Source organism: Mchenga conophoros, linkage group LG20 (genome assembly GCF_057382185.1).
Source record: "Mchenga conophoros isolate Kocher_MC1m ecotype Shallow Benthic linkage group LG20, M_conophoros_male_GT1.1, whole genome shotgun sequence".
Classification (NCBI taxonomy): domain Eukaryota; kingdom Metazoa; phylum Chordata; class Actinopteri; order Cichliformes; family Cichlidae; genus Mchenga; species Mchenga conophoros.
The window spans coordinates 17,496,710-17,640,888 of record NC_140545.1 but is presented as its reverse complement, the minus strand read 5'-3'; the positions used below and the strand labels follow the sequence as shown (position 1 = coordinate 17,640,888).

The window sequence follows — 144,179 nt, the reverse complement described above, 5'->3', positions numbered from 1 at the left end:
AAGACTCGGATACACATGTTCATGGCTTTATCTTATAGAACTCAAGGTCTCCGTGCTGGGAAAACAGGTTTTGCAGCTGTTTGAGCTAAGATTTCCAAGTTATTCACATAATGAAAACCTATACTTTGTTTCGGTCGAGTTCCCCATTCAAATGCATGTAACAGTGAGAAACGCACTGTCTTGGCGAAAGAAAGCTATTTTGTACAACTTCATATAAATAGCTGTAACTTTTGATAGAAGACTCGGATACACATGTTCATGGCTTTATCTTATAGAACTCAAGGTCTCCGTGCTGGGCAAACAGGTTTTGCAGCTGTTTGAGCTAAGATTTCCAAGTTATTCACATAATGAAAACCTATACTTTGTTTCGGTCGAGTTCCCCATTCAAATGCATGTAACAGTGAGAAACGCACTGTCTTGGCGAAAGAAAGCGTTTTTGTACAACTTCATATAAATAGCTGTATCTTTTGATAGAAGACTCGGATACACATGTTTATGGCTTTATCTTATAGAACTCAAGGTCTCCGTGCTGGGCAAACAGGTTTTGCAGCTGTTTGAGCTAAGATTTCCAAGTTATTCACATAATGAAAACCTATACTTTGTTTCGGTCGAGTTCCCCATTCAAATGCATGTAACAGTGAGAAACGCACTGTCTTGGCGAAAGAAAGCGTTTTTGTACAACTTTATATAAATAGCTGTAACTTTTGATAGAAGACTCGGATACACATGTTTATGGCTTTATCTTATAGAACTCAAGGTTCCCGTGCTGGGCAAACAGGTTTTGCAGCTGTTTGAGCTAAGATTTCCAAGTTATTCACATAATGAAAACCTATACTTTGTTTCGGTCGAGTTCCCCATTCAAATGCATGTAACAGTGAGAAACGCACTGTCTTGGCGAAAGAAAGCTATTTTGTACAACTTCATATAAATAGCTGTAACTTTTGATAGAAGACTCAGACAAACATGTTTATGGCTTTATCTTATAGAACTCAAGGTCTCCGTGCTGGGAAAACAGGTTTTGCAGCTGTTTGAGCTAAGATTTCCAAGTTATTCACATAATGAAAACCTATACTTTGTTTCGGTCGAGTTCCCCATTCAAATGCATGTAACAGTGAGAAACGCACTGTCTTGGCGAAAGAAAGCTATTTTGTACAACTTCATATAAATAGCTGTAACTTTTGATAGAAGACTCGGATACACATGTTTATGGCTTTATCTTATAGAACTCAAGGTCTCCGTGCTGGGAAAACAGGTTTTGCAGCTGTTTGAGCTAAGATTTCCAAGTTATTCACATAATGAAAACCTATACTTTGTTTCGGTCGAGTTCCCCATTCAAATGCATGTAACAGTGAGAAACGCACTGTCTTGGCGAAAGAAAGCTATTTTGTACAACTTCATATAAATAGCTGTAACTTTTGATAGAAGACTCAGACAAACATGTTTATGGCTTTATCTTATAGAACTCAAGGTCTCCGTGCTGGGAAAACAGGTTTTGCAGCTGTTTGAGCTAAGACTTCCAAGTTATTCACATAATGAAAACCTATACTTTGTTTCGGTCGAGTTCCCCATTCAAATGCATGTAACAGTGAGAAACGCACTGTCTTGGCGAAAGAAAGCTATTTTGTACAACTTCATATAAATAGCTGTAACTTTTGATAGAAGACTCGGATACACATGTTCATGGCTTTATCTTATAGAACTCAAGGTCTCCGTGCTGGGCAAACAGGTTTTGCAGCTGTTTGAGCTAAGATTTCCAAGTTATTCACATAATGAAAACCTATACTTTGTTTCGGTCGAGTTCCCCATTCAAATGCATGTAACAGTGAGAAACGCACTGTCTTGGCGAAAGAAAGCTATTTTGTACAACTTCATATAAATAGCTGTAACTTTTGATAGAAGACTCAGACAAACATGTTTATGGCTTTATCTTATAGAACTCAAGGTCTCCGTGCTGGGAAAACAGGTTTTGCAGCTGTTTGAGCTAAGATTTCCAAGTTATTCACATAATGAAAACCTATACTTTGTTTCGGTCGAGTTCCCCATTCAAATGCATGTAACAGTGAGAAACGCACTGTCTTGGCGAAAGAAAGCTATTTTGTACAACTTCATATAAATAGCTGTAACCTTTGATAGAAGACTCGGATACACATGTTTATGGCTTTATCTTATAGAACTCAATATCCCCGTGCTGGGCAAACAGGTTTCGCAGCTGTTTGAGCTAAGATTTCCAAGTTATTCACATAATGAAAACCTATACTTTGTTTCGGTCGAGTTCCCCATTCAAATGCATGTAACAGTGAGAAACGCACTGTCTTGGCGAAAGAAAGCGTTTTTGTACAACTTCATATAAATAGCTGTAACTTTTGATAGAAGACTCAGACAAACATGTTTATGGCTTTATCTTATAGAACTCAAGGTCTCCGTGCTGGGAAAACAGGTTTTGCAGCTGTTTGAGCTAAGATTTCCAAGTTATTCACATAATGAAGACTTATACTGTGTTTCGGTGGAGTTCCCCATTCAAATGCATGTAACAGTGAGAAACGCACTGTCTTGGCGAAAGAAAGCGTTTTTGTACAACTTCATATGAATAGCTGTAACTTTTGATAGAAGACTCGGATACACATGTTTATGGCTTTATCTTATAGAACTCGAGGTTCCGTGCTGGGAAAACAGGTTTTGCAGCTGTTTGAGCTAAGACTTCCAAGTTATTCACATAATGAAAACCTATACTTTGTTTCGGTCGAGTTCCCCATTCAAATGCATGTAACAGTGAGAAACGCACTGTCTTGGCGAAAGAAAGCGTTTTTGTACAACTTCATATAAATAGCTGTAACTTTTGATAGAAGACTCGGATACACATGTTTATGGCTTTATCTTATAGAACTCAAGGTCTCCGTGCTGGGCAAACAGGTTTTGCAGCTGTTTGAGCTAAGATTTCCAAGTTATTCACATAATGAAAACCTATACTTTGTTTCGGTCGAGTTCCCCATTCAAATGCATGTAACAGTGAGAAACGCACTGTCTTGGCGAAAGAAAGCGTTTTTGTACAACTTCATATAAATAGCTGTAACTTTTGATAGAAGACTCGGATACACATGTTTATGGCTTTATCTTATAGAACTCAAGGTTCCCGTGCTGGGCAAACAGGTTTTGCAGCTGTTTGAGCTAAGATTTCCAAGTTATTCACATAATGAAAACCTATACTTTGTTTCGGTCGAGTTCCCCATTCAAATGCATGTAACAGTGAGAAACGCACTGTCTTGGCGAAAGAAAGCTATTTTGTACAACTTCATATAAATAGCTGTAACTTTTGATAGAAGACTCGGATACACATGTTCATGGCTTTATCTTATAGAACTCAAGGTCTCCGTGCTGGGCAAACAGGTTTTGCAGCTGTTTGAGCTAAGATTTCCAAGTTATTCACATAATGAAAACCTATACTTTGTTTCGGTCGAGTTCCCCATTCAAATGCATGTAACAGTGAGAAACGCACTGTCTTGGCGAAAGAAAGCGTTTTTGTACAACTTCATATAAATAGCTGTAACTTTTGATAGAAGACTCGGATACACATGTTTATGGCTTTATCTTATAGAACTCAAGGTCTCCGTGCTGGGCAAACAGGTTTTGCAGCTGTTTGAGCTAAGATTTCCAAGTTATTCACATAATGAAAACCTATACTTTGTTTCGGTCGAGTTCCCCATTCAAATGCATGTAACAGTGAGAAACGCACTGTCTTGGCGAAAGAAAGCTATTTTGTACAACTTCATATAAATAGCTGTAACTTTTGATAGAAGACTCGGATACACATGTTCATGGCTTTATCTTATAGAACTCAAGGTCTCCGTGCTGGGAAAACAGTTTTTGCAGCTGTTTGAGCTAAGATTTCCAAGTTATTCACATAATGAAGACTTATACTGTGTTTCGGTGGAGTTCCCCATTCAAATGCATGTAACAGTGAGAAACGCACTGTCTTGGCGAAAGAAAGCGTTTTTGTACAACTTCATATGAATAGCTGTAACTTTTGATAGAAGACTCGGATACACATGTTTATGGCTTTATCTTATAGAACTCAAGGTTCCCGTGCTGGGAAAACAGGTTTTGCAGCTGTTTGAGCTAAGACTTCCAAGTTATTCACATAATGAAAACCTATACTTTGTTTCGGTCGAGTTCCCCATTCAAATGCATGTAACAGTGAGAAACACATTGTCTTGGCGAAAGAAAGCGTTTTTGTACAACTTCATATAAATAGCTGTAACTTTTGATAGAAGACTCGGATACACATGTTTATGGCTTTATCTTATAGAACTCAAGGTTCCCGTGCTGGGCAAACAGGTTTTGCAGCTGTTTGAGCTAAGATTTCCAAGTTATTCACATAATGAAAACCTATACTTTGTTTCGGTCGAGTTCCCCATTCAAATGCATGTAACAGTGAGAAACGCACTGTCTTGGCGAAAGAAAGCTATTTTGTACAACTTCATATAAATAGCTGTAACTTTTGATAGAAGACTCGGATACACATGTTCATGGCTTTATCTTATAGAACTCAAGGTCTCCGTGCTGGGCAAACAGGTTTTGCAGCTGTTTGAGCTAAGATTTCCAAGTTATTCACATAATGAAAACCTATACTTTGTTTCGGTCGAGTTCCCCATTCAAATGCATGTAACAGTGAGAAACGCACTGTCTTGGCGAAAGAAAGCTATTTTGTACAACTTCATATAAATAGCTGTAACTTTTGATAGAAGACTCAGACAAACATGTTTATGGCTTTATCTTATAGAACTCAAGGTCTCCGTGCTGGGAAAACAGGTTTTGCAGCTGTTTGAGCTAAGATTTCCAAGTTATTCACATAATGAAAACCTATACTTTGTTTCGGTCGAGTTCCCCATTCAAATGCATGTAACAGTGAGAAACGCACTGTCTTGGCGAAAGAAAGCTATTTTGTACAACTTCATATAAATAGCTGTAACCTTTGATAGAAGACTCGGATACACATGTTTATGGCTTTATCTTATAGAACTCAATATCCCCGTGCTGGGCAAACAGGTTTCGCAGCTGTTTGAGCTAAGATTTCCAAGTTATTCACATAATGAAAACCTATACTTTGTTTCGGTCGAGTTCCCCATTCAAATGCATGTAACAGTGAGAAACGCACTGTCTTGGCGAAAGAAAGCTATTTTGTACAACTTCATATAAATAGCTGTAACTTTTGATAGAAGACTCGGATACACATGTTCATGGCTTTATCTTATAGAACTCAAGGTCTCCGTGCTGGGCAAACAGGTTTTGCAGCTGTTTGAGCTAAGATTTCCAAGTTATTCACATAATGAAGACTTATACTGTGTTTCGGTGGAGTTCCCCATTCAAATGCATGTAACAGTGAGAAACGCACTGTCTTGGCGAAAGAAAGCGTTTTTGTACAACTTCATATGAATAGCTGTAACTTTTGATAGAAGACTCGGATACACATGTTTATGGCTTTATCTTATAGAACTCAAGGTTCCCGTGCTGGGAAAACAGGTTTTGCAGCTGTTTGAGCTAAGACTTCCAAGTTATTCACATAATGAAAACCTATACTTTGTTTCGGTCGAGTTCCCCATTCAAATGCATGTAACAGTGAGAAACGCACTGTCTTGGCGAAAGAAAGCGTTTTTGTACAACTTCATATAAATAGCTGTAACTTTTGATAGAAGACTCGGATACACATGTTCATGGCTTTATCTTATAGAACTCAAGGTCTCCGTGCTGGGAAAACAGTTTTTGCAGCTGTTTGAGCTAAGATTTCCAAGTTATTCACATAATGAAGACTTATACTGTGTTTCGGTGGAGTTCCCCATTCAAATGCATGTAACAGTGAGAAACGCACTGTCTTGGCGAAAGAAAGCGTTTTTGTACAACTTCATATGAATAGCTGTAACTTTTGATAGAAGACTCGGATACACATGTTTATGGCTTTATCTTATAGAACTCAAGGTTCCCGTGCTGGGAAAACAGGTTTTGCAGCTGTTTGAGCTAAGACTTCCAAGTTATTCACATAATGAAAACCTATACTTTGTTTCGGTCGAGTTCCCCATTCAAATGCATGTAACAGTGAGAAACGCACTGTCTTGGCGAAAGAAAGCTATTTTGTACAACTTCATATAAATAGCTGTAACTTTTGATAGAAGACTCAGACAAACATGTTTATGGCTTTATCTTATAGAACTCAAGATCTCCGTGCTGGGAAAACAGTTTTTGCAGCTGTTGGAGCTAAGATTTCCAAGTTATTCACATAATGAAAACTTATACTTTGTTTCGGTGGAGTTCCCCATTCAAATGCATGTAACAGTGAGAAACGCACTGTCTTGGCGAAAGAAAGCGTTTTTGTACAACTTCATATGAATAGCTGTAACTTTTGATAGAAGACTCGGATACACATGTTTATGGCTTTATCTTATAGAACTCAAGGTTCCCGTGCTGGGCAAACAGGTTTTGCAGCTGTTTGAGCTAAGATTTCCAAGTTATTCACATAATGAAAACCTATACTTTGTTTCGGTCGAGTTCCCCATTCAAATGCATGTAACAGTGAGAAACGCACTGTCTTGGCGAAAGAAAGCTATTTTGTACAACTTCATATAAATAGCTGTAACTTTTGATAGAAGACTCAGACAAACATGTTTATGGCTTTATCTTATAGAACTCAAGATCTCCGTGCTGGGAAAACAGGTTTTGCAGCTGTTTGAGCTAAGATTTCCAAGTTATTCACATAATGAAAACCTATACTTTGTTTCGGTCGAGTTCCCCATTCAAATGCATGTAACAGTGAGAAACGCACTGTCTTGGCGAAAGAAAGCGTTTTTGTACAACTTCATATAAATAGCTGTAACTTTTGATAGAAGACTCGGATACACATGTTTATGGCTTTATCTTATAGAACTCAAGGTCTCCGTGCTGGGCAAACAGGTTTTGCAGCTGTTTGAGCTAAGATTTCCAAGTTATTCACATAATGAAAACCTATACTTTGTTTCGGTCGAGTTCCCCATTCAAAATGCATGTAACAGTGAGAAACGCAGTCTTGGCGAAAGATAACGTTTTTGTACAACTTCATAGAAATAGCTGTAACTTTTGATAGAAGACTCAGACAAACATGTTTATGGCCTTATATTATAGAACTCAAGGTTTCCGTGCTGGGAAAACAGGTTTTGCAGCTGTTTGAGCTAAGATTTCCAAGTTATTCACATAATGAAAACTTATACTTTGTTTCGGTGGAGTTCCCCATTCAAATGCATGTAACAGTGAGAAACGCACTGTCTTGGCGAAAGAAAGCGTTTTTGTACAACTTAATATAAATAGCTGTAACTTTTGATAGAAGACTCGGATACACATGTTTATGGCTTTATCTTATAGAACTCAAGGTCTCCGTGCTGGGCAAACAGGTTTTGCAGCTGTTTGAGCTAAGATTTCCAAGTTATTCACATAATGAAAACCTATACTTTGTTTCGGTCGAGTTCCCCATTCAAATGCATGTAACAGTGAGAAACGCACTGTCTTGGCGAAAGAAAGCGTTTTTGTACAACTTCATATAAATAGCTGTAACTTTTGATAGAAGACTCGGATAAACATGTTTATGGCCTTATATTATAGAACTCAAGGTTTCCGTGCTGGGAAAACAGGTTTTGCAGCTGTTTGAGCTAAGATTTCCAAGTTATTCACATAATGAAAACTTATACTTTGTTTCGGTCGAGTTCCCCATTCAAATGCATGTAACAGTGAGAAACGCACTGTCTTGGCGAAAGAAAGCGTTTTTGTACAACTTCATATAAATAGCTGTAACTTTTGATAGAAGACTCGGATACACATGTTTATGGCTTTATCTTATAGAACTCAAGGTCTCCGTGCTGGGCAAACAGGTTTTGCAGCTGTTTGAGCTAAGATTTCCAAGTTATTCACATAATGAAAACCTATACTTTGTTTCGGTCGAGTTCCCCATTCAAATGCATGTAACAGTGAGAAACGCACTGTCTTGGCGAAAGAAAGCGTTTTTGTACAACTTCATATAAATAGCTGTAACTTTTGATAGAAGACTCGGATAAACATGTTTATGGCTTTATCTTATAAAACTCAAGGTTCCCGTGCTGGGAAAACAGGTTTTGCAGCTGTTTGAGCTAAGATTTCCAAGTTATTCACATAATGAAAACCTATACTTTGTTTCGGTCGAGTTCCCCATTCAAATGCATGTAACAGTGAGAAACGCACTGTCTTGGCGAAAGAAAGCGTTTTTGTACAACTTCATATAAATAGCTGTAACTTTTGATAGAAGACTCAGACAAACATGTTTATGGCTTTATCTTATAGAACTCAAGGTTCCCGTGCTGGGAAAACAGGTTTTGCAGCTGTTTGAGCTAAGATTTCCAAGTTATTCACATAATGAAAACCTATACTTTGTTTCGGTCGAGTTCCCCAATCAAATGCATGTAACAGTGAGAAACGCACTGTCTTGGCGAAAGAAAGCGTTTTTGTACAACTTCATATAAATAGCTGTAACTTTTGATAGAAGACTCGGATACACATGTTTATGGCTTTATCTTATAGTACTCAAGGTCTCCGTGCTGGGCAAACAGGTTTTGCAGCTGTTTGAGCTAAGATTTCCAAGTTATTCACATAATGAAAACCTATACTTTGTTTCGGTCGAGTTCCCCATTCAAATGCATGTAACAGTGAGAAAAGCACTGTCTTGGCGAAAGAAAGCGTTTTTGTATAACTTCATATAAATAGCTGTAACTTTTGATAGAAGACTCAGACAAACATGTTTATGGCTTTATCTTATAGAACTCAAGGTCTCCATGCTGGGAAAACAGGTTTTGCAGCTGTTTGAGCTAAGATTTCCAAGTTATTCACATAATGAAAACCTATGCTTTGTTTCGGTGGAGTTCCCCATTCAAATGCATGTAACAGTGAGAAACGCACTGTCTTGGCGAAAGAAAGCTATTTTGTACAACTTCATATAAATAGCTGTAACTTTTGATAGAAGACTCGGATACACATGTTTATGGCTTTATCTTATAGAACTCAATATCCCCGTGCTGGGCAAACAGGTTTTGCAGCCGTTTGAGCTAAGATTTTAAAATTATTCACATAATGAAAACCTATACTTTGTTTCGGTCGAGTTCCCCATTCAAATGCATGTAACAGTGAGAAACGCACTGTCTTGGCGAAAGAAAGCGTTTTTGTACAACTTCATATAAATAGCTGTAACTTTTGATAGAAGACTCGGATACACATGTTTATGGCTTTATCTTATAGAACTCAAGGGCTCCGTGCTGGGCAAACAGGTTTTGCAGCTGTTTGAGCTAAGATTTCCAAGTTATTCACATAATGAAAACTTATACTTTGTTTCGGTGGAGTTCCCCATTCAAATGCATGTAACAGTGAGAAACGCACTGTCTTGGCGAAAGAAAGCGTTTTTGTACAACTTCATATGAATAGCTGTAACTTTTGATAGAAGACTCGGATACACATGTTTATGGCTTTATCTTATAGAACTCAAGGTTCCCGTGCTGGGAAAACAGGTTTTGCAGCTGTTTGAGCTAAGATTTCCAAGTTATTCACATAATGAAAACCTATACTTTGTTTCGGTCGAGTTCCCCATTCAAATGCATGTAACAGTGAGAAACGCACTGTCTTGGCGAAAGAAAGCGTTTTTGTACAACTTCATATAAATAGCTGTAACTTTTGATAGAAGACTCAGACACATGTGTATTTGTTTGGGAAGCAGCCAGCCGCCGTGCCGAGAGCGTGACCGAAGAGAAAACAGATGATGGTTCCAATGCCGGAGAAATTGTCGAACGGAAGAGCCATAGAAGTTCCGTAGTGTGAAGGTATTTCGGCTATTTCAAGTCTGACAAAAAACAGAGTAGCGCGTATCTGTGCCATCAGAAACTGAATTTGAATAAGTTAAATTTGAATTTGAATTGCTCAGATTGAATCTGAATTGTAACTTGAATAAATGCTTTTGAAAACTGAGTTTGAATTAGTCTAATTTGAAATTGAATTTATGGTTTGAAAATGATCATCACTAAATTGAAATTGCATTTTATATTTTGAAAATGAATTGATTTGCTTTGAAACTGCATTTTATCCTTTAAAAATTCAGCTCTCGAATAATTTCAGTTTCACTTCTCACCATTCAGTTTCAGTTCTACAATTCAATTTCAGTTCCAAAATTCAGTTTTTTGGAACTTACATCCGGTTCCGGTTCAAGCGCAGATTAATAGAACTACGTTTTACTAGCGGACCGAAAGTGTTACTGACGGGAATCTACAGCGTCTTGAGCTGAATTAAGACTTCAGAAGTCATTCGTCATGTCGAATGACCAGCGGATAAACTCTCAGGTTGGTAATAAATGTATTACATGTATAAGAACAAGCGTCAAGTTAACAAATAATAGCCGTAAGGTAACTTTTATGCTTATTGTAGCTGTTAGCTAAAAACGCTAATTTAGCATAGTTTGCCCTGAATTCAGCTTTGACAAATATGATCGACTGTTTCTAGTAGAATTCCAAAGTTGTCATCTTGGACCCTCTCAGAGTACCCCCTCTGTATGCTTGCAGAGAGCCCTACAGTAGGGAAACATGCAAAACGGTGTCCAAACCTTTGTATTTTAGCTTTATTTATGTCTTACACAGCATCCCAACTCTTTAGCTAACTTAATAACTTTAGCTAAAGTGAATAGTTAGTCTAATTCATTAGTGCAGCATTACTGGGTCACCTCTGTTTGAAGTGATATAACATGATATACAACTATCACTGTGTTTAACTACTATAATAATTCTTAGGGTACTGAGTGCATGCTTAATTAGATTTTTTTTTTTAAACATACTGCTCCATTAATATGTTTGACAGGCTGAAGTTGTCGGGTCACCTCCTAAATCGACCATCTTTTACAGGTGTTTTGTGCCAGAAATGGAGTGTCCACTGAAGACTGAAGATACTGAATCTCTACGCCTTGCCATTGATCCCTCTTGTGCCTTCATCTAGACAAGAGACATTAACTTAACCACTCTCATATGCTCTGTACCTACATCACCTTCCCTGACAGTTGTAGCTTGGCTCATCTGAGGGTGAAATTATAAGAATGTGTTATTTTGCAAAGTGCTCTCTAGGGTTCCTAAATAAAATATGGCATTGAGGTCATTTCTTTTGAATTAATCCCTTCTTCTGAAATATAAGAACCTCTCCTGGTTTTAATGGCACTTTGGATTTCCTTACTTTCTGTTCCACTTACATACCCAAATAGATGCTGACAAGCTGACACAGTAACATGGAAGAGGGAAAGACGTTGGAAAGGACTACTACAAATAAACCCAATGCCTAACAATGAAAAATGTAAAATAAGAACAATAATAATAATAATAAAGATAAAAGATGAAGTAACAAGTTTTTAGTTTTGTTTATTCCAAATGATCATCCAGATGTCTGTGACATGTGATGACAAACACCATAATGGAAGGCCTTAGTCATCACATGCTTAAACTCATCATATATTTTTGCATATGCTGAACAGGCAGTCAGACATGCTGTAAATGGGGGGTGGAAAACAGCATGAACACCATACGGCAGGGGTCTCAAACATGACACTGGCCCTTGAGGACTGGAGTTTGAGACCCCTGTCATATGGAATATGACAGGTGTGGTTGAACTGCATGAAGACTCTGAAGTTTCTCTTCTCTTCTGGCAGGACAGGAATGTGGCCTTGTCCTGTGAGCCACTGTAAGGATGTAGTTAGAGTAGAACTGGACTGTCACCGGCCTCAAGCTCTTCACCCTTTTCAAAGACAAAGCAGTCATTTAGATAAAATATTAGATATTGTTTACCTGTAAATGCACAAAGTAAATTTTGAAATGTAATCATTGTCAAGAGTGAACAAGCACTGATAGTGTAATCTACAGCTGTGGCCAAACGTTTAGAGAATGAGAAGTGTTGTATTCTTATTTACAAAGTTTGCTGTTTCAGTGATAGTTGTATATCATACTATATCACTTCAAACAGAGGTGACCCAGTAATGCTGCACTAATGAATTAGACTAACTATTCACTTTAGCTAAAGTTATTAAGTTAGCTAAAGAGTTGGGATGCTGTGTAAGACATAAATAAAGCTAAAATACAAAGGTTTGGACACCTTTTTGCATGTTTCCCTACTGTAGGGGTCTCTGCAAGCATACAGAGGGGGTACTCTGAGAGGGTCCAAGATGACAACTTTGGAATTCTACTAGAAACAGTCGATCATATTTGTCAAAGCTGAATTCAGGGCAAACTATGCTAAATTAGCGTTTTTAGCTAACAGCTACAATAAGCATAAAAGTTACCTTACGGCTATTATTTGTTAACTTGACGCTTGTTCTTATACATGTAATACATTTATTACCAACCTGAGAGTTTATCCGCTGGTCATTCGACATGACGAATGACTTCTGAAGTCTTAATTCAGCTCAAGACGCTGTATATTCCCATCAGTAACACTTTCGGTCCGCTAGTAAAACGTAGTTCTATTAATCTGCGCTTGAACCGGAACCGGATGTAAGTTCCAAAAAACTGAATTTTGGAACTGAAATTGAATTGTAGAACTGAAGCTGAATGGTGAGAAGTGAAACTGAAATTATTCGAGAGCTGAATTTTTAAAGGATAAAATGCAGTTTCAAAGCAAATCAATTCATTTTCAAAATATAAAATGCAATTTCAATTTAGTGATGATCATTTTCAAACCATAAATTCAATTTCAAATTAGACTAATTCAAATTCAGTTTTCAAAAGCATTTATTCAAGTTACAATTCAGATTCAATCTGAGCAATTCAAATTCAAATTTAACTTATTCAAATTCAGTTTCTGATGGCACAGATTTCTGCCCATAAGCGCGCACTGTAAATTGTGCCGAAAGCAAGTCTGGAAATACAATAAACCGGTGCATGCTCAATCTCTGACTGAAAGCACTAATTCGTCATTCGGCTTTTGTCAGATTAAATGTGTGATTATAATCAAATTTATTGGTTAAAACTACAAATACTTTGAATAAAAACAGTGAAATACCTTAATACTCACAACCAAACAATTATGTTAATTTGACATGCAAATATTGTAAAAATTATAGTTTTAGTCAGTTGTTTTTAAAAATACAAGAATTATATGTATTATATATATCCATGCACTTTACAACTGCATGGATGTACTGGGCCTACTTTTAACATGATTCATGAAATGATGCAAATTCAGGGATAGGACTAATAAAAATGTTTTCACAGAAGATGTCATTGTGAACCTGAGAGGTTGCCTCTCTATTTATAGGCTATATAAAAATATACAATTAAAATTGTGTACATTATGTTTTTGGTTTTTTTTAATCATTCGGGCTATTTGCAGCCTATTGTAGAGTAACCTATAAGAAATTATTATTTAACGACTAAGTAATGCTTGTATTCTTTATGTTTCTTTTAATGGCAATGTGATACTTAGACAAGACTACTTTTTTGGGTTAGGTTAGCAATGTCTCATTATTACAGGCTAAACAAACTTACAGTTCGTGGCTAGTTCACTAGTTCATGACTATAGCTAACAAGCCAGCACGAGAGAGAAGACGGGAGAAGAAAACGTCGAACTTTTAGCAACTACGTTTTTAGGACAAATTACAAACATACGAATTCAAGTGTTTTTTTGAGGATCTGTGTTTATTCGTCAGAAAGTCTGCACGGTAAGTTTAATATCTTGGCAACTTTTTTTTCGAGATAAAAGCACCAGTTGATATTTAGACCAATGCTCAATAACCTAGCGCTAGCATGCTAGTTCAGCTGAAAAGCAAAGGCAAACTTTTGAAATACTAAAAATGATCATCTGCGTCTTTTGTAAAAAGGTATTGGTCACATTAAGAGGCTATGTACTACATTGCAGAGTACACAAGAATGAGCCTTGTTGTTTTTTTAAATGTGTTGGCGCCAATTGCAGCCAAACATTCACCACATACTCTGCTTTCAAGCGGCATTTTTATCGTGTGCACAATGCACCTGCACTTCAAGCTACTCCTAAAGCTCTTGTTGCAGATTTAAAATGTGCGGTTTCATTATGTGCCCGCCATTTCCAAACAGTGAAAGAGCTAGTGTCTCACTTAAACGATCATATTACAGAGGGCAGGTCTGTGTCATGTCCAGTAAGTGGTTGTAAGCATATGTTTACAAAAAAGTCATCATTTACTTCTCACATGTGTAGGAAGCATAAAGCTTGTTCCCCAGATGGTATTGATGACATGTACGATTGTCCTCAGCCCCCAAATGACAGTACAGAATATTCAGAAAACACAGATGAAGCCATGCCATCTGCTAGTTCAGCCAGTGATATGCCAGAGAAGGATAGTCATTCTTATCTCAGAAGCATGTGTCTCTTTTACCTTAAACTGCAAGGACAGCTGCTAATTCCTGCCTCTACTATACAGACTATTGCTGAGGAAATGCAGAATGTGCACGAATTGGGTCAAGCCTACACAATAAATAAGGTAAGTTGTTTACTAAAAAATGAAATGAACCCATCAGATGAAGCAGTCACTAAAATCTGTGACTGCATTAAAGAGTCAGATTTGCTCTCTGCTTGCCATCAGGGACAACTAGGAACAACACACACCAGAAATCAAACATTCAAAAAAATGTTTAAATACACAGAACCCAAGAAAGTGCCATTGGGAATGGATGAAAACATGACAGGAAAATTTGCTTACTACATACCAGTTGGAGAAACTCTGAAGAGCTTTTTAGAGTCACAGTTATGGAGGAATACACAGTCACAACAGTTTGGGGGTCCTGATGTAGAAATTTTTAAGGATTTATATGATGGAAAATTTTTCAAATGTAACCAGTTCTTTAATGAAAACCCTGAAAGCCTCAAACTGATTTTGTACCAAGATTCAAATCAAATCAAATCAAATCACTTTTATTGTCACATCACATGTGCAGGTACATTGGTACAGCACATGCGAGTGAAATTCTTGTGTGCGAGCTTCACAAGCAACAGAGTTGTGCAAAATACAATAACATAAACAGGCAAAATATACGAATGGCTAAATCTGAAACTAATAAATATACGTACAATATATAATAGTATATGCAAAAAATAATAATTTCTGGATGTGTATACTAAATGTTTTTCTACGTGTGTGTGTGTGTGTATACACATATTTTACAAATTAAATAGAGTCAATAAATAAAATATATAAAAATATACAGAGTTGAGACATGTGCAAAACAGTGGCATTACTGTACAGTATGGAGTGCATAATGTTGAAGTTCCAGTAGTGAAGGTGAGGTGTCTATGACGTGTTCAGCAGTCTGACGGCCTGATGGAAGAAGCTGTCTCTCAGTCTGCTGGTACGGGACCGGATGCTGCAGAACCTCCTTCCTGATGGAAGTAGTCTGAACAGTTTATGGCTGGGGTGACTGGAGTCCTTGATGATCCTCCCCGCTTTCCTCAGGCATCACTTCCTATAGATGTCTTGGAGGGAGGGAAGCTCACCTCCAATTATCCGTTCAGAGCACCGCACTACTCGCTGGAGAGCTTTGCGGTTGTAGGCGGTGCTGTTGCCATACCAGGTGGTGATGCATCCAGTGAGGATGCTCTCAATGGCACAGTGATAGAAGGTCCTGAGGATGCGAGGGCTCATGCCAAATCTTTTCAGTCTCCTGAGAAAGAAGAGGCGCTGCTGCACCTTCTTCACTGTTTTGTTCATTTGAGGTAGTGAATCCCCTGGGTTCTGCTAAAAAGACGCACAAACTTCTTCCAGTCTATCTGTCATTAAACAGTTTAAATATAAAGGATCCGAAGCACTTACAAAGCCATGTACTGTCAAACCTGACGGATCCAAATTATCAGGGCAAGCCGTTCAAAACTGGAACCTTTTGAGATTGCTGCCAGTTTTGATTGGTGACAAAATACAAAACCATGAGGATGAAGTATGGCAGTTAGCTCTCCAGTTGAAAAACATTGTGGATCTTATTTGTGGGAGCTACTACAATTTTAACATCCATTATCCATCTGAGCTGGCTTCCACTTTAGAGTTTCTTCAGAGGTGAGCAAATATGGCTTTGTTATTACTCATAACTGAGACTCTGGGATCTGGAGTCTGGCTTTGATGTGGTTGGAGTCCAGGGGCCCGTTCTTCGTACCTCGCTAAGTAAGTTAGCTGGATTAGATTGTTGACGATTTCGCGTGATCTTGGATCGTTCGGTTCCCTGAAGCTCATCCGGGACTTGCTGTCATAGCAACAGAGCCGTAAGCGTAAACCTGCTCGGGAGCAGGTTTACTTTATGTAAACAGGATTAGATCGCGGCCACGCAGGTATGTCCGCTTCATTTATACGAAAGCAACAGCGATATTCCACCACTGTTTCACCATAAATAAATAATATCAATGTTACTAAAGATAATGCAGCACTTGATCCTTTTATTGATTCCATACAGATACATACAGGTCATTTCCTAAAAAAGGGAAATGTACTATTAACATTCTATTACATGTATGTGATTATTACAGATGTAATTCATATTTCAGAGTAGTAATAGTAAATTACTTCGTGTAATCAAGATGGGAGACCACGGCTATAAAAGCGAAGGTGGATTTGGGAAGCCGATCAATGTTTCTACTATCGATGCGTAGCCCCTTTTACGACACCCAATGATCTCACATTACTTCATCCAGCTGTACTAATCGTCAACAGCAGGTGTGTTCGGAGAACCGGATTAGCGAGCTCACGGTTAGCGTGATGATTTGGTCTTGGATGTGTCATTTGATCTTGGATGTAGTAAGCGACGTACGAAGAACGGGCCCCAGGTCTGGCTCTGAGTCTTGGTCGGCTTTGGAGCCGGATTCAGTTGTTTTTTGTTGTTGTTGTTGTTGTTTGTTTTAATAAAATAACAGTCTGACCAAGCCTGGCCGAGACTCAGGGCTAGACCAAGCGTCAGCTGACGTCTGACTACCTATAACCTTTGCTTTGGATTTTAAAATGCTAAAGTGCATATCACTGCAAAAGACACTCGTGAAGGGTGCCAATACTTTTGACCATGTCTGGGAAGGGATCTCAAAACTGGATTATAGATGGCAGAGAGTTGGTGTCGTAAACCACCGCCTCTGTTCAAAGATGGTCGCTCACAGTGGACACCAACTCTCTGCCATCTATAATCCAGTTTTGAGATCCCTTCCCAGACACCTTAACGCCCACTCACATCCTGGGCCATCTGATCTCAGGAATTTGCATAAGGTGGGGCCAGGTTTCACAATGAACTCACCCGAAACTCTGGCTGATTGGGACCCACACCCAGTTTCACATAAGTTTCACATAAGTTCGCTGCAATTGCAGCAAACTTATCAGTCTTTGCTCGATCACTGCGGGTGGACTTGTCATCAAAGCGTAGGTGTTGCATGATGTCTTGGAAGCGGTTTCGTGCCATAGTTCCAATTATCTGTGGGTTTCCCAGGTTTGCTGACCAGCAGTCATTTAGAGATGGAACCCTGTTAACCCCCCGCAAGATGACAATTGCAATAAATGCCATTAGTTCAGGGAGGTCCATGAACCAATGAACATGCTCCGTGCACCACTCAGCAGGCCATTTGTAAATATGTGTACAAATGGTTGGTTTTTTGTACTGTTTTTATCAATAAATCTCAGCAACAAAGGACATACACCCACCATGTGTGTTGATTTCTCCCTAAGATGGCAAACTGAAACACTCCCAAGTTGATGACTTTTGGAGATTTATTTCCCTGGATGATTGAGAATGCATCAAGACGAACACAAAAGGAAGTTCACAGCTTTTAGCAGCTCGCCCACCCCCTCATCCACACACCCCCACTCCCCTCCCTCCAGAATTCCCAGGTAACAACCTAATTTACATATGAATGACTAGCCAATTTAACTTCCACTTGGCTGAAGCTAAAGCTTAGCTAAAAGCCTACCAGCCATTTGGCTGCTCTCCGGGTTTTAAAGGTAGAAAAGCCAAATGGCTGCTCTCCGGGAGTTATTTTTTTAAACACGTTAACCTCCTAAGACCCGAACTCTTCCACAACATGCATTTTTAATTTCTCTTTGATATTTGGGCATATTGGGGCCCAATGAATGTAAAAACAAAGAATTACCAGATTTTTTTTTTTACCTTATTTTTGTTTTTAAGAAGAATGAGAGCCACATATGAGGATACTCGTTTAAAATTTTGATAGAACAGTAGCAGTATAATGTCCTCATAAGTAGATATCAGGCCCATGTAGGGCAAAATTGAGTATTTTGGTCTAAATAACCTAAAATGTGATGTCCACATATGTGGACGGCAGGTCCTAGGAGGTTAAAGGACTACTGCAACATTGTAGTAAACATGGGCTGGCCTCAACTTTCTGATCACGTGCTGCTGCCAAAATTTCAAATGAGTAATTTTCTCTCAAAATAGTACATTTCCTCAGCTTAAACATTTGATGTTACCTGAGATACATTGTGATTAAACTGTAGTTTTATGAGAGATGCATGTCATTACACTTTGTCAGCTTCTTCAGAATTGGGGTTGAAACTGATGGAAAGCTCTGTACTTGGACCTGGTGCAAAGCAAACCACTTCTATGCCTGGTGGTTCCATTAAAAGTGCTGAAAGTGAACCAGTTTATGTGAAACTTGAAACACGCACTGTATAACATGCACCAAATAGGTCGATGTCAAAACAGTGCTTTCACAAAATATATTAAACACAAAAATGAATTAAAATATGGCATTCACTGGAACAGTGGTTCTGAAACTTTTTTTTGCTAGGCCCCCCTTTGTTTTACAAGAAAATCTTTGCGCCCCCCACCACCTAAATCCCCTAGTTTATTTCACACCTCAAACATTTAGTAAACCAATTAAACAAATAAAAGCTGCAATAAATTACAGGTAGCAATAAACTACTAACTGTTTTTTGTTACATCCACATCTACACGGGTATTTTTGAAAACGCAGCTTTTTCTATGCGTTTGGACCTTTCGTCCACACGTAAACGCCGTTTCAAATTGCCGAAAAAGGAGAACTGTCAGATTTGGAGATTTTCAAAAACTCAGTTTTTGTATTTACTTGTGGACGAGGAGTTTGTCAAGCAACGTCAAAAGGTATGTGCCTTTTTTCACGTCACGCTGTGCGCCATGTTTACATGAGATGAATTTCTACAATGGCAGATGGATAATCTTCCTATCTGCAGTTTTTACACGCTTACATATACACACGCAGTTAGTGTCCCTCCATTTAGAAAGACAGGCGCCATGATGGAATTATTTTACGTGTAGTTGTTTTTTTTCCTGTGTGATAATATTCAACATTACTATTGATACATTTTTCAAAAAAATGCAGCTGTGCAAAATGGTTTTAGAAACATAAACTAGTGTTTTTCCGCGATTTGGACAGGGGGAACAAATTGTGGCAGGATCACCCTGATATTATTTGTATCCCACTGTAACTTTACTGTATAAAGAGCTGTATAAAAAGCCTCCAAAGTTTCAGGAGTTGTAAGCCAAGAAGTGTTTGTGAACTAAAACTCAAGAATGCGGGATACTGTCCATGATAGCTCAGTAGGTAGCGTGTTTGCCCCATAATTGGAAGGTCGGGGGTTCAAATTTGCTGAACGGCTATCCTGAGCAAGGTACCATTCCTACAAACTGCTCCCCGGGCACCTGATGTGGCTGCCCACTGCTTCACTGAGTGAATGGGTTAAAGGCAGAGAGAGTAATTCCACCCCCCCATTGATTAATAAACTATACACACACAAGAAGTTGTTTAACTGCAAATCTAATCCCTGCAATATCCCAACAGCACATCTCAGTGTTACTACATGACAAAGAAATGCAGCTCAGCATGATCCTTTGGTCTTAAACTGTAAGAAGTAAACATAAAACGACAGTAGTTTTTTTTTTTAATTACCCAGACTGCCCTGTAATTAGGAAACTTCTCTATCATTTAATTGTCTATTACTTCGTAGTATGAATGTCTGTGGCAGTGTTTTTATTAGCAGCACAGGCAGCTGCCAAAGCTATGTAAATAAAGTCCAAATTCTATGCCCTCCACATTTTCCAAAGACATCTAGTAGGTTGGCATCTTTCCTGGATCAAGTCTGACCTCCGGGCCGTATGTTGGACACCCCTGATTTAAACTGACTGGAGCTGAAACTGCTCATTTCTTACACAGTTGTACAACAAATAGTCAACAATGTCCACGTATGTCACATGCAATGCTTCAAGTACCTTAAATATGCATTATTCCTCATTGCCAGCAGGGGGTGACTTATTTAGCCATACATGAGGTATGTGAATTCATACATTAAAAAAAACAAAACAGTGCCATTTGTACTACAAGTGGGGGGGATTTTTTTTTTTAAGTATACAGCTCACATGCAGACTGATATCCATGAGGATTGACACAGATGATCATTAAGCTACAGATCTTACAGTCTGACTTGTGAGTGAATGAGTTTCCCACTGTCGATGGTTTTGGTTTTCTGCAATGTTATACAACACTTTCAAATCAGAGTCCAACAGCCTGTAGCTAACCATCACGAGAAGAAAAATATATAAACTTTGGACAGTCAGAGAAGCTATGTACTTATTTGGTTTCCATGCTAAGCTCACCTAATAGACTCCACTTTCACATGCATCACAATTTAATGCCTGGCTGATCAATCATTCCAGTCTGCATACGCGCACTGAAGAAAAATGAAAGATCTCAGTGGATCAAAGGTAGTTTTCAAATAAACTATATTACAATGTATACAATATTAGTGATTGAAATTAAAGCAATTCACTTAAATCCATCTGCTGTCTACAGACCACACTTTACTGTGTAGAGATCTGACTCATTACACCCATTTTCACTTGAAAATAAAAGCTTTCCACTAGTTTTCACATGGACAGCTTTTCATGTGACGCAAACTTAAGGATAGAGCAACTTATGAAAGCCGAACATTTGAATTGAACTAATGAGTTAAGCTCAAAGTAAGGTTTCCTGTTCCAAAGTAACTACACAATTACTGAAAATGGTGTTTGACAGTCACATGGCTGGCAATCCCAGCAGTGTAAATATACCCTGACGTGTAGGAGTGAAAAGATCACCAGGGACTGGCTTGGTACAGTTTAAGTGGACTGACCGAGACCTATAAAAACGCCACTAATTTTAGGTGTAGGATGTGGCTGTGTAATCTGAAGTAAATGGGATAAAACATGGGCAAGAAAACCCCTGTGGGCCCTCATGCTTTGTGCTTCCATCAAATGAGGTCTTGGTCATTTGTTTTGACAACCTTTACCAGACTTGACCCAAATGTTCAGTTTATCGGCAGAGAGCTTGCTGTTTAGAGAGAGAAAAAGAGACACATTAATATCAACAGTACTAAACAAGACTCAAAAACAAAACAAAACCAGCAGATGCTTTTAAGTCAAAAGTACTGTAAATAAGATTTATTTGTCCAACATTTCTCAAAGGCCATTTACCTAAAACAGTATGTGTTCAGAGTTATGTACACATTTACACATTTTTTTCCACGTACAGCAGATTTTTCTGAGTATGTTAAATATACATTCCAACAATATATACAAGTTATAATTCTTAGACTGTTAAACTTGTGTTTGCATAAACGAGAAGCTATTGTCAGCCCTTAAAAATGCTGCGGGAGCTATGCTGACAGGATCAGCAGCTACAGATGTTGTGGAGTAGTGATGAAATAGGATCACAAATACCATTTGATACCGATACTACCTTTAAAAAAATACCAGGCCACGATGGCAGCCGCTTGTCCAGCCTCTTCCCCTTCCACCAGCAGAATCCACTTTAGCATAAAGAAAAATAGGTGGCGCTAAATGAAAGTATTCTTTTGTACAGGGGTGCAGGTTCACAAAGAGATTAGTTCTACAAAAACTGAACATACAAAAAAATTGTCTTCCGACAGATTATTGCTTTTCCAATTTGAGACGATATAAGATCACTCTTTGTGGACCCGCACCTTTATCTTAACATCTTAAGATTAAAGATAAAAGACAATTAAGAGTAAAACCTAATTAACTTTAATCAAGTTATTTCCTATAACAACAATCCATATGGAAAAGACGTGCTCAAAAACTAGCAGGAAAATAAAGTTATAGAAACAAAAACACTGGCGTCGCGGCTGAATGCTATACCCTGTGAAATAAAACAAAACAGAAAATGTCTGTTCTTGTCTGATCCTTACCATGGAGTCAAGCAGACAAAGGCGTTCTGAAAGCCACTCATCCCGCATGGTGGATCAACCAATTACCTAGAAGAAACTGTCAACAAGGTTTAGCAGCAACATGAACTCCATCATCACACAAAAACACATGCACAGTTCTTAGGTAATTAATCAATTCAAAGCGTTCATCCAGCCTCAAGTTCAGCACACTGAGCCCCATCAAGCTCAGTCTCAATATCTGAAAACAAAGAGAAGTACTTGACCCTACATTTTGAGCACCGTGCTTGCACTCTCTGCACACTTGGTGCAGAACTCCACTGAGACATGATTCTTGTCCACATGAAGACACACGCCACCAGATGTTTCTTTTTCCTCCACTCTGGCCCATTTCCTGGGCAGGGCGTAGTCGTGCTCGTTTGAGTTGGGCCCCTGGAAAAGTGAGGAAGATAATTTCATCCCATTCACACCGCTCAGCCTGGACAAGAGCTGGGCTAACATGCTCTCATTTGCCAGCACAGCCCTCAAGTACCTGGTTTCATCTTCCAACTCTTCCACTCTCTTGGTCAGCTGAGAATTTTCTATTTTGAGCGTGCTATTTTCCGTTGAAAGCATGCCGATCTTCTGCTCCAAGCTATTGACATATTCCTTCTTCTTGAGACGATTTAATCTGGCAGCGATTGCATTTTTGTTAGTCACGTGACTTGACTGTTTTTGCCTGCTGTTCTGGGAGTCAGAGGAATATCTCTCAGGAGATGAGGCAGTTGAAGCTTCAAGCCCGGAGTCTCCATCTTTGGTGTTGTACACACAGAGATCAGCCAAATCAATATTGAAGAGCGAGGATGAAGCATCTCTGTCTAGTGTCCATTTTAAGTCTTCAAACAGGTCATCAAGCTCTACTCCAGCAGCATCCACATCTTTAACTCGGAATCCGTCACATGGAATCGGAAGATCTTTCATACTTTCCACATCTACCGCCTCAACCTCTGGAGACTGCACTTTTGTGTTGGTGACAGTGCGACTTCTTCTAGTGATCATTGTGGTTTGTCAGCTGGACTGCAAGAAACCTGTCCACAAAGACCTGAACATGTAAAGACAGAAACATACAATTATGTTGGCGTAGATTTGATTACCAAACAAAGGTAATACAGTAAACACAGGCCAATGAACAATAACTAATTTACAACTGTACAGAATAATCCAAACATTTATAAAATTGTCGGCATAGTGTTTATTTTCTACCAAACTAATATGAAAGACGTTTAGAGTATTTTCCCGTTTGGGCTCGAAAAATAATTCACTCCTATTAAATCACTTATGAACCACTTCGTGTTAGGTACTGGCACATTCTCCTTACAGGCGCGCTGAGATATCTATTGCTTAAACGTAATAGGAACTTATAATGGCCTCTTGCTAAGCTAAGGCCTAGCTTTACCTAGCCTCTTGCTAAGCTAAGGCTCAGCATTAGCTTCACCTACAATAGGTACTTTTTACAGTAAGTGCTCGACAACACACCACAGAAAGTCGTTTGTTCAATATAAAGATACATTTCCGCATTATCGCAACATTCGCAGATTGAGATACCAAATAATAACATCATCACAAATATTAAGGGCTCTGTCAGCAAGCTCACTATAGTTCTATAGTGAGCTTGCTGACAGAGCCCTGGTTGTCCTAAAACCACGTTCGCCTTACCGCCAAGCTAATATTCGTAAAATACGGTTAGCTTTGATTTAATCAGTAATGTTCTGATACATTGAAAGAGAGAGTAAAATATATCCAAGACATACAGTCTAATTCATTTGAAAGTTGAAGTATAAAACGTCCTCTTTTACCGTCCGCTCACATGCTTCTTAGCTGCGGCTAGCCTTGCTAAAACACTAAGGCTCTAACTCATAATGACGCAGCACACTAGTTCTTCAACCGTGTACTTACCTCCCTTTTAGGGAAAACGGCAATAAATGCTTTTGGTATATCCGTTGATTAAATTACCAAGATTACAGATTGCTTATCTGTTTCCTTTTTCTGAAGAATCCGAAATTTTAAACAGAAAACAACACAGAGCAGTCCAAAGAGTGTAACCGAATACCTTCACAGTCAGTTCAGACGACACTTCCGGAAAATTCTTCTTCTTCTTCACAAGGTTAGCAAACATCAAAATGGTGCATTACCGCCACCAACTGGTGTGGAGTGTCCGAAAAATTCATTCAAAATAAGAGCCTTACAACGAACCATTTAAGATGTGCATTTCACAATGGCAAGTCTCAATACTCTAAATTTAAGCAGCGTTTTGTTGCAGTCTCAATACGACGGAAAATCGTACTAGTAGTTCATAGCCTTGTTACTGTAATTACCTTCTTTTTGGTCTAACCAATGACTGTAGAAATGACTGTTTTCTACCAATAAGCTTCAACGTGTCCGGGTCTCTGCTTGCCCATGTTATCACTAAGATTCCCTCTATTCACCACATCACCCCTGTCCTGAAGCAGCTTCACTGGCTTTTGAAACTAGGGTGATGTACACTAACCTCATTTAGTCGTGGTCATGTGACCTGGGTGTTTAGAACCTGTTTCGAAACATCTGAGCTTCAGAGGCCCGACACAGTTTCAAAACATCTGAGCTTCCCATCTTTCCCACCTCTAAGTATTAATGACATGTTAGGATAAACATATTATCTTAATGTATCATTTTGAGACTAAAATCAAATTTTAGACATTAAATTCAAAATAGTATTTTGAGGATAAAGAGGATAAGATGATTTGAGAAAAGCCAAGTGTGAGTCAGTTTCCTTAATTCTGGAATGTGAGTTAAGCCTAATCTGATTGCAAAACCTGCCAGACAGCACAGGATATAAAAGCAAACAAAAAATCCTGAATCAAAAATGTAATGGCTTACAAATTCCGAGTTGCATTTTTTTAACAGTGCAATTTACTCTCAGAAATAGAAGATATAATTTTCCAACTTAGAGAGAGATGTCAAAAGGTAAACAGTGAATAGATTCAAGGTCTTTAAGTGATATGTGGTGTACTGCACTAAACGTGCTAAATACAAGACTTCACTTCATAATGTAGCAGTGGTTATGAGTCCATCCATTTGGATGGGAGAAGCAAGGTGAACATGAAGGAAGCTGGCAGTCTGAATGTGCAGTGGAACCAGGAAAGGTGGCATGGTTTTGCAATTTGCAATAGAGCTGGAGGTTATCCAAGCTCTCTGTTGTACCTTTAACTAGAGGCAGATCACAATTAGAATTAGAATTAGAACATACTATGCCAGCTTTATTTATAAAGCACTCTAACATAAAACCAGGGTTCACAAAGTGCTGTAGGCGGATTGATCCAAATATTGATCATATCAATACCAAGTCTGCATCGGTATCGGATCGATACTAGCCTGGTGAGATTGATTCTTTACTTCCGCTCTTGTTTGCAATGCTGTGGTTTTGGCAAAGGCCAAACAGCCAGGTTGCTGGACTTGCCGTTCCTGTGTCGGCAAGTCCGACACAGGAACACAAAGCAGGCAAGTCCGACACAAAGCAGGCACACTTTGCTCCCCCTCCCCCCTCTTGTGTTTAGATGTTGACATGACATGACTTGGACGCTTTGGGGGTTGTTAAGTTGTTTACATATTATTTATATTTTCACCAGCTGTTTTTGTATTATAGTTTCTTAACAGTATTTGCTTGTTTTAATTTGTTTACTGGTTTGCATGCACTTCATCACTAAATCACTTTAAGGATATTTGCACTGTACAAGACACTTACAAATGTGGATTGCACAACACTGGACATCATATTTCTTCATTTCCATTCAATACTTGTACAGCTGCTGTGGGGATGAACAAAAAGTATTTGATCAGCATAATATAATCTGCAGTATGATCATTGCTTTAACAATGTAACAGATAGCTTTAAGATGGCCTTAAGATGTTTATGATGATGTTAACTTTGTATTTCAGGTGCAGTTATAACTATTTTATACATATTGCATATCTGTGCTTATTTGAGTTGATGTTCAGGTTCTTTAAAGGTCGTAAGCCTCACTGACGTGACTGTTCAGGTGATACATGCTGAGGGAAAACTAGAACATAGAAGGAATTGCAATACATGCTTACAAAACACTTATATCAGTTTATTTTATTATCTTTTATATGTTCATATTCTTGTATTAAGCTTTTAGTAGGGGTTCTTGATTAAAACATTTATTTAGTAGAAGACATACACATAGTCTCAGTGAGCCTCTGGTCTGGTAAAAGGTCAGAAGTGCGAGAGGTGACATCGAGGCTGAGTGAGGTCGTGACACACACACTTTAAATTAGATTTATTTAGAGGATGTTTGGCTGTAACTGCAAAATTGTCTTGGTAAAAGAGGAACCGTTTCTTGGTGTCTCGGCAAGAAAGAGGAATAGGATAAGAACTGAAAGGTACACAGGAAGTGCCAGCCATGAAAATAGACGATGATGTTCTGTGTAAAAGGTCATTGTGGTGTTGATTTGACGTATGTATAAAATGTATCTGTGACGCATGAAGGGGCGTCAGTAAACAAACCCTGATGTTATAAAATAATTGTTTGTGCTTTAGTAAGTCGAAGATCAATTGCTGTTTCCAGTGATCTTCCCACGTGTGAATTAAAATCTTCGTTTGACTTCACCCGGCCGGACCAGTGTGGTTATTTTTCGATCACCTCTTGTACCCTTCCTCAATTTTTGAATCTTAACACTGCTCTTATTATATATATATATATATATATATATATATATATATATATATATATATATATATATATATATATATATATATATTTATTTTTATTTTTTTTTTATTTTTTTTTTTATTTTTTTTTAATTTTTTTTTGCCTGTCCCGTTTGGCTCTTTTGCCATCAGAATTGTTGTCTAAAGGCAAAGAAAGATGCCCAACGGATTTACTTTACCAAATTGACCATCCCAGCCTTGCCGTAATGGTCCATTTGATTCACCTTTTATTGTTTATTTTATTTTCACTTACTGAATACGGGACAGACTTGACTGGGGGAAAGAAGGGGAGAAAGAAAGAGGGAAAGAGAAACAGCTGAGAAGAGGGACGGGGGAGAAGGGCAAAAAACAAAAACCAACAGAATGAGCAGAAAAAAAAAAAGAAATAAAAAATGCATATATTACTTTTGTAAACATATGCTTACAACCACTTACTGGACATGACACAGACCTGCCCTCTGTAATATGATCGTTTAAGTGAGACACTAGCTCTTTCACTGTTTGGAAATGGCGGGCACATAATGAAACCGCACATTTTAAATCTGCAACAAGAGCTTTAGGAGTAGCTTGAAGTGCAGGTGCATTGTGCACACGATAAAAATGCCGCTTGAAAGCAGAGTATGTGGTGAATGTTTGGCTGCAATTGGCGCCAACACATTTAAAAAAACAACAAGGCTCATTCTTGTGTACTCTGCAATGTAGTACATAGCCTCTTAATGTGACCAATACCTTTTTACAAAAGACGCAGATGATCATTTTTAGTATTTCAAAAGTTTGCCTTTGCTTTTCAGCTGAACTAGCATGCTAGCGCTAGGTTATTGAGCATTGGTCTAAATATCAACTGGTGCTTTTATCTCGAAAAAAAAGTTGCCAAGATATTAAACTTACCGTGCAGACTTTCTGACGAATAAACACAGATCCTCAAAAAAACACTTGAATTCGTATGTTTGTAATTTGTCCTAAAAACGTAGTTGCTAAAAGTTCGACGTTTTCTTCTCCCGTCTTCTCTCTCGTGCTGGCTTGTTAGCTATAGTCATGAACTAGTGAACTAGCCACGAACTGTAAGTTTGTTTAGCCTGTAATAATGAGACATTGCTAACCTAACCCAAAAAAGTAGTCTTGTCTAAGTATCACATTGCCATTAAAAGAAACATAAAGAATACAAGCATTACTTAGTCGTTAAATAATAATTTCTTATAGGTTACTCTACAATAGGCTGCAAATAGCCCGAATGATTAAAAAAAACCAAAAACATAATGTACACAATTTTAATTGTATATTTTTATATAGCCTATAAATAGAGAGGCAACCTCTCAGGTTCACAATGACATCTTCTGTGAAAACATTTTTATTAGTCCTATCCCTGAATTTGCATCATTTCATGAATCATGTTAAAAGTAGGCCCAGTACATCCATGCAGTTGTAAAGTGCATGGATATATATAATACATATAATTCTTGTATTTTTAAAAACAACTGACTAAAACTATAATTTTTACAATATTTGCATGTCAAATTAACATAATTGTTTGGTTGTGAGTATTAAGGTATTTCACTGTTTTTATTCAAAGTATTTGTAGTTTTAACCAATAAATTTGATTATAATCACACATTTAATCTGACAAAAGCCGAATGACGAATTAGTGCTTTCAGTCAGAGATTGAGCATGCACCGGTTTATTGTATTTCCAGACTTGCTTTCGGCACAATTTACAGTGCGCGCTTATGGGCAGAAATCTGTGCCATCAGAAACTGAATTTGAATAAGTTAAATTTGAATTTGAATTGCTCAGATTGAATCTGAATTGTAACTTGAATAAATGCTTTTGAAAACTGAATTTGAATTAGTCTAATTTGAAATTGAATTTATGGTTTGAAAATGATCATCACTAAATTGAAATTGCATTTTATATTTTGAAAATGAATTGATTTGCTTTGAAACTGCATTTTATCCTTTAAAAATTCAGCTCTCGAATAATTTCAGTTTCACTTCTCACCATTCAGCTTCAGTTCTACAATTCAATTTCAGTTCCAAAATTCAGTTTTTTGGAACTTACATCCGGTTCCGGTTCAAGCGCAGATTAATAGAACTACGTTTTACTAGCGGACCGAAAGTGTTACTGATGGGAATATACAGCGTCTTGAGCTGAATTAAGACTTCAGAAGTCATTCGTCATGTCGAATGACCAGCGGATAAACTCTCAGGTTGGTAATAAATGTATTACATGTATAAGAACAAGCGTCAAGTTAACAAATAATAGCCGTAAGGTAACTTTTATGCTTATTGTAGCTGTTAGCTAAAAACGCTAATTTAGCATAGTTTGCCCTGAATTCAGCTTTGACAAATATGATCGACTGTTTCTAGTAGAATTCCAAAGTTGTCATCTTGGACCCTCTCAGAGTACCCCCTCTGTATGCTTGCAGAGACCCCTACAGTAGGGAAACATGCAAAAAGGTGTCCAAACCTTTGTATTTTAGCTTTATTTATGTCTTACACAGCATCCCAACTCTTTAGCTAACTTAATAACTTTAGCTAAAGTGAATAGTTAGTCTAATTCATTAGTGCAGCATTACTGGGTCACCTCTGTTTGAAGTGATATAGTATGATATACAACTATCACTGAAACAGCAAACTTTGTAAATAAGAATACAACACTTCTCATTCTCTAAACGTTTGGCCACAGCTGTAGATTACACTATCAGTGCTTGTTCACTCTTGACAATGATTACATTTCAAAATTTACTTTGTGCATTTACAGGTAAACAATATCTAATATTTTATCTAAATGACTGCTTTGTCTTTGAAAAGGGTGAAGAGCTTGAGGCCGGTGACAGTCCAGTTCTACTCTAACTACATCCTTACAGTGGCTCACAGGACAAGGCCACATTCCTGTCCTGCCAGAAGAGAAGAGAAACTTCAGTGTCTTCATGCAGTTCAACCACACCTGTCATATTCCATATGACAGGGGTCTCAAACTCCAGTCCTCAAGGGCCAGTGTCATGTTTGAGACCCCTGCCGTATGGTGTTCATGCTGTTTTCCACCCCCCATTTACAGCATGTCTGACTGCCTGTTCAGCATATGCAAAAATATATGATGAGTTTAAGCATGTGATGACTAAGGCCTTCCATTATGGTGTTTGTCATCACATGTCACAGACATCTGGATGATCATTTGGAATAAACAAAACTAAAAACTTGTTACTTCATCTTTTATCTTTATTATTATTATTATTGTTCTTATTTTACATTTTTCATTGTTAGGCATTGGGTTTATTTGTAGTAGTCCTTTCCAACGTCTTTCCCTCTTCCAAGTTACTGTGTCAGCTTGTCAGCATCTATTTGGGTATGTAAGTGGAACAGAAAGTAAGGAAATCCAAAGTGCCATTAAAACCAGGAGAGGTTCTTATATTTCAGAAGAAGGGATTAATTCAAAAGAAATGACCTCAATGCCATATTTTATTTAGGAACCCTAGAGAGCACTTTGCAAAATAACACATTCTTATAATTTCACCCTCAGATGAGCCAAGCTACAACTGTCAGGGAAGGTGATGTAGGTACAGAGCATATGAGAGTGGTTAAGTTAATGTCTCTTGTCTAGATGAAGGCACAAGAGGGATCAATGGCAAGGCGTAGAGATTCAGTATCTTCAGTCTTCAGTGGACACTCCATTTCTGGCACAAAACACCTGTAAAAGATGGTCGATTTAGGAGGTGACCCGACAACTTCAGCCTGTCAAACATATTAATGGAGCAGTATGTTTAAAAAAAAAAATCTAATTAAGCATGCACTCAGTACCCTAAGAATTATTATAGTAGTTAAACACAGTGATAGTTGTATATCATGTTATATCACTTCAAACAGAGGTGACCCAGTAATGCTGCACTAATGAATTAGACTAACTATTCACTTTAGCTAAAGTTATTAAGTTAGCTAAAGAGTTGGGATGCTGTGTAAGACATAAATAAAGCTAAAATACAAAGGTTTGGACACCGTTTTGCATGTTTCCCTACTGTAGGGCTCTCTGCAAGCATACAGAGGAGGTACTCTGAGAGGGTCCAAGATGACAACTTTGGAATTCTACTAGAAACAGTCGATCATATTTGTCAAAGCTGAATTCAGGGCAAACTATGCTAAATTAGCGTTTTTAGCTAACAGCTACAATAAGCATAAAAGTTACCTTACGGCTATTATTTGTTAACTTGACGCTTGTTCTTATACATGTAATACATTTATTACCAACCTGAGAGTTTATCCGCTGGTCATTCGACATGACGAATGACTTCTGAAGTCTTAATTCAGCTCAAGACGCTGTAGATTCCCGTCAGTAACACTTTCGGTCCGCTAGTAAAACGTAGTTCTATTAATCTGCGCTTGAACCGGAACCGGATGTAAGTTCCAAAAAACTGAATTTTGGAACTGAAATTGAATTGTAGAACTGAAACTGAATGGTGAGAAGTGAAACTGAAATTATTCGAGAGCTGAATTTTTAAAGGATAAAATGCAGTTTCAAAGCAAATCAATTCATTTTCAAAATATAAAATGCAATTTCAATTTAGTGATGATCATTTTCAAACCATAAATTCAATTTCAAATTAGACTAATTCAAACTCAGTTTTCAAAAGCATTTATTCAAGTTACAATTCAGATTCAATCTGAGCAATTCAAATTCAAATTTAACTTATTCAAATTCAGTTTCTGATGGCACAGATACGCGCTACTCTGTTTTTTGTCAGACTTGAAATAGCCGAAATACCTTCACACTACAGAACTTCTATGGCTCTTCCGTTCGACAATCTCTCCGGCATTGGAACCATCATCTGTTTTCTCTTCGGTCATGCTCTCGGCACGGCGGCTGGCTGCTTCCCAAACAAATACACATGTGCGGCTTGGCACTTGTGCTGTACGTAACAAGTCACGTGACGTGACGTTGCGGCTATGATTGGTTCGGCTCTGCGCTAGTTAATTTGGATTGGCTGTTCTTTTTTTTTTTAAGAGGACAAGAGAGATGAGGCCAATCGCAATAGTTTAAGTTTTCTATCGAGAAAAAGTTATTTCGCAATACATATCGTTATCATTCTATCGCCCAGCTCTACTTAGGATACAGTGTGCAATACAAGGGGAATTCAGAAATAGTTACTGGGACTGAATTACTATGTAATAGTTTATTCATAATTATCTCTTTCATCTTAAATGTAATCCCAACACTGAGAAATACAAAAAAGTAACTATTGAGGTTATTTTTTCAAGTTGTTACAAAAGATCCAACTACTATCAAAGCTTTTTTTTAAAGCTTTAGCTCTTAGCAATGTAATGTGTAAACCACTTATTGAAGCCTAAACAGAAACACATGAAAGGAAATCCTGTTTCTTTATTAATCACTAGAGCATGTTGCATAAAAAGAGATGATGTGTGCTAAAGTCAGGGTTTAAAAGCCGGACAGTGTTTTTTGTTTTAGTTTTTTGTTTTTTTACACAACACCAGAACGACTGCAGGTGTCCGTAAATTGCGGTATTTGAGAAGAGGAGCAAGAATTCAGAAGAGGAGAAAGCATAAAGGGGGTGACTTTTTAAAAGTGTCAGGTAATTTAAAATGCAAAGTTTTTATCAACTCAACAAACATCAGCAAACACACAAACTTGTGTGCAGCGTGTAGTTTGTCACACAGTATGTTGCTAGCGCAAGCTCCAGCTGCTGTATTTCACAGGGAAAGAAAACAAAGAGAGCTAACTTCACTCAGAGATAGAGAAATATAAGAAAGACAGGACAAGAGAAGAGAAGAAGAAGAGAGGAAGAACTGCTCAGTGAGATTTGATAAACTGGAAATCCTCATGTTTTTAAGTTAGATATTGGGTCTGTACATGTGACATAATATTTTTTCATATTGTGAAACATGCTGCAAAACAAACTGAGGCAGACTAATTGTGCTATTTAAAGGCTGCATGAAAATCCTCTGCAGGTTAATTCAGGATAGCAAACCGGTTAGTTTGCTGTACTGTGATGGATTTAAAGTAAAAAACAGTGTGTGACTGGTGTGGCTGTGGTTTCTTGGTCAGAGTTAGGTTACATCAAGTGAAGCAGGGATTTATATGAAATTTAGCTGATGATGCTGAGATTCATTTACTCAATTCCACCTTCATACCAACTTTATACTGTCTAATATAAAGACAGTGTACTGTAAGTGTAGAGGATGAAAATCAGGCAGGACAACTCATGAAACATCTTTTGACATCTGGGCCCTGTTTCAGGAAGCCGGTTTAGTGGAAAAACTGAGTAAGTATACCCTGAGTTAACGAAAACTCTGGGTTTTCGGTTTCACAAAGCGAGTTCAGCTGAAGCCTGAGTGAGTCACTATGACGACACACTCCGTGAAGCTAACCTGCCCCCTAGCAGGTTTACTACAACTAACCCTGACTGTCTCCGCCCCTTTGTCGGAAACCTGACAGTAGGAAGTGTCGGACATGGCGTGTCCCTTCCTTGAAGAGCCAGTAGATCGTGAAGCCCAAATTCTCCGCAGAGCTCTCCGCCGGGAGAGAGTGATCAGAGCGCTTTTGGACATTTTATCATTTCCTGATGATTTTCTGTGCGAACGTTACCGTTTCTCAGCACAATCTATAATTTATTTGGATAACATCCTCAGGCCATATATTACGCATGTGACACATCGCGGACATGCTCTCAGTTCATTGCATATTATTTGTATTGCACTTCGGTTTCTTGCAAACGGGAGCTTTCTGTATAATATTGGTGACGCTGAGCACGTTTCCAAGGCTACCGTCTGTCGGGCAGTCAGGAATGTTACAGTTGCACTGAAACGTCTCCTGCACTCGTTTGTGGTGTTCCCCGGTCATAGACCCACAAGATTTATCAAAGAGGGATGCCACAAAATTGCAGGTATCAGGATGACCAAAACTTAATGTATGATGTGGTGATACTTGGACTACTACTTAAATTGCACATTTATTTTCAGGGTTCCCAGGCGTGATTGGCTGTACAGATGGCACTCACATTCCAATCATTGCTCCTTCAGTAAATGAAGGAGACTATGTGAACAGGAAGTCTTTCCACAGCATTAATGTACAGGTACATAGTTCCCTGTAGCATGTCAAACTAACAAATTATTTCATTATAGTAATGGATGCTAATTTGTGTTCTCTGCACTGTGAAGATCATATGTGATGCTGCCAACATTATCACAAATGTGGAAGCCAAGTGGCCAGGCTCTGTCCATGACTCACAAATATTCCGTGAATGTACACTGAGCACAAAATTTGGACATGGTGAGTTGAGAATACTTTAAAATATATAAAGACCAATTGCTTCAGGGACATTTGAACTGAAGTGTACCCTTCTGTCTTAGGAGAGTTCACTGGCTACTTGCTTGGTGATAGGGGGTATCCATGTTTACCCTATTTGCTTACCCCTTACCCTGACCCTGAACCGGGCCCACAGCAGCGATATAATCTGGCTAATTGCAGGACAAGAGCCAGAATTGAAATGACTATCGGAATGCTTAAGGCCCGGTTCCAGTGCCTGCAAAGACTCAGGGTCACCCCAGAAAGGGCATGTGACATTATTGTGGCATGTGTGATTCTTCACAACATTGCCACAATTAGAGGAGAACACTGTCCTTCTGAACCAAACATCAGCAGTGATCCAAACCATGAACATCCTGACCCTCCCACGGACATACAAGATGGAAGAGCAGTCAGAGACACCATATGTCACAATCATTTCTTTTGACCCATCACCTCAACATGTTGAAAGAAGAATAAACAGATTTTTTGTTCAACTGGCTTTATTGGTCGCCTGTATTTCCTGTACACAAAGTATTAAAAGATGTAAACCTCATAAAGTGTCTCTGTTGCTTCCTCCTCTGTAACAGCTGTCAATGTTTCTTCATTATTTTCCTGTAGTAAAGAAATAGACAACATTGCTGTTCTACTGTAAACTCATATAATCTGTGGAGTATTACTCACAACTGCATGTTGGTCTGGCTCAACAGGAGGCTGCACCAGATGCAGTACACCATCACCATCAACTGATAGAATATGAGGTTTATACAGGTCACTTATAACTTACAAGGGACCAAATGGCAATTAACAAACATACCAAGCACCTTACACTTCATTGTCATTATGCTCTCAAAGACAACCAAGGCTGAGGGAAGGCAAGATCAGTCGGAAAATAACTTCACTACAAAATAATCCATTATGGTAAAGAGTTTATCAAATGAATGAGTAGCACTGCAAAGGTGACTGTGAAGAAAGGATGTATGCACATCATGTATTATTTTGAATTTACCCCTTATGTAGGCACTTGTGTCTTGCGGGGTTATTGCCTCAGAGGATGTCCCCGCAGAGATGCCTTCGGCCACAGGGCGCCCACTGTTTTGGCTGAGGGCCAACTGCTCAGCCTCTGTGAGTGGTGGTGGTGGAGGACCCCCACCTGTTTTTCGGGCCTCCGCTTTTTTTCTGTTGGCTATAACGGGCCACATTTGAGCATACAGAGTAAGCAAATATGTACTTGTAATGTGCTCAGATAATTTCAATAAGTGCTTACAGAAAGAAAATTAATGTAGCCTCTAACTGCAATTGATTTACATGGGACAAACAGACCAAGCACTATGGCTCATAATACAATTACACCTTACCTGTTTGGACTATATTTTTATATTTCATTTTTACTTGCTGCCAGGCACGTTTGGGGCCTGTTGGGTTGCACCTGCGCTCACATCACATCACAAAATAAAATGTATAAAATAACAAATAAAATAACATATGATAAAATAACGTGTTAAATGGGTGGAAATCCCTCGATCAATGTTTATATTAACACTCACGCATTGACTCTGTCGGCTATGTTTTGCCATGCATGCTTTTGCAGCTGTGGCTGTGTTACTTTTTTCCGCGGAATTTGCATGTTATCAGCATATGCTGCCATCAGAATTTCGGCCTCAAGCGCCTTCTTTCCCTCCGTCTCCATGGTGACTCGCTTAATCTGTGCTCCGCTTATCAGGGCTTTATGTATCCTCGTCCGCGCGCTTCACTTGGGGTTAAAGCAACTCCGCGTTGACTGAACTAATTGTTATCAGCCTTTCTGAAACGGAATATTCCGAGTTGGACAGTTCGGGGTTACTCAACCGTGAGTGTCGTTTTTCACTCTGAGTTTTCCAAACCGGCTTCCTGAAACAGGGCCCTGGTCAATCCACTTTACATATTCCCATCTAGTGATATTATTTTATCATTGTGTTAATATATCACAAGGTTCAGTTAGCTTTGCACAAAAATGGAAACCTCCAAAGAGCTACTTTTCATCTTGAGTACATTTTTACTTGCGTAAAGAGGTTGAATCAGTACTAGAGTATTTTTTTTTAACAGTAGTATTTGTACTTCAACTTAAGTACAGAATGTTTGTACTTTTGTCAACTCTGTTTATACATACACAAACCTCGTTAACTTTAATATCTGAATTCACCATTGTGACAGGATGTATTACAGAAAATAAGAAACAGCATAACAAGCCCACTTTAATACTATCCACTCCACCTGTTTGACAAGCCACCATGTTTGTTGCGCAAGAGGTTTATTGAAGAAAGTAGCTGAAGCGTCAGGTTCATTGATGAAGAAACCCACACAGATATAAATCCTCGATGTTCATCAGGTGATTTTAGTTACCTTTGAGGGACAGGATGATGCATCACCTTGTGCAGAGGTTTGAAAATGGAAGGGCATTCCTGCATTATTGTGAACAAACAACAGGACCACACAAACTTTGTCAAAGTTATTATTGTAGAATACTTTGATTTTTTTTTCTTTCATACAGACAAAAGGTGTTGGACTTAATTCCCATTAAATTCTCTTAGATTTCCATACAGACTTAGTCTACAGTATACAGGTGTGTTCTTTCTCATATATAGATATTTATTCGCTTAAATAACAGGCAGGTAACTCTTTAATATATTCAATAGTCTTCATGGTTTGTTTTTTTTTCTTTTTTTTGGTCTTTTTTTTTTTTTTTTCCTTTTTTTTTTTTATTTCAGCACAGTTAAGGCTGCATTTTCTGTCTGCAGAACAGGACTGCTTTGTGCAAGAAGGGGGACCATTCCACACATAATATTTACAATAGTATGTATAATGAATAATGTAAAAGCCTTCATTTGTTCCTGTGGTAACATGGCAGTAAATACTGGTGGCAGATCTAAAAGAGCAGCCTAAACAGCACATGGAAGCACTGCACTTCTGCAGTCTCTAGCTCTGCATTGCCTTCTGATTCTCCATCTTCTGGGTCCCCACTTTGTCCAGTCTTTCAGACTATAATGAGGTACATTTGTATCTCCTGTTCTCTATTTATAGAGTGGTGTCTCTGGTCTTAAGAGACTGTAAGCATCTCTGCACCTCAGCACACTTCAGGGGCTGTTCACTGGACAGAAAACACAGCCCTCAGAATATGCTCAGGAGAATGTGCAACTGTCTTTCCATCAGTGGGAGCACCGGTGGAGAAAATCAAGAATAATAATCATAATAATAACAATATAATACAAGCGCTTCCATTTTGTTGTTCCTCTCTTTACAAAAAGCAATTCAAATAAAAGAAAGAAACATTTAAAAAAAAAGTGTAACAGGAACATAGTACCTGTAAATCAAAGATCCACATGTGCACATTTGGGCGATCTGTACAATGGTGCAGTTGTACAATTTAGAATTTTGATAAATAATTCTGATAAATATATTCTTCTTCACATTGTTTTGTCTTTTGTGAATCTGGCTCACAACATCATGATGTAACATGGCTGGACAGATGGACAGAGATGCCTGGACAATCAAATTTACACCACTTGAGATTATTGCCCTGTAGTCTGGTGTGTGTGTGTGCGTGTTTTCATACATACAGAAAAAAGCACTGATGTAGCTGTGCTGAAATAGAGGAGACTTGAGCAGGATGTGCGCATGCGTGCGTGTGTGTCTGTGTGTGTGAGAGACAGAAAGAGAGTGAGCGAGAGGAAGAGAGCAGATGTGGAGAGATCAGAGCCTAAATGACTTACCAACACATAAAGTGTGACATTAATGATACCAAATGCATGCTTCAAAACAGACAGACCTATTGGTCACCACCTGCCCCACCCAGCTCAGGTCGGTTTAGGGTGGTGACGATGATGATGAGCATTCAAGAAGACAAGAGTTCTGTACAGGTAAGGGTGTTCCCAGAAAGCCCTGCGCACTTACTGAAACAGAACTAGCAGGACAGATGCGTTCTCTCACTGTGGTTTTAATCCAATGGTTGGGTGCGTTTGTCGACATGGCAGTCTTTTGCATAACGTCTGCCCTTGCCTTAGTCTGGCGGTGGGACAAGTCAGCTGCAGGGGAGGTGGAGGGGCAGAGAAAGGGGAGGTAGCAGGAGTTTGCATTGCTTTGAGGTGTCACACTCTGAGGCAACATGAAGTCAGCGGTCCACCCACACCTAGTACAATATGGGATACAGGAGGGCGCTCTCACAGCTGCTCTGGAATGTGATGTTTGGAATGTATGTTCCATGGAATGTCAAGGTGGAGGTGATGTCACTGGTGTCATCACTATGGTGGATATCTGATTTTTTTTTTTCTCTTCTTTTGTTGTTTTCGTTGGGCTGTGTGCTCATGCAGTGTGTTATGGCCTTTTAGGTTGGCAGCTTAGACATAATGTCTGGCAAAGTGGCAGACTGGGTTTCTTGTAGTGAGTTAGATAAAGGCATGGGTTCAGCAGGAAGTTAGCTTAGTTTAGCTTAGCTTGACATAAAGACTAGAAACAGTTCAGTTCTTCTAGCAGCACGTATAAAGCTCACAGGTTAGATGTGGTTTAATACAGAAGTGTACTTAGCCTGACCCATAAATCACTCTGCACACAAACCTTCCTAAAACCATGACTTATCCTTCTATTTCTAACCATTTCTTTTAGGGATTCTCAAAGTTTAGATGATTGGTTTCCAGCTTAGCAAGCCTACATTTACTTCACTGTTTGTCTATCCAGATGTTTTTTTATATGGGTAATTGTGGTTAATTGTTTGTTTGTTTTTTAAACACTAGTGAGCTGTTCTATTTTTTTTACACTGAAATTGAGTTGAGTCATATCTCCTTCTGCACTGCATCACACCATGGTGTGATCCACAGATGTACAGTAATGTAGTTGCTGGCTATGTTTTTAAGGGCTATGACCTGGAAAGGACTTGGTTGATACTTTTGTTTGTTACCAGAGGCTTTGGCCTTATTTCCTGGATGTGTGTTGAAAAGTGAATGAAATGCAGCAAGTTTAAATTCCATGCCCTTTCATCTTTTATATGATGAGGCACCACAACAGCAAACCTTAAGAAAGCTCTGTTGTAAAAACTGTAATAGATCTAGATTAGTGTCACAAAGAAAACTTACTACCTGTTTCATGAGCCTGCTGTCCAGAGTCTGGCTGGGGATGTTTTAAGCCCTGAAATCTTTATTGCATCCAGTTTTAATTTTAAAATAATTTAATAAATGAGACTTGGACCTGCATAAACAGCATAAAGTGGAAATAATGTGTCAACAACTATGAGACCATTATTGGGACTGTGAGCTTTGTGGTGTAGCAGCAGCAGTTCCTCTTGTTTGCTGTCTAAAACATCCTCCTGCAGCACAGTCCACTGTCACCACAATGATGCTCTTTCTTGTAGCAGTTTGATGTCTCTTGACAGCCAAGAGAGAAGAGATTTTGACCTGCACGTGTCCTGTGTTTTTTAAAGGTTACAGAACCATCAATGTATAGGCTTAACCCCTGTATCAAACACTATCAGCCTTCACTCACTACTATTGTTATATCTGCATTTAGGATGGCATTTACAGATCCTTATCTGTGTGTCATATGTTTTCATAGATATTGTGACAATAATAATGCATTGGATTTATATAGCGCTTTTCAAGGCACCCAAAGCACTTTACAATGCCACTATTCATTCACACACTGGTGGATGTAGCTACGGTTGTAGCCACAGCTGCCCTGGGGCAGACTGACAGAAGTGAGGCTGCCATATTGCGCCATCAGCCCCTCTGGCCAACACCAGTAGGGTAAAGTGTCTTGCCCAAGGACACAACGACCAGGACAGAGAGCCCGGGGATCGAACTGGCAACCTTCCGGTAACAGATACACTTCCCAACCCCCTGAGCCACAGTCGCCCCAATATGAAAAGCTGTCAGACTTTAACTAAGATTTTGCTTGTTTCCCTGGCACAAAACAAAAGCAACAAAATTGCATAACTCAAAAATTTAAAAGGGAGACGTCACGTGGTAATTGGAGTGCTTTACAGGTGTTTCTGAATAAGTTAGGCTAGCTCTTTATGCTAAATGGAGCTAACTAGCTAAAACACATAGCCTTATATCTGTACAGAGTAATGAAGGGGAATGCGCAAGGACATAATAACATTTACAATATGCTCTTCTTGGTTGTATCTGATATCTAAAAGTGAACACTGACATTAGATGCGGGCATGTGGTTGAGACACTGAGCAGGTTAAAATGGCACAATCCTTTTGTCTGCGCAGAGGGCGCTGGTTACGTAACAGAGACGACCTGATCATGTGAGCAGGAGGGGCTTCCAACCGAGTGCACGTTAAGTCTTAAAGGGCCTTCGCCTGTGCATTGCGTGTTTGATGGCATTTAAAGGGTTAATGCTTCCCAAGCATTCAGCTTTTTTTTCAAAAAGAAAAAAGCTGACACACACGCACCGACAAACTCTTGGACGTAATGCGACAAAATGAGCAAAGGAGGAACAGCAAGAGAGAAGACGATGGGACACGGAACAGAAATGAAGGGACTGGAAGAGGATGTCAGCCATGGAGGTTGCCCAAGGTGACAGGTGCAGATATTCCCCATGCATACTGGGGATATGGCAGGAGGCTTGAAATGAAATTTACACAGTAATATATCCAAATTAACATGACATCTCATACACTGTTCATCTCAGAGCAATATTCCAGATAACAGGTCATGTGAACAAATGGGGCAGCATTCAAAGACAAAGTGAGGTGATGAATGAGTTCTGTGTTGTTGCTTCCCAAACATTTATATCTATGTACCTATAGACAGATACATAGATATAAGTGCCCTGATCTTTTAGACATTGTCACAGCCATTGTATTTAAATGAACAGCAACCTTTTTTTGTTATGCTTTTGTTTGTTTTTTTCAGAAGAGACAAGACAATATACGTACACACAATGAACGAGAAAGAGGGATGAAAGAAAAATAACTCAAAGTTTCTGAGAAGAAATAAAATGATATATAAGAACGAAATAAATGAGCACCATTATGTTGGGAAATAAATGAATGGGAAATGGAAATGACTGTTAAAGCTTTAACAAAGCGTTTTACTTATACTACAAGCAAAGTAGTGACTTTGAAGCGGCTGCAGAATCTACCCAGATAAATGGTGGTAGATAAATGGTGGTGGAAAGTGGGTGACGACAACATTAATGATGAACACCAATAGAAATGGAGTGAGTCAGCCCCCATAGCCGCATGGCCTTGTTCTGCTGAAGCATTAGGGAATGTGTGGTTTTCTTCTGGACGTCTGCCCCCCCCCCCCCCACTCAGACCCTGCCAAAGCAGACCTGCAGGTGTGTGTGACAAGAGCGTGCATGAAGTTGGTGTGCAGCTGGGCAGGGTGAGTGGGGTTCCACAAGAAGGGGGTGACAGACTGAGTTGGATGGTTTTGTGGGTAAAGGAGGGGAGGGACTGGGGTGAAGGTGGGAAGTCAGACTGAGAGGGCTGGGGTAAGGGCAAAGGGAGGGAAAGTGGCAACATGTTCTCAGGGAGTTGTAAGCAGAAGTCTCCGGCCATTGTCCACTCCCTCCTTGTCCTTTGCTCCCTCTTGTGAGCTTGTTGAAAGGGCGATTAGATGAAAATGTCATGTGTGTAGGTCCTCAGCCCTCTCTTTTTCTCACCCTAACTTCATCCCCCCTTTTTCCACCCCCCCTCCCAAACCCAAGTTCAGATCAGTTATAAGGAGGTCTCCACACAGTAGAGATGGGCCGGGTAGGGGGTTGAGGGTTTCACCGGCCTGTCCCTGCCATGATGATTATGGTGGAGGTGGTGGTGGTGATGACGGGGGCTTCGGTTGTAGGTGATGACTGCGTTGGTGCTGTTTCGGTTGCTGTAGGCGACCATTGAATCAATGCTGCTGCTGCTGCTGCTGCTGCTGTTGTTGTTGTTGTTTCGGTTGCATGGGGTCACCGGGAGGCTGTACTGGCGGTAGGGCCGGGTGGGATGGGTGCGAGGCGGGGGTTGGGGCTGGGTGGGAGGCGGGGGCGGCTTGCGGAGGGCCGGGTGCAGGTGCTGGTATCTGCTGAGTTCTGATTCGTCATCCACATCGGTGTCGTCGATCAGCGGGATGTTGTGGATGAGGTCATTGATGAGGAACTCTGGGTGGACCATGAAGTTGTGGATGGAGTTGCGGGATTCCGGTTTCTCCCGGCCCTCGTACAGTGAACTACGGAATGCTTTCACCACTCGCATCTGCCCAGAAGAAAAGAGATCAGGGAGAGACCACAAAAAAGACAGAGGAGAAAGTCAGAGAAAAAGAAGAGAAAAAGGAGACATGGGACCCCAAAGACAGACCCACTTGTGTCCTCCAGCAGACAAACAGAGTAAGAGACAAGCAGACACTCAGGGCCAGGTGGCTGCAGTTAAAATAAAGGCAATGTAACTTCTAATGGTCAGTTAAATTTTTGACCAAGAGCTGCTGTGGAAGCTGAAATTAATAGGACTTGCTCAGGACAAAGGACAAAGGCACATCAATCTTCCACTTTTTAAACAGAGTACAAGTAAAATAATATTTTGAAATGATAAAATATGCTTCATTTTTTTTTACTAAGATTTAAGGTGTTTTGACACTGCAAGTGACTAGTGCTCTTCAGAATGATATCAATCATTCTAATCGACACATCAATATTATTTTCAAGGATAAGAAACCCTTAATTGTATGGTAAGTTCATTCTCTTAACTTTGGATATGGTTAGGCTAGCGCTATATCTCTTGCTTTTTTTTGTTTTTTTGTTACTTAAGTTAAGCTAAACATAAACATCAAACTCTTAGTATGAAGAAAGATTTTGAAAAAGATTTTTAAAATGCTCAAATACACAAATCTGAACTGATACCCTTCTTGTGTCAGTCTGCTAAATATAAATGTACAGCTAGCACACTGTTAGCTAGGTCTTGATTCTGATCTTCTGCTCTTGATTTATCCTGTTTAAAATCCCCATCGGAGCAGTAGCTTTAAAAAAAAAATGAATTTATTTATTTTACATGAATTACATTTAGAATTTAAGTAAAAACACAATAAAAGCATTTAATAAATGATGAATAAGTGATATTATATTTTAGGCTTTAAGGTGCTAAATAGTATGTGTCATCTGAACAACTTGACAAATTAGTTCAAATCCCTACTTAGCTGTTTTCGCTCTGCCCCACAGATGCCTTTTTGAATCATGCATCTTTAATTGCCCAGAGTGATCAAACCCAACTTCTTCATGCCCTAAGCCCCTTGATGTCATAGATTTTAACACTGTATTCTTAAAAGCAGCATAAATACTGTAAGACCTATGTTTTTAATATTTATATTATGGCATGGATTCAGGTAAGAAGCAAGTTAAGAAAATGCTATAAAGATGACGTGAGAGCACAAATTGATATAATCATTTGACTGGTATGGAAGAAGGTTGACAAATAGCCATGGAAAGGAAAACATGGATTAAATAAATATATTTATAACTTTGTTTAGATAGATGTTGTTTTAGGTAGTTTATTTCTACATCTGGATCTGCATGATGTCATTGAAAGTGGACATCCCTAACATAGACAAAAACAGCCCTGGCTATGAGCACAGAAGTCTCTTCTAGCTGTTGCTTAGACCTGTTGTTTATGAAGGGAGGCCAATCAAAAGAAAGTTGGCTTAAAGTGAGGGTAGTGTTAAAGGACGAGTTTCTTTCAGACAGGACCTCTATGACCTGAGAGGTTGTTATAAGACAGCAGAATAGGTCATCTTGAAAATAAATTGGTGCATTTCATTTAATTGAGATATATCACCATATCATGTAATAACCACCTAAGTCCTTTGTGTTGCCTGCATGTATGATCCATTCTGGATAGAAACACATTTTTCAGAAGCTACACCACATTGTTAAATAAGCAGAATAGATCTTGTTTAAAGTTTTTAACTATATCACCATCCAAACCATGGCACTGCACTAATTTAATAGCAATCTGTCTGACAATTGAAGATTAATTATACTGGGGTAACATCATATCTGGATTAATTTAGCGTCAGCTAGACATCCACCTGATCCTGTGTGTCTCCAACACACAAAAGTGAAAAATAAATAGTTTTAAAATGAGTTGGCTGATGACATGTTTCTGTCAGTTCTCACACATCGGTCACACCTTACAAGACAAAAACATTCAGTAGCCACCATCACAAAAAACACTAAAGCTGCAGAAACTTTACATCACACACACTTGGCATATGTGTCTATATGGCTGTTTGTGTGTGTGCAATCTGTTGGGCTGGTGATACATTATGCATGGGAAAAACACTCATACCTCAGCACACAGGATCACAGGCATGCACACACAGATGAAGGTGTTTGTTAGGCACAAATGGAGAAAGAAGCAGGAATGGTGAGTGTGTTAATTCAATATACAATAAAAGAAGAATTTTGCAAGAACCTATAGCAGTGACCAAACACACATACACACATAAATAATACATGCATGCAGCAGAGTGGACCAGAGTTATCTCCACATCGTGCAGTTTGGAGTCTGAATTCCGCATGCATCGGGCAGCTGTCAGTCATGGGAGCTGTTTGTTAAAGAGAGCTGCTTTATAAACACAGCCAAACTGTGAGTCATTCAGTCAGCACCCCGACACGTGTGCTCATGCACATGTGCAAAGTGTTCTGTGTGCCATGCAGCAGTGACAGACAGGAGAGCAGAGTGACAAGAATGATGACGATGAAGTTGCTGCGGGATGTAAAATAACAAATCTTGCAAAACAGAAAAGTGACATCATGAAGAATCAGCAGGTTAGAACACTATGTGATTAGCTAGATTACTAGTAAGAAAAGAGTGAAGCTTGGGTGTCAGCCCTGCCACAGAGAGAGACAGTCAGGTCATGCTTAATCAGATCTTTGTCACTTACACTCTCTTTCTGTCTCTCCCTCTCTCTCACAGACATGCTCGCACACAAACACACGCACAAGTGAGTTTTACGAGTGCACTTCAAGGTGGTGTATGCGTGCATAAACACATTCCTTTGCCATAGCAGTTGGTCCATGCACCCATCTCCAACGCCCAAACAGAGGAAAAGAAGCAGCATGAGCTCAAAAGAAAGAGAGACAGTTTAATGCAAATATACTGACAGGCAGAGGCAGACAGAGCCTTATACAGAGACAGTTTGGCCGAATGAGATCGGCAAAGAAAAAGCTTCATGTTCACTGCAACACCTACTGGAGTCCCAACTGTGATTATGAGAGGCGGATGGTCAAGCAGCTGAATGGAGTTCAATGCTGCAGTTGGCCAAACTAGGAGAAGTCTCTATATATGACTCTGGCTCATATGATAGACTGAGAGACATACAGATGTACAGACAGACGGTCAAGCGGTAGGTTCAGTGCTTATCTGTTTTTCCAAAGAGCATGTCAGACAGTAGAAAAACACCTCATGCAGCCTGAGAAGGTTTCAGAATGTTACTTTCTCACTTCGTCAGTGCTCGGTTTGTTTTCATTTTGTCTCCATGGTAAGAGTAAACTTTCGAGTATATGACGCCCACCAGTGTGACCAGAGAGGCCCGGAGGTCAGGGCACTGCTGTGTTACTTATTCCTCTCAACCATTTCTTTTCTGTCTCTCCCTCTCTCCCTGTTGGCTCTTTCAGCAGTGCTTGATGGAAAAACAATGATGGTTAAAGTACGAGGAGAAAAAAGGGCGCTGGAAGATAGAGAGGCAAAAGAACTGCTGATGAGAAGAGACTGCAACATAAATACTGGGAGAAGCTGTGAGGTAGATGACTGGTTAATGGTTCTTAATTCCCGAATTGAGGCCCAACTGAAGAGGCATTCACCCCTGGTATAATGAGCTGTAATCCATAGTGACACCTTGTGGCATTAAGAGCATCTTTTCTTCATATGTCATATGCTCACATCCCATTTAAGGGTGGAGGCTGATGTATTTTTTTAATTTTTAATTTAAAAATTCTTTACTAAAGAACTGAATGGATTAGAGTAAAATAGCTTATTGCCCTTTGTTTTTTCCCGACAAAAGTAAACTTAAAGGTTAATCTCTTTAATGGGACTTGCTCATGGAATTAACTAACTCAGCTTGAAATGAAATGAAACTGGATCCATAGATCACTTCTAAAGATCCAGAGGAATCTCTAAGATCCAACACAGCTCAGGTGAATGACGGCAATAAACAAAGACTTTTATCATTTTTATATCTCCACTTATTATTTGTGATATTTCCTTCGGATTTGCCTTTGCTGTCTTCTCATAGAATTGGTCAGGGAGTCAGTGGTGTCAATGTCAGGGTGTAGGCACACCATAATTCAACAGGGCACAAGTCTGGTTGCTTTAGAAAGAACTTTGGGTAGTGGATTAGAGTCTGTCCCTGAAACAAACTGTGGATAAGCAGCAATGCTGGGGGACAGGCCACTCTGTTTGGATAGCACATGGGCATCTGCAAGTAATGTGAATTTGGTGCTTTGGTCCAATCAGACAACCAACCCCTGGCAATGAAGAGGACATTTCCCTCATCTTAAGAGGTCATTAAAAAAAAAAAAGGGTGATAATATAAAACAATTTCCTGAATTGTGACAGCTTCACTGCCAACTTAAACTTGTGGTCACTCATAGTATTACAATCCAAATCTCTTTCACACTGTTAACAAATTAATATAAATAATCATAGAGTAAAACTGTTTACAGGACAGCCACAACTACTACAAGGCCAATTTTACCTTAAATATTTTTTAAAACAATTTTCAGTCCATTTGCCCCAGAAAAGTATGACTATCCCAGCTGACACTGGACGAGTTGCAGGGTATAAACTGGACACTGCATCAGGTCATATGCGTACATGTTTGCACTGGCATAGAAGAGGAAAATACTGAAAAAAAAGTGGGGATTTTATTTCTAAAAAAATGTCACTATAAAAAGATTAATTTATACCCCTTGTAAGCTGTTATAAAATCCAGTTCTAGCTATGTGTTATGTGTGCAACTACGCTTGCTTACACACCGCTTGTGAAAAAATAAAAATGGTGCTCACAGATTTCCAATTTCCAATAAACATTCAAATTACTGTAACACAAAGTCAAAAGAGAGCCATGACTTTGATTTTCCTCCGGATTGTGGGTGTAAAAGCACACTTTACCCACTGTAAGCAGGTTAGAATGCGGACATTCACTGATAGCAGTAATGTCTACAACCAAAGAACATCTCAATACTCACAAATTTCTCACAAAAAATGGTTAAGCATTTTTATCACGATTTTGACCAAAGGGACTATAGATGGCATATTAGGGCCACATTAAGAACAGAAACATTACTGTTAATTTTGAGAATAAAGTCAAAATCTTGAGATGAAACTCAAAAGACAAAAGCTAAAACACAATTTTGACTATGCAAGTTGTAGAGCGTATAGTAGCTGTGGCAGTGTTTGATTTGAAATGACAACTTAAATCTCAACATTCTGACTTCATTCTCAAAATATTATTTTAACTTTTATTTTAATAATATTTAATCTCAAAATCTCTTTCTGTAATCATTACAGAAAGCACTTAGAGTCCGTGGTAAATCTTTAACAGAAGAATCAGCATGCATTAGCTGAATGGTAGCATTTTATGGCAAAATCTTGGCCCACGTAAAGAAAGTGTTGTTTTGTTTCAGTTAATACAGAGGGAAAGATTCACCTTGACTGGCACATGCATAAAGAGCCATGGCTGAATACTCTTCCAGGCACATTACAATATGTGTTAGCACCATACTTTCATTGTTGGTTCACCTGACCTCTCGTTTAAGAAAAACCCTTTCTGAAATATATATATATATATACATTTCTCTGGCTTAGGCTTGTGACACATTCGGATTCATATTTTCTGCATAAACCAAGCTGGAGTTGAGAACAATGGGAGATTTTATTTGACCACTGGATGCCTCCAGACAGCACAAAGTGATTCAGAGAACACAACCTGGGTCACATCAGACTCAAAGTTAATGCTTGGTCCTTCACATTCTCTCCCTGTTCCATTTGTTTGTCCAAATCCATTTTGTTTCCCATCAGGGGCTCAGCCACTACAGGATGGCTGCAAAATGTAAAAAGTATGTGTCACGCTGCTGTTGAGTAACAGATTTGGACATAACAAGCTATTCGAATTAAGGTAGAAGACTAGAAAAAGCAAGCAAATGAGCTAGCAGACCTAAAAACTTGCTTCATACTTGGACTGTACATCCCTCCTTCCACTCCTCTACAACCAACTTTACACCAAACCAATGTTCTACTTCCAGTGTTGATTTTTTTAACATGCTATATTATAAAGTGTTGAAGTGAAGGATATGTTTCCAAAGTACTTAAACAAAGGCCAGGTTCCTCCTACTGTCTGCACAGGGTGATTGTGACAATGAGGTGTCAACAGTGCTGCCTTGGGCCTCTCTGTATTTACACCTACATGTGATGAGAATGGTGGAGAGGAGGTCAGCATGAAATGGAGGAAGGGAAGGATGGACGGAAGGGAGCAAGAAAGGTAAAGAGAAGCAACTGAGAAGACGGTTGATGACAATCAAATGAAGAGACAGCACAAACACACACATGCATGCACGCAGTCACGCAGACAGGTATACGAGCACAGGTGCACACACTCACACGCCAACAGAGAATACACACAAGTCAAACTGCAGCTCTCGGATATGTCAGCAAAGAACACGTGTTCAAACAGGCTTTCACACAGACGTGCAGAACTGACATACAAAGAAATCAAGAGAAAAGATGGAAGGGTGATTGCTATTCTAGTAAGAAAATGGAGGATGACAAAAAGGGATGAGGTAAAGGACAACGTAAGGTCCAAGAAAACTGAGAAAAAAAAATTAAATGAAGAGAAACCTACTAAAGAAATCTTATCAGTATGCTACACAAGAGCCTGTATTTAGATCTGATAAAATCTAAATACCACTACAAAAGAACAACTCTACTTATGAAGAACAATTAGAAAACATTTCACATAATATTTCTGCAAACAGGGAACCTGTAATATCTCATAAATAAGGAAGAAAGACAAGAAAGAGAAAACTGCCATTGAGAGAGAGAGAGAGAGAGAAAGGGGTGAGGAAAAACAAAGTGGACAGAGAGAGAAATCAGAACTTTTTGGAGACGTCAGGGGGCCAAACTTGTGACGTTGGAGCTGGAAATACTGTTACAGAAATAACCAGTTGACAACAATTTCAGCACCGAACAAAAGTGAGAGAAGAGGAAGAAGGAAAGCTAGAAAGATAGAGGCAAAAGGAACCGTTTCTTTATAAAACTACATTCTTAAAAAGAGCAGTGTGTTATAGGGCTTTTATACTCGAAGGTTTACAGTATTGCTGAAGCCACATGGAAGCCTTTTGTTAATGATAATGAATTCTATGGCAGTGAAAAATATTTGTAGCATTTTCCAAAGTATGTAGAGACTCAAGAATGTATTAGAGAAGTACTACATTGTGTTGTTGTTCAGAGAATAGAAAGACACCTTTACAATAGAGATTTTTACAACAGAGGCAAACCACAGTAACTACGCTTGACCTCAGTCACGGACAAGAAATAACACATTGTGCAGGAGGAGCTGTTATCTGCTCTCTAAACTTCAGGATGCATCCGTAGCTTCTGAGAATTATGCATAACAAAATCCTTGTTTTTTTAAAATCTGAGTCACTTATAAAAGTGTTGCATCTTTTGCATCAGGGCACATCAGACAGAGAGAGAACAGTTAGCTCCCTCCTGCACTGACAAACAACAAAAACAGTCTCTGGCCTGGGACCAGGAGTGGGTTGGGACCAGACCAGACAATACCAGAACTACACAGCCGTGGCAGGATTGGGTGCTGTTTGAAAGGGAGAATAAGAGCAAAGAACAGAGGACACATTGCACACAACACGAGTAGCGAGCGAGCCGGAGGGACACAACCATAGAGAGTCAAAATACTGCAGTCCACGTGCCGTGCAGCTGTGTGGCAGTGTGTGGGTGGTTGAGTGGGTGCGAGTGTGTGTTTCTGTGTCTCTGAATGAGTGTGTGAGTGTGTGCATGTATGCACGAATGCTTCTGTATGTGTGTACATGCGTTCGGCGGACTCACTCCCAGGGGCTGGGCTGGTATTGGCTGTTGCAGTAGAGAGAGCTACGTGAGAGGGGGTAGAGATAGTGTTTACGTCGTGGAGCTGACTGAGCACAGAGGAGCGCCGTCTCACCGCTCCCTGAAACGAACCGCTTCGCTTGAACGTGCTCACTACCTCCATCTGCAGGACAGAGATACAAACAGCATCATTCAGTAAGGGCAGGAAAGTCCAGTCTGAGTGTGTGCGTGTGTCTTTGGTCCTTTTAAAAGATTCTCCTGTCACAGACAGAGTAAAAAATTCTCTGATTTCAGTGTATCATAACTGATTCATGAATATTACTAACAAAATCTGTGCATCTACACACTACGCACTCAGACCAAACCCTCTTAATGAAAAACTGGCCACTTTATGCAAAGACAGGCACTTAAGCAAAGAGTCTGGGCTGGCTCTCTGACACTCCTTAGGAGGAGACTGCTGTCGTTTCCCTGTCTTAAAGTCCGCTCTCACACAAAGTTGTGCAAGAATCAATCAAAGCAATCAAGCGAATCAGTGGCCTGTCTAGTTGCATAAGCTTGCGTACAACATGTAAATACTCACTCCTGCACGCACAAACATATACACACACATACACTCACACCATTTATCTCCTGTTATGTTTCTGAGCATCTAAAATAGCACTCTCAAGGTAGAGAAGGCCATTGTGTGATTGTGACTTTGTGGAACAAAAAGGTTAGCTGCGTTGGGGAGAGAGAGAAAAACAAAAACCTGAATCATTATGTTTGGCACAATTCAGAAGAGCACAACAGCATGGATGAGAGAGACTGACTTTTGAAGAGTAAGAACAAATCTAAAATTGTAACTCTCAAAGAAGAGTCAAATATGCAGCACTTCTTTCTTTCCAAAAGTCTCTTTAGTTAGCGTGTGACGGCCATGATACTAACAGTTTATTTAGGCAGTAAGAACACTCCCATAGTAATGTGGATTTTATCATGCTGCACATGACTAAAGAAGTGCAGCTCTTTGTGATTACATACCACATCTTTTAAAGATTCCCCAATCTATCTGTAATTAACCTTAAACAAACTGCTTGTGGTCATGACCAAGTGAAGCTTCTGGCTGACATGTCTAGAAATCTGTTGGTGAGACTTTTGGTTAGGGCCTGGTTAAACAGTACCTGGGTCTGGATACGGTTGAGGCCTCTGAACCAGAGGATCTGTCCACGGCGCAGCTCTCTTTCTGCACAGTCGATCTCCTCCTCATCCTCTGCCAGCTCCTCCCCTTCCTCCTCCCCTGGTTCTAGTCCCAACCCCGCCTCCTTCAAACACGGCAGTCGCTCTGCAGGAACTGTAGCAATCACCTGGAAGCCAGATTTGTAACAATGTTACTTGACCAGAACAAACCAGAGTGACAAAATAATGAGCAGCGTGTGTGCTTTTCCAACCTTAGTTCACATGCAGTGGTTTATTATTTAACTGTCAGTTTTAGCACAAAATAGCTCTGAAGTGTTCTCTCAGGCAGTGTGAATATATTTCCTTAGCCTCACCTTGGAAAAAACCAGGTCTGCCAGCCTACACTTGCTTAGTGTTGTTTGATTCAGCAGGCTAAAGAGCTACTTACCTGCCCCCAGAGCAGCTCTCCAACTCCCACAAACAGACACCAAAGCCACTGCTCGATGTTGAGAGGAGCACAGCTGAAGGGTTTCCCTCCAAACTGCACAATCACGATCTGCAGCAGAAACACAGGAAAAGAACTCATTACACATATACACAAACAAAGCAGAAAGCAGTGCTACACCATGTAGCTCTGCTCTATCCATCACTAACTTTCACACTTCTTAGCATATGACACAAGTCCCATGATAGGGGCAGAGTTCTCATGCCACCAAAACTTACAATCCCAACAAAAAGGGGAGTCCTAAGGGCTTAACACTGAGCCCTATTTCATCATGCCCAATTTCATCTAATCTTGCAAACTAATTAGGGTCGAGATTGGTTAGTACATAGATGGGTGATTACCGTTGAATACCAGAGCCTATTTGAGTGGTTGTGGCTTAGAATGGGTCAGCAAACAAAGAAAGTTTGTAATTGATCCTTGGCTCCACAAATCTATATGCTGAAGTATCATCAGGCAAAGTACTAAAGCAAGAGGTTCGTACGGAATCAGCCATTGGTGTGTGTGTGAATGTGAATGTTGTTGTTGTTTTTTCTACTCAGAGGACAATGTCTGAACATCAGGCTTTTCAATATGTTAGTGCTAACACTGATAAGTAAAAACCACAAATGATTATATTAAATAAAGGATGATATTACTTTCAGGTTGTGATTAATGTGGCAGAGGTATGTTCACATACATATGAGGTCAGAATTACTAACCTCCCACCCAGAAAATGTCTGTTATTAAAGTAACTCTCAGGTGTTGTTAAATGGAACAAGAGAATTTCAACACAGCCAAATATCCTAGTTTTATGTGGATGCTTATATTATTTTACTTTGAAGACAGAAATACTTTTTTTTCCACAAAAAGCAATCATTTGCCTATCCTTTTTGCTCGATAACAGCCCGCAGTCATTTGTTGTCTCACTCATGTCTCCTGAGCAATCCACGCGGACTCTTCTTTGGTGAATCTCTCAAGCTCCTCCAGATTTTATGATCTTCTGGCATGGACCTTGGTCCACGAATTTTCAATGTGATTCAAGTCAGTGCTTGGTGCAGGCCAGCCAGTAATATTCACTTTGGTCTTCTGGAGGTATAATTTGGAACATTGTCGTGGGGGAAGGTGACAAAGTGACAACCCAGACCCAGTTTTGCTTCTGACTACTTAAAGCTTTCTTTCAAAATCTTTACATACAGTGGCAAAAAAGTATTTAGTCAGCCACCGATTGTGCAAGTTCCCCCACCTAAAATGATGACAGAGGTCAGTAATTTGCACCAGAGGTACACTTCAACTGTGAGAGACAGAATGTGAAAAAAAAATCCATGAATCCACATGGTAGGATTTGTAAAGAATTTATTCGTAAATCAGGGTGGAAAATAAGTATTTGGTCAATAACAAAAATACAACTCAATACTTTGTAACACAACCTTTGTTGGCAATAACAGAGGTCAAACGTTTACTATAGGTCTTTACCAGGTTTGCACACACAGTAGTTGGTATTTTGGCCCATTCCTCCATGCAGATCTTCTCGAGAGCAGTGATGCTTTGGGGCTGTCGCCGAGCAACACGGACTTTCAACTCCCGCCACAGATTTTCTATGGGGTTGAGGTCTGGAGACTGGCTAGGCCACTCCAGGACTTTCAAATGCTTCTTACGGAGCCACTCCTTTGTTGCCCGGGCGGTGTGTTTTGGATCATTGTCATGTTGGAAGACCCAGCCTCGTTTCATCTTCAAAGTTCTCACTGATGGAAGGAGGTTTTGGCTCAAAATCTCACGATACATGGCCCCATTCATTCTGTCCTTAACACGGATCAGTCGTCCTGTCCCCTTGGCAGAAAAACAGCCCCATAGCATGATGTTTCCACCCCCATGCTTCACAGTAGGTATGGTGTTCTTGGGATGCAACTCAGTATTCTTCTTCCTCCAAACACGACGAGTTGAGTTTATACCAAAAAGTTCTACTTTGGTTTCATCTGACCACATGACATTCTCCCAATCCTCTGCTGTATCATCCATGTGCTCTCTGGCAAACTTCAGACGGGCCTGGACATGCACTGGCTTCAGCAGCGGAACACGTCTGGCACTGCGGGATTTGATTCCCTGCCGTTGTAGTGTGTTACTGATAGTGACCTTTGTTACTTTGGTCCCAGCTCTCTGCAGGTCATTCACCAAGTCCCCCCATGTGGTTCTGGGATCTTTGCTCACCGTTCTCATGATCATTTTGACCCCACGGGATGAGATCTTGCGTGGAGCCCCAGATCGAGGGAGATTATCAGTGGTCTTGTATGTCTTCCATTTTCTGATGATTGCTCCCACAGTTGATTTTTTCACACCAAGCTGCTTGCCTATTGTAGATTCAATCTTCCCAGTCTGGTGCAGGTCTACAATACTTTTCCTGGTGTCCTTCGAAAGCTCTTTGGTCTTGGCCATGGCGGAGTTTGGAGTGTGACTGTTTGAGGCTGTGGACAGGTGTCTTTTATACAGATGATGAGTTCAAACAGGTGCCATTCATACAGGTAACGAGTGGGGGACAGAAAAGCTTCTTACAGAAGACGTTACAGGTCTGTGAGAGCCAGAGATTTTCCTTGTTTGAGGTGACCAAATACTTATTTTCCACCCTAATTTACAAATAAATTATTTACAAATCCTACCATGTGGATTCATGGATTTTTTTTCACATTCTGTCTCTCACAGTTGAAGTGTACCTCTGGTGCAAATTACTGACCTCTGTCATCATTTTAAGTGGGGGAACTTGCACAATCGGTGGCTGACTAAATACTTTTTTGCCCCACTGTATGCTTTTTTCTTCATAGTTCCTTCCACATTGATGAGATTCACAATTCCAACCGCTGAATAATATTCCCCCCACCGTGTTTCCGTGTAGGAAAGGTGTTCTTGGATTGTACATCTCGCTTTTCATTCTCCAACCAAAAGAGTGTGTCTATTCAATTCTATTCTATTTATACAGCGCTAAATCACAACAGTCACCTAAAGTCGCTTTATATTGTAAGGTAGACCCTACAGTAATACATACAGAAGAGCTAGCTCTATGGCTAGAATTCTAGTTTCAGCTCATCTTAACAATGGATGCATAATTGTTATGACTGCCGTCGTGTGCTGGGGTTCTGACATGTAAATGTGAGTGTGCAGGTGCGCCTCCAGGAGTGGTGGATCCCGAAGATGGTGTGCCCGGATTGGATGCTGCTCTGGAGGCGGAGTAGAAGATGGCGCGGTTGAAGACGGCAATCCATCCATCCTCGGTTTTACCCCAATCGGCTGGGGCTGCGTCATGCCCTGTGTTGCTTTGTGAATCCAGGAGGAAGTTGGGCACAGTTTTCTCATGTTTTGTTAGTCAGGAAGGTAAGTGATTATTGTTTGGTTATTTTTCTCTGGGGCTAGGCAAGCAGTTGCTCCTCTGAGTTAGTTTCCTTTTCTTTGTTATTTTGGCATGGGTCCACCCCAAAGCCTGAGTGACTCCTATGAAACCCGTTTTTGTTTCGTTCCTGTAAATAAACCATTCCTTATTTTAACTGATGGTGTGATGTGCTGCTTGGGGTCGAACTGGGGGTGGATCATTCCTCTTGCTGCGGTCGGGTCCCCTAGACCGGCCATAACAATAATCTTTTCTCAAGGTTGTCGATAGTATGCTGCAGTCTAACTTGAACTCATCTGCAGAAGTGGTTTTTCTTGGTCTTGTTAAAGGTAAACCTTGTTAGAGAAACCATAGTTGGCAAGCACAGCAGTAATGCATATCTTGTAGCTGATCACCAGGTTTGCACAGATCTTAAGAATGATTCTGGGAAACGCTCCAAATTCCTTAGTTGTCTTGGCTGCCATTTGACAGCTTAAAGCTTCAGCTCCCTCCACAGCTTTTCTACAGGACTGAGGTCTGACTTCTAGATAGACCTTTATGTGGTTCTTCTTTAGCCACTCCTTTGTTGGCTTAGTGGTGTGTTTTAGGTTACTGTCATGCTGGAGAACCCATCCATTGCCCATTTTCAGTATTCTGGCTCAGGTAATTTGTCCTGTACGCTTAGCACAAATACAGCCCCAGAGCATAATGGTTCTACCTCTGTGCTTGAGGGTGGGGATGATGCTCTTTGGATCATAAAAGCATTTATATTGCTTCATTTTACCACAGCACTTTATTCCAAACCTTCTCTGAATCATTTAGATGGTTACTGGCAAATTTAACACAGGCGACTGTGGCTCAAGAGATGGCAGTTCGTCTTGTAATCAGAAGGTTGCCAGTTCGAGCCCCGGCTCCGACAGTCTCGGTCATGGTGTCCTTGGGCAAGACTACTGGTGGCGCCAGTGTCCGGCAGCCCTGCCTCTGCGCCCCAGGGCAGCTGTGGCTACAATGTAGCTTGCCATCACCAGTGTGTGAATGGGTGGATGACTGAATATAGTGTAAAGCGCTTTGGGGTCCACAGGGACTAAGTAAAGCACTATACAAATACAGGCCATTTACCATTTTTTATATACATGTGCCTTCTTGAGCAGGAGGACCTTGTGGGTCTTGTCGCTGCAAGATTTCAATCCATTATGGTTTTTTCATCATTTGTCTCTGCTGTAGTAAATAGGCAAATATCAGCAAATAGGTTTGATAATAAATAATATCAACTCATTAATATTGTTAGATTTGTATTGTTGATTGTCATTTATGCTTAGAAATATTTAACCATATATGCTTAGAGGTGTATAATCATTTGTAGATAGAAAGGATGTCTCATCCTATTAACTCTGTGTAGAGGGGGGTGCATACATTCCTCTACTCAGAGTGTCCTGGCATGGATCACACTCCCTAGGAGAGTTTATCTTCTCCTTATTGATTTATGGTATAGCAAACACACGTATATCTGTTTGAGTATAAGAGCCTTTTGTTCAGACGTCCTGGCACCAGCCTTTGGGGAGTCTTCACAGGGTCACATCTTGACCTCACACACACACACACACACACACACACACACACACACACACACACACACACACACACAGTATTCTTTGTTCACATGTATACCTATGTAGACGTCATATGTTAATGAACCTATGCATATTCATGTAACCTCAATAAAAGAACAGTGGTACGGGAGAACGGACGAGAGCAACTGGGGTCAAGCGAAGGAACGGCGTTTGTCCGGTCTCTCCCGTGCACGAGAAACATGAAGAACTTTGCCTACTCGTGTCTTGCGTAATTGTCTTGTGTAATTATATTGTCCTTAACGTTCCAGCGGATAGGTTCAAGCTACAAACCTATCAAATATACTGGCCTAAAATGTATAAGGCCATCTGCACCCAAAAGCCTGTATCAGGCCAGCTCTGATAAAATGTCCTTTATTTCAGGACATTTTATCAGTCTTGCAGTCTTTTGTACAACACAAAAGACTGCAAGTGTTTTAGTCTTATTGCTGCAGGGAAAACACTCAACATTGACAAATAGAATATGTTCCTGCTGCAGTGTGCTGATTTAAACGAATGAGATTTGAGTTTAATGGAGTATATAGTCACTGAACACTTTAGTAATTTTTTGTATTTCCCAGATTTCTTTGAGTGTGGATTCTTCTGATTCCAAAAACAATCAACTGGAGAAGAGGCTTGCAGTTGCCCTTTACTGGGAGATGAAGCTTTTTTGTTTGTTTGTTTTATAGAAACAGGAAAACATGGAGTGGGCTTTGAGAAGAGTGAGTGAAATCATATGACCTCCATATATGTGAAATATATTACTTTAACTTATCTTCAACCATCAGATGTACTGCTCTTGTGTCACCCTGCAAATATTTGTTGGTTTCTAAAAGCACACTTAGATCAAGTGACACGAGTTAAAACTTTGCATGAACTCTGAACTCTTCTACAAGTACAACCTCTTCTACTTTTTCCAGATTATCTGTGATACAGATAAAAACATCAACATTACATAATCATACAATGCTGCTCTTAAAACTGGATTTTACCACTACTTGAGTTGTGGAAACTTCTGGACCCCTGGAGATCTGTGACCCCTGGGCAGATTCATCTTTGGTAACTCAGACTTGATTGTAAGCTGAGAACAGGGAATCTCTGCCATATTAGGCAGAGCAGTCAGTCTGCCCCAACTTACATTACTGTGTAAAAAGATGTATATAATGTATAGAACTAAACTTTAAGAGTAATTATTCCAAAACAATATATGTGGCTTGCTCAAACCACTTCTTTAAGCTCAAAGTAAAGCAGCACTCTTATGTCCTCTAAGGTCTACATGCCTCAGTGGATGTACCAACAGCACTTGATCATTTACACGTGGAACAAGGCTTATCAGTGACACTGCCATCTTTGGACCAACCCAGAGAGTCAGAAATCACACTGTGAATACGATCCATCATATCACATATAATATCATTTTGTAGCTTTCTTACTTATTTCTTCCTCTTTCACCTCTCTCAAGCTGCTTCCACTCTTCAGATCTCTCTGATTTTATTTTAATACAAATCTGTTTTTTCATCACTATTATACCCCAAATCCCTGCTCCTCCCCTCAAGCCCCCCCTCTCTTGTTTTTCTCTACCCAGGGTAACAACAAGCACCGTAGAGTTCTGAAAATATTCTTCTTCTTTCTTCCCTCCTCTCAGTCTCTCTTTGTTTTCTTGTCTGTATTTCTGTGTACACAGAGTTCCTTTCTCATTGCATTGCTAATGTGTTCAGCATGAGTCAATTGATCCAAATATGGACTGAATCTATAAAAGTGACCAAAACAGCAAAATAAATGACTAAAATATAAAATATATTGTCTAAAATATAAAACCCAGTTACAGTCTCACTTCTTTTGGGAACATTACTTTTTACCCCAAACTATGTTGTAATCCTTTACCAAACTGTTGAGAAGAGACATTCATTTATGTCTCACTATAAATAATTATGATACAAAAAATAATTTAGAGTTCTGGATATGGAAATGTTAAAATAAATCACATGTCAGTGACATGCCATTTATGTAATGAAGTTCCAGTAAAAAAAACATGTGTTTTGTAGACTATGAGCTTCCATTGCTAGTCTTGCATCTTAGAATAGAACTTAACTGAACCAAATGCAAATGGTCATTTTTAATAAGAATTCATCCCTCATACGGTTATTATAAAGGTGAGAACCTTAGCCATAAATCCAACCCAAGCTATTTTTGTAGCATGCTGTAAACACTTTAATTTCATGGACTTAAGTGTGACATTTTAACACTGGAGTCTGTGAGGTTTGATTCACTCTTGAAACAGCCACAAGTGGTCATTGGAGGAATTAGTTTTTGGCACTTGAATAACACAGTATGCTGTACCATAAGAAGGACAAAACATCAGCGGCTCAAAATTTCCTCTATGAAATACTAAAAGGTGTTAAAGGATTAACCTGACCTGCACAGCAAAAGTTCCCAAAACAATGGAGCAGAAGATTGGGTTAGAAAAAATGCCATCAAAAACATTTCTCTCTCCATGGATTTTGCGAGCATTGATCTCGTTGAAAAGCTGCATGAGGACAAAGGTGTTGAAGATAATGGTGTAGTGCTCAGAGGGCGGGGAGTGAAGCGGAGCATTACGACCACTGTCAATGTTGAACATTCGTTCGCCTGGAGAGCACAGAAAAAAGGAAGAAATAAAAGAACATTCAGACTTGGTCTTAGTAGTAAGATTATAGACAGGTTTAGGTTAGGGCTAGCATGGCCAATTAATTCGGGATGTTACCATGCTGCCAAAAAACAATTTTAAGTACATAAAGTCACAAAGAAAGGTGCAGTTGAGTGTGTTATATTATTCTAAAAATTTTCTAAGGTTTTCTTCCATATTGCCAAACCCTACTTCTGAACTCGCTAGTCCTCAGTGCAACACAATATTTTACCTCAATGATATAACACACTGTTGGCATTAAAGAAATTGTTCATATTTATTTGATAGATTCCAAACTGAGCATGTAAATGGGAATTTTCTTCACACATAAAAGTTATGGAGTTCCACAGGGTTCTGTGCTGGGACTAATATTGTTTCACTTAGACAATATTATTAGAAAAAATTATAAATTTTCATTCTTTCTCCATGAAACCAGATGATACAAATCAGCTAGTAAAACTACAGGTATGTCTTAAAGCCCTAAATGCCTGAATTTACTTCTTTAAAAAACTGAATGGCAATGGGCCTAGAAAGAACAACCATGTATTAGCTTATGCAGTGACTCCTTTTAAAATCCAGAATTGAATTTAAAATCCTTTTCCTCATAAATTTTTTTTTAACAAGTCATACTTTAAAGAACTCATAGTACATTATTATCCAATCAAAGCACCAAGAATGCACGCTTACTTGTAGTTCCTAGAATTTTTAAAAGTACAAAGGAAGACAGAGCCTTTAGTTGAGGCTCCTGTGGAATCCAGTTTGGATGTGGAAGAAATACACTCTCTAATTTTCTGATGAGAAACTTGCCTTTTTGATAAAAAGTTATTGTTAGGTGACATGATAGGTGTCCTTTGTGTCTCTCTGTTCTCTTCCCTTTCCCCTCACTCTTAACTGGCCATGGTAAATGATCGCCCTACCCTGACCCTGGTTCTTCAAGAGGTTTCTTCCCGTTAAAAGGCAGTTTTTCCTTCCCATCAAATGTTTCCTAACAGGGGATGTTGCTATTTCTTTCTAATATTGTCGTACATATTAGCCTACAATACAAAGTGTTTTTAGGTGACTACTGTCGTATATTGGGAATATAGAAATAAAATGTAATTGAATTGATTAACCTCTTAAGCCCCAATGCCCCCCTGATACGGGGGCAAAAGGCAGGAGATCAGTTAGGCTTGGGGCTTAAGAGGTTAAGGTTAGCATAAAGGGAAGGATATCCTTAAGTTATACCCTTAAGTATCCTGAGCCTGTGTATCAACCAGTACTCAATCTGAGTATATAGCCTGTATGTGTGTTTATTTTTAAGTGTATTTCTGTACCTATGAACAGCAGGGTAAAGATGATGACCAGCTGGTACACTCCATGGCCCAGGATGTTCTTCATCATGGTCAGTGAAATGAGCGGGTTGTTCCGGCCATAAGGCTTTCGTAGCAACAGGGCCTCAGTGGGGGGCTCGGTAGCAAGGGCCAGAGAAGCAAACGTGTCCATGATCAGATTTACCCACAGCATCTGCACCGCCTTCAGGGGAGAGTCCTGCAGAGAGATTTGCAACCATGGGTTGGTATCACAAATCGTGCATAAAGTTCTCCTGCAGTAATTTATTTCTTCTACAGTTGGAATTACTAATTATTTTATTAATTGTCTATGTGTGTCTGCGTGGTAAAAGTAATCTAAAAGTGACTGTAAGGTTGCTGAGGACAGACTGTCTGCAGTTAAATTCGTTTTGTATTTTCCATTTGTTTTTATTTAGTTTAACATTTTTATCGTCAGTTAATTTCAGAGTAGGTTTACTAATTTAACTTTTGTTTTTATATGTGTGTGTAGGTTCTCGGTCATTCTGTCATGAATCGCTGTACGGTAGGCAGGAGTTGGACCCAAAATGCAGGCACTCAGGCACGAGGTTTAAACACAAAGAACTCAGCTTTATTTGCTGGCAGGAGTTAGGATGCCTGGGTCGTTGACCCAGGGTTTTTGAGTTTATTATATTATTTATCATTTCTAATCTTGGGTTTCTTTGTTAGAGTTCTCTTTTATGGTTTATGTCTCTGTGCATCGTTAGTTGCTGTCTCCCCTGTCTGCGATATCCCCGTATCCAGTCAATGTCTGTGTCTGTCCTGGTCCCACGTCTCTGTTCCCTCTGTTGCAGTGCCTGCGTGTGAGTCTGTGTCTTTAGTTCAGTCTGTGTTATGTTTCCTGTTTTATTTTGAAGGTCCATGTCTGATGTTAATGTATCTGGTTTCGCTTCCCCTTGTCTCGTTAGGCCTGATTTGCCCCAGCTGTGTTTCCCTCCTGTTACCCATTCCCTGCCTGATTGCTCCCTCTGTGTATTTAAGCCCTGTGTTTCTCTGTGTCCGTGTCGTGATCTACCCTCATTCATGCTGTGTGGCCTGAAAATATTCCTGCCTGCCCTGCCCTGCCCTGCCCTGCCCTGCCCTGCCCTGCCCTGCCCTGCCCTGCCCTTGCCTGCCTGCCTTTCCTGCCTGCACACAGCCGGACAGCAGGAGAAAGTCATACAAAAGCAAACTAAACTGGAAACTCACAAACTAAACTCACAGTGAGACACAGGGATATCCCAAGGTAAGTTTTCTGTTCCACATTCGGAACAGAAAACAAAAGCAGTGCACAGTAAACACCGGAGCCCAAGAAAACAGCCCAAACACAGTTCAGTTCAGGGGGCCGACCGTGCGGACGGCTACGGCGGCGGTGTGGAAACAGTTCAGGCGGCTGACCGTGCAGACAGCAACGGCGGCGGCGACTCAGACGAAGGAGATCTTGGGGAAGAGCTGGCCATGCAAGGTGTGGACGAGGAAGTGGCGAGTCAACCGCAGGACCAGACCACACGGCAGCTTAGCAGCTGCGGGACCAGAGGAAGCTGAAGCTGACGCTGCAGACGAAGATCTTCATCTTCGTCTGCAGCCTCGGATGAGGCTGGACCAGACGTGGATGAAGACTCGGATGAGGCTGGACCAGACGAGGATGAAGACTCGGATGAGGCTGGACCAGACGAGGATTAAGCTGGACCAGGCCGTAGCATCTTGGACCCTCCAGCGGAGACGAGGAGGTTCTGGCCAGGCTGACCTGAACCCCCAGCGGAGACGAGGAGCGGCTGGAGAGGTTCCCCTGAACCCCCAGCAGAGACGAGGAGCGGCTCGAGGGGTTCTCCTGAACCCCCAGCGGAGACGAGGAAGTGCTGGCCGGGCTCACCAGAACCCCCAGCGGAGACGAGGAAGAGCTGACCGGGCTCACCGGAACCCCAAGCGGACGAGGTAGATGGCGGCGCGGGAGCCGCAGAGTGCTTAATCTGCTCATTCGAGCCTCCAGCAGGAGCAGATGCAGGGCTAGAGGGTGTGGGGACCCCTGACTGAACATTAGGCTGACTAGGTGGGTGAGTGTGTGGCTGACCAGGGAACTGAATTGCTACAAGGGACTGAACTGAAGTCTGAACTGGCACAGGGGACTTTGGGGTCCCTAAGGACCCCAAAGCGCTTTACACTACATTCAGTAATTCACCCATTCACACACACATTCACACACTGGCAATGGCAAGCTATACTGATGGCTGTAGTGATGGCTGATGGCTGTAGTGAGAGTGGTGAAAATGGAGTAGGTGGTGGAGTTGATGACTGCACAGGAAAATGAACTAGGGGTGACTGCACAGGAAACCGAACTAGAGGTATTAATGACGATTGGGGAGAAAGTGGAGCTGGTGGTTGAGTAGATGACTGAGCTGGAAACTGAGCGGCGACTGGGCGACAGACTGTACTGAAGGAGACTGAAGTGCTACAGGGAACTGAACTGGTGGCTGCTGAGCTGCAGGAGACTGAACTGGGGACTGTAGTGACGGTTGTGGTGACAGGGACATGGGAGACTGAGCTACAGGGAGTGGAGACACTGAAGACGGAGTTATGAGTAGCAGGGCTATAGGCTGTGCTGCGGGCAGCAGTGACGATGGTGGTGGAGGTGTAACGGGTGGAGGAGTGGCCGAATTGGTTGCGGGCCGGGCGGCTAATGGCTCAGCCACAGAGTGCATTAATGGCAGGGCTATAGGTTGAATGACTGACTGAGTAGCAGCCTGAATGGCTGAGTGTAGTGATGGTTGTGGTGGAAGAGAAGCAGCTGGTAGTGTGGATGATGGAGCTAAGGGCGACTGAGTGGCAGACCGAACTGATGACTGAAGCAATGGTAGAGGTGAAAATGGAGCTTGTGGTGGAGTTAATGACTGTGCTAGCGGGGACACAGGAGACGCAGCTAAGAGAGCTACAGGAGGCTGGGCAGCTAAGAGAGCTTCAGGAGGCTGGGCAGATTCACATTACTATCCGTAGCACAAAACACAACCCCTGAATGAATAGTCCCACGGTTCGACACAGAAAAAGAGAGTTTATGAGAGTGAGGAGAGAAAGTCAGGAGAGAATGGAGCCAGCTAAGAAGAGGAGGATGTCCTCCCCTGTGTGGGAACATTTTGATTTTATTCCTCCCAACAAGGTATGTAAATTTCTACAGAAGATGTATTTTCATAATACTGATGGTGCAATACAATTTATGTTAAGGGGCTTTACTTTTGTACAAGGTGAAGTGTTTGCTATGTGCCAGGGAGCTGGGATATAACAACATCAGATGTGCACCTTGTTAGGCCTCTGGCTTACCACCACATATTTTAAACGCAATGCAGGTTTCTGTAGAGGAAACCCTAGATGTGCCATGGGCACATTCTTTACATGGAGGAAGGGGAAAGTAAAACTCTTGGCTCTTATAAAGGGACAGCACCTAGCCACTGGTACAGACACCAACTAGGGATGAACAGAATGACAAACAGTGCTGAGGAGTAACTAGGGATGGGTACCGGTATCCGGTGCCATGATGGCACCGGTTCTGACATAAACGGTAGTAACCAGACCGAAAAGCAGCACACATTTCGGTGCTTTATTTCGGTGCTTTATTTCAGTGCTTTTTTTTCCTGAGCTGTGATACACTTTAGATTCTAGCCAATCATTTTACGTTTCCGAGGACAGTAGGCAGGTCCAGGTACGTACGTACGTTCTTTTAGAGCAGAGCTACAGATTAAAAATGCCCTAGGCGAAGCGGTCAAAAGTCTGGCTGTACTTCACAGCAAAAGATGCAAACTCAGCAGCAACAAGTGCTTTAAGCTGATACTGTGATACTGTCAAAGGAGGTAACACCTCAAATCCGATGAAACACCTGGCGACGCATAGCGGTTTTTTTTAAAAGCCGAGAAATGCGCCGTATTTGATAGCTTGCTGCGAGACCTCACACCGTGCACATCTACTGCGGGTGGGTTGCCAGTTATCGGACCCGGAGCAACATCCCCCAAAAACCCGAAGAATAAAGTCCTGGCCCCTAGCCCTGCCAGTGTAGCAGAAATGATGACGGATGATGATGGCAGCAGCCGCCGTTCTTCTCTGCGTGAGTAGCTTAATGTTGTTCGTGTGTAATTTACGTTGAGTAGGCTATTAAATTAATGCATGTAAGGTGAACTAACAAACATCATCATAGCTACATGCGGCTGTCTTCTTGTTTGATGGCAGACACTCCCTTCACCATGGCCAAAAAGGCTAAAATGACCAAAGAAAAAGTGGAAAACAGTTAAACATGAGAGGTTTTTGGACAAAGTTTGTGTTTTTTCCATTGTTTAAGCACTGCTTCCAGCCAAGAGTGATACCATATATGCCCCATAGCTGCAGAAAAGGCTAACATTGTTATCGTTTTACAAAAAAACAGCTGAACATGAGAGGTTTTTGGACCAATTTTGTGTTCTCCATTCTTCAAGCACCGGTTTGAGCACCGTTTAAGCACCGGCACCGTTTCAAAAGTACCGGTTTGGCACTGGTATCGGATAAAACCTAAACAATACCCATCCCTAGGAGTAACACAATACATGTACCGGCGTTACGTATTTAAAATACAAAATATGAGTAACTGTAGTGCGTTACAGTTACCGTTTAAATAGGTGATAATTAGAATACAGTTACTTTGTTGAAATAAACGGTTTATACGGCAGTCTTTTCCTGTTTCATATGTTAGGCTCTTAGGCTCCCTCTTTAATTTTGGATTCTTAAACGCATTGCCAGAAACCCAAAGAAAACATGCGAGAGGCTCTAGTGTAAGCATCCTGTTAATGTTGGTGGCATCAGTTATAAATGTGTCACTTCAGTCTCTTTGATGTACTATTGCTTGCTGTGTGATTTCTTACTATTACTGAAGGCTACTCACCACCGAGCTAACATTGTTAGCTGGCGTTAGCTAAGGTCAGTTCACAGACTACAGACTGTTAGACTTGATGGACAGCATTAACAACCTGCTAGCTGCAAACAATCATGTAGAGTTCTGAAAGCAGACAAAAAGAAAACATATTACTGATGAAAAGGTTTTCTATACGAAATCACTGCAAGAAGTGCAGCCTTACCTACTGTTTTTTTTACTGTTACTTATTATTTATATCTTTAACATGTTTCTTTCCACATGTTTCTTTTTCCATAGCCGACAGCACCTCTGTCACTGTGGACGGGTCACTGTCACATGTTGAAATGTAAACTGATGCAGTTTTAGAATGCTCAAAAACAGCTGAATTTAATTTTTTCATCTAGATTTTAATAGTACAGAATATAGCCATTTTTAAATATGTTTCCAGCTTGTTTCTAATGATATGATACAGTATGAAAGCATGTAATGTGAGATAAAAAGATATATGATCTGATACTCTTTTGCAAACTGACCAGAACCATTGGTGTCCTATAATAGTCCACTCTCAGTGAAGTAGTGTGTGTGGCTGTCATCTCCAAGAACAGGAACTATTCTTTGAGAACTAGCCTTCTTTCTAGTTACAGCACCTCTTCCATTGTGTCTGCCTGCAATGGCAGATCTAGAAAATTGTACTTTACATTGGGTGGGGGCAAATCAGTCTAGGCAGGGTGGCACATACCTCTTAGTAAAGTATGTGGAAATCTGCCTGGTCTCCTCTGAGTTTCAGCCATGACTTAGGGACTGAAAGCAGCAGTTGCCCAGCTGACCGGAGGGAACTAGTGGTTACATAAGGCTTCAACAAATCTGACAAATAAACGGGGCCAAACCATTTAAGGATTTAAAAAACAATAAAAGAACTTTAAAACTGATCCTAAATTTGATTGGAAGCCAATGTAGAGAGGCCAAATGTGGTCGAACTTTCTTCTACCAATTAAAAATCAAGCCACAGCATTTTGAACTAATTGTAAGACCAGCCCCTATTAAAATGGAATTACAGTAATCCAGGCGTGAAGTAATAAAGGCATGAATTACAGTTTCTAAGTTACATTTGGAAAGAAAGGGCTTGCCTTCGATAGACGTCTGAGGTGGTAGAATGCTGATTTTACCACCCCATTCATGTAGTCATCAAAGGTAAGTGCAGAATCGATCTTTACTCCAAGATTTATGTTTGAACTATTCAAATGAGAGGTCAGAACAGCGAAATCAACATCTGGAGGGTTGAAAAATTGATTTGGGCCAAGTAAAATCGCTTCCGTTTTACGATCGTTAAAATTAAAACTTTTGTTAGACAGGTATGATTTAAACCTCAACAGTGCCAAGTCAGAAATTCCCACACAATGGTGAAGGTGGGAGATCAATAGATTGTGATCCACTGTGTCGAAGGCAGCGGTCATGTCCAATAAGACCAGCACTGCATATTTACCACGATCAGCAGCTACCAGAACATCATTGATAACTCTTACAAGGGCTGTCTCCGTGCTGTGAAAAGGCTTAAAACCGGATTGAAAAATTTCAGACAACTGGAAGTCATTCAAGTAGTCCATCAGCTGAGTATAAACAATCCTTTCCAAGATCTTACTTAGAAAAGGAAGCTTAGAGATAGGTCTAAAATTTGACATGATTGAGGTATCTAAGCCAGGTTTCCTAAGCAAGGGATGTATAACTGCATGCTTAAACTCACTAGGTACTTGACCAGACAGAAGAGTAGTGTTAATAATGTTCAGAATTTGAGGTCCAATAATACGAAATACCTTTTGGAGAAAGCGGGGAGGAACCACATCATTCGGAGAACCACACGGTTTAGCATTTAACACCAGTTTCTCTAAATCAGGCAGAGCAATTGGTAGGAAGGTGGATAGCAAACATGAGCACGAAACATGCTTAGAAGGGTCGGCAATAGGAGTTGGAGGTCTCATGCTTTCAACCTTGTCCACAAAGAAATTAATAAACTTATTACACAAAGCCTCAGAGGACGGCACGGAAGCATAGCAAGTACAGAATTTATAGTGTTATACAGAACACAAGGGCTATGCCAGTTTTCTTCCGAGTGGCTGCTACTCAGAAGAAAAAACAAACAAAAAAGAAAAACAAAATTAAGTGCACGGTGAAAACTAAATGTCTGAGATGACCTTTAGTACAAATGTACAAGTTACGTCTGACCCAAAAGCTCAGACTGCTTTCAAACATTGTTTCAGAGCATTTTTCTACACTTGGCTACCAATCTAATTGTTTGCAACATTGGCCAAATTCAATATAAGCATCAAGATGCTTGGAAGCATGATAGTTCCTTCTTCGTAATTAAAGATTGTTAAAGTTGTTCATAATACAGAAATACAAACATGTAGTCACTAGGGGTGGGCTTAAAAAATCGATTTTCCCAAATCAAAACTATTTTAGTTTGAATAATGCGATATCGATTCATTAAATCCTGTATAAATGTATTTTGCCAGAAACACCAGAATCTCAGGTTAAAGCTGACAAAACTATTTCAACAACCATCAAACAGCTAAAACAGCAAATAAGAGCAGGTAAACAGATTCCGCAAAAAGATGTAAACACAAAGCGCGGATCTCGCCGTTCACCCGGTGGCACATACGCGACACGCCATTGGGTGCCGAAAGTCGACATGTCACAGATTCTGAAACTGCAGGTTTTGTCACTCTCCCACCAAAATTCACTGAACCAGCAGCAATAGAAGATCAAAACTACGCTTCATGTTTGAAAAACATTAACATGATTTCTCTCTTGCTTTTGCTGTTCTGCTTCCACCAAGATAAAAATCATACTTCCTGCACAGCTATGTGTAGACCAGTTTACCATCAGAAATCTGTTTTCTGCATTATTCGTTTGCTTATCAAACACCAGTCTACGTTGTGCACAGCACTGTCGCCCGCTGTGTTTTTTTATTCAAAAATGACCTCCAACTAGAAAGTCTAATTTCTGCTGTTCAATATTGAAAAAAGTTTAGTTTTTACAAAATATGCCTAATTGCAAAATACTTACCTCTGCCTCTAATAAAACCCCTGCAAAAAGCCAGGCCAGGAAAATCTCCTTTATGTTTTTCTATGCTTTATCCTCAGTTACTTTGACACAATTTTGACTGTCTGAGTCAAAACTGAATCAAATCAAATCAGTTATAGAAATAGAAATCGATACCCAGCCCTAATAGCCCTATTACATAACTGTGCATTTCTAAGTTGATCATCATTACTTGTCAAACATATAGAAATGTTTCCAAGTGTCAGGACATCACTGCTTATATAAGCTTGGTGTACAAATGCATAAAAAAGCATTGTGCATTACGTTTGCCCTAGCAGGTATAAGTGAGCGACATTTACAGAAGTGATATCTGTGTATGTGTGTAGGAAGGCACATGTGTCAGCATATATGTGTATTCATCTGTCTGTCTACCTGGGTGATACAGGCCCCGGTGAAGGCCACGATGACAGCCACTACGTTGACTGTGAGCTGGAACTGTAGAAACTTGGAGATGCTATCGTAGACGTTTCTTCCCCACATCACTGCCTTGACAATGCTGCTGAAGTTGTCATCAGTCAGGATAATGTCAGACGCCTCTTTAGCCACGTCCGTCCCTGCGATACCCTGACAGAGATTGAGACAGAGTGAGGGGGAGTCAGAGACTCATGACATGATTCATGCAAGCATTCAAGCATCCAAATTACTTTGGAGTGCTACTGTCTCAATATCATGCTGTCCTGCCTCCAAGTGCTACCACTTGGCATGAGTAAGAGCTGTGGCCAAAATAAAATGCACACTACTCAAAACACTTGTTATTACAAAGTACAATGGAAAATACTCTGTCCTTTACAGATTTATAATAGATGTATTTTATACATCTTGAATCATAAAAAGATTTACTTCAAAAATACAGAATAAGAGACTGATTACTACAAAAAATGTCATGACAGAAGCACATTAATCCCAAATAAACACTAATGGTGAACAGTATCTCAGGTTACCATGGCAAAGCCCACATCAGCCTTCTTCAAAGCTGGGCCGTCATTAGTTCCGTCTCCTGTTACTGCAACAACCTGCCTCTGTTCTACAACGCTGCTATCAATGATGCCTGGGTGCAAACACAAAGGAGGAAAAAAAACAGTTTTAATTGGCAGTGAATCGGTTTGTATATGAGTGTGTGTTTTGGTTTATGGACTCACCTTTAACCAAAGTGTGTTTATCAGTTGGTGAGGACCGAGCCAGCACGCGCAGTTTGGGCCAGATTTTATCGATACGCTCCTGTTCAATCTGTTAGTTTAAAACAAAGAAAAGCCATAAACTAGTCTCTGCTTTAACTACATGTCACTGTGGATTCAAAGCGTTAAACATGTTACAAAGGTGTGACTGACAGAAAAAAATAATAAGGAGAAGAAGCACTTGATTCTTATATACTGCCCTCCCTCATTCAGTGTAACCATCCTGTACCCTTGTATAGTGATCACTTACACACAGCATTTTTAAGTATACATTTAAATTCATACTCCATAGAAAACTAGAGCCACAGCACTAATCAACAGCCATCTATCCCATTAAGCATTCTGCTAAATTCAAAGCCTAAAGCTAAATAGGCGGGATAAAAGCATTGCCCATACAATTTTTTGCCTTTTATTGTGTACACTAACTACAGTGGATACAGCCATGCCAGAGGTAATCTGAACCTCTTTATATTGGTTGCAAACCTAAATAGCTTTCCTTTGATAATTTAACTGATTTTAGATGCCATCTTGGTGCAAGTGGACTATGAAAATAGAGTAGCTAATATTCTGTGTGCTGCATCCTGCATGCTCTGTCTAGGCATCTACCTCGCACAGTGTACTTCCTATAATTAGAATGCATCTGACTCCTAGTGTGTTTCATTTTAGATTTGTGAATTATTTGTGATTTGTGAATAGTTTCTCCTCCTGTCATGGTTTGGCAGCCCTCCCCAGTCGACCTTCACCCGATGTGTCTGTGTATTGTGTTTTGTTTTGGTCTTGGCTCCCCTCTGGTCCTCTATTTCCCTGTTTGTGTGTATTTGTTTTTGGACGTGTGTGTGTTTCCGGAAGTCCGGTTGCAAACGTCTGCAGACCCTGAAGATTTCCTGCGCTGAAGTCAGCCACACCTACTGCTCATCAGTTCTCGTCAGCTGCAGCTGCTTGTCATCGCGGGCAGCCTCCCTACTTAACTGTGTGGCTGAGCTTCAGTCGATGCTGGATTGTTGAGTTTAGTTGTCAGTATAGCCCCGGCTCAATAGTGAAAACTTTGTGTGTATATCTGTGTGTTGCTCGCTAGACTAATCATTGCGTCTTGTCTTGCCAGGATTTGGGATTGGAGCCCCTGTACAGATTGAAATTTGGAGTTTCCCGATACACGCCACAGACATGAACACTGTGTGGGATTTGGGAGAAATCGCCACGGGGGCCACAGTGCGGGGATTGTCACATTGTTATTCACCTTTGTTCACTGTAAATAAATTCACTGTCTCTCTTTTGGAAAAGTCCTGTGTTTGGGTCAGATTCTTACCACAAATGTCACACCTCCCAAATGTCATAAATTGACTACAAATTTATGACAGAAAGTTTTTTAGAAAATTGAGCCACCTATGACTTGTCAGTTTATCAGCATATTTTACATATTGACACATTAAATAATCAGGCCCCATCTTATCTTAATGACCTTGTAGTACCATATCACCCTATTAGAGCACTTCGCTCTCGCTCTGCAGGCCTACTTGTTGTTCCTAGAGTATTTAAAAGTAGAATGGGAGGCAGAGCCTTCAGTTTTCAGGCCCCTCTTCTGTGGAACCAGCTTCCAGTTTGGATTCGGGAGACAGACACTATCTCTACTTTTAAGATTAGGCTTAAAACTTTCCTTTTTGCTAAAGCATATAGTTAGGGCTGGACCAGGTGACCCTGAATCCTCCCTTAGTTATGCTGCAATAGACGTAGGCTGCCGGGGGATTCCCATGATGCATTGAGTTTTTCCTTTCCAGTCACCTTTCTCACTCACTAATAGACCTCTCTGCATTGAATCATATCTGTTATTAACCTCTGTCTCTCTTCCACAGCATGTCTTTTACCCTGTCTTCCTTCTCTCACCCCAACCGGTCGCAGCAGATGGCCGCCCCTCCCTGAGCCTGGTTCTGCCGGAGGTTTCTTCCTGTTAAAAGGGAGTTTTTCCTTCCCACTGTCGCCAAAGTGCTTGCTCATAGGGGGTCATATGATTGTTGGGTTTTTCTCTGTATCTATGAAGCGCCTTGAGGCGACTTTTGTTGTGATTTGGCGCTATATAAATAAAATTGAATTGAATTGAAATTGAATTGAATAAATACAAGCTTATATATAATAAACCCGGATTAAAAAGATGCATAAATAGTAAAAGATAAGTAAAGTCTGAGAATATAAATACCAAAGAGTAAAATTCATTTGTTCAATTTTCTTGTATATTAAAAAGATCAAAGTTCATGTAAAATGATTAAAAACATGTTTGCATTGTTTAAAATAAGTTATCTTTCTTTTATTGGGAATTGCTTGTGAGAACTGTAATTTCCTACGGGGATATGGTCTATGAAGGTAACACAGGGTGGAGAAAAAAAAGGAGAAATAAAAAGACAAGGCAAGAAGAGAGGGCGGTCTTGTTTTTATGTAATGTTAGTAAGTGTGTTTTGACTTTTCGTAAAGACAAGTCACAATGTCGATAAGCTAGTGACATTACACGTAAAGTTTCAGCGTGAGTCTGCTGGACTGTGTGTTTTGTTTCTTGTGGCCGCGCACGCATTTGAGTTAAAGTGAGGCTAACCCAGCCGTTCGCTAATAAGGACTACTGTAGACTGCCGTTTCTCTAAAGTTGTGGAACGTAACAAGCTGCAGAGGATCGTTACTGAACTGGATAACGACGGACAGACCCCAGATAGTCACTTAGAGTACCTCTGGCAACGTGGGAAGCTAAAACAGGTAGCTTGTGGAGCACGTGGAGATCACAGACCTTCCTCATCTTTGTGCTACTGCATCCTGTTGCCTGGATTAATCTGGTGGGAGTTGCAAGTTTCACAAGGTATTGAGTTTATTTATTTTTTGCTCATTGAGTGAAGAACTTCCGGTTGGGAGATCTTTTGGATTTATACTGGAGCAATACAGGCCTGCAACGTAGGGTGTATTTCTGACGGCTTTAGGGTTAGGGACTATAATTGTTTTATCACTGGTGGTTTACATTGTATATGAGGAAATTCTGTGTACAGCTGGTAAATTGCTGTGTGTATTTTGCTTTGCCTGAATACTGAAACCTGCCATTTTATTATTTTATTGTTTTCATTGTTTGGTAAATTGAAGGAGGGTTGCAATGCTCTACTTTACATGGTGTATGACATAATTTACTGCACTGTAGACACTAGTGTTCATTTTCCCGTGTAGTGCTACTGTTAAGGAATAAGCTTCATTGATCCCAGAAACAAAAGAGAAGTTAATTTAAAAATATCATACGAGAGTACACTAGAAAAAGAACCCAAAGCCCATTTATTTAATGGTATTGAGTAAATGAGGGCTACATAAAATGGAGGCACCGCTGGGATGTTTTTGGGTTTCATAGAAGTATTAAAGGGGCAACACACTAAAAAAAAAAAAAAGTTAACCTACAGTAGCTAGTTTACATTTCTTAGTATTTTTTGCTACAAAGAGTATGGCAGACCACACCGGGCTTGCTGCAGAGCTGAAGAGTTGGTGTCGGGGTGAAGGTTTGGAGGAAGCTAAAGCACTCTTGGTTCTGGTTCCAGAAGAAGTGGAAATAGCCCAGATAGAAGAAACCTTGGAGACTATTAAGTGTCTAGGGCGAGTCCGGGTTAGAGGGCACTTGTTCCACACCCCCTTGAGCTGCCTAATGGTTCTCTGCGAATGCAAACAAAGTATACCTAAAGATAATGCACCCAAAGAAGTGCTGGACCAGCACAGTGGTAAGAAATGAATGTGCAGCTCCTGACGATTTTGCTGTGAAGTTGAAGAGTCTCTTAGACACTGAGGGTAGGACTATGGAAGACATATACAAAGCTTATTAATCAGCCTTGCTCCTCCGCAGCCCAGCTCTGATCCTTCCATAAACTCCACTGAGTCTGTCTTGCAAGTGGTTGGTGATTTTTTGGAGAAGGCACATAAACCACAAGCTGAAGGTGGTTATTGGCGTTTGAGGCTGTTTTCAGGGAACTTGCCAGTTCCCCCTAGTGAAGACCCCTTTGACCATTGGCTTGAGCAGGCATGGCTCATGGTAGAGGAAAGGGACTGTACAGACAAGGAGAAAAGGCACAGGCTGATGGAAAGTTTAAAGGGGCCAGCGTTGGAGATTGCCAAATCGGTTCGTGAGTCAGACCCCGAGGCAGGTCCCGTTGAATACTTGGAGGCGTTGGAAAGCACATTTGGCAGTGCTGAGTCTGGGGATGATCTCTATTTCGCTTTCTGCTTAATGCAGCAACAACCAAGTGAAAAACTGTCTAATTTCTGAGGCGTCTGGAAAGGGCCCTTACTAAAGTTGTCCAGAGAGGATGATTTCCAGCTTCTAGCAAAGACAATGCTCACCTAGAACAACTTCTGAGAGGGGCTGTCACTTCCGATCTCATGCTAATTAATCTGCACCTGAGAGAAAGAAAGTCCAAACCCCCAACTTTCCTCCACCTCTTAAGTGAGATTCGCACAGAGGAAGAGTGTGAGGCATCAAGGAGAAAACTAAATACCTCAGTCCAGCATGTACAGACAAAACCTTCAGGGACTGGCAATACAGAATACAAAGTCTCGAAGCTGAAGTTAAAGAGCTTAAGGCCAAGTTAGCCACTTGAAGTCCCCTGATGTCATAGATAAAGATTCGTCCTCAGTACAGTCAAGTGAGCACAGTGACACCAGAGAACTGGCTGCTTTGAAAAGACAAGTGAAAAGACTGCAACAGAAAGTAGCCCAACGAGATACTGCTCCAGACTCTTCGGTAAAACTGGCTACCATGGGAGCAGTAGAGGCTACCTCAAAGACAAGGACCCTTTACCAGAACAGAACGCCTTTGGATGAGCAGTTCTGTTACCATTGTGGGGAAAAGGGACATTTTGTCGCAAAGTGTCAAAATCCTGAAAATCAGAGCAAAGTTATACGAAAGCTCATCCGAACTGTCAAGACACTGAAAGAAAGTTCAGGTACTTCAACAAGTAATGCCACTGACACTGACTGCCATCTCAAGCAGTGTCTTCTGACTTCTTCCACCCCAGCTGGAATTCCAGAAGGACTGATTGGGCCGCCAAGTATTGTGCCACTTAAAGTGAATGGACAGCCCTGTGATGCCTTATTTGACAGTGGATCACAGGTCACCATAATATTCGAGTCCTGGTATAAAGCCCATCTGCCTTCCATCCCAGTGCATCCGCTCACTGGTCTCAACATTTGGGGTGAGTCCAATGTCAGTTACCCCTACCTTGGCTATGTTGTGGTAGATGTTGAGTATCCGGCTGAAGTGACTGGCACCAAACACACTGTACCAGACCTTGCCTTGATCTGTACAAGCCCAAAAGAAGAGCAGATTCCTGTCATTGTTGGCACTAACACCAGCCATGTCCGCAATTTGGTACAGGAATGCAGAAAAGAGGGGCTTGACATAACCAAAAGCCTGGGCATCCAAATTCACAGGGAGTCGCTACCCACATTCACAGACTCCCTCACGCTAAGCTCTCGAGATGACCAGGTTGGCTGTGTGACTTGGCAAGGTTCAAATCCCTTGTCCTTACCCCCCAGAAAAGACTTGCAAATAACCTGCAAAGTTAATTTTCAGCAGACAGTTGGCAAAGAGATCTTCATGTTTGACTCTTCTCCCTTAGCTCCTCTGCCAGGTGATGTCCTGCTACAGCCCATGGTTGTGCCCGCCAATGCGGTACAAGTTAACAGCTTCAGAATCCTGGTGCAGAACCAGTCCGCCAGGGAAACCATTATCCCTGTTGGAACCGTCATGGGTCACCTTTATCGCACCGAAAGCGTCATCACCATGCCAAGCAAAAAACCAGAGATGACAGCATTTGACAGCAGCCAGATCGACTTTGGTGACTCTCCTGCGCCTGAAGAGTAGAAGGACCGGCTTAGACAGAAACTAGCGGAACGCTCCCACGTCTTCTCAGTCCATAAATGCGACGTTGGCCTCGCAAAAGAGGTGGAGCACACCATCCGCCTGGCTGACACAAGACCTTTTCGGCAAAGATCACGTCGACTGGCACCTGCAGACATAGAGGATGTAAGAAAACATCTGCAAGAGTTACTATGTGCATCATTAAAGAGTCCCGTAGCCCCTATGCCTCGCCGATTGTAATTGTTAGAAAGAAAAATGGAACCATACGGATGTGCATAGACTACAGGCTCCTTAACAGCCGGATCGTGCCCGACCAGCAGTGTTGGGACTAACGCGTTATTAAGTAACGCGTTACAGTAACTACGTTATTATTGTGGTAATGAGCATGGTAACTAGTTATTATACCAAAATCAGGAACGCGTTAATCATTACTGGGATTTAGATAGGCTCGTTATTCGTTACTTCGTGTGGTGGCATCGCGGAGCTTCCACAGATTCAGTAACATTAGCAAGTGGTGGAGGCCAGCAGGTGGATGAGGGAAAGGGGAGGCAGGAGGAGCAGAGACCTCAGGCGGCCACCGGTCCGGTCCGAGTGTCAGGTGAACTGAACTTCAGGTAAGAAGTTGTGACCTGCAGTCTATCTGGGTCAGATATAAACCAAGTTTAGGTGGAGTTTATTTTCGTTGTGCTGGCTTTTTCGTACTGCGTACTAGCTAGCATGACGGGGTTTCTATACAGCTGGGTGGGTGCTATGATGTTAACTGAACTTTATTTTGTTCATAAGGTTAATTATTAGAGTTGCCAACCATCCCGTAAAAAACGGAATCATTCCGTATTCAGAGAAAATATCATGCGTTTGGTATTGAGGTGAAAAGGAATGCAGTTTGTCCCGGACTTCAGCTACAATGAAAAACAGACAAAGCTGGAGTTATTCCGTTTCTTTACGCTGCAGCTGCTTCTTCTTCTCTCATTCTCTCCCCTCCCTCTCCAGTTTCTACTTCAATCATGAAACTGATCAATGATCAGCTGATCGGCTTTTCTCTCTTGTTTGTTTATCTTGTCCCAGTCAAGCCCTGTATGCAGCTCATCTGCAGTCTGGTGTTACCTACATCTTCCTATTCAGAAGGCAGAATTTCCGAGTTCTTAGTATAATCGAAAGCACCACGACTGCAGTTTTTGTGTTGGATGTAAAAAGCGCACATGACGCTGTGACGTTGGCTAGAATCATGTCGGCGATCAACGACGGTCCAGGCGTGGGATTTCTTTCGTGGAAATATGCAGATTATTTTTTCCTTTCTATTGGTAGGTGGCACAGTGCACTTGTGGCAAGTAAGCAAGCTAGAAGACTGGCAATCTTGCTGGGTATCCAGTTATGGAAGCAACACATTAACAAGAGAATTCTGAGTAAAACCAAAGTTACTTTCCCTAGTAACTAGTTACTTTGAAAGTAACGAGTAACTTGCAGTAACTGAGTTACTTTTGATAGAAGTAACTAGTAATGTAACTAAGTTACTAATTTAAAGTAACTTACCCAACACTGCCGACCAGTACATGACCCCCTGCATTGACGAAGCACTGGATTCTTTGTCTGGGAGCAAATGGTTCCCAGTGCTGGATTTGCGTAGTGGATACTACCAGATTCCAATGGCAGAGGAAGATAAAGAGAAGACGGCGTTCATCTGCCCCCTAGGCTTCTTCCAATTTGAGAGAATGCCGCAGGGAATAACAGGAGCGCCTGCGACTTTCCAGCGTCTAATGGAAAAAAACAGTCGGAGACATGAACCTCCTCCAAGTCCTGGTATACCTGGACGACCTGATTGTCTTCGGAAAGTCACTGGAGGAACATGAAGAGCGGCTCATTAAAGTCCTAGATCGTCTTGGAGAAGCAGGACTAAAGATCTCCCTGGACAAATGCCAGTTTTGTCAGCCACAGGTGAAGTACCTCGGGCATATTGTGTCTGCCAAAGGTGTCTCTCCTGATCCGCAGAAGATTGAGGCTGTTACCACCTGGCCTCAGCCCCACGACCTAAAGTCTCTGAGATCGTTCTTAGGTTTCTGCGGGTACTACAGGCGATTCATTGCTAACTACGCCTCTTACTGAACTGACCTATGCTCCGATACAAAAGAGCAAGAAAAAGAGTCCAGACCTCAACAAGTCCTACTTGAAAGAGTCAGAACCCTTTGGAGATCGGTGGGATGACTCCTGCAGCAAAGCCTTTCAGCAGATCATCCACTGTCTAACCTATGCACCGGTATTAGCCTTTGCTGATCCTACCAAGCCTTATGAGCTCCACGTGGACGCAAGCTTCAAAGGACTGGGGGCTGTCCTATACCAGCTACAAGAAGGGGACCTAAGGCCGGTTGCATTTGCCAGCAGGAAGCTAAGTCAGGCTGAGAAGAGGTACTCCATACATCAGCTGGAGTTCCTGTCGTTAAAGTGGGCTGTGGTGGATCGCTTTCATGACTATCTGTATGGGGTGCACTTTACATTGCGTACAGATAATAACCCCTTGACTTATGTTCTGTCTACGGCAAAGCTCAATGCCATGGGACACAGATGGTTAGCTGCTTTGTCCACATATGACTTCGATGTCCATTACAGACCAGGCAAGCATAACATAGATGCAAACATCCTCTCCAGAAACTTTGACACTGACACTGAATGGGAGACTATACCAGAGGCAGCTGTTAAATCCATCTGCAAAAGAGTACGTGTGTCAGAAAGCCCAGAGTTACCCACCAGATGTGTCGACCAAACCGGGGCTTCCCCGGAATACATCCCTGACATCTATGCATTTCCTCTTACGATGGAGTTACAGTCACTGGAACACGTCTCAAAATCTGATCTCGCTAAGGCACAGAAAGAGGATTCAGTCATTGGTCCAGCGGTCAAAGCTGTCCAACAGAATTTATGGACAGGCAACAGTCCGGAGCTGTTGCTCCTAAAAAGAGAGAAAGATAAGCTGACTCTCCTGAGTGACGGTCTGCTCTACCGCATCACCAAACGTCACTCAGTGGAGGAGGTCCGTCAGCTAGTCCTGCCAAAGGTGTATCATGACGTTTTGTTGAGATCAGTACACAATGACTCAGGACACCTCGGCATAGAGGGAACTCTGGATTTACTCCGTCGAAGGTTCTACTGGCCAAGAATGTTGCAAGACACTGCGCAACATATCAAAAGTTGTGGTGAATGCATAACACGTAAGACTCCTGCCCAGAGAGCCGCACCACTTCACCAGATCTCCAGCAGTGGACCTATGGATCTGGTGTGCATTGACTTTCTGTCAATGGAGACGGATTCCAAGGGCATAAGAAATGTCTTAGTGGTCACCGATCACTCCACACGCTATGCCCAGGCATTGCCGACCAAGAATCAGACACTCAAACAGTGGCCAAAACCTTAGTGGATAAGTTTTTCGTCCACTATGGTCTTCCGGCTCATATCCATTCAGACCAGGGGCGAGACTTTGAGAGTCTTCTGATCAAAGACTTGTTGAAGAACATGGGGATACAGAAGTCGCGCACTACTCCGTATCATCCGCAAGGAGACCCTCAGCCAGAGCGGTTCAATTGAACGCTGCTTTCAATGTTGGGTACTCTAAGCACAGAGAAAAAACATCAGTGGAGCCAGCATGTCCCTTATTTGGTCCATGCTTATAACAGTACAAAATGTGATGCAACTGGTTTTTCACCATACTTCCTAATGTTTGGTCGTGAAGCCAGACTGCCAGTGGACTTGTTGTTTGGGACCACAATTGACAAAGCTGAGGAAAGTCACTCATGCTATGTGTCAAAGCTTAAAGAAGATCTCCGTCAAGCCAACAAGCTAGCATCCGAGAAAGCAGACAAAGTCCATCAGAAGAACAAAAAGGGCTATGACAAGAGAGTTTGTTTCCAGTCTCTAGAAATAGGAGACAGAGTCCTATTGAAGAACTGGGGTCTCAAAGGGAAGCACAAGTTGCAAACAAGATGGAGTCCAATACCTTACCAAGTTGTTGGAAAAATGCCCAATCTCCCTGTCTACCAACTAAAGAAGGAGAATGGAAGTGGTCGTCACATCCACAGAGATCACATCCTTCCTATTGGCCAACATGTAAAATTGCCAATCCCTGAAGTAGGCAATAACTGTTGTGACAGACAAAAACCAAAGGGCAAGAAACCAAAGCAGGCCACAGTTGTGTCTGACCCTCAGCTGTCACAGGATTCTGATTTGTCGTCAGAGAGTGAGTACTATGAGCCTCAGAGGCACTACTATACTCAAGAAAGAGTGAGAGAAGCACTAAGACAGGCTCTTAGATCTCAAGCAGTGCCACAAGAGGATTGTGCAAATGACCAGGACAAGGTCAGTGATGAAACTGCTTCTGATGAGCGCAGTGAAAATGAGGAACTGCAACCGGAGGATGGAGGCATTATTCAGGACAGAGAGACTGAGCCCGACCAAATGGTGGATATTAAGGAGGAGTATGACCAAAATGAAGAAGATGATGAAAATTCTATCCTAGAACCTGATCTGGATCCCAGAACAGCCTGTTCTGTCTGCCAAAACTGAGAAACCAAATACACACCGTGATCTGTTGGGTGACACTCCTAAAATAAGGCCTAGGAGACAGATTAAACCAGTAGTTCGTTTAACTTATGATGAGCCAGGAAAAGCTAAAGATCAGCCTATCACTATTATACATAGAGGGGTTGTCATCACTATAGGCAAAGACTAAGAACCATAGCATGTAAAAAGGATCATCCTAATTCCCAAGAAGTTCTTGTAGTTCCTTGGTAGTCTGTTGTAGTAATGGGTCGGGGATCTTTGACGTGAACGACGCGAGTCGGCTCCTTATCGCGAGCCGTGGGGGTTTTTCTTTCTTTCTCTCAGCCTCTCTCTCTCTCGCACTTTTTTTCCACTTCACTCCGCATGCGAGCCTTGTGCATTGCGCTGGGAAGAGGGGCAGTAGTTACACTCGGTAGCACAGGAACAGAGTAGGAGAGAGAGACAGAAAGAGCCAGGGACAACAGCGTCACATTAGAAAGGTATAGTAATCATCCACAACTATTTTCAGTTGCAGATGATAAAGGATTCAGAAAGTTTATTCATGCAGGCCCATATGACAGAGAATATGCATGTTCTTTTTGTTTTCATATTTTAATTTATATTTAATTGTGTTGTTGTTTGCAGTGTTTTGTGTTGTTTCACTTTAAATTTGTAAAAGGAAAAAGCTGAAAATTTAAATAGTTAAAAGTTGAAATGTGAATAGTTGATTTTTGTATTATATGATTTATTTATTAAATTTTATGTGGAGTGAATAAATAAAAGTATATTTACGGTGGCCCCTACAGACAAAGCACATACAAACTTCAAATCACATACGAACTCTGAAGCACGTACAAACTCCAAAACACGTAAAAACTCCAAAACACGTAAAAACACGTACAAACTCAGAAGCACATAAAAACTCTAAACACGTACAAAAGACAACAGAAGTGATCCAGGATGCTAGGTGCAGTGTTGAGCTTTTGTTACCTTGTGGCTACACAAGCCAGCAAGTACCAACGACCGGATTTGGTGTGTGGTAATAACAGGTAAATGAACTTTTTTTTAAAATTATTTGACTATAAATGTATAAATACACAAACAATATACATATGCTTTCATGCTTTCAATTGTGTAATTTAAGTGATCTAGGTAGCTCTGTTTTGGAAGTTCAGTTCATGCTAGAAATGTGTTTTGGAGTTTGTATGTGCTTTTTGGAGTTTGTACGTGCTTTGTCTCTAGGGGCCACCGCATATATTTTTATATAAACATATATAAATAAAACCACTTTTTTTTTTACATTAGTAATTCCTTTTGTGTATAATTTTATATTATTGTTAATAATAAATTAATAAACCCTCTGGGTTTGTTCAAAATCACTACCCTTTCAGCTTGTTTGTGGCCAAAAGTGGCCACCAACAGATTAGGTCTGTAATTTTTATTATTTTTGTGTTTTTATGCCATTTTTTCTGCATAAAGCTTTTAAGTAACTTCAGTTCTTTTCATAAATATAAAACAATTATTACTTTTTAAATTTTTAACCCTTTAAACACCAGTTTGTTTGTCCACTGCACTAGCTGGAAGACAACCTCAAATTTCGCAATTTTATATAATTGCATTGCTACTGAAATTTCTTGTATTGTTAATAGTAGAGTCTGGGGCATGTAATTGATTCACATCAACATTGATTATAATGCATTGTTATTTTTGTGCAGAGAGAGCAAAAACATAAAAACTCCCTCTCAGCTTGTTGGTGGCCAAAAATGGCCACTCCTTGTTTACGTTTACAAAATGCTATAAAATTCATATATATTAAGAAAAATTTCCACTTTTTTTGACATGATTTTTTAGATTAGTATCAGTGCTGTTCATGAAAATCAAAATTTCATTCAAATTCAGAATTTTAACCTTTTAAATACCAGTTAAATCAAATAATCCTAGGAACTCATAAATGGAAAAAATCACAAAACCCCAATTTTTTTCCAAATAAAACATGTCGTCTGATTTATTTTCTAACCATGGTGGAGGTTAGATGTATAGCAATAATTAACAGTATTAATGACTTTTATGCATCTTTGTTTTTTTGCGCAGTGACAGAAAAACAAAAAAAATCCCTCTCAGCTTGTTCGTGGCCAAAAATGGCCACCTCCTGTTTACGTTTACAAAATACTATAAAATTAATAAATATCAAAAAACATTTTTCTACTTTCATTGACTTGATTTTTTAAATTAGCACCGCTCCTAGTCATGAAAACCAAAATATAATTCAAATTCAGATATTATACCCTTTGAATACCAGTCAGATTATGTATTATTGCTACGCTTTTGGGGGAAAATAGTAATAAAGGTCAAGGTCAAATTTATTTATATAGCACATTTCAAACAGCCGATGCTGCACAAAGTGCTTAACAATATAAAAATGGTATTAAAAAGCAACAATGTAATACAATAATAACAGTAAAAAAAACAATAATAGGACAGTAAAAGAATTAAAACAATAACTAAACTAATTCAAATAAGACCAAAATGCTTGGGTCATAGTGTGTTAAAAGCCAGGGCATAGAAATGTGTCTTTAGTAATGATTTAAATTGCTCAAGTGTTTGTGCAGATCTAATATTTAAGGGGAGACTATTCCAAAGTCTGGGACCTGCCACAGAGAAGGATCTATCACCACGGGATTTGAGGTTAGTCCGTGGGATGGACAGCATTAGTTTTGAGCTAGACCTCGTGGTTTTTCCTGGAGCATAGGCAGAGAGGAGCTCAGACAGGTAAGGAGGGGCTCGGGCATTAAGTGACTTAAAAACAAAAAGTAGAAGTTTAAATTGGATCCTGTAGGAGACAGGAAGCCAGTGTAAAGAAGCCCAAACTGGAGTTATATGCTCTCTCCGTTTGGTACCAGTTAGCAGGCGAGCAGCTGCATTTTGAACCATCTGAAGACGATGGATGGTGGCCTGATCTAGACCATAATACAATGAATTGCAGTAGTCTAATCTGCAAGTAAGAAAAAGGTGAATAACACGCTCAAAGACGTTAGCCGGAAGGTATGGCTTTACCTTGGCTAGCTGTCTTAACTGAAAAAAACAGGACTGAACTACTGCACTCACCTGCTTATTCAATTTAAAAGAACCATCAATGTAGACACCGAGGTTTTTTATATGTGTTTTACAATATGAGGAAAAGGCGCCCAGAGTGCTGTCGATATGATTAAAGTTGCCAAAAATGACAACCTCAGTTTTATTTTCATTTAGCTTTAAAAAATTTAATGACAACAAATGTTTGACATCATCCAGGCAGCGTAATAAGAGCTGCGGATGGTCTAAAGTTCACATTTTTTAGCATATGAATGGTGAAACCTAATATTTTTTATCATCATTGCAGGTCAGTAACAGTAACTGTAACAATGATTTATTTTTACTTTATTTTTTTTTTCTTTGGGGGGGGGATGAATGGCCAAAAAGAATATCACACATGGTGTGTTAGTGGCCAGAAAGGCAATTTAATGACCAAATAACCCCTGAAATCACCAATAAAATGATCAAAATTTATATTCCAGTATGTGTGTGCTTCTGTGTGCATCATCATTAGCAGCAAGATGTACTAACCAGATTAGAGTGGTTTTTGTAGGCACACTTTCTACACCTGGTGCAAGGGGCTGCTGTTCCAATCCTGGAGGTGCGCCTTTTGCACCTTCTTCTTATTTTGTTGGTGGGGTGTGGGTCACACTCTGGTTCAGACTACTCTATCAAGGTTCAAGGTTCTTTATTTGTCACATGCATAGTTATACAAGTATAACACACAGTGAAATGTAGCCTGACACGCTCCTCGACATGTGCAAAAATTGGGGGGGGTGTAGAGGAAGAACATTATATATATATATACATACATATTGTATATACACTGGGTGAATGTGCAGTAGTAGCAGCAAGCAGGTGAATTCTGTACATTAATATGAATAGACATCTGACTATTTTACAGGATAGACAATATAAACATATTTAAAATTAAAGGAATTGAAATGTACATTGTGCCTTGGTTTAGAGTGTCTGGAAGAGAGTCCTGTCTCAGTCAATTATAGATGATGTGAGAGGGCGGGTGTGTGTGTTTAGGGCACGGATGGCTTGGGGATAGAAGCTCCTCTTGAGTCTCTCTGTCCTTGCCCGGAAGATGCGGAACCTTCTACCAGATTGCAGAAGTTGGAACAGTTTGTTGCCAGGATGGGACGGGTCCTTCAGTATCTGCGCTGCTCTAGTCCGGCATCTCCTGGTGTAGGTGTCCTGAAGCGGGGGGAGAGCAATCCTGCAGCAGCGTTCTGCTGTACGGATCACTCTCTGGAGAGCTTTTTGGTCCTACACACAGCTGTTCCCAAACCACGATGTCATGTTCTGTGTGAGGATGCTCTCCACAGCGCCTGTATAGAAAATCCTGAGGATCTTTGGAGAGACCCTGAACTTCCTCAGTTGTCGTAGGTGATACAGGCGCTGCCTAGCCTTTTTGGTCTGGATGTGGGCAGCCCATGTCAGGTCTGAGGAGATGTGGACACCAAGATACTTGAAGGACTGCACCCTCTCCACTGGAGCTCCATTGATGATGATGGGCTTGTAGTCTCTGTGCTGAGATCAATCTTGAGATCAATGGCAGAAGTGGCTGAGAATCAGGGAGAAGGGTGTATTGCAGTTGTTGAGGTCACCAGCATGTGTCCCAGCTCTCCCAGGATCACTTTTCATTTGTAGGTTGTAGAGGACTCCCCCACTTCAGTGAAGTTGTTTCCGGCGGGACAAAGGCATCATATCTATATCCAAGACATCCAGGAACTTGGAGAAAAGAGCCATCAGCCATCAGTTTTCCTTCTACAACTCGAGGTGCCAACATCCTCTCTAAGTTATCCAAGCAATATTTGTGCCTATTGTAGTCCAGGATTGCTTCTTGCTTTTACGCATCCTTTATTCCCCATCACTGACTGCTGGTTCCTTGTGTGTTGCTGTCAAAAGAAACACATTCCTCCGTTGCTTTGGCATGTGGGATATCGCTGTGGTAGTTTTGGTGAAGCCAAAGACAGACAACAAAATCTTCCTGCATTAGCAGCCTGAGATCTACTTTTGACTTCTTTATAACAAAGGAGATCTTTTAGCTGCTGTGCACCCTTACAAACCTGCACGGGAGGCGAAGGTGTGAGGATTGGAGGATTATAGATGAAGTGGAGATGTGAGCCTAAACCAGAATAAAGCAATACGTAGCATGTTGGATGACAACACTGGAAGTTCTCAGGAAGTAAAAAAGGGCAAGGGGTTCAGACTCCAACTGACGGAGGAGCCCCGAGGACAACGTCTTTACTTCGGTCACCTTGGCAGAGGAACTCCTCAGATGAAAAATGGCACAGGGGAAACATCCCAGAGCGTCCTCCTCAGCTCCTCCAGTTGCAACAGAGGGAACTGCATACAGGGTGACCCCTGGTTTGATACCAGTGGGTACTGGATTGTAGAGCAGTTTCTCTTCAGTGGTGGGACCCACATGGTTTTCCTTTCATGAGGGATCCACTCAGTCACCGGCTCCTCTGTCTCAGAAAATGCTCCTATGTTCTTTTCCATCATCTGCTCAGCCTCCACCTCCATGCCCCCCAACCCCAATCCTCCCCCAAAGAAGAGGATTCAGGCACTGGCTGGTACTCAACATCAGTGGTAATGCAGTCAGCCTCTTTGGAGATTGTCCCCTCATCTTCTGGAGAGGAAGTTTCTTCATCTTGGGTAGATGACTTTTCTTCAAGGGCAGAGGACTGCTTGCTGTCCTTGCTCTCTGACCATCATATAGGCAATGCTTGAAGCAGTGATGACCTTCTTGCCTTATCGCCAGAATAAATGATCTGGAAGCTGTTAGGCTTACTTACAGCAGTAGCAACGTCTGCACCTGCATAAACTCCAGGACACGTTTACAAACAGTGTTTGTTGTTTGTGCTGCATGTGGGTGAAGTTGCCCCCCCCAACACCTTCTTCAAATCCAACAAAAGTGGTATCAAACATTTGTGCTGGTTTGTGCTGCAAAAAGTTTCATTTGTGCTGCTATCATTTTAAAGATATTAATAAAAATTTCTAGAGGTCATCAGAGGTCAACCAGCCCCCCCACATTACCCAAATCCAACAAAAGTGGTATCAAACGTTTGTGCTACATTTGTGCTGGTTTGTGCTGCAAAAAGTTTCGTTTGTGCTGCTATCATTTTAAAGATATTAATAAAAATTTCTAGAGGTCATCAAAGGTCAACCAGCCCCCCCACATTAATGGAATCAAACAAAATTGGTGTCAATCAACTGTGCTATGTTTGTGCTGGTCTGTGAAGGTTCTCAGTCATCCAGGTCATTGTAGTCAAAGGAGCTTGCAAAGAAAAGCGTCTGGACTTCTTTAAGTTACTTGAAGACGTTTCACCTCTCATTCGAGAAGCTTCTTCAGTTCTAAGGTCAAATGGTGGAGAGTCCCAGGTATAAACCTAGTGGGAGTTTCCCCCCACAGAGGGACAAAAAGACCCCCTGATGATCCTCTAATCGCCTGAGCCAAGGTGTGAAAATGGGTGTGGGTCCCAATCAGCCAGAGTTTCGGGTGAGTTCATTGTGAAACCTGGTCATTTCACATTTTGGACAGAGAGAACAGATGGTTTGAAAGAGGAGTGAAAGAAGCCATCTATGTCCACTGTGAGCGACCATCTTTGAACAGAGGCGGTGGTTTACGACACCAACTCTCTGCCATCTATAATCCAGTTTTGAGATCCCTTCCCAGACGCCTTAACACCCACTCACATCCTGGGCCATCTGATCTCAGGAATTCGCATGATAAGGTGGGGCCAGGTTTCACAATGAACTCACCCGAAACTCTGGCTGATTGGGACCCACACCCATTTTCACACCTTGACTAGGTTTATATATGGGACTCTCCACCATTTGACCTTAGAACTGAAGAAGGTGAAACGTCTTCAAGTAACTTAAAGAAGTCCAGACGCTTTTCTTTGCAGGCTCCTTTGACTATGGTTTGTGCTGCCTAAATTGTCGTTTGTGCTGCTTCTGTTTTAAAGATATTAATGAAAAGGTAAAGGTCAAAAGGTCAACCAGCTCCCCCACATTACCCAAATCAAAGAAAATTGATGTCAAACGTTTGTGCTACGTTTGTGCTGGTTTGTGCTGCAAACATTTTTGTTTGTGCTGCTAACATTTTAAACATTTTAATAAAATAACGTCTTGATGCGTGCTTAATCATCCAGGTAAGTAAATCCCAAAAGGTTGATTCTGTTCATCTGGACATTTTCAGTTGGAGAAACGTTTCGTCACTCATCCAAGTGACTTCTTCAGTCTCAGCTGACTGCAGGTTTCCCCAACCTTATAAACAGTACATTTGCATAGTGAAGGAAACTAGCACCACTGAATGAACAATGGGCTCGGGGGTTAGTTCCATGATTGTTAGTATGCAAATTCTTATGACCATTGATCAATGACAACTAATCAAAGCCTACTGATTAATGGCCATGAGTACCATTCACAGAAAGTGGGGAATGGCTACAATCACAGCATTGTAGGATGGCGAAAGATGTACCCTTGGGCCCCCCTTCTCGATTCAGAGATGGTCAGCATCCTGACAGCCCGATGGACGAAGCTGTCTCTCAGTCTGTGTGTTCTGGTCCGGAGGCTCTTCAGTATCCTTCCTGATGGCAGCAAACTGAAGACGCTGCTGAAGGGATGAGTGGAGTCACCTGTAATGGAGAGGACCTTCCAGATGAGGCAGGTGCAGCTGCTCTCACTACCCGTTGTTATTTTTTCCTGCAGAACCCAGTGCAGGAGTCATACTTGTGCTTCTCAGTTTGCAGAGGAAGTAGAGTCGCTGTTGGTCTTCTCCACATTCAGGGACAGGTTGTTGTTGTTTTACCACTCTGCCAGATGGTTAACTTCACCCCTGTAGTAGATCTCGTCGTGGGTCAGCAGAGTAAAGAGAAGAGGGCTCAACACACATCCTTGGGGAGCCCCCGTATTCAGTGTTCTTGGGCTGGAGTTGTTGCTGTCGACCCGTATTGTCTGCTGTCTTCCTGTCAAGAAATCTAGCAGCAAGGTGCTGATCCCCAGCAGATCCAGTTTGTGAATGAGTTGCTGGGGAATGAATTCAAATTCAAATTCAAATTCAAATTTTATTTGTCACGTACACAGTCATACACAGTACGATATGTAGTGAAATGCTTGGACAATTGCTCGTGACCTAAAGAAAACAAAAAAGGAAAAGGCTATGAATAAGATAGGAAATAAATATGAAAAATTAAAAAGGGTAAATTTAACTAGGAAGGAATAAAATATAAATTAAGGTTAAAAATGAAATAACTGTACAACACAAATTAGAATATGATGATGCTGAAGGCTGAACTGAAGTCTATGAACAGCACTCTGACATATGAGTCTCTAGTGTTGAGATGTGTGAGGGCTGAGTAAGGGGCAGTTGAAATTCCATCATCACTTGAGCATTTTGACGAAAGCAATAATTTGATTTGATGCATGACTAACCGTTCAAAGCACTTCATAATGATGGAAGTGAGTTTGACAGGACGGTAGTCCTTAAAGCAGGAGGTAGATGACTTCTTGGGTACAGTAATGATGTTGGAGGCTTTGAGGCATGTGGGAACGGCGGTACTGATTTTGGCAAGGGATCTCCACACACTGTCTGGGGATTGTGTCACCACGGTCTGCAGAGTGGGCTTGTAGTCTGTGATGGTTTGTATTCCTTGCCACTGCCTCCAAGTATCTCTGCTGTCGCTGAAGCTTTGCTGTAGCTGATGCCACGTGATGCCCTTGCTGTTCTTTGGCTCACCTAATTCTGAAGGCTTGCATTTTTCAACCTTAGGAGTATTTAAACCTGACCTGTGAGCCATGGTTTCTGATTGGCCCGGACAGTGATAGGCCTGGTGTCACGACCTGCAGGATTGGCAAGGTGCTGATCAGAATCTCTCCACTCCTAGCCCTCCTTCTCTTCTCTTTTTCCCTCTCTCTCCCCCTCTCTCCTTCTCTGCCCTGTTTTGCAGGGGCGGAACTCATGGCGACTTCACGCCCTCGGTCCACGCCTTCCTGGATTGGGAACACCTGGGCCTCATCAGACCAGCTGGTATATTAGAAGGAGGAGATCAGCTGTTCAACGCTGGATTGTTGTGAAGGTTCTAGTCAGTACACGTCTAGCTCAACTTTCCTGTGCCTCCGTCTCAGAGACTTAACGAGTGTTTCTTTGTTCCTAGATTCCCTGTCTTTCCCTGTGTGGAGTGTGGAAGGAGTGACTGGTCGCTAGCGGAGAAGAGAGAGGTTGAACTGAGCGCGTGTGTGATATCCCTGTTTTCCCAGGAGCCCTGCCCCTCACGTCTTGTATATAGCACTAACCCCGCACTGTCTGTACATACACTTGGTGAAGATCTGTAAATAAACCGTCTCTGTTTAAACGCTACTCAGGAGTCCTGCGAGTGGATCCTCTAAGCAACCCGTGACACCTGGTCTCTGTGACATCATCGATGCATTTTGGGATGTAGGCAGTAACAGTTTCTCTATATTCCTGAAAGTCTGTGGTGTTGTCGTGTGTAGCAGCCTGTGGTGGAAAAGCAGTCTTGCAGTGCCTCTGAGGACCCTTCTGGCCACACCTGTACCTGCTTACGAACTGGTTTGGTGACTTTGACCAGGGGCCTGTTGGAACCCATGGCACACCTAGGTTTCCGCCTGTACTGACCCTTATGCAAAATAAGTGGAATTAAGACACAGTTCCAAAAGCAAACACAACTGATCAGTGCTGAGAGTGGTCCTGTTGCTGAGGTTGGGGTGATCCTGTAATCTTTTATGAACTATCTCCAAAGCATCTATGACTGGGATGCAAGTGAAGACAGATGTAACATCTCTCTCTCACCGTACATGTACTGTTTATAAAATTAGGGAAACACAACCTGCACAAACAAAATAATTTGCAGGACAAATGTTTGACATCAATTTTGTTCGATTTGAAGAAGGTAGGGGGGGAAATTTCACTCACATGTGTTTATAAGGTTGGGGAAACCTGCAATCAGCTGAGACTGAAGAAGTCACTTGGATGAGTGATGAAACGTTTCTCCAACTGAAAATGTCCAGATGAACAGAATCAACCTTTTGGGATTTACTTACCTGGATGATTAAGCACGCATCAAGACGTTATTTTATTAAAATGTTTAAAATGTTAGCAGCACAAACAAAAATGTTTGCAGCACAAACAAATCAATTTTCTTTGATTTGGGTAATGTGGGGGGGCTGGTTGACCTTTTGACCTTTACCTTTTCATTAATATCTTTAAAACAGAAGCAGCACAAACGACAATTTAAGCAGCACAAACCAGCACAAGCATAGCCAACACGTTCTCACTCCCAAAGCGTAACATTTTACGCTAGGTGACAAATCGTCAACATATTACATTTTCGGCTACCCACCACGTTCCTAAATGACGACCTCGGAAAAAAGAGGAAATATGAGAACCGTCTGGACTCCATCTACACATGTTCGCTCTTTTTCTTCAAATCGCTTAGAAACACGCTATTTCACATCATTATAGTCCTGGTTAAGATCAGGAATAAGGTTATGGTTAGGGCTAGGGATAAGGTTAGGTTTAGGGCTGGAATACAGGGCTGCAACGTCTATTACCGCGGGAGCCATAACCCGCGGCGTACCATAAGAATGCAGAAGGTCTCCTTTCATGTTCCTCAGGAACGCCGCGGGACGTGACAAAACGTCGACATGTTACGCCTCGGGAGTGAGAATGGGCTGACATAGCACAGTTGATTGACACCAATTTTGTTTGATTCCATTAATGTGGGGGGACTGGTTGACCTTTGATGACCTCTAGAATTTTTTTTAATATCTTTAAAATGATAGCAGCACAAACGAAACTTTTTGCAGCACAAACCAGCACAAACGTAGCACAAACGTTTGATACCACTTTTGTTGGATTTGGGTAATGTGGGGGGGCTGGTTGACCTCTGATGACCTCTAGAAATTTTTATTAATATCTTTAAAATGATAGCAGCACAAACGAAACTTTTTGCAGCACAAACCAGCACAAACGTAGCACAAACGTTTGATACCACTTTTGTTGGATTTGGGTAATGTGGGGGGGCTGGTTGACCTCTGATGACCTCTAGAAATTTTTATTAATATCTTTAAAATGATAGCAGCACAAATGAAAATTTTTGCAGCACAAACGTAGCACAAACGTTTGATACCACTTTTGTTGGATTTGAAGAAGGTGGGGGGGCTGGTTGACCTTTTGACCTTTACATATACATTAATATCTTAAAAACAGAAACAGCACAAACGACAATTTTAGCAGCACAAACCAGCACAAACGTAACACAGTTGATTGACACCCATTTTGTTTGATTTAATTAATGTGGGGGGGCTGGTTGACCTCTGATGACCTCTAGAAATTTTTATTAATATCTTTAAAATGATAGCAGCACAAACAAAAAATTTTGCAGCACAAACCAGCACAAACGTAGCACAAACGTTTGATACCACTTTTGTTGGATTTGAAGAAGGTGGGGGGGGGGGCAACTTCACTCACATTTGTGCTGCAGCTGCAGCTGCAGGTTTGAACTCTGCAAAATGTCCTGTGATTGGGGGTTTTTTTGTTTTTGTTTTTGTTTCTAGAGTTAATATTTTGGGTATGGTCTCTTTTATGAAAAATACAAGAGTAAAAGTGCTTTTAACATGTGCTTCAATGCTAAGTTTGACTGGGAACATCAAAGCTCAATAGCCTGCATCCACAGAAATTCACTGGAGTCTATGTAATGTTTGATGCATCATTATTTATTCCAGTCTATCTTGCAAATACATGTTTGTGCTGCAATGTCATGCACAAACACAAACTATTAGATCCGTAAGATCAAACCTGTGTCAAAATTGTGTCATTATTCTGGTCCATTGGAGTGTGGTAAGCCATCAAAGGCCACTACTAGAAACTAGGAATATTACATGAAATCGCTTGCTTGGCCAAAAATGGGTAAATGATGTAATTTGGTAAAAAACATTAAAAACTACAATTTCCATGTGTTGAGTTTAGAATGAAAGCAATTTTACCTAAATCGCATGATATAGTACTGTCAATGACAAGGAATCAAAAGAGGTGGTTATAATGGGTTTCAATTGGCCAAAAATGGCCACGATAGAGCCAAGTGGAACAATTTGGTGTATAGTGTATATTATTGACATTATTAATTTGCATTAACAGATCAAAAATGGTTGAAAAAAGAAAAGTGAAGTGGCCACAAATGGCCAGGATAGAGCCCAGAGGGTTAAAGCAACAAAACAACCTGAACAGCCGGTTTGGAACCGAAAGAGCCGGCTCTTTTTAGTGAGCCGAGCCGAAAGAGCCGGTACTTAAAAAGAGCCGGTACTCTAAAAAGAGCCGGAAATCCCATCACTAGTGGGAAGCTAAAACAGGTAGCTTGTGGAGCATGTGGAGATCACAGACCGTCCTCATCTTTGTGCTACTGCATTAAGAGCAGGTGACAGGTTTGGAGGAGCTGAAAACAGCCTGTTGCCTGGATTAATCTGGTGGGAGTTGCAAGTTTCACAAGGTACTGAGTTTATTTATTTATTTTTTGCTCGTTGAGTGAAGAACTTCCGGTTGGGAGATCTTTTGGATTTATACTGGAGCAATACAGGCCTGCAATGTAGGGTGTATTTCTGCCGGCTTTAGGTTTAGTTTGGGACTATGATTGTTTGTCACTGGTGGTTTACATTGTATATGAGGAGATTCTGTGTACAGCTGGTAAATTGCTGTGTGTGTTTTGCTTTGCCTGAATACTGAAACCTGCCATTTTACACTATTGAGTTCCTGTTTCTCTTTATTCTTTATTTTTTGTGTGGATGCCCTCAAAGGGCATTCACTATTTGTGTGGACACTATTGAGTTCCTGTTTCTCTTTATTCTTTATTCCACTATTTACTAGTTGCTTCCGTACACTTTTTGGCACTCAACTACTCCCACAGTTTTCAGCCGATTTTCGGCATTCAAAGTTTAAAAAATTCTGCTCTTTCTGCTGATGCCGGCTATGACTTTTGGTGCTCATAACTTCTATACTTTTTGAGATATTGAATTTTTTTTGCAATATTTTTTGCCCATTTCTGCCATATCATCAGTGGCCTCACTGATTTTCCTTGCTGGGTTGACCTGTGTTTTAGCTCAGTGAGATGAGCATCCGTTCTCAGACTGGGAGGCCCGGGTTCAAATCCCACTTATGGCAACATTTCTTTCAGTTAACATTTAAACTTTTTTTAACTCTTTTGAACACAAATTTCAGCTTTTTCACCCCTTTTCAGCACAATTTTAATTTTTTTCACCACTTTTCAGCACAAATAACAGCTTTTTCAGCTGTTTTCAGCAAAAACCTCTTTTCAGCAGAATTCTGCTCATTCAACTCTTTTCAGCAGAAATTCTGCTAATTGAACTAATTTCAGCAGAAATTCATCTGATTGAACTCTTTTCAGCAAAATTTTCAGCCTTTTCACCTCTTATTAGCACAAATCTCAGCTGTTTTCAGAAAAAACTATTTTGAGCAGAAATTCTGCTAATTGAACTCTTTTCAGCAGAAATTCTGCTGATTGAACTCTTTTCAGCAGAAATTCTGCTGATTGAACTCTAATCAGCAACTCTTTTCAGCATAAATTCTGCTAATTGAACTCTTTTCAGCAGAAATTCTGCTGATTCACCTCTTTTCTGCAAAGTTTTTTCACGACGTTTTGTAACTCCAAAAAACAGCGTTTTTCGCATCTCACAGCTATCGAATTCTGGCTGCTCATCACCCTGTTTTCCAGGCGCCCGCTCTCTTTGCCAGTGGCGCAATTGGTAATGAAACGGATCTTCAGACCAAAGTTCAAGGGTTCAATTCCACCATGGCCCAAATGTTTTTTTCACTACAAATTGATACACTATCACAGACCTGTAATTCATATTGATAATTTATTACAATTCGGCAATGTTTTATGATTTTGGCAGCTTTTCTAATATGGACCTCAGATTCTTGTTAACGCTCCATGGCAGAAATACATACAAATACACAGCCTGATGAAGCAGACAGAAGCAGTACCTCTGATTGGTTCAGCATTTTCACCTCTTATCAGCACAAATCTCAGCCTCTTCTGCTGCTTTCATTAGAATTTTAAGCTTTTCCAGAAATTCTGCTGATTGAACTCTTTTCAGCAGAAATTCTGCTCATTCAACTCTTTTCAGCAGAAATTCTGCTGATTAACCCTTGAGACCAGAAGGACAAGGTTCGAATCCTGCTCAGGGCAACGTTTTTTTCAACTTTTTCAGCTCTTTTCAGCAGAAATCTTCAGCGTTAAGGCATCCACACAGCATTTTCGCAGAAAATGCAATTCTTTCTAGTTGTGTGGATGCCCTCAAAGGCATCCACACTATTGAGTTCCTGTTTCTCTTTATTCTTTATCTTTATTATTCTGCTAGTTGCTTCCATACGTCTTTTGGACGTTAACTACTCCGTCAGTTTTCAGCCGATTTTCTCCGTTCAAACTTTAAAAAGTTCTGCTCTTTCTGCTAATGGGTTCTATGACTTTTGGTGCTCATAACTTCTATACTTTTTGAGATATTGAATTTTTTTTGCAATATTTTTTACCCATTTCTGCCATATTATCAGTGGCCTCACTGATTTTCCTTGCTGGGTTGACCTGTGTTTTAGCTCAGTGAGATGAGCATCTGTTCTCAGACTCGGAGGCCCGGGTTCAAATCACGCTTATGGCAACATTTTTCAGTTAACACTTTAACTTTTTTTAACTCTTTTGAACACAAATTTCAGCTTTTTCACCCCTTTTCAGCACAATTTTCCGTTTTTTCACCACTTTTCAGCACAAATACCAGCTTTTTCAGCTATTTTCAGCAAAAACCTCTTTTCAGCACAATTCTGCTCATTCAACTCTGTTCAGCAGAAATTCATCTGATTGAACTCTTTTCAGCAAAATTTTGAGTTTTTTCTGCTGTTTTCAGGAAAAACCTCCTTTCAGCAGAAAATCTGCTGATTAAACTCTTTTCAGCAGAAATTCTGCTGATTAACCTCTTTTCAGCAGAATTCTGCTCATTCAACTCTTTTCAGCAGAAATTCTGCTCATTCAACTCTTTTCAGCAGAAATTTTGCTGATTCACCTCTTTTCTGCAAAGTTTTCAGCCTTTTCACTAATTATCAGCACAATTCTCAGCCGCTTCTGCTCATTTCAGCACAATTGTCAGTCTCTCCACCTCTTCTTTGTAAAGCGCTATATAAATACAGGCCATTTACCATTTGTGAGAAAGAATTTGGCGCAGTGAGATGAATAGCCGCCTTGAGACCAGAAGGGCCAGGTTCGAATGCTGCTCAGGGCAACATTTTTTTTGTTTCAACTTTTTCAGCTTTTTTCAGCAGACATCTTCAGCGTTAAGGCATCCACACAGCATTTTCGCAGGAAATGCAAATTTTTCTAGTTCTTTATTATTCAGCAAGTTGCCTCCGTACGTTTTTGGACGTTAACTACTCCCTCAGCTTTCAGCCGATTTTCTCCGTTCAAACTTTAAAAAATTCTGCTCTTTCTGCTAATGGGTGCTATGACTTTCGGTGCTCATAACTTCTATACTTTTTGAAATATTGAATTTTTTATGCAATGTTTTTTGCCCATTTCTGCCATATTATCAGTGGCCTCACTGATTTTTCTTGCCGGGTTGACTTGTGTTTTAGCTCAGTGAGATGAGCATCCATTCTCAGACTGGGAGGCCCGGGTTCAAATCCCGCTTATGGCAACATTTCTTTCAGTTAACAGTAAAAAAATTTTAACTCTTTTGAACACAAATTTCAGCTTTTTCACCCCTTTTCAGCATAATTGTAAGTTTTTTCACCACTTTTCAGCACAAATACCAGCTTTTTCAGCTGTTTTCAGCAGAATTCTGCTCATTCACCTCTTTTCAGCAGAAATTCTGCTGATTGAACTCTTTTCTGCAAAGTTTTCAGCCTTTTCACCTCTTATCAGTACAATTGTCAGTCACTCCACCTCTTCTTTGTGAGAATCCGTTTGGCTCAGTGAGATGAGTAACTACCTTGAGACCAGAAGGACCAGGTTCGAATCCTGCTTAGGGTAACATTTTTTTTTTCAGCTCTTTTCAGCAGAAATCTTCAGCGTTAAGGCATCCACACAGCATTTTCGCAGGAAATGCAAATTTGTTCTAGTTATTTTATTGTTTTCATTGTTTGGTAAATTAAAGGAGGGTTGCAATGCTCTACTTTACATGGTGTATGACATGATTTACTGCACTGTAGACACTAGTGTTCATTTTCGCGTGTAGTGCTACTGTTAAGGGATAAGCTTCATTGATCCCAGAAACAAAACAGAAGTTAATTGAAAAATATCGTACGAGAGTACACTAGAAAAAGAACCCAAAGCCCATTTATTTAATGGTATTGAGTAAATGAGCGCTACATAAACATTTGGATAAATGAATGTATAAACGACTCACACTGCATTAGAGAAGTGAAACTAATGCAAATGTTCTGTAAACCTGCATTCTTTTTAATGACCAGCAGGTGGCGACTCCTATGATTGTAAAAGACCTCTCCAATTGTATAGAAGTCAGTGGCAAACTTGCACTTAGCTCTCAGGAAACATTTTCACTTCAACATGAAAATGATTTTATAAATTTAATTAACTAGCTCATATACAATAGCTAATAGCTTATTATTGACAAATCGTGGCTGGTGAGTGTGCAGTGTTATGCTCTCATGATGATTTCAAAAAGCAAAGTTGGCAACATATGTGTCTGCTTCATTCTTGTTAAAAACAGGGTCAATAATTCAAAAATCTCTGTTTTAAGTGTCTTTAAAGGAAAGAGAAGCCCAGCTGTTTGACATGAAAGAGATGCAATCATTTTATAGTTTTAAAACAAATGTATTAGTGTGCATGGAATCCAGTTGACAAGGTATTCAACTAATTTGAGACCACCACTTACCTCTCCTTTCTCGTTTCTGATTCGTCGGTTAAAGTCTTTGCCCTCTAGACAGATAAAATCATCTCCGGGGTGGATGATGCCACATTTAGCAGCAATGGCCCTGGCTGTGTTAATGTTATCACCAGTCACCATCCGCACTGTAATGCCTGCACGCTGACACTTACGGATGGCATCGGGCACCTTGGAGAACAAGGACATTTGTTCACAAAAAAATATAACAATATTATTTTTAACAGCACAGTCGCATTATGGCATGAACAAACCCAAAGAACCAATTCAAATTCCAACTATTCCAAAACACATGCTAGCTCTCAAATCCCATACTTCCATACTGACACTTGAAAAAGTGTATTCACTCAGTAAAGGACACCTAAATGCTAAGTGTTTGACAAGTGGCCAGATGGTGTACTCAGTTGCTGAGTGGACACATCTTGCCCTCGACTGTCACTGTCCTGAGTAATACAAAGCAGCAACCGAAGGACCACCAAACAATTTCCAGCCAGTGGAAGGAGCAGAAATCATCAGTACAATAATCATACTAATGCTAGCTGGCTACCTATATGGCTAACAGCACAATTTACTTAATACACAAGTATATATGTAGTGGACTATACAAAAATGAAAATGGATTTATCCAAATTACCCAAACTGAGGCAAACAAACACACTTCGTTGTATCCTACCTCAGGCCGTACAGGATCCTCTATCCCAACTACAGTGATGCAGGTCAACTCCGTTACTATCTCTGTCTCGTTGTCCCATTCTGGTTCCGGATTGGATGGAAGGTCACGGTATGCAATGCATATGGTCCTCAACCCCTCACATGCCATGGGCTCAATCACCTATTAATAATCATTATTGCAGCAATAATCAGGAAGATTAGACCACACTATATTGTCCTGTATATAACATTTAAATATGAATACACAGCTGGAAGGAAAAGACCTCAAGCTGCAGACAGCAGTAATGTAAAGATGAGGTGACTAAAGCTGCCACAGTGGAAACTGAACTACTGAGCTGGAACAAAATTGTGTAAGAAATTATTTTTCTCACGGCAGAAGTTGTTTATCAAAACGCAAATGTAGGCCAGTCAGGCAGTCTGTCAATTAACAATACTCAGCCTGCGCAGGCTTAGAACTATGTGGAACAAATACATGTGTTTTGCTGTTACAAGTTTTAGTTACATCAAAGCTGATCTGGTGAACACGTATAGCAGATTTAGAATGTAAGTCTACCAACGCTGGTCTTAACTCACATTCTGTTCTGTGATGCTTATGGTGTTTAGTGTGACTCCAAGTGTGACTTCTTATCTATAATGTGTGAAGAATATTTTTGCTAGTGGATATTTAAGGTACAATATGGGCAGACTGAGTCAGGAAAGCAGTGGCCTTACAGAGTTTTTATCTGGTTTCACAAAGTAACAGCCAAACGTAATGATGCTGCAATAGGCCTCTGTCTATCAGCAGAATACTGGTACAAGAGATCCTTGAGGCAGCACCACTGGTGAAGCTTGTGCTTATCATGACAATTTCACGATGTAATAAGAGGTGTCGGCATCTCAAAGTTTGTCCTACACAATAGCATAGCTCCTCACTAACATCACGCATCTAACAAGATTATTAAACAAAAGAGGTACAGTATTCAACTCTGTATTCTGTTTTATTTCACTTTCATAGCTTTCTCATATTTCTGTTTGCAGATTTACCTGCTTGGCATAAAACAGCAGAAAGGCACAGTTAGAGACTGTGACGATTACTTTAAGTTTTGGCACTCAGCACTCAATCTGGGTTTTAGTTTCTGTTTAAGTCACCCCTCTGGATAGAATTTCTGTTTGATGTTTGTGGAAAACAAAAGAAAATCTATCATGTTTTGTGACATGTAAAATCTTCTAGTTTCTGAAAAGGGAAAGTCTTGAAAATTACTGAGAAGGTAGCTAAAATCTATTAGGAGAAGGACTTTTAGAACGATACAATGAAGGAATCAGAAGTCTTACCTGTTTTACCATCTCATCTCTGTCACGTGGGCGGAAACTGCGAGATTCTCCATTGGCATCGAGAATGTAGGAACACCTGGAAGACAGATGAAGATTTTTGGGGAGGAAAAAGAGCAGCTTTTATTTCACAGATTAAAACCATTTAAACAATTACATTAAACACAGTGTGAGCTGTTGCTGTTATATTAGTTTACATAATCTCGTGTAACACCAGACCACTTCCTCCTTTGCTCATCCTCCCCTATCACTCACTTCTTTAACATGATTTCAGATGCTCCTTTGCTGTAAAGCCGGAAGGAACCATCAGGCAGCTTGATCACCGTGCTCATGGATTTACGCACTGAGTTGAATGTATACACCTGAGAGAGAGGGGAGATGTGTGATACATAAGAGTACAATCAAAAATAGACTTTAATATCTCTGACTTAACGCCCCGCGGGGTGTGCTGAAGGTGTACTTAAGGGTTTGAATCTTTATCAATGTAAGAAATCATGCTTGCTGCACTGTCAGCATGTCAACTCATCATAAAGTAGGGGAAATCAGCTATACCCTCATCATTTCATCACTGAAACGCGATTGTAGTTTATGTAGCTATGAATAAGTGATGATTTGAGTCATCACTGTGATCTGCCAGCACCAAGGAAAACAACAGGCTTGTTTGTCTCCCATCATTGTAGCGGAGAGAATGCTGTTGAACCCAATCGTCAACAGAGTGTTTGAAAATCCTGTAAGATTTTACAGCAGAGGTGTCAAACTCAGATTTACCAAGTCTGATACCCCTTCTCATTTAGCAAGTTTAAAGATTGCACAATGAGAATCAAATCAAGGGCCAAATGTACAGCATAGTTCAGTTCAATTCCATTTCAGTTATTCAGCAACAAATCACAATTAAGTATAATCCTTGCGACCTGCTTACATCATCAAAAGTGCAACAGAATGCAGTTCTTGCTTTGTTTTGAGGACACTGAGTGTGATTAGCTCCCACTTGATTTTGTTTATTAAAGCATATTGTGAAAATGTATAATTTAATTCTCAGACTGTTGATTCTTTCAGTTAGATGAGTTCAAATACATAGTGACCTAACCTTCTGGCAAACTTTTACTAAAATGTTCTAAAAATAAAAATTTACTGGTAAAAGTGAAATGTGCTGCATGAGTTCCTACCTTGTACAGTCGCTCCTCAGGGATCTGCTCTCTGATGGGGGCATAGTCCTGTTGTAGGTCTAATACAAATCCCAGCAGGCCACACTCTGTCTTGTTGCCCACCTGCTTTGCCAAACCCCCTTCCACATCAGGTGGCTGATGGAAAGTTAGTTGAGGTGTTTGATTGGAGAGCGAGAAATGATGGAGGGTAGAGAAAGTACAAAAATAAAAATGATATTAAAGAAAAGGAACAGGAAAAAGAAAACCCACAAGTCCAATTAATTAGTGACAACCAAGGACCGGTAAAGCATTATTAAACCAGAGAGCAACCTGCAACATAATGGCACCTCTGTCAATACATGACTCACTAAGATCTTGGAGGTGTAGGCGCTGTTGATTGCGATAGCATTGACTAACAGATTCAGTGTCCGGGGGTTGATTTGTCCAGGTTCTGGGATCACACGGTGGTGCACATCACCTGAAAACAAGAATATCACTTTAATCCCCATTGGTAATAGATTTTTTCTGTGCTGCTATTGTGCCATCAAGCTGTTAATGAGTCACCCATGACAGAAAGTTGTTTTGTCAAGACAGAACACTGCTATGCTGCTAAAGCTTTTTTCACCATTGTTTCCACTGGTGAGTTTTTGTATGTAGTACAGTTATGTGCCAATACATTACTGACGGCATTTCACAGAGGCACTGTTTTCATCATGCAGAGTGCTGCTGAGCCTGTCAGAACAGTTGTATAACGTATTCTGTGGCTCTGCAGGCGCTTTGTCAAGCCCTAGAAAATAACCCTGCCGATGTCATCACGTGACTACAAATTTATGACAGAAAGTAATTGTTACAAACTAGGACATTGTGTTTGAATGACATCGCTAGAAACTACTGAGTAAAAAGGATTCAGTATGTTTTGGAGCTTGACTCATAGCAAGAATTAAAAGTCAAAAGTTCATCTTAGCCTCTGCCAGTCACTGTTAACCAATCTTTTTGAAACACGTTTCTTAACTTTGTAAAAGTGAGAAGTCTGATTTTGAAAAAGGAACATGAAATATAAACAGCAACAAAAAGGAAGAGGTGGCTGTAACCAATTCATTGTGGATGTAGAAAGACAGTCAACAACTAGCATGTAAAGTATTAACTAACAACGACAACTATTATTGTTGTAAAAGAGTTATATAAAGCTGCGCATCATCTGCAAAACAGTCAAAAGATCTAATATTTCTGGACACACTGAGCAGGCGCATGCATAAACAACAGTTCCATCTCCTTTATACCTTGAGGCAATGTTAAAAGGGATGTCATATATTTATTGTTTCAAATCATAGGTCAACGTTTCAATTAATGAGGTCAGTTTATAGAATCTTTCAATTTATTTATTTAACTAGAACTAGACTGTCACTAATTGCAATACTGAACTACACTACAGAATATTAGAATGGATGAAAGTTTGATTCATTCTAATATGAACTAAGGGAGAGGCCAGCCACCCTTCGGAGGAAGTTCATTTTCTGCCGATTGTATCTCGTGTATATCTCCTTCTTTCAGTCACTACCCACAACTCTTCAGCATTCACAAATTTGTTCACCAATCTTCAGCATGGCATTTATGAATTATCACTTGTACTCACCGATGTAAGCCTGCACTACAGTCATGCGGTTCGTGGTGAGGGTGCCTGTCTTGTCAGAGCAGATGGCCGTAGCATTACCCATGGTCTCACATGCATCAAGGTGCCGTACAAGGTTGTTGTCTTTCATCATTTTCTATAAATGACATAGCAGTGTGTGAGGGGAGGGGAGGAGGGAGGGTGGGATGGTGTGAATGAGGATAGATAGATAGATAGATAGATAGATAGATAGATAGATAGATAGATAGATAGATAGATAGATAGATAGATAGATAGATAGGATAAGGGAGGATATGGAGAAAATGTTAAATGTAAAATTAATGTATTAATAGTATACACTACGACACCAAACCCTTTTTCTGAAACTAGATGGACACTTTCTTAAGGTTCTCAATTATATTCTTTTAGAAAACTGATTTAGACACACCTCCTCCCCATCTTACCTGCCACCAGTGTCTAGACTCCGGAGGGTCCTGTTCTAATTCCTAACACCACTGGGATTCTGTTCTGCTATCATGGGTCATCTGAGTCTAATTGCCAAATATGTTAATAGAATTCTGTATTTCAATAAATCACTTCACTTCTTACAAATGAGCTCTCTTCATTGAACTGGCACAGTGGGATTCTCATGGTCATTTCAGAGCTCTTAATCATTTATTTATTTTCTTCATAAGGATTTCTGCTCTTTCCCTGGCCCTTCCTCTGCCTGACCCTCCAGTGATAAGAGTGGGCAGGTTCAGCCTGTCATTCTCTATCCTCTTCGCTCTCCAGATAACCTCCAACATCTCCATCTATATTCAACCTTGAGGAAAAGGGGCTTGGGGCAGCGAAGAAAGGCTGGTTACAAGACTGAGTATGGTGGCCTCACACCAAAGAAGTCTCTCTTTCAATTTCTGAGGATTCAAGACTCTGCGCTAGCCTGCTCTCCTGCCTCAGGATGGCCGTTCAGCGTACCAGAGCTCCCGCTGCCTGGCCCGTCAGCCTTGTCGTTTACATGGGAACATACAGCACGGGACTGTTTGCCAGCCTGTGTCAGCCAAGCTGGGTTTTCCAAGACCATGCCTGTCATGAGTAAGACTGACGTGTGCCTTTTCTGAGTTGGCCAATCTAAAATTTGTGTTTCCTCTTCATCAGTCGGTCGATATGTCTGGGACCATGAAGTTTGTTTCTTTAATGAACATTAAGAACGTTGAGTCTTGTCTTCCTGAGCCAGCTAATAAACAAAGTGTGTTTTGTATTTCAGAAACGGTTAATAAGAAGAACATGTTTGGTGCTTCTGTACTGGCCAAATTTAAAACAGTGTTTCCTTTTGCTAAGCTAGTAGACAAGATAAGTCCATATGGTCTTACAGAGTTGATCTTTTCAGAAAGTGCTATTGTGTTTTGTCCAGCCTTTTTAAAGCCTGTTTCTGTGACTGAGCCACTCTCCCCAGAGACTGTTAAGGTTTCACAGCATGTCTCCCCAAGAACTGATTCACAGCACGACTCCCTGGAGACCATTAGTGGTTTGGCTGAGCTGGCCTCCCCAGAAACTGTTGCCCTGCTGGGGGTTTCCTCAAAGACTGCTAAGAGCGCAACTATGCTAAGCAGCCTAAAAGACTGTTCCGCTTCCTAGCTTGGTTTGTAGAGACTGCTGCTCCACCCAGGGCCACTCCAGAACCTAACCCTTCACCTTTCCCATCCCCCAGAGTGAGCGTAGCCAGGATCCCCCCTGTCCCTGCATCCGTACCCACTCCCAGGGTGAGGACAGCTGTGGTTCCTTCTACTGGTCCCTCCTTCCCAGGGAAGCTAGTGCCCAGACAGGGCTCAGCATGTCCCTACTCCTGTTCCAGTCCCCAGGATGAAGGTGGCTAAGTCTCTTTTAGCTGACTTTTTTTCCCATGACAGTCTCAGCGTGAAGCCAACGTGACCAGCTAAAGAAGTAGCAGTTCCTACATGTCCATGTGGTTAATCATTCATTAAAGCTGACAGGCGAATGTACCTTGACAGAGTAAGCCAGAGAGATTGTGACAGCGAGAGGTAAGCCTTCTGGGACAGCAACAACCAACACAGTGACTCCAATAATGAAGAACTTGACAAAGTACTGGATGTAGACTGGAGTGCACTCTGGCAACCATGAGTGACCTGCAACACACAGCAAACTGCATATTAAACCTACACAACCTCTGTTGAAAGCCTAAGAAATGTTCGACATGACAAGAAAACACTGTTGTGTTTAAAACAGTAATGAGCGATTGTGTATGTTGGGAAGCTGCATAAACACAAACCTTCAACGACAAATGTGTTGATGACAAAGAACAGCACCAAAATGATGACAGTGATGGCTGACATCACCAAACCTGTAGGGAGATTAAGGAAGAGACAGCTCATCAGAGTTGCTCAGTCAAGACTGCATTGCATTTTATGTTGGGCCTGTAGTGACACATGCCAAGAATAAAAACATGTCGTTCACATTCTTGTAGCAGTCAAGAACATCATCTTGCACACATGCCTGTCTCTAAACAGTAATACAGCATCTTTCTACCCAAGTCTTCACACTTTCACACTCAGACCTTCACACTATTCCCACAATTTGTTTTTCATACTGAGAAACCCATACATTGTTGCAACAAAAGCTCAGTAGGACATACAGCTGCAGATTCCACTTTGTGTGCTGATATTTTAGAGGACACTGAAACTATAAGGGCGTGAAATTCTGCCCGGTATAGGGATGAGTTGTGTACCTGCTTTGCCAATCTGAACAGCCAGTTTTGTGAGCTTTCCCTGCAACACACTCTTCTCTTTCTTTGGAACATTGGTCTTCTTCTTCTCTCTGTCCTCTACCTCTCCTCCTTCTGCACTCTTCAGAGGTTGCATCTCCATGGCAACTCCCCCATCCTGTTTTTTGGCTGAAAAACACACACAGCAAAAAGATTTGAAAACTGTAAATGTCTTCAGCACCTGACAATAAAACAAACTCACTCGACATGCAAACCAAATTCCAACCAAACACAAGCCTCTACCTTTGTTCTGATTGTTCTCCACTGCACCATCAGGTTGCTTTCCTGAGACAAAAGGAGGCCAAGTTAGACAGGGCCATAAAGGTCAAAGAACAAGAACACAAAAAATAATAAAACAAATAGTGCATTTTTATTGTGACAACTTGCAGAAACAGAAAACACACAGAACAATACTAAAGGGAACAGTTCATACTTCATACACTGGGTTATACAAGAGAGTGAGAGGCATTTTCAAAGGTATTATCCAAAGGTAATCCACATAATCTGATATCACCACAATGGTGTTCCTTCAACATGATGACCAATGTTGCTCTGGTAGTCACCTCACACAAATGGTTTTGGCTTCATGACATTGTTCCAATCAGTGTTTTCTCCATTACAAAAAACACAAAATAGCACTAGAAACAGAGATCATGCTTCCCTTATATAGGCTTCTCTTGACAAGCTTCCAGTAAAATATAAAATTGAATTGATTTTAAAATCATTTTCTTCACATACAAAGTCTTCAATAATAAGGTGCAGCCATATCTTAAAGACCTCATAGTACCACATTATACTAATAGAGCACTTTGCTTTCAGACTGCAGGTCTAATTACTGAAGGCACTCTTCTGTGGAACCAGCTCTTGGTTTGAAATTGGGAAACAAACAGTTGATGATTAGATTTAAAACATTCCTTTTTGATAAATCTTATAGTTACGACCGCATCAGGCAACCTTGTAGCATTCCTTAGTTACACTGTCAAAGGCTGCTGGGAGATTTCTTGTGATACACTGAGCATTTCTTCTCCACTAACTTCTTTTCAAGCCCAGATGTTAATGTCCCTACTGCTGCATATCATTATTTTTTGTCTTCTCTCTTTCCAATAGATTGTATTTTGTCCTTGTTTCTCCATGCTCTCATTTTTCTTCCCCAACCACTCATGGCTGCATCTCCATGGTTCTGCTGAAAGGGAGTATTTTCTCCCTATCATCATCTAGCCCTTACTCATAGGGGATCTTCTGATTGTTAGTGTTTCCGCTGTAATATTGTGGAGTCATCACAATATAAAGTTTTTCTGTAGTGATTTTAGGATAAAAAAGCTGTGTGTGTGTGTGTGTGTGTGTGGGGGGGGGGGGGTTGGAGGGTGACAGCTGCTCTCAAACCAGTGTGGGATAAAACCAAAAAACTTAAAATTGGTTAAAAATTCTACAGCACTTGCCATAATCTTTGACTTGTTGTCTTGTTGTTGTCTCTTGAATGTTTACTATGTACTGATGAAAAAAATAAAAGTCCACTAAGTCTTAATATTTCGTTTCCCCACTCCTGCACACCCACCACAACAACATGAGTTGCAATAACAGTTCCAGAGTAACATCATTATGATACTGCAGGATGAACATCAACACGGTGATATCAGATACAAAGTGGCATCATACGGCACTGTCACTTTCACTGTGTACACTATGAGTTCAATTCATTGGTTGAGGAAAGGAGTGGGGCGGATAACTTTATGCTCACATACCATTGGTGACTGTGCTGTAACTGGCATCTGTAGTGATGAGCAACTCAGTACTCTCCTCTGTTAAATGTGTGACAAAGGAAGGTTTTTGTGGGAAGGGGCACATGAAGGATTTGGCAAAAAGGGAAAAACAAAAAACAGCAAATCTGTATAAAAAAAACTCAAGAAGTGAATGTGGTTGTATGCACAGCTCTGCGTGCGTAATATGTATTGCATAGAATGAAACCTCAATATAGGAGACAGATTAAAGAAGAAACGTAAACAGCCCCACAGCAAAATCCCACTGCATGAGGAAAAACTAACAAGTTCTGGCATTTGTAGAAGTCTTCTGAATAATGTATTAGTTCCAGTAAACGAGTGTCTGAATGATCCAGCCCACACAGGCAGCTGCACTGAGCTGCAACACATCCCAGGATGCAACGAACACTTTGGGAACAGAACGAAAACAACAAGCTGTAAGAGTATTCTTTAATAAAATAAGTGTCATCAGACCCTTTGTTGCTGTTGCTTCAAGACGTCAACAGTAGCAGACACATTTCAATGCAGAAGTGAGAACTGCAGCAGTACTGTAGAGGCACAGAAGAGTGCACTAATAATGATATTAACCTTAAGTGCTTCTGAAAATATTTGTAGCTTCTGCTGTCTGCAGCTCTGCTCTGACTGCATGGCTCCTATGGAACAAATATGAGCACAGACTAATGCTTTGTGCACTGACCAATCAACACTCTTCCCTGAAACTCTCCAGCTGCCTCACTCTCCCCTGCTCTTTCAATAATTGATTCAATCTGCAGCCTCAACCTCTCTCTCTCAGATTAAGGGTGGGGAGGAGAGACAGTGGAGGGCAACGCCAGAGAGAGGAAAGTGAAAGAGGGCACAGGAGCGGGGTAAACAAGAGAAACAGTGAAAGAATCGGAGAATGACGGACAGGCTGATAGAAGAAAGGGAAAATGAGAAAACAAGTGGGGAAAGAGAAAGGGAAACAGGTAGTGGAGAGAGAGATGACGAGGATGTGGGCTAAATTATCTATGAGGTTAAACTGGTGTGTTTCCTGTTGAAGCTCTTATCTGAAATCATTCAGGCATTCAGCTAACCCCTTACACACACATCCCAGCACACACATGTCACAATGTGTGAGCATGGATGGATTATGAAACAATAGCCCCCTGGGCACAGACATGTAACAGCCTCCCCCCCCCCCCCCCCCCCCAATAAGAGCAAGACCTCCCTATTGAAGCAGACACAAAAGAAGATGGCTGTGTTATTTGTAGTTTCTGGTCTTTTCTTTACCATATTGTGTCTTATTTTTATGCTGGGTTTTACGTCTTTTGTGTTTGTTTTGTATGTTTGATTGTTTTGTTTCTGTTGGTGTGTGTCTCTTTGTAGTCATCTTGGCTATTCAAAATGTATAATATACATTTTGAATGTCCAAGATGGGGTGTATGTATAATATACATTTTGAATGTCCTTATAGATTTTTCACATCAGCACAGTCTCATTTAGTTACAATTTCAATGTAATTTCATTTATATAGCATCAAATCACAACAACAGTTGCCTCGAGGCTCTTTGTATTAGTGAGTTTTTTAAGCTTACCACACTGTGAATTTTCATTTTTTGTTTTGTTTTGTTTTCTTTTTCTTTTTTTAAAATTTCAGTTAAATAATGTTGTAATATGTGTGTCAGATGCTAACCAAAAGATAGTAAAGAAAGGGCGACTAAACCAAAGGTCACAGAGGTGATAAAAGAGAGAGCTTTATCTGCTTCATCTTTTTACATCCTCTACTGGTTTGAATATATCAACAACAATACTGCACGTATTAATAATAAAGATGAAAATATTTAAACCTATCATAAAAGTGAAACGCATCTTCAACAAAATTATCTTAATTATTCTCATTTATTGTCTCCACTGGGTCACTTACCTTTCTTCTCTTTCCCATCTTCCTCCACATCTCCAGCTCCCAGGAGAGTGAAGATGATGCCTGTCTGTGAGTTGACACCAACAGCTGTCACCAGCATCCTCCCCGAGCCCTCCATCACATGGGTACCTTTAATAGTTTAGATGAGTGCTACATGTAAAGTGTTGGTCTCAATAGTTACAGTAAAAAAAGACAACCTGGAGGAAAAAAAAATTAGTTAAGGCTAAACCCTAACCCTCAGGAGCAGGGTCACAAAAATACTGACTTGTCTTTCATTGACTTGAATTGATGGCAAAAAGCTTACAAGACTTGACTTGGTGACCCATAGTATTTATAAATTGAATATGTTTGTATAGTTTTACAATCTGTTACTTTACCAGACAGTTATGAATAATAAATAACATCACGAGGATGTGCTTTATCTTCATAGGTGCATGCACACTTGTAGTTGCAACTGCTGGCGCAAGAGCAACATGAAAAAAACTCAGACTGCACAAGCCAACTAAAAATTAGCCACTGGATGTTTCATTCTGTTTAAAAGCTACAGCTTGTTTCCGCCTGATGTTTGGCGTCAGGCCGACAGGTACTTTACCAGAGCTTTTTCATTGGTTGCTGGAAAAAAAGTAGTGACACAGACAAACAACAAGAGCAGTCAGAGAACGCAACTCCCCCCAAAGGGCAAGTGCTATACTAAAACTTTGATGATGTTTTTATTACAACATGTTGATGAGGGCCTGCTTTTATAACATGCTGATGTCTGACCTTTGACCTATGAACTTGAAGCATTACATACTATAATTGTGTATTGTATTACCTTTACCCATATGGTTGGAGCAGAAGTGGCTGAAATCTTTGGCTTCTATAAGCTGTAAAACTTAAGATTTAAGATATATTCATGCAGTGTGTAATTTTCCAAAAGTTTATGGTGTCATTGTGATGTCACAGGGTGTTGTACTGAAGAAAGAAAAAGTGTGTTGCATTGTTCTCTCCATAATATACTGGTTTTGACATTTGGTGTTGGTGTTGACTTGACCCAATTTTCACCAAAATTAAATCAGCTCGAGCTGATATTGGTATCTACCGACACACAAACTGTTAATTAGAATGTTGATATCTTAATAACTGTGGACTCTAGACTGCTAACAAACAGACAGACAGACAGACAGACAAAAAAACGAACAGAATGATCTCTCTGATCTCTCTTTTTGGTGGGAGAATTAAATATAATAAACAGTGAGTTAAGGGGCATTAAATCCCCAGTACATTTAAGTACGTTATGTACTTAAAAATACCTGGGGGGAAAAAACACTTGCCACTTTTTGAGCAAAAAAACAACAAACCTGAGAGCAGCATGGGGTCCTTATCCACAGATTTGCGTACATGGTCAGACTCTCCGGTAAGAGAGCTCTCATCTATCTTCAGATCATTTCCTTGGACCAAGATACCATCAGCTGGCAGTAGGTCACCTGAACATAGACATACACATATCAGTGTTTTACTCAGCTTGCTTGCATTATATATCCTCACTATTACTGCACAGCACCAATTAAATTCACTTGACTTTAACTGCTTTTTATGCCATTTCCCTCTCTCGCTGTCTCTTTTTTTCTCACTGCAGATAGTATCCCCATCAATGCATGCATGCAAATGGCGTGACATAAATTCTACAACAAACACATGAAGGAACAATAAATGTATGGAATGGATGGTGTTCTTGATTATTTTTGTGTGTCTGCTCGTTTCAGTGGTCACTGTGGCTGGTAGCTTGACTAATGAAAAATGCCTTACCTAAAAGAAAAAAGCTTTTAAACTCTTTACTCTGTGGCAAGAAGTATAATCATTTAAAAAATAATTACTTTCTATCAATGAGAAGAGTGTCCAAAATTTGAGTGTACACGTGTGCATTCACTGTTAAGGTATTGATTGCCATCTCCCCCTGGTTCTTTACCTGACATGCAAACCCATATTATAAATGAGTGGGGAAATGTCAGTGATATTTTTATGTTTTAGCATGACATAAATGATTAGCATCATCTAAAGGACATTTGTGATTCATAACTGAAATCAGTGTTATTCAATCATCCACAATCCAGGGTTGATTCTCTTTCCTTCTATGACCTTCACATTTTCTTTTAGACACTGCTGATTTGGAAAAAAACAACATCCCTCTTAGTTCCCACTCATTTTACAGGCTGTCATTCTGGATGCTTGAAGCTTTGCCTTGATTCCTCACTTCCAGTACCAGCATCAACAGAGAGTATCAATAGCTAATGGTATCTTTGGTCCCAGTCATAGAGACTTAGAGACTTAGAGACTTGTTTGGTGATTACCTGGCAAACAATGATCATTAGGGTAAAGTATTCCCCGCAAGTGGTTTCTGAAGGTTCCTTGCTGTCTCTATGATTTTAGCTGAACCACAGTCATGCAGGCCTACAGAATGATCAGTGGCTCCAAGCCATGAAAAGTGTGTTTCTGGGTGGTTGGTGGTTGTTTGCTGACACTAGGTAAATTGGTCACAAAAGGGTATATGGTGATTCACCATGGTCTCCTGGTGACCAAATTACATGGAGGTTAATGGTGTAGAAGCTTCTTTGTGACCAATTTGACCTAGCAATACAAGCAACTTCCAGCAACCAGCTGGTCGGAAAGGCACATTTTTCCCTAGTGATCAGAATTTGCCAGGACTGTCTCTAGGCATGTGTGACTGAGGCCTTACCTAAAAAAACCCTAAACATATCTAAGTGCAAATGCTGGTTAGCTAACCTGTTGAATTATTGTTATTATTGAACAAGCTAGCACAAGCATATGTATGACGTCAAATAGTATTGATTTTAGCCATAAGGAAATCATATAATGACCTAAAGTGAAAATGTTGCCTAGCATTGGTTAATATTAAGTTAACACCATCTTATACAATATCTATCATATCTTAGTTGTTGTACAAGATACATAACACACAGTACATAAAACAGAGCCTCGTGCATGTCTCATCACTGTTTTGGATGACAGTAGCAGACACATGAATTCAACACAGGCAATAGTGTTGATGTGGTTCATTTATTGCTATGGGTGTCAATAATTGCAATGGTTTTCTGAGGTTACACAGAGCTCCCCTAACAGCATACATTACATCTGTGTTTTACTAAACTGAGGTAGGTTTTGTGAAATTTGTACATCAGCTTTCATTCTTTATCAGATATGTTTGTGATTGACTCTTATGATTAAGTTTTATTTGATCTGCAGTGTCCTTAGATCTTCTAAATTAATCAAAATACTTACAAAAATGAAACTGAACAAATCATTTAATTTGTTGGTATGTTGTTGGGTTTTTTGTATGGGAAGATCTTATAATGGATTCCTTACCATATTTGACCTGAGCCATGTCCCCCACCACCATGTCAGCCACAGGGATCTGGATGACGTTTCCTTTTCGCACAACAGTGAACTTCTGCTCTTGCTCAATTCGACTCTGTAGACCCCGGAACTGCTTCTCTTTGGACCAGTCGTTAAACGCTGTCACCAAGACAACACACACAACAGAAAGCAGGATGGCAGCGCCCTCAATCCAGCCAGCATCTGCCTCGCCTTCATCCTCTGCACCCGCCGACACATTCCCGCATGCTGAAGATGGAGCAATTGTTTAGAGTCAGATATTTTTTGAACATGCCTCAGAAAATCAATAGCTGTTTTCCCAAAAAATATCTAATTTCAAACGGGGAGGAAAATAACAGGGAAAAATATAATAAAATGGTCCACAAGAAAAACTCATATTAGGTAAATATCAAAACCTCATCATTGTTTCTGGTGAGTCACAGAGAGCAAAACAATATGGCTTAAGCTTAGAAGTGCAGAGGCTACTTTTGACTGTTATTTTCAGCATCATCTAATGACTACACATGGTCATTGCTCTTTTTAATTTGCATGTGTGTCTGGTTTAACACAGCGCCACAGTGTCCCATATCTGCATCCTCTGATGAGACCACTTCCTCTCTATCATGACTCTTCATTGTCACTGAATGGCTCACCAATCAAACAGACCCAATTTGGTGAGCCATTTCACTTTCTGTCTCTTCAGCTTTTGTCTATTGTGTGCTTGTATTTTTCTTCCTTATATAAAAAGATTCTTATTTTTTTCACTCCTCTCTGATTTCACCAAACAACAGGAAAATCAACAGCAACAAAGTATAATATTTTGCTAAACAGAACATCTAGAGGCAACATTTGAGAATGTTTTGCTGGAAGTACTTGTACATCTAAATGAGATAATAAAACAGCATGCGAATTTGTCACAAGAATAACTTAAATCATCCTGGTCTGATCCTGAGTAAAATGGGTCTACTGGAATGGGTCTCTGTATACATAGACAATTTGATGTTTAAAAGTCTCAATGCTGATGCCATTTTGGGCGTCAGCATCTTGGTCTTAGTTGGCATTAGTTGGCTAAAAAAGTAAATATGATAATAAATGAGCAGTTACCTTTGGGTAAAAAGAAAATCAGGACTAAAAAAAAATGTACTCGCTCTTGCACCAGGCTCTAAATTATGTTTATTTCTTCTCTAAAGTCTGGTATTATAGGTAGCATAGGACTCTATAGGGACTGACTCACTATTAGATCCACCATTCAAAGAATTTCTCTAGCTTATACAGCAATTTTCAATAAGCTGTAGCTGACATCACTGAACAGCTGGCTGACTTTAGTGCTTTTATAAACACTTAATCTAATGCTTTCTTACTTATGTGAGGCCAAAAAATAAATTAGTTAGTGGTGATTGTTACTGTATTTAGCATTTTGCTTTTTTGTAATTTTTGAAAGTCTAGATTAAGTTTAACAGAAATAAAACACGTTCAAGTTACTGCTGCATTATAATATTTGCTAACGCTAATAAAATTTGAAAACAGATAAAACTAAAAATAAATAACTTTGCATTTGTCTCAGTCCTAGCAGTCCTAGTCCTAGCAATTCTTCTTAGCTTTGCTTTAATATACTTTATATATTGGTTTCATAATTTGATTTGACCAAGTCTTCTCAACTCAAGTTCCACTTCCTTTTTTCCAACAGCATTTAGTTTTTCACTAGCAGATTGGATTTGGATGAATTTAGCTCTTCTTTATTAACTTTTGACTTCTCTTTTTCAATTGCCATCAACATGTAAATGCAAGCTGGACCACAGTGCTGAGCAAAATGGCTTGCTACAACCCTCCCCCTTTGTATTCTTTTCCAGTGTTTGTGTGTTTTCTTCATATAACCTTAACTTCTCCTCCGTCTTGTTCCTCCTCTCTTATCCTACTGTATGTATACTGACAATGTCTTACTTTTACTTCTCTCTATCTCGTTTTCATTTTTCACGTCCACCTTTTTCACTCTTGCTGACAGACCTTTTGTCACACCCTCCCAAACCAGCAACCACACCCTTTGTCCACATCCTCACATTCAGTTTCTTTTCCAGGAGGCTGGTAGAAGGAGAGGCCAAGGGAGATGATGGCAGCGGCCTCCAAAATGATAAGTGTGACATCCTGTAAGGCCTCCCACACAAGTTCCAGGAACGTCTTGGCCTTTTTGGGGGGAATGAAGTTTTGGCCGAAGGTTTGGCACCGACGTTCCAGGTCTGCCGGCTCCCCACTGAGACCTGATAAAGGAGGATGAGGCACGATAGGCAAGACTGAGACAGAAAATACAATTTCGTAACATAAATGCTTTAAGATTTACATAGCCAAGTGAAAAAACAAAACACATTTGCATGCACAGATGTGCAAGTTTCATTCCTAAGTGAAGATATATGTGGAGATAAACCAACAGTGTACATAGGGACAGTAAGACACTTGGAATGCGACATACATGCACAAAGCATCACCCACACTAAATTTAACAAAAGCCCTTTGCCCAGTAAAATAATCTCAAAGTCTTTAAAAAATGTAGCTAAACATGGCTCTATATTTCGTTTAAGGATTTTGTGGACAAGAGACTAGGCGTTGAGTCTTGTTGTACTCTCTCTGGGAATTTTAATGGGTGATAGGGGTTGTCACCTGAGTCCACCTGAAATGAGGAGGACTGTTGTTGTCAAAAGTCTATCTACACTCATCATGTGCATGGATATCATGGTTAATTTGGGTGTTTAATGACTTCTTTGAACTGTTCCTTTTCCAGGGTGGAATGATTGTACACCACTTGTCATTATGACTTTAAATAAGTTTGAATTTATTTGGGATTTTCTCCAATATAGACAGAGTCAAAAGCACACATACAGACTTAAATATATGCATACACTTAAATCTTTTAAGACGTGCTGCTCAGTGTTCTACAATTTCTTTTAACTAGACAAGGCAATGACCTATTAACATGATCATGTTTAACTGTAACTGTAACTATCATCCAGCACAAAAAGGATATGTTTGAAATAACTAATCAATATTCAGGGAGAAGGGAGAAGTCAGTGAACTCAGTAAAGATTTACACAGATTAGGAAGGTCTTTGACAACGTCTGAAAGAAGAAACAGATGAGATCTGGCACTATATTAATTGACTTAAATTGAATTGAACAGAACTGAATTGAGATACATTTACTTACAATGTAAAGAACCCAAGAACCATCAAGGCTCAAGCTTGCTATGAACTAGTAAACTAGTAACTACTGAAACATCTCTGACTGTCAGCAGTAAAGTGAATTTTGCACCGCTATGGACTGAGAGGGTTCCAACCAAGAAAAACCGGCACCTTCAAGCTCAACTGAAATTTGCAGTTGCCTTCTGGAGAAAAACAATTGAGCTACTTGGCCACAAGGATGAAATGCATGTTTAGAGGAGTAAAGGTGAGGCTTTCAGACCTAAGCACAATACACGGTAGTGGTAGCCTCATGTTCTGAGGTTGTTAATAAATTAGATGGAATAATGGAGAACTACCTTCAAATTTTTCAACATTGCTTCAGATTAACAGTTAAATGGTTGAAATATGGACACAATCGGGTGGACCGACACAACAATGATCACAAACACATTGGTTTTTGAATGGATAACATTAAGCTAAGAATAATTAAGAACAATAAGCTAAGAATTGGCCTTCCTGAAACTACAACCTCAAACCTATAGAACGTTTGTGGATTATGCTGAAAAGCCAGATTCAGGAAATACAGCAAATTTAAATAAACCTGAAGAGATTGATCAACTATCCAAGAATTGTCTGTGAAGGTTCTCAGTCATCCAGGTCATCGTAGTCAAAGGAGCTTGCAAAGAAAAGCGTCTGGACTTCTTTAAGTTGCTTGAAGACGTTTCACCTCTCATCCGAGAAGCTTCTTCAGTTCTAAGGTCAAATGGTGGAGAGTCCCAGATATAAACCTAGTGGGAGTGAGGGCAGCACGGTGGCACGGTGGTTAGCACTGTTGCCTCACAGCAAGAAGGTCCTGAGTTCAATTCCACCATCAGGCCGGGGTCTTTCTGTGTGGAGTTTGCATGTTCTCCCCGTGTTTGCGTGGGTTCTCTCCGGGTACTCCGGCTTCCTCCCACGTCCAAAGACATGCAGCTTGTGGGGATAGGTTAATTGGATAATACAAATTGCCACTAGGTGTGAATGTGCGAGTGAATGTGAGTGTGAATGGTTGTCTGTCTTTGTGTGTTGGCCCTGCGACAGACTGGCGACCTGTCCAGGGTGTACCCTGCCTCTCGCCCTATGACAGCTGGGATAGGCTCCTGCGACCCTGAAAAGGATAAGCGGAAGCGAATGGATGGATGGGAGTAACCCCCCACAGAGGGACAAAAGGACCCCCTGATGATCCTCTAATCGCCTGAGCCAAGGTGTGAAACTGGGCGTGGGTCCCAATCAGCCAGAGTTTCGGGTGTGTTCATTGTGAAACCTGGCCCCACCTTATCATGCGAATTCCTGAGGTCAGATGGCCCAGGATGTGAGTGGGCGTTAAGGCGTCTGGGAAGGGATCTCAAAACTGGATTATAGATGGCAGAGAGTTGGTGTCGTAAACCCCCGCCTCTGTTCAAAGATGGTCGCTCACAGTGGACATAGATGGCTTCTTTCACTCCTCTTTCAAACCATCTGTCCTCTCTGTCCAAAATGTGAACATTGGCATCCTCGAAAGAGTGTCCTTTATCCTTAAGATGCAGATGGACTGCTGAGTCTTGTCCTGTGGAGGTGGCTCTTCTGTGTTGTGCCATGCGCTTGTGAAGTGGCTGTTTGGTCTCTCCAATGTAGAGGTCTGAGCATTCCTCGCTGCACTGTACAGCATACACCACATTGTTAAGTTTGTGTTTTGGCGTTTTGTCTTTCGGGTGAACCAGCAGACAAAGCAGAGTTGTTCCTAAGAGCCTGCGCCTTGGATCCACTGTCAGGGGATACAGAGCAGACTTGATTCTACAGAGAGCACAAAATCACCTTTTAAGTGAAAGGATAAGACAGGTCCATTTCACCATAGATGCCCTCCAGATCAAGATCAGCCAGACCCTGCAGGAACTGGAAATCCTTCTACCCTCTCCAATCTTAGAAGAGGTTTACAAGTTTGTGGACAAGGCTCAGCGGGCCCAACACTCTAAAGGAAAAGAAAGACAACGCAGGAAATTTCACACCTTGCTTTCAAAAACATTCACTCCTCATCCTGAACCTACACAACCCAGAGAAGAAAACACACCTGATGCCAGTCAGGAGAAATGGGTTAAGAACTTTTCAGACAGGATTCTCACTGAACCTGAAAAGAGAGTATTAGCCAGAGGACTCAATTTTGCCATTTCTCCACAACAGTTGCCCATAGTGGACCTCATCACAGCCACAGAATCTGCCATACGGATTAATAAATTATCACAGACAGAAGCAGAGCAAATCAGGATGAAAGTCTCAGCCACGCTCTCCAGTGCCAAAGTCCCTCCATCCAACCTCACAATACAGGAAAAGAAGGCCGTCGCTTCCCTGAGCAAAGACCACAACATCACTGTTTTACCAGCTGATAAGGGAAGATGCACCGTGGTCCTAAACACTACAGATTACCATACAAAGATCACTACTCTCCTCAGTGACAACAATACCTACGAAGCCCTAAAGCGAGACCCCACAAGCAGCTACAAAAAGAAAGTTATAGCTTGCCTTCAAGACTTTGAAAAGGACAAAATTATTGACCGCTTTACATATCACCGCCTTTACCCAGGGGATGCCATACCCTGCATCTATGGACTTCCCAAGACCCACAAGGAAGCTGTCCCACTCAGACCCATAGTCAGTAGCATAAACTCAGCCACTTACAACATTGCTAAACACCTTGCTACCATCCTTGCGCCTCTCGTGGGGAACACCCCACACCACATCAAGAACTCCACCGACTTCACCGACAAGGTCCAGAAACTTACCCTGGATCCAGATGAAACCATGGTGTCCTTTGATGTAGTCTCTCTTTTCACTTGCATACCCACCACGGAGGCCGTGGAGACTGTCAGAAAACGACTACAAGAAGACAGCTTCTTGGAGGACAGGACCAACTTCACACCCGATCAGATCTGCACACTGTTAGACCTCTGCCTCACCACTACATATTTCAAGTACAACGAAGGCTTTTACAGACAAAAACATGGCTGTGCCATGGGCTCCCCCGTGTCACCTATTGTAGCCAACCTTTACATGGAGGAAGTGGAAAGGAAGGCTCTTGACTCTTTCAAAGGAAGAGTACCCAGCCACTGGTACAGATATGTGGACGACACCTGGGTCAAAATCAAGACACAAGAAGTGGAATCCTTCACTGCGCACATTAACGCTGTGGATAAAAACATCAGGTTCACCAGGGAAGACACAACGGACAACTGTTTGCCTTTCCTGGACTGCGCCGTGCACATTGAAGAGAACGGCAAACTCAACATCGAAGTTTACCGGAAGCCCACACACACGGACCAGTACCTCCTCTTTGACTCCCATCACCCTTTGGAACACAAACTTGGAGTAATTAGGACCCTACACCACCGGGCAGAACGTGTTCCCTCTAAGCCTGAAGGTAAAAAGAAGGAACACACACATGTAAAGGAAGCATTCAAAACGTGCGGCTATCCTAAATGGGCGTTCTTAAAGTCAGCAAAGAGGCACAGAAAAGAAGACCAGACACCAGCGAGGGAGGATAAGAAGAACAGACGCAACAACATTGTCATCCCCTATGTAGCCGGTGTATCAGAGAAACTCAGGAGAGTTTTCTCCAAGCATGACATCCCAGTGTATTTCAGACCCAGCAACACGCTCAGACAGAAACTGGTTCACCCGAAAGACAAAACGCCAAAACACAAACTTAACAATGTGGTGTATGCTGTACAGTGCAGCGAGGAATGCTCAGACCTCTACATTGGAGAGACCAAACAGCCACTTCACAAGCGCATGGCACAACACAGAAGAGCCACCTCCACAGGACAAGACTCAGCAGTCCATCTGCATCTTAAGGATAAAGGACACTCTTTCGAGGATGCCAATGTTCACATTTTGGACAGAGAGGACAGATGGTTTGAAAGAGGAGTGAAAGAAGCCATCTATGTCCACTGTGAGCGACCATCTTTGAACAGAGGCGGGGGTTTACGACACCAACTCTCTGCCATCTATAATCCAGTTTTGAGATCCCTTCCCAGACGCCTTAACGCCCACTCACATCCTGGGCCATCTGACCTCAGGAATTCGCATGATAAGGTGGGGCCAGGTTTCACAATGAACACACCCGAAACTCTGGCTGATTGGGACCCACGCCCAGTTTCACACCTTGGCTCAGGCGATTAGAGGATCATCAGGGGGTCCTTTTGTCCCTCTGTGGGGGGTTACTCCCACTAGGTTTATATCTGGGACTCTCCACCATTTGACCTTAGAACTGAAGAAGCTTCTCGGATGAGAGGTGAAACGTCTTCAAGCAACGTAAAGAAGTCCAGACGCTTTTCTTTGCAAGCTCCTTTGACTATCCAAGAATTGTGCCAGCAGCTTGTTGATGGCTACCAAAAGTGTTAAGGTTCAACTTGCTTAGAGATATTTAAACAAATATTAATGGGAGCTCTATGTATTTTTGATCCTGTGTGAATTAGAGAAAATCCTAATTAAATTTACATTTAAAATTGTGCAGCCAGTTCTTTAAAAAGTAATTAAAGCTGTATGCTGTACAGCCATTCCACCCTGTAATCAAAGGCTCAAATTTACCATGACATTTATGCCCATGATGAGTGTACGCAAACTACTGACTACAACCATCCATCTATGAAGGTAATACATCTCCATACTCACCCTCCTCTCCCCTCCCTAAATGATTCCGTTTCCATAGTGACTAGGACATCAGGACCAGGGCTTCCTGTCTCTAAGAGGTTTCTGCCCAGCAACAGGTGATGTCATTTCTCCTGCATGGTAGGTTTGAAACAGAATCATTTTTTTCTTTTGTGATTGGCCGCGGGGGATAGGAAATGGCAATTTGTATGCTACTGTGGTTGGCTGAGCTCAATGACTTGTGTGCGTGCATGCATGTGTGTGTTTTTAGACATCCTGCTCCAGCGTGCTTGCAGGAGAGAGAGAGAGAGAGAGAGAGAGAGACAGAAAACAGGTGACCTTATGCTGAGTAATTGTATCCTCCTTTTATTAGTCCCACCTCTTCATTCTATTCCATAGACTCTCTACTCCTCCTCCTCTCTCTTTCTCCCTCACTCAATCTCCCCTTGATGTGTCCTTGACAATGCGGCAAGCTGTTCTAGCTTTTCCTCCTCAACCACATCACACACACACACACACACACACACACACACACACACACACACACACACACAGTTTATCTTATGCCCTCTTTCTCATCATTTCTTCTCCCATTCCATGTCTTCAGTCTTGGTATAATGGTCACACACTGCAGTGTTCTAGTATCCATACACTGTGCGTAAGTGAGAGAGAGAGAGAGTGCTTCCATGCTGATCGGTGGATCATGTTACAGATGATGTTCAGCATTAACTGCATCATAATGTATACTTGTGTGGTGTGTTTTCCCTGGTGTGTCTGTTCAACACTGTATATACCCATAGTCTCCAATCTGATCTGTCAATACACATTCCAGCTCTATGTTCGCCGTGATTGTAATCATAGAGAGCATAAGAAGCAGCTTTTGTTGGTGTGTCAGATCTGGAGCAGAAAATATTTCATGGAAATTATCAGCCACAAGTTTTTAAGCAGATCATTACAAGGTGGGGATAGGAGCATCTTTCTTCATGTGTGTTTGCACTCTGGCTACTTTGAGATGACACCATATGTGATTTGTGAAAGCGAGCACAGTGCAAGAGAAGATGGTCAAAGTGTGTGGAGATCACCATTTGTGTGTGTGTGTTTGTGTGTTGTTTGCCAACTGTGCTTTGTAGGGACATCTGCAGATACATGACACCGTGTCAGAGAGGGAGAGAGTGACCGTGTGTGTATTTATGTGTGTGTTTTTGCATTAGGTTTGTTGGGACTTGCTGCACTGACTCCTGCCCAGCTCACAGTATCAAATTAGCAACACTCAACACAGACTTACTGTAGCTCAACACCCACCACCCCTCTCGTGTTTTTTCAATCTCTCTTCTCTGTCTCTCATTCTTACACACACATCTCACAGATTTTACTTACACTTGAGTACACACACACACTCTCTCTAACTTCTTGCTCTATTCACCTCTCTCTGTTCATCACCATCTCACTCTTCTTTCACTCTCTCTTGCTGACTTCCCAAGCCAACTTCTCTCTGCCGTTGTGTTGCTAGGTTACAAACTAGTTGAAGGAGTGGGCGTAGTGTGGTACCACACCCCTGGTAGAATACACAAGTGTGCGCATCTACACATTCAAAAATATTAAAGACACAAATATCCAAAATCTAGTTTGGCAAATTCATTATAACTTGATCTTTGGGAATCATGTGTGTCAGAAAAAGAGACTGCATGAAATTTAAGCACTGCAGAAGAAATTACCGTATTTCCCGGACTACAAAGCGCACCTGAATATTAGCCACACAAGCTAAAATCAGGGGAAAATCCTGTTTTGTACATACATTAGCCGCACCTGACTAAAAGCCGCAGGTGTTTCAATGTTGACTTATCATATGTAAGAGAATATGCACAAAGGGAATTGTCAGGAAAGAGATGGCTGTTTGGAGACACACGCCTTTTATTAATATTTTGAAAAACAAGTTATGGGTACATATTTGCATAACTTTTTAGGTATATGTACAAGTAGCGGTAATTACAAGTACAAAACATGTACTGTGCTTCATAAATGAGTAACAAATGTAGTACATAACAATAACCTACAGCACACCAGAAAAATAGATTCAGACCAAGGCTGGACTGGGACAAAAAATCGGCCCGGGCATTTTGACTAGAGACCGGCCCACCAGGATAAAGATTGAAAATGTGACATCATTCAGGGGTAAAAACCGCAAAGGATTCTGGGAACTTGTGGCAAGAGGTACTAGCGCACGCAGGCTTTCAATTGAACTCAGTTACACAGGGATAAAAAGAAACACAAAAAATGGCAAGAAGCTGTTGTATTATTAACTGCAACAGCCGGTCGCATGACAGCCACGGGAAGCCGATCGTTTTTTTTTAAATCGGATTACGTCCTTGAAGAGAAATGTTTTAAGCCATGTTTCCGAAGTAAGAGCCGACGGATGGTCTGGATATACCAAATATAATGTCCCAGAACACTCCAGCTCACATGTTAGTCTGCTCCAACCATTCCCACAAAGGTCAGAGTTTTTTAGTCGTTAATACGTCATTTTTCTTAACATAATTGGTGATATAGGTTACAAGCAAGTCCGGCGCTGAACAGAAATTGTCGCGCTATGCTCCTTTGTTTATTGTGCATAAATAGTAAATTGTCCTGACACAATATTGCGTTTCACTTCTGTTATTACCATGGTACATTGACAAAAACATATACTTTTATTCACAGGATAAAACAGTTGTTTTGTATCACTAATTGTCCAGTGCGATTACAGCATACAATATTATTGTCACTGCTACATTTCTGTAATGAACCAGAAATTATTTCCACTACTAATTAATTACCGTTGAGCTCAAAGGTTATATTAATAAACGGTTAACAAATGTGTATTTATGACGACGATTTGTGAGACTGGTAAACTTACCTTTGTTCGTACGATGGTCTTTCGTTCTACACCGTGCGTTTCAAGGTCCTGTACCCATCTGTCGGTAAACTGTACCTGGGCTTGTTGCAGTGACCTGAAGTTACTAAACTTCATGAGTGTATGCACTCACTCCAAGAACCGTGTAATTATAAATATGAGCGTGGTGAAAGTTGGGCAGCACGCTAACGTCTTTTGTCCCTCTGTGTGCTTGTAAGGGTCTAACCCTTTCACACCTTTGATTTTTTCCTCGTATCCTTTCTTTGTCTTTTCGTCGAGTCTGTCTTTGTACGGACCGGCATTGTTCTCCTTTTGTTTTGTACATTCCTTTTTTGTGCGGCAAAGAAAAAACAAGAAGGTATTGGAACCGGAGAATGAACGTTTTGCGGTGCTGCAAATGCTTGCATTTGATGCGGTACTTGGATTGTTTTGCCACGAGTTCCCGGCATGCAATGCGCGAAAATCACGTGATTGCTAAACAAGGGGGCGGGTGCATTCGGCCTCCTCGGCTGTAATTGGTCCAGCCCAGAGTCGATCATGACCAATTGGCCAATCCAACACCTTTCATTATATATACCCTTCCTAAAAAAAAAAAAAAAAAATCCATCGGCCCATAAAAACAAAAAATCGCCAGCGGCCCACCGGGCAAATGCCCGGTATGCCCGATGGCTAGTCCAGCTATGATTCAGACTAACTTTTAGGCTCAGGTGCAGTGACACGGCTTTAACAAGAAGAAAAGTCAGTCATTCACCACCATCTTTCTCTTCTTCCTGCGCACTAAAACCACCAAAGTCCTCTCCTCCAGTGTTGGAAACGAACAGGCTCAGGATGGCTTCGTCATCCACTCCATCCACTCTCAGCTTCTTTCCTTCGTTGTCACTTTCAAAACCAAACAAATCCTCGTTGTCAGTGTCAGAGTCGAACACCCTCAGAAGGGCCGTGGCGGTGTCCTCCATCATGCAGCAGTCCAGCCCTTCGAAATCCGTTGGTGATCATGGATGTTTTCACACTTTTCCACGCTGTTAGAATCCAATGGTGGAGTTGGGCATAACTTGCTTTTTGCAAGTTTATCGCCGCACATCATCCAGGCCTCCAGCTGAACGCGTAGCGCTACTTTGAAGTTTGTTTTTCGCGCTACTTCGTACGGCACTACGTTGCCTGGCAGATGGACATGTGACCAACATACCACTCTTGAACCCCGATCCTTCCGCCAGGCAACGTAGTGCCGTACAACAGTAGAACAAACAAAACAAATCCGCTCATGGACAATCCATAGAAAAGCCGCACCTGACTAAAAGCCGCAGGGTTCAAAGCTTGTGCAAAAAGTAGCGGCTTATAGCCCGACAATTACGGTAGTTGCTTAATCAGTTAGTTGTATGAAAAGATCAGCTGACTTGTTTAGTGTTTCTCACACACACACTTTGCATGTTCTTTTTTTATCCGAGACAAGATATAATCAACATAGTTTGGAATAATACACAAACTTTTATTTTGAATAAACTGGTTACCAGCTAACATAAGGTCTGTGTTGTAGCCAATTTGAACGTCCACCATTTGAAATGCAGCTGGCGATGGCAATTGTTCTGCTATATTGGATTTGGATTTCTGCTGCAAGTTGGAAGGTCAGTCTAACCAGAACCTGAACCAGCTGGAGAGCCAGCGGTGCTGTGTTGTAGCTCACTGAGTCTGCAGAACGAAAAGAGGAATACTATTGCCAGTGGCAGTGCAAGACTATAAAGATGAAATGGGAAGAACTCATAAGACAAACACCTGATTATTGTTATAATATTATTGTTATTATTATTATTGCTTTTATCGTGCGATCGTGGCTCAATAGTTGGGAGTTCGCCTTGTAATCGGAAGGTTGCCGGTTCGAACCCCGGCTTGGACAGTCTCGGCCGTTGTGTCCTTGGGCAAGACACTTCCCCCGTTGCCTACTGGTAGTGGTCAGAGGGCCCGGTGGTGCCAGTGTCCGGCAGCCCTGCCTCTGTCAGTGCGCCCCAGGGTGGCTGTGGCTACAACTTGCCATCACCAGTGGGTGGATGACTGGATGTGTAAAGCACTTTTGGGTCCTTAGGGACTAGTAAAGCGCTATACAAATAAAGGCCATTTACCATTATTATCATGTTACAATATATTGGTAGCATTATGAATTCATTTAAGAAAGTGTGTGTGCGCCTTTCTCTCATGCACAGGAACACACATGCAAATGCAATACAATCTAATTCTGGGGGAAACACTTATTTATTAAGTTAAAGTTTGTCTCCTGGCATTGTCGATCTCCTTTTGTCTGCTAGAGTCTTTCTGAATAAGCAGCTGAATCAGTTTAAACACCTGAGAGGGGCAGGGAGGGCTAGCTGGTTAGCAGAACTATCAATATAACTGTGACAAAATTAATTCCTAGTTAATGTTTTTTCCTAAGTTAATCACAGATCAGCTGTTCACTATAGTGTATAAAAAGATAAAAGCTCAAAATACACTTCAGCCAGACATCATTCTACCTGGGCAACCCTACCAAAGTGTGATAAGCGCTGACATTACATATTTAAAGGTTTCATACTCTGCCATGAATTATACATGTGTAAAAGTAAACCTCCGTGTCCCTGAATTGGGGCAAATCTTTGAATATGCAATTTGGTTCAATTCCATCTCCACCAACACCTACACCATTCACTCAAGCCTAGCTCCCCGCCTCCTCACAGACTGCAAGCTGTAATAATTCATCCATAATGTTCTACTCAAAAACCAGAGGAGGAGCAAACTGAACAGGTATCAGAACGGGCATGAATTTTATGTGAACTACAATGTTATAAATGTAACAACAGTTACCAAGCATTACAAAGCATTACCAATTAATGCATTAATGTACTCACATTACATTTTTCTGTGACACAATAATGATGCCAGTATGTCACATGGTCACATAATGTAGAATTATCAGCTTCATATATTAGAAGAAAAACAGAAGAAAATCAACTATTTTTATCTGGATTTACATAACATACTTCTTTTGAGTGGAGATATGCACATTCCTTCAAATTTGTTACCTAAAAAGACAATAATGAGATAGTTATACGTGCTGTTATTGGGATACATATGTGGAACAATAGGATGTCAACTGGCTATTACAAGGCAGTGTATCTCAGGCCATGTTGCAGAATAAGGCTATATAAGTAGCAGCGGAACGAATTACCTTCTACAGTGACCAAACAGAAAAATAATGTCATTTTTACTACTTAGCATTACATCTATTTTTCTTTTTTTTTTTGCATTGCAACCGCACTACAGTACTGCACAGTATTAATATTGGGCAGTGGGCACACCTCAGGTTTGAGGGGTGTGTTGGCTGCTAATCTCCATGGCAAACTAATGACTTCAACCTAACAATGACAACTTACCACATCCCTGTGGGTTGTGAACAAAAATGGCCATTGTGCACATCAATTAACTTTCACTACTGTGTCATGATAAGCGACAGTTTATTACACACTGAGAAGAAGGACTGATGTCCAAATTTAAAGCCTTGTTTTCCTGTTACTATGATGTTGATCAGTCTGAGCAATTTGTCTAATGCTCAACTTGTGTACAGTTGTACACAACTGTACACAAGCTTCTTCTTTATAGTTATAAAGAAGACAAAGTAAAAGAGGAGTAATGTTGTTGGTGTAGCTAGGTCGAACTGAGACGGCATAAACAGGCAGTAAACCATAAAACACTTGGTTGCCATTGTCTATTTATATCTTTTTCTGGACCTCGCTAGTTAACAACATTAAACATGACTGATACCCTTGTCTTTCACAAAATGGCAGGAGTTTGTGCCTCTGTAACGGCCTAATCTCACACGGTGCCCACCATGCCTCCAATAGCAGTTAGTGTGAGACTGGAGGCATGGTGGCTAATGTTAGTGGTTTAACTAACATTAAATATAACAAAAAGGTGAGATATCTGACAACAATGATGATCTTTTATTATTATTATTATTATTAACTTCACCTCCATCAACCGCCAAGTTCTCCCAAGATATTAACATGATTTGAGATATTATTTCCACATACTGAATAAAACATTCAGGTCATTTTGCAATTTTTAGTCATTATACATGCCAGAAAGGAGGAGCAGACCAAGGATCTGATCATTGACTAATGGCTTGTAATCGGGAAGTTGTTAACCAATGAGCAAGCAGCTTCACAGTCAGAGCCGCCATATTTGGTTTCAAAACACAAAGCTGTTGTTGCCAAAAAACACTCATCTTAACGCTTCAGAACGAGTTCTCACAAACCTATAGATGGCATTATGGTGGCTATATCCATCTTTTATACCATCAATGTTTAAATTTAGAATATTACATGAATATTGATATTATTATATATTGCTGATAATATATAATGTTGTAAATATGATAAACCATCAGCAACTCTGGCAAGTTACCGCCACCAGGCAAGTCAATTTGTTACATCACGTCTCCTTTCTCAAGCTGTCAAACTCAATTCTGTTGTCACCACTCTGGTCCATTAATTTGCTTGCCCACCTTCTGCAAGCCAGTTAGCTTTCTCTGTTCTCTGTGCCTTAATTCTGTGCTCCTCTGTCATTCTACCTTTCAGACTCTCATTCATGCCACCTGCCTCCCCATCTACACCTCATCATCTCTCCAGTCACTAGTATCTAGGCCCCAGGAGGTCCTGTCCTACTTCCTACCATTGTTGGACTCCACTCTGCTGCGTAGCTTTATCACAGTCTAATTATCAAATAGTTTATTACCCAAACTCATTGTTCCTTTAAAAAATAGTTTTAAGTTATTTCAAAACATCCTATTTATTCATTGTTTAAGTCCACAAATAATCAAACATTAGCGATAACTAATCTCCAATATACACCAATCCAACTTTTTCCAGTTCTGTACTGATGATATTGGCACTTTGGCTTCAGGTATCTGCTGATACCAAATACTGAAATCATACCACAAATAAATTAATAAGCCTAATTTATCACTGTTCTCATTAGTCGTTTTTTTATGATAAGCAACAGACTCATTAAACACCTCTTTGTAAATTAGCAGTTTAAAACCTAATATAGAATGCAGAAAAAATCACTAAAAAATCGAAATAAATTTGTCCCAATTTCAGCCTCTACTTATCTCAGTTTGAGAGTTTTTAGTGTGCAGCTCTTCACATCTAAGAAAGACAATGGCTAACTGAGTTGACAAAAGAGAGAAAGGAAAACACTGTTGGTGCTTTTCATTTGTGTCAATGCACTTTGCAGTTCATTCAAAACTACTTTAAACATGCAAAAACAAGCTGTAAGCCTAGCAGGTGTGAAAGACCTGCAAACTTGAAAAATGGGCAGTTAAAAAAAGCAAACGAATTCAAAGACAAAAAAACATAACAAAACATTTGTCAAATTTGAAAGCAAGGGCGTAGATTTGGCATGGACAGAAGGGACACATCCCCACCAATATCCAGCGATTACTGAATCGTCCCCACCAATAATTTGATCTCTTCGAGTAAAGAAAAACAAAACCTATAGAAAAAAAGAAAAACGATCTGTCAACGTCTCGTTCACCTGACGGTGCAGAAAGAGTTAAATTACATTCTCTACTGGAGTCCTACCTCATGTGACAAATATGGCCAATGTGATTGGCTGTGCCTTTCAGGGAGCTCTGTTTAGTTTTATCAGCTGCAAGCCTGCGCTGCCAGGACCTGCAAGGAGGAGAGGAGGATGGCAGCAACAAGGAAGAAGCTGGATATAAGAGAGTGTTTCAAAGAAACCTGTAAGTCACTTAAAGTTAAGTTCACTCATAAAATGTGTCTGTCATAATAACGTTACAGGCTATGCTAGGCTATGGCCCACATCAGTCTAAAATTGTATGTAACCACGAATAACATGTTTTGGAAACTAACTACACAACAGGCATCACTATTAGTTATTTCAGTCTCCCAGAGTAGCATTTCTAATTTTGATTGAAACTGTCAGAGAAAACGGCAGCCTCGAGCGAGCCAGGATATTCGTTTACAGAGGCTGTTAACATTATATGTCTAACGTTAAAATGTTGGTGACACAATAATTTCATCCTAATGGCACTGACGTATTCATAGGGTTAATTTTTGAGACAAAATATCATGAGGTAGTTATGATTTTGCAAATATTCCACCTTGTAGTGCAGTTTGCACAAATAGTTTTAAAAATGCACTCACCCTACAAACATTACAGATGTGTGACTCATCAGCATGGTGTGTCTAAAATGTTGCATACCGTAATTTTGCTGAGAGATCTGTTACTTTGTGGTAATCTTAGATGAGTAGTTTTATGGACAAAAACCACCAGGTCATTCAGTGTTCCCTTAGTGCTAATGTATAAGAGATGTTGGTGTACTATAACTGAAGTAATGTTGTTAAGTCCTTAAAGTCATATTCTTTTATTGTCATGACTCTATTTTTATTTTTGTATGATACTTGATTTGTCTGGAATATGGCTGAAGTAAACTAAAGCCTAAAATACTTAGTCATTTGTTTAATAGTAATTTAACATTATATAATTCACATATAAAACTATGAATTTAAATTTTAAATGGTTTAAAAGCATGTAGAATAACATATGTAAGCAAGTATATTTCTCCTTTTTTATCAAGAAGCAAAAACAAAAAGGAAGAAAAAAAAAGAATCAGGGCAGGGTTCGGTGGCTGAATCATCCGTCCCCACCAATGCCAAAACCAAATCTACACCTTTGTTTGAAAGGCTCAAAAGAAATGACAAGCACATCCGTGGCCAGGTGAGGCCAGAACCCTGAGACTCAATGACACATTAAGCAGATAAAAGAAGTGTTGTACTTGCATTAGCTGTTTAATTAAACTCTCAAAAGGAAGTCCAAAGAGATCTAAAAGGAGGCCTTTATTATGCTGAAAAACCAAAATAAACCTGTCAATCTATTGGGTTCTCAAAAATAACAGTAAACAGGCTAAACAGTTAATACTTTTGTTAAGCCTCTTGAACTAAAATGGAAAATCTGTAAATAATAATAATAATAATAATAATAACAACAACAACAACAACAACAATATAAGAACAGATATAAGTTAAAGTACTTCTTATCTTGATGGCCTGAATGTATTACTTTAGTGAGTGAGGGTTTATAACCGTCCTGCAATCAACCCTAACTTCATGAATGTTGTGATGTTCAGTATTTGCACAAACCATCAAAATGAGTAATACAGAGAGGTATATTAAGGCTAACTTCACTGATGTGAATAAGACAGGAAAAACACTAAGCAAACACAGGTATAGCTGAACAGCTTCAACACCTGCGAGACAACATTTGGGCATCATAATAACTTTGAAAAGGATTTATTAAAGGTTTATTTTATTAGCATGTCCTGGTAACTGGCAGCCAATGAAAATGATTATTTTTCCTTTTGCCTCCTTGACTGTTAACAGTTGTTAGACAAACATAATAGACTTTCACCTAAACCACCCTTGCAGGTATACTGTTAAGAGATTGTAGTTCATCCATTTATTGATTTACTCTATCAGCTTCCCATTCACCCATCCAATATAATCCCATCATCCCTTCACCAATCAGACCATCCGCCCATATTCTCTTTACACGCACCTCAACCAGAAGCTGCCTTCCAAGGTCAGGATTACAACTACAGGAAAATGGAGGCACCAGCACTTAATTCAGAATTCATCTAACATGTGTTGCACTCATTTGTGTATTGATATTGCGCACAACAATAAACATCATTAGCAGTTTTAGTGTATGTTCGTAGCTTGTTAAAATAAAAGGTGGCTTTGTTCTAAAATGACTGGTGACCACACCTAATCTGTTTCTGTTGGCCAAATGATGCCAAATGATGATGAGACAGAATCCCCACCAGTGATGGCGTTACAACGGCGTTACCGTTACTAACAAGAAAATGCGGTGCGGTCGCATTACTATTTTTCAACAAACAGACGGTTGAAACTGTCTTCAGCTTACCGCACCTTATATCAGTTGCATGGAAGTAGCTGTCCATGTAAGTAATCTGGGCGCTACAGCTTTAAACAGCTGCGCGCGGTCCCGCGGATGGCAATCACTTTCTGCCCGACGATCACTTTTTTGCACCACACCTGGAGCTCAGGGGGGCAAAACAATCGCATGAGTGCTGCTGCTTGACTGAGGAAGAATAAAGTAGTCGTGGTAAGCCAATCACATGACCCGTTCAAGATGACAAAGCAACAAGGTGATATATACCAGTTTTTAAATTGTGTTGATAGGCCACGTAAAACTAGAGTCATGATAAACAATATATACGAGTGTTTTTTTCCTGAATAATTTCGTCATGTTTACTGTTTAAGGACATCACTAGCAAGCACTCTCTGCATATGCCCCAAAAAAAAAAAAAAAACCAAAAACAGCCCTTTCGTGGAAAAATACACCATGTCAACCAATAAAAAAATAATATGGAAACATGACATTTGGTTGTTTAGGAAGAGGGGGAAGATTGAGGAGTGACCACGAGAGAGAGAGAAAGAAAGACAGCAGAAAAAGAGAGAGAGAGAGAGTTTTGAGATGTGAGAGATTTGTGACGTTTAGCGTGTTTGGAGTGTGTAGTTAATGTGTTGTCTTGTGTAGTTAGCGTGTAGTGTTGTGGATAGTTTTGTGTTGTGTGTCAGAACAATGAGGCGACTGCTGTCTCCAGATAAAAAACAGGATGAGTGACACACCTGCTGCTGTCAGACCTGCAGGTATCAGGTTGTGATGTTCTCCTTTATAGTGGACAGAAATTATTTTTTTGGGAGTGGCACAAATAATTTAGGTAGCATCCTATTGAATGCAGAACAGCTGATTGTTATGTAAATAGTTTGAAATGGTTATTAAAAAATGGGGTAAAAGGTAAATGGCTGCTAATAACTTTGTTGTTTGCAAAACTTGTGCATATGATTTTAAAATTGACAATTTATATTTACATTTAAAGTTCTGAAATATGATTCATTAAACATATTTGTGGTTGTTTCTACTTGGATTTTATGTTTTTTGTCTGATTTTAGATCAATTGTGTTAATACAGTATGTCAAAATGAAAACATAACTGTAAATTCAGACACGCGAGGTTGTGCTGAAACAGATGATACCAAACAAGGCAAAGTAAATCGTTTTTAAAGGAGAAATGTAGAGGTAAAATCAAAAGTGGTTAAAATGGCCAATTATACCCTGGACCCCAGAGGGTTAAACTTTTTTTTATAATGCGGTAGTTACTTTTAAAGTAATTAATTACTTTTAGAATCTTGTAACTCAGTTACTAACTCAGTGACTTTTTTGAAGAAGTAACTAGTAACTATAATTAATTACTTTTTCAACGTAACTTGCCCAACACTGATCCCCACTGATGCACTGGTGCCTGTGTTTGACTCCAATCAAGAGTACAATCTCATTCATCCTCCATCTTCTGCTCTATAAATTCATCCAACCAGCAACCACCTACTCATCCACTGTACCATTCCTCCACCAGCCCATTCATCCATCTAGGCACGTCTTCTTTTGTTATCAATTCTTCCCACTGAACCATTTCTACACCCATGTCTGCTCACCATCAGTGGTATTGGACTGTAGTCGCCGGCAGAGACCCTCTGTGTCTCCATAGCTGTCCTCTATCTTCTGTAGGGCATCAGCCCCTCGGAGCTCCATCAGCTCCCTGAGCTCCTTCACTGTGACCCCAAAGTCTCCCCCTGCATGGCTGCCATCTGCCCTTCCTCCTCCTCCACCCCCACCTCGTGTCCCTTTGGGGTAAAACTCCACAGCGCTGTTTGCCATTTCACCCATTGTGGCTGTTGTTGACATGTCAGTAAAAGGTTTTGTGTGTGTGTGATTTTCTTTCTCTCCGTTGTCTACTCAGGCCCCCTTTGGTTTGGATTCTGGAGGGTTGTTCATGTGCTCAACAGTCCTGTTTCTGACTAAATGTTTTATTCAAAAATGATTTTATATCAGGGTAATATGTATTTTTTTCACTTTAATGTCTTGGCAATAGTCTCTCACTGCTCCTTTAAATCTCCATAACTGAAGAAGGCTGAAGAGGAGGATGAGGGGGTGAAGGACAGCGAGCAGGGCCACTTCAGAAGCGTGACATCTGAATGAATCCAGCTTTCTCTTCCGTCGTCTCCTCTGCGACTCAACTCTTTCCTTGTTTCTGTCCCCCTCCCTCCAGAGTCACGGCCAGTCCATGGACAGGCGCAGGTACGGTCAGGTGGACCAGCTGTTGGGCTTACTGATGGGGATGAAGTGATGATGAATGGATGGAGAGAGGGGCGATCAAGGCAAAGGCAGCTGATAAATAAGAGACAGGATGTGGAGCCAGTTCAGAGGTAGCTACACCAGGACCTAAGAGCAAGAGAGAGAGAGAGAAATTACCAGCCTGTTCTACTAGTCTCAGTCATTGAGATTACATCAAATCATTTCTCGGGGCAAGTCGGCAGAGTCAGATGCAAAACTGGTGCTTTCTATGCAATAGTTAAAAATGAAAGCATTAATCTTAACATAAATAAATGTACAAAGAGGAAAAAGTCACAATAAAACCCTGAAACGCAAAAACCAAAGATCATCACCCATATAGTGTTACGTTCCCCTGAGGGGTCTAGGCAGTTAAGGGGAAGTAACAAAAAGTGTCCAGGTCAGAAAAAGGAGTCAAGGAGGCAAAAGGGTTAAATTAAAGAGTTTTATTAAAGTAGCTCAACTAAAAGAGACGGACAAGCCGCTATCACCATTTAAGAAAACAAACAAAACTCAGGCGTTGGTCAATAAAGTAAACCCTATGTCAAAAAGAGAGAGCAGCTCACTAACTGCAAATATACCAAACACTCAGCTCACTAGCTGCAACCACACTAATGGCACTCTGGCCCAGAGCTCACCTTTCCCTGGGCTTAAATCTCTTTAATTACTGACGAGAGTCAGCTGCACAAAAGGGAAAGGTGGCACCTCAGGCAGAAGAGGTGGTGGGACACGCCCACACAGGCACCTTCAGGAGGAGGCCCAGCTAGGGCCGTAACACCCCCTCCCATAAATACAAACCCGTGGTTTGTCACATAATTATGATAACCAAAACAACTAATCAAGTCCGTAACCGTTGCATCACCAAATTGCAGGCTTTCCACCTACCAAACCCCATAGCAACGGTTAGGCATTGCCTGCGGAAGCTGCCAACCCCATCTCAATGGGTTCATAATACGGACTGAGGGTCGCCGCAGACCCTCAAAATAGTGTCCCATGTGATAGCCAGGGCTTGGAACGATCACATGTGGAGAACCCAGGAGGCAGCTAGCAGGCTTTACTGAAACACAGACATGTTTGTTAGCAAGGGATGCAGGTCTGAGGGGTGGTTTTATACATGATCTTTCTCCCTGCAAATCATTTTGAGGACCGGAGAACCACGACTAACTTTTCTCAAAGCAGGCCCTTTTTGCTTTGAGTGGGCTTTCTGTTTGAGTTTCAATTTCAAACAGTTAGCAACGAGGTGTCCAGGTTTGTGGCAGAAGAAACAAAGCTTCGTTTTGGGTCTCGAAACCACAACTTTTTCAGCCTTGTTAGCTGGCCCACTCTTACCTCGCCAAGATGTACTATGGCACAGAGGGGTATCACATTCTACAGCATTTATTTTATGACTTAGGGTGAACTCATCTGCCAGTGTGGCAGCCTGCTGTAATGTGGAAACCCTTTGTTCACTTAAAGAAAGAGCAATACACTCAGGAACAGAGTTTTTAAAATCCTCCACAAGCATGAGCTCACGTAACGACCCCAAACTGTTAACCTGGCTTGCAGAGCACCACCTACCAAAAAGCTTTGCCTTCTCCTGAGCAAAGTCAAGGTAGGACTGACCCTGTGCCAACTCCAAACCTCGAAAATGCTGCCTATAGGCCTCAGGTACAAGCTCATCGGCTAGGAGGACGGCACTTTTAATCTTTTCATAAACTAGGCAGTCATCCCCGGACAGACCAGAACAAGCTTCCTGAGCCCTACCTGTGAATTTACACAGCAATATCACCCCCCACACGTCTTCAGGCCACTGTAATGCAGTTTCTATGCTTTCAAACACACTGAAGAAGCTCTCAACACTGGATTCACAGAAAACGGGAACCAGGTGGATGTTATTACTTACAAACAAGCTTCTAGACACCTGTGCACTGATAGCCGTATCATCCATTTCGGGGGCGGAGATATAAGCTGGGGATGAGCTGTGAGCAGTGTGGGGTGTTCTTGGTGTGTAGTTATCCTGCCTGAAGTGTGGAGTTGTGGAAAGAGTATAGCTGCTTTAGGTGAGAAGTGTGGGCTTGTGGGCCTCGGCAGCAGTAAAGCTAGCTGCTGCTAGTGATAGGGTGAGCTTGTGGGCCCCTGGAAGTGCCTCCTCGTGGTGTGGAGTTTTTGTTTGGTTGTTGTGTTCTTTGTTGTTGCAACCTTTTTTTCCCTTTTTCCAAGTGTTATTGGTAAAACGGCGTTGCCGGCTCTTTATGTTAAGATTATCTATAATAAAGACTATTTTATTTACCAAAAACACCTGTCTTTTTTCCTTTCATTCTGTTCTGGACTCATTTGTTACTGGTCCCCTCACTCGCATGCCTAGACCCCTTCGGGCAGACGTAACACTGTTAAAAGATTTTTTAGTACAACTTTGGTAAGCCACACTGCTTGATGGATTGTCAGAGCATTACAGCTGCCATAGTGAGGATCTTCGCGGAGTAATCTGGGTCCAAAACTCCATCCTGTTCAGGTCCCAAAGTCAAACGAACACTAAGAGTTAAAAACGGTCTAAATTATTTCATCTTTAAGAAAATCATCAGCGTTGCTGCTTTATCGGGTGTAACAATTAAGTTTAACATCCATGCATCCATGAAAACAGAATTTATTAAATTTAACGGAGTTAGAAGTTAACAGGAAGTTAGCTCGCTAGTTTACACCTAAACATTTCATACCATGTTCTGACTGAAAGATTTTTGAAACTAATTAAAACGTACAGCTCTGCTACCACTTCCAACATAAATGAAGACAGAAAACTAAACAGCAGTGGCGTTTTCAGGGTTACTGAAGTTGGACTACCTGGTATATAATATTGTGCTATGTGATTGCTAGCGACACAGCTATGTTAGTATAACATTAGCACAGTGAAGCTGGAGGATGAACGCCAACTTTTTTTCCACTCAATAAAAGTTAACGTGAGGGATTCTGGTGGTTGGGGACAAATGCAATCGCATAGCAGGATGCTATACACGGGCCAAACTTCAGTCAGGAGAACAACTGAGATTACTCATCCACAATACGAGGTTAGTTATTAATATACTGCAACAACATGGGAATAGAACAGCTGTGAGAGAATTCAACATTAATGAATCAATGTTACGGAAGTGGAGGAAGTGCAGTTTTTGGCTTTCCCCATATTTCAAAAGTGCTTCATCTCTTTGCTATGACTGTCGCCCGCCATAATTTGCAGATGATAATGGTTTTAGCCGCTGCGATGCTTTCGACCAAAACAGGTGCAGCTTGATGACATCATCAACATTGCGCTATCGCGATAGAGTGATATAGTCAAAATCTCTATCATTGGCCAAATTTATATCGTTTCTATCGTATATCATTTATATCGCCCACCCCTACTGTAGACCATTGTCAATCAATCTCGTGCCGTGTCTCCTCTACAGTACAGAATGCGTTCAGCTTGTCAAATTTACATAAATCTTCGATCGCTAGCAGTGTGACTCTGAAGTGCTGTACTGTATGTCTGTAAGTTTTCTCCCCAACAAACACAACAATGTCGTGTTTTGCACCGTCAAAGGCAACCGCGGGTGCCTTGGTTTCATTCTATAATACTAGAGTAATTTTTCTACGAAGGTTTGAACTTTGAGTGTTTAAACAAGTGAGAAAAGTGTGAAAATGCTCATGCCTGTCTGAGAAAAGTGTATAATGTGTGTAATGAGGAGTTTTACAGCCTATAATTGTAAAAAATAAAGTTGGCTACTTCGCGGATTTCACCTATCACGAGTTATTTTTAGAACCTAACTCCCGCAATAAACGAGGGACCACTGTAACACTCAAAGGTTTTGCTTTAGTTTGCTATTTATACCCTTGTTATTAATTTAAAATACAGTTGTTGCAGTACATTTATAATGTTCAGCTTCTGACAGAAATAATATTTAAACCATAATTGACCTTATATTTTCACATCTCACTTAAAATTAAAAAGGAAGAGGAAAAAGTCATCCTTGTATTTTATATCATGACATATATCAATATGAAAATAGTTAATTGTTTTCCATATCTCCCAGCCCTACTCTGGTGCGTTGTTGCTCAGTACTTCTCTGTCCTGTCCATGTTACTGAGCCACAAGCTGTGGGACAGAGAGCTTTTTATCGAAGATGTAAAATATTGGTCCCAAATTCAGAGCTCTTTCCTCCCTTTCCTTAAAGTGGGTCTGAGAGGGTCTGCTCATTTCAAACTTAATATGCTTAATCTCTACTGTTTACTGTGTGTGTACTCTTTCATGCTTCACAGTTAGGGCTGCTCAATTAATCGAATTTTAATCTCGATTACGATCTGGGCTTTCAACGATCATTAAAAATGACTGAGCCGATTATTAGCCCCTCCCTCGTGCTTTACTCTCGCGCTGCTCCGTGTGGCAAATCGAGCGCACCTCTCTGCGCACCTCTCCGCTGCTCTTAATTGTTGTGACAATTAAGAGCAGCGGTCCCCAACCTTTTTTGCGCCACGGACCAGTTTATGCCCGACAATATTTTCATGGACCGGCCTTTAAGGTGTCGCGGATAAATACAAAAAAATAAAACGAGTACCGGTACCGAAAAAAAGAAAATTTATTCATAACACACGTGAAAAGACCAAGGAAAACCGAGTAAACGATAAAAACGATAACAAAATAACGCTGAAAACCGATAAAAACCCTGAAAACCATACGTTTCACACCTGAGCCTCAACTCTTGCGGCCCGGTACCAAACGACTCACGTACCGGTCCGAGGCCCAGGGGTTGGGGACTGCTGATTAAGACTACCCGAGGGAAGCTCGGAAAGCTCGGAAAGCTAAGCAGAAGTTATTTGGAGAGGAGAGTGACTGCTGTTGGTTGAAAAGAGAGGTAAAAAAAACTTCAGTGGTGTGGAAACACTATGGGTTCGCGGAGTCAGACGTGGATCAAGTAGACAGAGTGTGTAAACGTTGCTACAGAGCAACACTGCAAAGTTCACTAAACATAGATGTTTGCATTTTTCATTTATTTTTTATATTGCAAACATTTGCACACTATTTTATATTATTTTTTGACAATCTTTAAAGTCATTATTCAATACATTGTTATTGTTAAATAAATATCGTCAAATAATCGAGATCTCAATTTCAGTGAAAATAATCGTGATTATCATTTTTTCCATAATCGAGCAGCCCTATTCACAGTTCAGAGTAATCTTACACTAATCATTTATGAAGCTCCTCAGCTGATGCTGATCTAAAATAATCTGTTTTCAGTCCCCTACCGCTCCCTTTCAGATAATTTTCTTCTGATTGGCTGCCCCTCACAAAGTTTTATAAAGTCATGTGAATAAGGCTTATATGCGTGCCACCAGACCTACTCTCACTGACATCACACAGAGTCAAACAGAAAACAAAAGACTGTGTCAAAGTACGTGAGTGGAGCAGTCTGAATCCTGAGCTTTTCACTCAGACCGATTACTTACATACGATAACCACATTAATTGAAAGACTGGCTATGTTTTACAGTATCATGCACCTTTGGAACAGTATACAGGGAACAGAAATACGGGTAAAGCAGAATAGACCCATTTAAAAACAGAGCACTGCAGTTTTTTATTTCTTAAAGAGGACTAAACTGATGTTTTACAGAGAACTATTTACAACTGTGGGTCAAAATGCGAATGTGTGCAAACGTGGGAGAGCATGTCACCCAATGTAACACTGTGCCTAAATAGCAATAGTGGGGGTTTTTTTCTACAGCCATCCATTCTCTAACTTCTTTACTTCACAATAGAGGACTTCACGCAAAGTATGTGTGAGACGTTATTCTTTAATTCTACCACTCAATAAAATAGTTTTGTATTTACAGCACTGCACTGTTTTAGCCCTACTATCCCCGGGAATCTTGTCCTGCATCATACATGGGGTCACCATATGGTTATAGGGCAGCCACATGTCCTACTGTAGAGCCCCTTGATGTAGTTGGGAGGTCTGTGATTATTAATGTCGTGGGAACTCACTGAATTTGCAAGTAATTTTAGCTGGTTTGGTTTTACATCAGATGGAATTTTCTAATCCCATCCCTAATGTAATAGCCCCAGCGAACCGCTGGGGCTATTACATTAAAAAAGGGGGAAAAAATTTGAAAAAAAAAAACTGAAAACGCCACTGGTGGGGAAACTAGATATATTCTTTTTCCTGCTTTGGATATTTTGATATTTTTGTGGGACTTCTAAACAGTAAGCTACCCTGTCATACTCCGGTAGTATTAATTTAGACCAGTTGAATACACTACATCTGGAATTTCCTGAAGTGAGCTCCTCATCTTAATCTATTGAAAAACAATTTCCTAATCACTGACATGTTAACCTATCTCTGGGACAAATTTCATTAAAATAAATCTGACACCAACAACACTCAGCATCGCCTAGGACAGCAGCACATTCCTTTCTCTTTCCACTGCACCAACACTAACGAAGCTTCATCCTGCATGAGCAAATAGCACCACCTTTAACTATTCTCAGCATCACACATGACACATCAGATTCTTTTTCCCTATAAGAGTATTTTACATGTGGACGAGCAGAAAAAACCCCAAAGTGAAACTGATTATTAATTCCTTTTCTCCTCCCTCCTCTCCACTCTTCAGTCTCTGCCTCTTGCATCTTCTCCCTCCCCTTTTTCTTCTCTTCCCTGTCATGCTTCTATCCTGACTGAGAGTGTTAGTTTATGACTGAGTCACCCTCCTTTGCCTTTGAAGCTTCTTCTTGCTCTATATCTATCTTTCTGCTCCATCTATATGGTTTTACCACCTTTTTGTGTTCTTCCATTCTGTGTCTTGTGGTGTCTCATTGCTTGTTATTATTTTTACCTATTTTTACCTCCGCCCCAATCCCAACACCCTTTTCTTGCTGCTCTCCCCGTCTACCTGCTTCCTGCTACTGCAATCATTTATTTAGTCAGCCAGTTGCACATTTTCTTATCCAGCCTGATGTCTTACTCACTGATTCCGTCTGATTTTGTAACAGTCACGTAACAAACAGCTTCTGTTCATCGTCCAAACTACTGCACCCAACTCTGAATGTGGCCTTCTGCTTGACTCAGCTTTGATGTGTGCAACACACAAGTGCATGTAAGGCTGCATTACATACATAGCAAAAAAAGAGAAGCACTTTGTTTTGTCATGCATTTCTAACTCTTATGCACACAAACCTTTAGGCACAGGATGCAAGCATCACAAATGGACAGTAAGCACACAAAGACACAAACCCTCATGCCCAGAGACATCAATTATATGATCTGTCATGACGCACACAAATGTGTCATACACAACAACGCTTTCAAAATAAGAGAGTCAGCAAAGGGGGTAGGGGTGTCCTGTCCTGACTGAAAATGTGTCTGAACATGAAAAGAGTCAAACAAAAGGTCACCACAATTGTCAGCAGCCTGTCCATTTATACTGAATGCTGGACCTGCTTGTCCACACACTATCCCTTAGAGGGTTGAAGCAATTTTATTTTTTTTAAAAAGAGAAAGTGTCTGTTCTGTTCCCTCTGGTGTTTTCTCTTCATTGCAGCAGCAAGGAGGTTGAGAAGTGTGCAGAAGACACAGGAGAGAAGATCCTCATGGGATTTGAATTCGGGCCAGGAGGTCCATGTATGCTTTCTGACTTTGTATGTGTGTGTGAGTATGTGTGTTTATGTGTTGTGTGTGGTGGATAGAGGCAAACCAGGCTCCACAGACTTGAGCATGTGTAACTGAATAAGTTTGTGTGCAGCAGTGTGTTCACGTTTCTAAATCTTGTGCACACTGTTGTCATCTGTGGTGAGATTGTCCACATTCCATGTATGCGAGCGTGTCAGTATTCCCTATAGCTCGCTGCAGTCCACCTGTGCACCTGCAGTCCTACTTTCCGAAAGGCCCTCTGGTGGGGCCTTTGTATCTGGGCAGCTGCCTGCCTGGCTTGGTGCCAGTCACACTTCTGTTATTCCCCAGTGGGAATAGCACACTTAGAATTTAACACAGTCAAGAGGCTGAAGCCATTAAAGGTGGGCCGCCAACAGGGCTTAGATATCCACATTACGGTAGAGCCCGTTAAAGAAACAGGATAATGATGAGGGGGGTGGGGATGGAAAACGTTTGAGAAAGACAACAAAATGTGGGCATAAATTAGGGGAAAGAAAGAATGAAAGAAAATGGCCTAGTGATAACTAGTTAATGGGTACTATCGTGTATCCATCTGTATCCATCACATCCAGCATTGATATACTCAAGGTATCCCATGTCCTTCCCACATGAGCGCATATACATCTCCACCCACCCAAAGCTAAAGTCACATTCACACACATTACTAATTCTTGGTGCACCTGGAACTGCCTCATGCAACAGTGTATTTCCCATTCAAAACGACCTTTCCTGGTCACCTTCACACTTACTCAAGCTTCATCTCTCGGCTCATCTTCAACACATACAGCAACAAGAGGAGGTTATGAATAAAGTCGAGACACTTACACGGCAGGCCCGCTCAAAGGCAAGGAGAGACAGAGTGAAGCCAGTGGTGCGCCACTAGCTTACCCGATGTCCCTCCGCAAGGTTACTGGCCCGGCCACCGCCGGCCCACTCTGCCTAACTCACACCCACGCGACGCCGGGCGACATGTGAAGATCCCTTGGGCCACGGATCATTACCGGATCAAAATGAAACCTCTCCGCAGTTGGCGCTGCAGGTGCGATGCGCCGTAACCGAGACAAACAACGTAACTGATCCCAAATAGCCCTTACATGTCTGCTGCATACAGCGCCCGGGAAAGGCAAGAGACAGGCGCGAGAACAGCGCGTGCTGCTCGGTGATAATGTGGGACTGTAGCCCTTCATCAACTGACACGGGACACGGATGAGTGGACGGATGGAAGGATGAATATATATGTAGATTTACACACGCGTGTGCACGCACATCGGCGCGTAGACGCGCGTACACGCAGGCACACACTTCCTTATAATGTCATAGCGCTGCTCGCCAGGTTATTATGGTATGCTCTACTGTATAGGCTTTATTATAGCTGTGTAAGGCCTGCGATGACAAATGCCACATCAGGCCATGTTGCATATTCTGTAAGCCCGTAAAAACCTCCCGACATGCGAGTAACGAATCACAGCGAAAGCAGCACATCTTCCCCATTAAAAAGGCGCTCGGGTACCCGGGGTAAATAACAGTGACGCACGCGAGCACGCACGGACTCATCGACTCACCGTCCAGGCCGAGCTCAAGGACATCAGCATCAGCGCGCGGGTGGGGAGGCAGAATCCCCGTTAATCTGCGTGTGCGTGGAGCGGAGAATGTCCCAAACCGGATGAGAGGACACGGGGGGACAGGGAATGCGGCAGCTCCCGTTGCCTGGAGTCCGAAGGAGTGAAGGGATGAAAGTCGACGGCCGTGCGGGTGAATATTCCGCTCCGCGCGGTCACCTGACGGTTGGTCGGCGGAGTTCTGCGGCGGTTGGAGAGAGAGAGAGAGAGAGAGAGAGAGAGAGAGAATGCGCCGGTTGAGGGTTTAAACACCTCCGTTGTGGGGAGGGGGCGTCCGTGTGCCTGGACGAGGATAGCTACTCCCTGCTTTGAAAGCAGCTAATTTAACCAAATTCGGCGAACTGTGAAGGGCAGTGGGAGAAAAAGGAAAGAAAAGAAACGTGTGAGGAGAAGCTCATGCGACATCTTTGCAGGATGAGGAGGAGATTGAGCTGCTACCAGAGCTCGCGCGCACAGGAGCTCAGTCTCAGCATCCGTTAGAGGGGGTTGAGGAATGCTCTGTACGTCACCCCCACCTACTCGACTGCGTCATGACGACACCAGACACACCGCAACGAACGTTTTCCCTCTAGAGCAGTCTCTGTTATCAGTTGGCATCTAAAGCCATCTTTTAAAAAAATCCCAGCACGGGCACGCATTGATCTCAACATTACCTTTTAAAAATAAAGCTTCCAGTCGTTCACTTATAGACCTAAAGCCACAAACTAACCATTCTAATCCACTTCACCACTGTTCAGGTCCTTAATTTGGCTTAAATCGAGTTCTCCAAGTTACCAAAATAGGCAGCCATTTTGGTAATTTGGAGAACTCATTTTATGCCAAATCAACTAACGGCAAATCTTATAACAACGGAAAACATCAAAACTCTTATTCTGCAAACAGCAAAATATGTAATCCAGCACCTTTAAACAAAATGGCAATTAGTACTACATTTAAAGAACACGTGGATCAGATCCTGTCCATTTAAATTCACTACAATCTTTAGATGTCTGGCATTTGAGTTACGAACACTTTATACAGAAAGAACACCGACATTTTCCTTAAAGGTTTACATAAATGGTGTGGTGTTTGTGGTGATATGTTATTTTGCCAAATGTGTGCATTATGATATGCCTTCACTAGCTGGGACCACATCCTCATTTAGAGTTTCAGGTAGATAATGGTTAAGCAAGAATTAAGGCTGCAGTTTAGGGACAATCTTAGCTTCTGGGCCAGGCATAGCTTCATGTGCTAATGAAAGGTAAATGAGTTTTAAAAAGGGAGGGAGGATGTGCCATAAAAACAAGTAAAAACAACAAACAGCTTGTCTTTCAGGAGGTGGGGGGTCATATACAGACAGACAACTGGAAGGGGTGTGTACAAGGTGTTGGCCCACTCCTGAAATTCAGATAAATTGTCTCGAATTATTTTGTCTTGTCCATCCAAAGGACATTATTCCAGAAGTCTTGTGACTTCTTCACATGCAGTTTTGCACCTCTAAGCCATGCTGCCATGTTCTTTTTAGAGAGGAGGCTTTCTTCTGGCAACCCTTCCAAACAAGCCAGACTGGTTCAGATTTTTTGTTATTGTACTTTCATGAACTTTAACATTTAACATGCTAACTGAGACATGTGGAATCTGAGATATAGTGCTTGGGTCTTTCTGTTTTTGGGTATTTTTTTTCTCTCTCTGAGCATTGCATAGTCTGACAGGACAGCCAGTCCTGCGAAGATTGTGACATTGTTTTAACACACACCTGAATGCTCCATACAAGCAAACTGCCACAACTTCTTTTATAGAGGTGTTCACACTTGCTCGTTGAGTGCTCGATTAGCAGCACCTGGATACTAATTACCTTCTTAATTCCTGGCAGCACTAATGGTATACTTACCTTTCACAGGACTGCATAGAGTCCCGTTAACACTTGTTTTGTTGTTTATCATATTACTGTAGTAGCTCTGTTCCAGTCTTACTAACCAACATTTGATTGTATAG

The 144,179-nt window shown here is 40.9% G+C and overlaps 3 protein-coding genes across 7 annotated transcripts; 1 reads left to right on the top strand and 2 right to left on the bottom strand.

Moving 5' to 3' along the window:
* The first annotated feature begins 13,828 nt into the window (after nucleotides 1-13,828).
* On the top strand, nucleotides 13,829-14,624 carry LOC146550608 (uncharacterized). The gene is made up of 2 exons (XM_085259942.1): nucleotides 13,829-14,512; nucleotides 14,586-14,624. Exons 1-2 carry the CDS (start codon nucleotides 13,850-13,852, stop codon nucleotides 14,622-14,624), a joined length of 702 nt encoding a protein of 233 aa, XP_085116068.1. The 5' UTR covers nucleotides 13,829-13,849.
* A 6,819-nt stretch (nucleotides 14,625-21,443) lies between these two features.
* On the bottom strand, nucleotides 21,444-24,312 carry crebzf (CREB/ATF bZIP transcription factor). Of its 2 annotated transcripts, XM_085258952.1 has the most exons (4): nucleotides 24,137-24,312; nucleotides 22,473-23,282; nucleotides 22,226-22,301; nucleotides 21,444-21,826 (listed from the first exon to the last, which is right to left on the bottom strand). In XM_085258952.1, exons 2-3 carry the CDS (start codon nucleotides 23,237-23,239, stop codon nucleotides 22,292-22,294), a joined length of 777 nt encoding a protein of 258 aa, XP_085115078.1. In that variant the 5' UTR covers nucleotides 23,240-23,282; nucleotides 24,137-24,312; the 3' UTR covers nucleotides 21,444-21,826; nucleotides 22,226-22,291. The 2 variants fall into 2 exon arrangements, with proteins under 2 accessions (XP_085115078.1, XP_085115080.1); XM_085258954.1 differs by having other exon boundaries at nucleotides 22,226-23,282.
* A 12,400-nt stretch (nucleotides 24,313-36,712) lies between these two features.
* Nucleotides 36,713-142,663, bottom strand: atp2b3b (ATPase plasma membrane Ca2+ transporting 3b). 4 transcript variants are annotated; one of them, XM_085259073.1, is made up of 27 exons: nucleotides 142,149-142,663; nucleotides 132,254-133,040; nucleotides 114,031-114,228; nucleotides 111,965-112,222; nucleotides 109,942-110,067; nucleotides 108,605-108,730; nucleotides 106,687-106,743; nucleotides 105,188-105,229; nucleotides 104,909-105,073; nucleotides 104,453-104,524; nucleotides 104,167-104,309; nucleotides 102,190-102,322; nucleotides 100,925-101,034; nucleotides 100,578-100,712; nucleotides 99,667-99,773; nucleotides 99,415-99,490; nucleotides 98,105-98,263; nucleotides 97,423-97,602; nucleotides 69,999-70,086; nucleotides 69,801-69,907; nucleotides 69,232-69,423; nucleotides 60,882-61,095; nucleotides 59,320-59,531; nucleotides 51,909-52,016; nucleotides 51,466-51,648; nucleotides 50,312-50,471; nucleotides 42,293-42,452 (listed from the first exon to the last, which is right to left on the bottom strand). In XM_085259073.1, exons 2-27 carry the CDS (start codon nucleotides 132,501-132,503, stop codon nucleotides 42,427-42,429), a joined length of 3,627 nt encoding a protein of 1,208 aa, XP_085115199.1. In that variant the 5' UTR covers nucleotides 132,504-133,040; nucleotides 142,149-142,663; the 3' UTR covers nucleotides 42,293-42,426. The 4 variants fall into 4 exon arrangements, with proteins under 4 accessions (XP_085115197.1, XP_085115198.1, XP_085115199.1 ...); XM_085259071.1 differs by lacking the exon at nucleotides 50,312-50,471 and having other exon boundaries at nucleotides 36,713-42,452; XM_085259074.1 differs by lacking the exon at nucleotides 106,687-106,743.
* Between the last annotated feature and the right edge of the window lie 1,516 nt (nucleotides 142,664-144,179).

Coding starts and splice junctions, on each gene's coding strand:
- crebzf (XM_085258952.1), bottom strand. CDS start 23,239: ATGATCACTAGAAGAAGTCGCACTGTCACCAACACAAAAGTGCAGTCT.
- atp2b3b (XM_085259071.1), bottom strand. CDS start 132,503: ATGTCAACAACAGCCACAATGGGTGAAATGGCAAACAGCGCTGTGGAG. Junction 112,223..114,030: donor TCCTGGAAAAGAAACTGAAT/GTGAGGATGTGG, acceptor CTCCATCTTCAG/CATGCGGGAATGTGTCGGCG. Junction 97,603..98,104: donor AGGATCCTGTACGGCCTGAG/GTAGGATACAAC, acceptor TTGTTCTCCAAG/GTGCCCGATGCCATCCGTAA.
- LOC146550608 (XM_085259942.1), top strand. CDS start 13,850: ATGATCATCTGCGTCTTTTGTAAAAAGGTATTGGTCACATTAAGAGGC. Junction 14,513..14,585: donor AAGCCTACACAATAAATAAG/GTAAGTTGTTTA, acceptor ACTGCATTAAAG/AGTCAGATTTGCTCTCTGCT.